Source organism: Pleurodeles waltl, chromosome 2_2, assembly GCF_031143425.1.
Source record: "Pleurodeles waltl isolate 20211129_DDA chromosome 2_2, aPleWal1.hap1.20221129, whole genome shotgun sequence".
In the NCBI taxonomy this organism is placed as follows: Eukaryota; Metazoa; Chordata; class Amphibia; order Caudata; family Salamandridae; genus Pleurodeles; species Pleurodeles waltl.
The window spans coordinates 219,956,602-220,100,780 of NC_090439.1; the positions used below are offsets into that span (position 1 = coordinate 219,956,602).

The window sequence follows — 144,179 nt, forward strand, 5'->3', positions numbered from 1 at the left end:
AACACAACTGACGTGCACTTCAGCTGCATGAAGGGCGATATGTGGTGATTTACAGAAAAGCTTAAGGAGGGTGTAGGGAGAACACGTAGAAGTGTTTAATCTGTAAAATACTGAGGGCCTCATTTATGAGGTCCGAGCGGCACACCTCGCCACCAGAGGATCATTTTAATTGATGCTTCTGAGCCGCATTGTGTCAGCCCATATTTACAAGGCCACGCAAAGCCACCTTACGTGGCTTTTCATGGCCTTGTAAATTTGGAACCCTTTCACTTATAATACTGCTTGAATTGGGCACTCCATGGGTGTTGCTTGGGGTGTTTCCATGCAACACCCATGCAACCCTTAAGGAATCTGATGGATTTCCTGATTTACAAGTCTGGGAATGCATCTGATTCCTCCACCATTTCATGGATGGCATAAGAATGACGCAACAGGGGAAATATCTTTATTTCTGGCCTTTTTTCCTTTTTCTATTTGTGCTGCATTCTGCAGCATGCATAGAAAGAGGAAAGCACCTCTTGTGATTGTTTTTGTGCAGGAAGGTGTCCCTTCCTGCACAAAAATAATATTCCCCACAACACAGGTACCCATGCACCGTGCCCGCAGTTCTTCTTAGACACCTGTGGCTGGTACAATTAAAAGTTTGCACATGTAAACCATGGCTGGCAGCCTTGAAACTCAAGATGCCTCTTTATTCCACTGTCAGACATATACCTGCCCATTTATCTCACTCTTTCCATCCCTGCTTTCCCACTTTGTGATATTGTTCCCATCTTTCTCTTTCCCCTTTGTTTGTTTTTCCCTCTGTTGCTCTCAGAAAATGGCTGATGCATAAAAATAAGTGATAAGTGCGGTCTCCAAAAATGAGTGCTGGTGCACCCCACCAACAACCACCTGCACAAATTGACGGGTAAGCTAATTTCAGGTCTCAGACAACTACCATGAAGCAATGAGTGACTGAGGAAAAGCAGTTTGCAAAAAGCAAGTGTTCTGCAGTATACTTCCCTTGCACATAACTTTATGGTGTCTCGTAATGTGAAGAATGACATACACCAGCAGTTAGGCAAGTTTAGTATCTTATGATGACACACTTTAGGTTATGGGCACGGATTTGCTAATCATTCACATTCATGATTAATTGAGAGAATAACATGCAATACAGGACTAATTTCACACAGTGATATTTCACCAGTAATTGGACTCCACTTCCTAGTAGACTTGTTAAATGTAGGTTGGCTGATTAATCATTCCATGAGTTACGATTGTTGACAACAGATTTATGTGATTATCTGGCTGGTACTTTCATGTTGGAAGCTTGTAATACTAAAGCAACTCATGAAGATTCACACAAATCCTGCCTTGTTTTAACATAATTTCTGTACATCAACTGTTTTGTAATACATGGAATATTGTGAACATAAATATGTTTCAAATCTTGTTGTTTTCTTCTATATATATATATATATACCTAATAGTTGCACAATAGAAAATTGTGTTTGGCATAGTTATAAATATATATACATCTGTACATATACATACTATATATATATATATATATATATATATTATATGTATGTGTGTGTATGTATATATATATTCCTGAAAATAACAAATTTTAAAGGGAAGTTATTTAGGTTCAGATTTTACACACACAAAACCATGGAAATTCAGCAATTGTAGTTACCGAGTTAACTATAACTTAGGCACCCACTAAGCACTGCTTATGACTTCACTGACCATCACTTATGATGTTGTCAGTGATATCACTAATAGCATCACTGATGACATCCCAAATGACATCACATATGTGATCACTGATTATATTATCCAGTGAATGTGTTTCATAATTGTTTTGAAACTGAAAGATATATACTAAGCTACTGCATAAGTTACATTACTATTCTTTCTGTATTACTAATTAGTGATACTACTACAAAGATATGTCATGTCGTCTATAATCCCATCTTTAAAACAAGATTACTTTTATTAGTAAACTAGCCTCTACACTAAATTATGTACCCTGCAGATGTATGTATATGGTAGTGCTTTGAGACAGTCTTAGTTGTTCATTGAGACTTCACTTTACAGTAATGGCTGAGTATAGTTCTCTTTCATGACATACAGACCAGTTTCCGTAGACCTCTCTTCTATGTGGTAAATACCTATAGCAGTAGATTGCTATAAATTAATCTGTTTGGTAAGACCTTTCACTAGGGTATGGCATAGTGTAGTAGACATTTACAACAGGCTCACCTCTCTGCTCACACCTTTCACCAGGATAAATAATAATGTTATTAAATGTTTGTCACGCAGTGGCCTGTACGCAAAGACCTCTCTACTGGCTGTATGCTGTAGTAGTTCGTGTAAATCTGATATTTGCATTAAAACCTCTTTTCAGGATCACAAATAGTGTTGTTGTGGTTTGTAATAGACTAGCATATGCGGATAATTACCTTATACTTTGGTCATTAGTATTTAGAGTAGTGATTCAGAAGAGACAGGATTATCTGCTTAGATCTGTCTGTTAGGTAATGAGTGAGTGTAGTAGTTGATAGGGTTACAGTAAGCTGTGTTCTGTATGTCTCTCACCTGTGTCTTCTAAATGATATTTTATTAAGTATATTAAAGTTTACTTTGCTGGATGATGTCATCAGATCAGTGATGCCATCAGTGATGTCATTTAAAATGTCATCAGTGATGTCATTGACCATGATAGAAGAGATGTAATATGTGAGGTCATAAGAAGTACATTGTGGGGACGTAAATTATATTTAGCTCAGATAACCAATACTGCTGAATTTTTATGGTTTTGTTTGTGTAAAATCCGAAAATAACAATAACATTCCTGTAATCTTTGTTTTTTCAGTGAATTTCTCTAAGGTTTTTTTAATTCTGTTCCTAGCTATAACAGCCCTGTAACCTATATATATATATATATATATATATATATTAGTTTATCCATAAAGCAATGTGGTCTCAAAAAGCTGTGCACCTGTCCGCTGGTGCCAGCATGAGGGGTCAAGACCAATCCCCAATTTATTTTTTAACCAAAAACAACGCTGCACTCCCAGTGGTTCTTAAGGCACATTTCATTTATTTCAGCCAGCTACAAGTAATACAACACACCACAATGCGTTTCAACTCTCGTCTTCCTCAGGTGGTGATAATCAGCTTGCATGCTTTGTTTGCTCTTGGCCTTCCTATTTATCCACATAGAGGCATTCTGGGAATTGTGGTATAGCATATAACATCATATAACATATATAGGAGGCACATATGTGAAATTTAAGACCAACCTATTGCACTCCAGTCGATTTCTTTCCATCAATACGCTCAATGCCACTTTCAGTAAAGTTGTAATTGAATATTGACAGCGCTTATCCTGACTACTGATGCGGCCTTGGAATGTAATCCAGTAAGGCTCTGGAGGTTTGAAATAAATGAAACGTGCCTTAAGGACCACCAGGAGTGCAGCATTTCTTTTGGTTCAAAAATTTATATAAATATATACACAAATATATAATAAATGTATATATGTATATATATGTGTGTGTGTGTGTGTGTGTGTGTGTATATATATACATATAGCATAGTGGCAGTCACCACTAGGTAGTTATAGTTAGGACCTAGTTTCTATAGAAAAAGCATTTTTTGTTCTGCTAATAACTTTGGCGCTGTTTGATGAATCTTTAAAAAAAAAATCCCAAAAATATGATGCTCACTTCAGATGCTGTCTGGAAAGTTACGAGGTGATCCATCTAACGGGGCCGAGAAAAAGAGGAAGTCCCAAAGCACTTTTTTCCCCATGCATTTTTCCACAGGGATTTTGAACAGGAATAGCAGCTGAACCACTGGACGGATTTACACCACATTTGGCAGAAAGGTAGCTCTTGGTCCAGAAAGTGACCTTTTGATTATTTGGTGTAAATCCATTCAGTAGTTTTTGAGAAATTAAAGAAAAAACAAATTTGTATATATAGGGATGAAATGGCTCAGTAAACCCTGCCGATCTCCTGCACAGAGCTGATTGGCTGCCAATACTTCAACAAGGAAGTGTTGGCAGCCATCTTGGGGCAAAGTAAAAAAAATAAGAAAAGGGTCCAAGATAGGAATACCCTGACCCCTTAGCTCTGGTACTGGGGTCCCAGAGTGACTTCCCCCAGCGCAAAAAAGCATTTGTTTAAATGTTTGCTGCGAATTCACGATGAAGTCACAAAGACACAGCAATTTTTATTTTTTTTAAAGCATAGGCTCCACGCTTGTTTTATAGAAACCCCTGAGTGGGTCATGCCCAGGGGCATGTTAAAATAAAGGACGGGGTGCACGGGACCACCACCTCCCCGGGACTTATTATGATTATATGGGTGGCCTCGCTGGGCCCGCACATGCCCCAGGGGCGTAGTTCTCATTGTATGTGGGGGGGGGGCATGCAGCTCCCATGCAACCCCGGGGTCCATCAGCTCTCTGGGGCAATTTCTAACAATTAAGGGAGGGCAACATGATCCCGCCTTAAAGAAGACAGTGGGTCTTCAACTCCGGGCACCACCACCTCCCTGGGGCAAACTGTACTGTTTGAGGGGGGCTGCACCGTACCCCTGGCAGAGCCATAGAGGGACCTGGAGACTGCCACTCCCCAGGGCCAGCTTCTGTTATCTCCCAGGGTGCCCACTCCCAGGACATAGCTGTTTGCTCTGACTTGGTGGGAGCTTTCACAGCTCCTGCCAAGTCAGAGCAAACACTCCACTTGCAGCAAGTGAGAGCTATCAAACAGCTCCCACTTGCTGTGAGCAGAGGTTTCCTCTGTTTATTGACCTGCAGAGATGCAGGCAGTGAAAAAGAGGAAATAATTTCTCTCACAGAGAGGGAGCTGCATCTTTAGCAGCTTCCTCCCAGCGACAGCAACGCTGGCTCCCATAGAAGGGAGGAGCTGGATGGGACCACGGGGGCCTTCAGGCTCACCCTGCGGTCCCTAACGGTGGTGACTGGGTGCCGTGGAGGGCACCCAGGTGACATGGCCAGGCTCCAGGAGATGGGGTCCTCTGGGCTGATATCAGCCGGGGGAGGGTCCAACTATAACTGCTGAATTTCTCTGGTTGTGAGTGAGTAAATTCAGAACCTATCTAGCATGTCACAGTATGCTGGGGTTTTTTCAGTGAATTTCTATTCTTTTTTTAAAGCTTTATCCAAGCTATAACGTCCCTGTAACCTTTGTCTTTCAGTGAAATACTAGGTTTTTTTTAAATGTAAAGTACTATTTAGTTGCCCTACATTAATCCAAAAGCTGCCATGCACTGGGGTTGGGTGCAGGGACAAACAGTGAGTCTGGGAGTGAATGTACGAGTGGCTCTCTGGGTCTGTAAGTGGGTGTATTGGTGACTGAATAAGTGTGTAAATGGGTGTGCAAGTGGTGTTTGGGTCTCTGACTTGGTGAGCGAGTAGCTGTCTGGGTGTGTGAGTGGGTGTCATTGGCTTTCTGGGTCTCTGAATGGGCCTATGAGTGGCTGTATCGGTGTGTGAGTAGGTGTGTGAGTTGGTGGGTGCATGTGTAAGTGGGTATGGGAGTGGATTTATGAGAGACTGTATGGATGTGTGACTAGGCGTGTGAGTGGCTGTATGAATGTGTAAATGGATGTGTGAGTGGTGTTCTGTGTCTCTGACTGGGTGTGTGAGAGTGACTGTGTGGGTCTGTGATTGGGTGTGTGAGTAGTTCTCTGAATCTCTAAGTGGATGTTTTAGGGTATGGGTGTGTGAAAGGGTGTGTGCTTGGCTGTATGGATGTGTGACTGGGTTTGTGAGTGTTTGCATGGGTGTATGGGTGGGTTTCTGGGTCTCTGGGGGAGATGTGTGAGTGGCTGCATGGGTCTGTGAACGGGCGTGTGTGGTTGTGTGGGTGTGTAAGTGGGAATGTGTGTTGGGTGGATTTATAAGTGTAAGTGGATGCCTGGGACTCTGAGTTGTGTATGAGCAGCTGTATGTGTGTCAGTGGCTTTGCTGTATGGGTATGTGAGTGGGTGTGTAAGTGGCTGTATGGGTGTGTACATGGCTGTGTGAGTGCTTGTATGGGTCTGTGAGTGAGTATGCTTTTGGTTCTCTGGGTCTGTGAGAGGATGTATCAGTGACTGTGTGGATGTGGGAAAAATAATTAAATGTTAATGGATATATTACCCTCCTGAATAGGTAATCTGTTTAAAACCAAACATTGTGAAACTGAAAGTTTCAACCAACTGAAGAACATAAAGGGGGTAATTCTAACCCTGGCGGTCCGAGACCGCCAGGGCTAAAATGACGGAAGCACTGCCAACAGGCTGGCGGTGCTTCCTGGGCCATTCTGACCGCGGCGGTAAAGCCGCGGTCAGAAAACCGAGTCCGGCGGTTTTTCCGCCGGATTTCCCCCGGTTGGCCAAATCCGCCATGGCAGCGCTGCAAGCAGCGCCGCCATGGGGATTCTGACCCCGTTCCCGCCAGCCTGTTTCTGGCGGTCTTCACCGCCAGGAACAGGCTCTCGGGGGAACGGGTGTCCTGGGGGCCCCTGCACTGCCCATGCCACTGGCATGGGCAGTGCAGGGGCCCCCTAACAGGGCCCCAGCCTGCTTGTCACTGTCTGCCTAGCAGACAGTGAAAAGTGCGACGGGTGCAACTGCACCCGTCGCACACCTGTAACACCGCCGGCTCCATTCGGATCCGGCTTCAGTGTTGCAGGCCCCTTTCCCGCTGGGCCGGCGGGCGCTAACTCGGCCATATGGCGGTTACCGCATGGCGGGCGGCTACCGCCGCCCGCCGCGGTTGGAATGACCGCCAAAGTGTCTTTAATTTGCTTGGCAGATGAACACTGAAAAACACACAAGCACTATTCCAAAATCCAAACGGTTAAAAGAGAAAAAGGTCCATTGAAGAAAATATAGATCAAGGCATAGTAATATGTAAAATTTTGTCTATGTTTTAAACACACCCCCTATGAGCAGCTAGAATGTTCTGATAGGAACTTCAGTTTATTAACTTTGAATGTTCAATCTGTATAATGACCCAGTCAGGCTCAGTCACTTTCGTGAATTTTCTTTGAAATTCATAATTTGCTGTAAGTAATCGTTTTGAGTCTTTTGCAGTGTCATCTCCTAAAACAATGTGAAAAACCTTTGTCCCATTAGAGCTTTCTTCTGAAAGGTTAGCACTAGTGAGATACCAAAAACACATCAAGATACTGCCAAAACGTTCCGCCATTATCGTTTTAGTAAATGCCCATGTCTCAGGGTGTCAAGTATATGATTTCTTCTGATTCTGCAGCTAGCGCCTTCTTGTGGCTTTCAGACATAGCAGAACATTATTTCTTTAATCCTTGTAGAACGTCATCAACTAGTTATTTTAGTGCATCAAATTTACACTGAGACAGCAGAAACAGAAACAATGCTGAAGGCCTGCCGGGCTCCCAGACTAAACTCTTGGATGCTGAAGTCGCAGTCGAATTAAGACCGGATCAGAAAATAGTAGGTACAGCTACAGATCTGATGTTGTCATCCCGGTTGAAGCACCTCTGTCAGGAGGTTCGTCCTGACTGGCACTGTAGGCAAGTTTCGGTCCAAGACCTCAGCTGCCCTATACACCACCACAGCATAAGAAGCTCCCTCCTCCGTAGCCACATTAGGAGGAGAAAGCATACCAGTATCTAGAGATGTGTCCAGTCCACTGGCCTCCTCTAGATCTTCGTACCATTCCTGTTCTAGGTCATATTCCAAAGGGTCCTCAGACCCCTATCATTCCTCTCCTGTGCCTGGCTGTTCTGAATAATGCTCAGACAATTATCTGGGCCGAATCGGCACTGTCGAAATCGGAGTCGGGGTCGTACGACGTCGCTCCGGCTCCGGCTCATCCGGAATGAGGATGGGGCTACCACCAGTGGGCACCGGTGGTGGAGGTAGCGTCAATGTCGGACCCGGCGCCAGAGTGGGGGTCGCTCCGGTCCCGGGAAAATTGGGAAGACTTGGAGACGACCCTGGCGACGGCTCCGCGGAACCGCGCTCAGAACGTCTATGGTCACTAGATACCTCGTTGGCCGACGGGCGTGGCGAAGTCGAAGTCCGCTTGGACTTCTTCTTCTTCTTGTGCCTGTTACCTGAATGATCAGACAACCTTGAATGCGAGGAAGAGGACTTGGGGGTCTGGGAGCGGTGCAGCTACCTCATCCTACTGCGGGACCGTGATCTCCTCGGAGTCGCACCGACCGAAGACGAGTTGGAGCACGAGGTGGAGTCATGATCCTTTTTGAGGCACCAAAGGCAAACTCACTGCAGGTCCGTCACCGACATGGTGCGATGACATGCACCACACGGTCTGAACCCAGTCTTTCTCGAAGACATGACTTCAAACAGTCAAAAAGATGAAAAAGCCTTGAAGCTCGTCGAAGAAAGGGTAGCTCTAATCCGGATCTGCGCTTATCCGATGGGGAAGGGAAAGAACTGACGTACATGCGGCGAGGTGACATCTACTTAGACAACCGTGACGTCATAGACGGCTCCAATGACGCTGACGACGCCACGCAGAGCCGGACGATGAACGCGGATCCGAACAACGCCAACCGACAGCGTGTGCAGGGTACTGCTCAGCAGAAAAATTCCGGATTCAAAGCTGACGCCAGGGAATTCTAAGGTAAGGAATCTGCAACTAGAAGTCTCTATCAGATGTAAACTATTCCAAGCAGTCATTTCAGTTTTTTATGGTGGGTTAAAGTAAATTGGTTGGTGGCAATCATTAGTGGGGGGGTTGTGAGCTCAAGCACATGATTGGTGGCATAAATACAGGAGTTAGAGCGGATTAGGTATTGTTAGGTTGCATAGGTATGACTTTCATCAGAAGGAGAGACTGTGAACTTGTAAATACATTGTGGGAAATTTTCTGAAATAAAGACTAGTCAAACATGCATGTGTCAGAGTAGGTTGTGCTCATAGAGAGGAGGTATGCAGAGAATGGAAGGGAAGGAGAGGAAGACTTGAGAGAGAGGGAGAGTGAGGGCAAGAGAGAAAGGTAAATAAAAAAGAGAAGCGACAAACAGTTTTAATTATAGGACAATTTCTTTTAACAGGATTTAAAGAATGTAGTGAATATTTTTGAGACAGCATGCAGTTTGAGGATGCAAGAATGTAGAAAGAAACAGCATTATTTACTTGTGAAGATTGTGCTATATTGGGAATTTTTAATAGGTACTAGAATCAGACTACCACTAGACCATCGATCCAACCAGGTCAGTTGATCTTCTCAAGGATTGCAAGTGAAAAAATAATTGTTGGCTGCACTTGTCAAGAAAATACATGTGAAATAATGTACACATAGAAAAAGAGTTTCTGGTGTTCATCCTCAGGTTTGACTCAGAGTATTAATCACCTGCATTCCAATTTGCAGGAGGGCAGGGGACGTAAACAATGGTGTGAATGAAGGGATGGTGAAAGGGCTCCCTTTAAAAATTCATGTAACCCTTTTGTTAGCAAATGCCTGCTTATTCCACTTCCTGAAGCTCCACCCTTTTTATAGATGCTATGGGTGAATAGGAATGGAGCTGCAGCTTGAAGGGGAACCTTTAGGTGAGGACAAGCATTTGTCTACCTTAATCGCACTTCAGTGCCGAGCCCTCACACCTCTTTGTGCCTCTGTTGTGGGTGCTCCAGGAAGGAAACAGCTCTGCTGTGATTGGCCTAACTACACAAAGGCTATGTTCCTCATTACGACTTTGGCGGTCTCAGGATCGCCATGTTGGCAGTGGTGGTCATACCACCAACAGGCTGCCGGAGAAAACCACCAAATTATGATCATGGCGTCCCCAACGGAATACAGCCAAACCACTGCTGGTACCGCCACTGCGGTGAGACACCAGTGGATGATGGAAGGCACCAGCAGGTTGGTGGATACTCTGTTACCGGCGGGCAGATTACGAGACAGCACACCGCCAAGATTTCTGCCGTGATCGCACCACCACAGATACCCAGGTGGAAACAAACAGCGTCCGGAGCAGCCATGGAACCAGAACTACACGTCATCCCACTGCTTCTGCTCAGACAAAGACAACAGAATCTTCGCCGCCGACGACTACACACAATTACCTGTAACTGTTGTATAATGTCAATGTCTGTACACCCACACAATATACCATCGGGAAGGGGGTGCGAGGGCCTCAAACACACACCACTACACACTGACACGCACATTCACAAACAGCCACACACACACACACAGATATACACAGTACGCACACTACAGCCAACACATACACATCAAAAACACACACGCACAGAAACACAGCACAAGCTCAGGTACGCACAATAACACAAAACACCAGAAGACGTCACAACAACACCACAAGCATACCATTGTCAATACGTTGGCTAGCACTCACTATAGACGCTATCCAGGGGGACACATCATACATACAACACAACCTACAACCAACAGGCAACAACACACACAACTACACAGCCATAAAATGTAGCAAGGACATATCCATCACATACAGCACATCGCATCTCACATATCATGCACTAACCACTCACACTGTCAAAACACACCAACAAACACATTTCAATACAAACACCACACAACAGCGTGACAACAAAATGTTTTGAACAGACATATACCCACCACACAACACACACACTATCACTGGGGGGGGTAAAATCAGCACACAACCTCGCATACTGCCCACACAATACAGGTAGCACAACCACCACACACATACAAATACTGACACACCACCAATATCAGCTAGGAACAACTCCATACTAGGAAATGAAATGCATGACAAATATGTAACCAGTAAACCAACAACAAGTTGATTGTAATTATTATTAAAAACCAAATTATAGAAAAACAAAGCCCTTATGCCAGTCCTGTAACAACACTATAAATGCACACAGTGCACATCTGTGTGCCCCGAACTTGACTCCTGACTGCCAAGTAACCTTTACAGGTAGGGTCATCAAGGGGGCAGGCAGACACCTCAGGGATTTTCAGGGGGGGCAGAGGGGGTGGTTTGGGCTTTGGTTTGGAAAAGGGGCCTTTGGTTTGAGGCTTGGGAGGGTTAGGTTTAGGCTTAGGGGAGAGTTGGCTTTTTTGGGGAGAGGTAGACTTCGTAGCGGGGAGGCCCATGGGTACTTGCGGGAGCCAGGGGATGCCTTGGAGGGGGAAAGGATGGACCTGGGGAGGGAAGCAACACGTTTAGGGGTCTCACTTGGGGGAGAGGAGTAGGGAAAGGGCAACCTCGGAAAGGAGGGCTTTTTAGACACTCAGGGAGGGTCATAGCAAAAGGGGTTAGGTGTGGAGTGAGAGGGAGTGGTTGTAAGAGGTGTTGGTGTGGATGTCCTGGGTGCATGTTTTTTGTGAAGTATACTTGTGGGTGCTGGGTGTCTGTTGGGTGGGTGGGTGAGTGAGGGCTTTTATGTATCTTGGGATGACAGGGGGGTGAAAGAGCTGGGGGATATTGTGGTGGGTGGGTGACTATCTGGTGGGGTGGTGACAACAGGAATGGTAGATGAGCTGCATGTAGGAGTGTCAGTGGTTGTGGTATCTGCGGGTGTGGTGACTGGGGTGGATGTCTGAGGGTCTGCTGTAGTGATGTCTGTGGGTAGGGATGGTATAGTGGCTTGATCTATGAATGTTGGTGTGGTGTCTGCAGGTGTGTCAGGTGTGCTGTCTGTGACGCTGGGGTGGTGGGGATGTCAGGGCAGGTTTTGACTGTTGCTGTGTGTGCATCTGAATGTTGCTTGTGTACGTGTCGGTGGTGTGATTTGTGGTGCTTATTTCGATTTGAGTTACCCTTGGATGTTGAGGTTGATGCATGCCAGTCTGTTTCTGTGCTTTGGCTGGGTCTGAGAAAAGGGGTTTGGGATTGGAAAGAGCAAGGTGGAGGGGGGACGGTGGACAAGGGGTGACTGGCTGCCATCACTGTGGAGGCCAAATCCTGAAAGGATCTCTGTAGGCCAGCCAGTGCACCATGAATGCCCTCTTGGAACACATTATTCTGTTGAATTCGAATTTCTAGTCCCTGGATGGCATTCACAATGGTCAACTGACCCACAGGGATGGACCTCAGGAGGTCAAACCCTCCTCACTGAGAGAAGCAGGGCTAAAAGGGGCTGGGGCAGAGGTGCATGCAGCAAAGGAGACACCCACCCTCTGGGGTGAGCGGGCACGGCCAACTGGGTGGGGAACTACAGGGAGGGTGGTGGTAGAAAGACGGGTGGGGGACAGAGATGGTGCTGGGTTGGGCGCAGATGGGTCCACAACCACCAGGGAGTGTCCACTGGAGGAGTATTCCAAAGATGATGAACTGGATCCTGTCTCCCCCGTGGCACTCCCCTCGCCCTCCAGGCTACTGGGTCCCTCAGAGTCAGTGGTATCATGCCTTGAGGTCCTGTGGCCAGCAGCTTCCCCACTCAGCTGTGCCCAGGCTCCTTCGCTTGCTGATGCTGGAAAACAGAAAGAGAGGGAGGGTCATCATATTCTTTACAAACATTAACATCACACTGTACACATCAATCACATTACAACCACTTGTACTACACCCCCAGTAGAATCAGGTTAGTGTCAACATCGTGTCACAACTAGACACCATCTACACCCACACATTACAACAATGTCACACACCAGCTAAGCCACCTATCGCACACCTACTATACCATCATATCAGTAGAACAATCACAGTAACATTCCATGACAGCCTGTCTTGCCACCATGAATCAGAGTCCACACCCACAGCAGCATAGTCAACCACTAACCAAGCAATGGCAGATAGGGCTAATATCCAGTTCAACATGCCACATACACAAAATCCACACATACCTACATTATTAGCTGATGTCATGTACCAGGAAAGGAACCACATCATGTGCCAAATACAAGACAGCATGTTACATACAAGCCAAAACCATTCCATGGTACAGAGTCCACACCCTTCACTACTGACATTTGCAAACATGCAAAAACTATACCTGCCTTTTCAATAACTGGAGTATGATAGATTCTAAACACATCTCAGCAACACACAGCCCAATAGTCATGTAGAAAAGGATGATACATACATTGTGGAGCTACTCATCTAAGTCATTCTCCACCTGTAAACAAAGTCATGTACACTTATAGGGGTGAACTTAGCCCATAGGATTTAACCACAGACAAGGCCAGGTACCCTACCATCACCTTAAATACGAATGTACACATGTCATGTGCATGAAGACCACACACAGTACAACTAATCATGATGATTGGCAACATCAATAGCCCATTATTCAAGTGGCAACATCCCTAAACTCACTTCAGACACGTGCAATCCCACATCTATACATGACCATTACAATGCCACTACACACTTCTGAGCTTAAGATGACAAAGACAAACACCTTGAGCTAAGCCAAATGAGTGATTACACATACCAATCAAACAAAATGTGAAAGTGGAATACTACATCCGCAACACAATACAAACTATAGGTTTCCATACTAAAAGCCATCAAAATATATGCACAATAGCAAAAGTAAGTATTTCAAAGCTGCATCACTTTGTTGATTTATGTCTGAACCTAACAGTGTACACATGATGTTGGCAAAATACCAGTTTTGATTGCACCCACGAACAAGATGTAGTGGCCTATTTAGCATGCCTACAACAAATCTGAAGAGGAAATAGCTGTGTAGCCACTTACCATCCAAAGAACATGTACATGGCATTAATAATCTGAACTTTCATATCAATGATATAGGTTGCAATAGGTGTCTAGTCATACCACCATGGTTTAGTACAAGCAGGATGTCTATTCTGAGGAAACATCACACATGCCAATGTTTATTCCTCGCTCACCAATGGCAACATCTCCTAACAGATCTGAGTAAGTGCAGCAAGTTTGGCGTGTGAAATGTCAGATTGAGATCACAGCCTCACAATAAGTGTACACTCATTGGAAATCTCAGGAATATTAGGCATCTACTCAACTTGTCAGAGTCAATGTTGCACATAGTGATGGATCAAGGGGTATTTGAATGGACAGAGGGCAAAGACCAGGGCAACTTACCATCTCGATATTGGGAGTATGAATCTGTAGGTGGCAGGGAACAACCAGCAGGGTACTAAGAACAGTATAGTGGTACATATATGACACAGTCACATGTGCATCATCTATTGCTACTGTACAGAAGGGATGACATAGGCGAATAAAATGTACATATACACAATAGAATGTACACACCTATGTACCAATGGTGACGACTCCTATGTACCAATGGTGAAGACTCCACATATAGGTTTTACTGGGATACATTTTACCTTTAGCACTTACCCCATTGTCACAGCTTAGACTCTTTCACATCATACACTGACCTTGCAGAGGAAAATAAATTAGTTTAGTCAGTACTCACCTCCCGGTGGCTGCTGTGCTGCCCTCAAACACCCATCCAACTCAGGGTAGGCTACTACCAATATGTGGGGCACCAGGGGGTCAGGGTCCATTGAGCACCCCTTCATCCTTGGGAATACATCCCCATCTGGGCCTCAGCAGTCTTACAGCCCCAGCATCTCAAGGTTCTCCCAATGCTTTCAACAGTGGGTGCTCTGCTACCTGTCCGCACTTTATTGGCGATGGCATGCCAGATCCCCTTTTTCTGATGAGTGTTGACCTGCATTGATGACACAGACAAGAGGAGAAAGTCATTTAGACATGCTCCATCCCGAAACAAGTAGGCTGAACAATCAAGTTAGTGCAAGTTGCCAAACATACCATTTCTCACACTTTAAACTCTTTTGCAAATCACCCTCTGCAGTCAGGCCAAATGTGAAGTGGAGTCAGGCATACAACATGCATACCCAGTACCAGGTTTTGGCTAGAAACATAGGATCAGACCACAAGTATGTCCTTAAAATGGTACCTCTCTACAACTATTTCTCAGACCTACATAGATGTAAATGATGTAATGTACATATTTGGATCAGGGTACATATATCGCACACTACCTACTATGTAACGGGGTAACAGTATTTCTATGCACATGTGCACATAACCATCTACCCACACATGATAGATCAATCCTTCATTCATACACACTTCATCTACCTCATTATACACTCATCCTTTCACCCATTGGTATTGCATTAGTCTCACCTGCTCCTCTGGTGCACCATAGAGCTGTTCATACAGGGTGGGACCTCTTCCTCCAGCTTGTCCATCTCTTCCGGAATGAAGGCAGGGTCCTGATCACCTGCAGGACGTGGCATGATTGTTCCCAGAAGCAGTGCACAGCAGCTCAGGTCATGGAGATCTTGCTGGCAGCTGCGTCAGGAGTAAAGTGAGGGATTGTGCAGAAGAAGGCAGTCACGTTCACCATGTACAGTACCGTCACCACCGGCGAATGTCGCCATTGGCCCTAGTCCACCAAAGGCAGCAATTTGTTCCAATGGGAATGTCCGCCAGCAGAGTCAGGTCACTTCATGATGTCCAGTACAGTAGGTCAGACAGCTGCCATTTTGTGGCCCAAATATGTATGATGTAGTAATGACAGTAGTGTCATTTACAGAAAACACATATCTATGACATTGTGTAAAGTGCAGGCTGACTGTTTACGAGTAGTAATGTGCATGTCATTAATCGAGGGATTGAAAATAGGTATTTTTGCTTATGTACATTAAACAGTATTGTCACTATACTAATGACAATCTGAATATGGAATAGGTGCAAATAATAAGTGTTACAAGTCTACAGGGTTGATGTAACGTTCACTGTCAGTGACATGCATCTACTTGTAGAGTACATGCAAGGGTTAAGGGGATTAGATTCCGATACACTTTCATATTTTGGCTCACTGTGTGCTGTATACCACTTATCTCCTGTTTCATGTGACATGGGTCAGAAATATGTGTGGCGTTGTTGTGATCATACTCATGATGTATAGATTAAGTCATTCACATACATTCTGGTGTTGTCCCACATAGTTACCCTGGCCTAAGGAGAGCAAGACAACCTCCAGGGTACCATCCACTAGCAGACCTGCAGACCATGGAGGTGCAACATGTAATCCGAATAATCGCCTGGATAGGCATACTATTATGGATCTATGTCATCAGTTGGAGCCAGATCTGATGCCTGCCATTCACAATTACAATTGCATACCTCCTATTGTTCAAGTCATGTCAGTGCTGCACTTCCTGGCCATAGGGTCCTTTCAGAATACAGTCGCCCTAATTGCTCAGATGTCTCAGGCTATGTTCAGTCTAGTTTTGAAGACCGTACTGTCTGCATTGTTAAAACACCTGGACAGCTACATCAGATTTCCCCAACGTGAGTATTTGGCCCTTGTGAAGGAAGATTTCTATGTTTTCTGACACATTCAACATGTGGTTGGAGCCATAGATGGCACCCATGTAGCCATGGTTCCCTCAAGTGCGTCCAAGTGGTCTGTTTGGCTGATCTCTACATTTCACAAGTTAGTGCAAGGTATCCAGGATCAGTTCATGATTACTTCATCATGCAGAACAGCAATATCCCACTGCTGATGACACAACAATACACAGAGAGGGCCTGGCTGGTTGGTAAGTCATGTATGTCATGTGTGTCTATACCTCTTTTCCTGCAACTGTATATGTGGATGTCCCAGACTAAAATTTGGATTGGTGTAGCTATACCTTATAGGGGACTCTGGCTACCCAAACCTTGGTTGTTGACACCACTGAGGCGCCCAACCACATCAGAGGAAGTCCGCGTCATTGAGTCCTATGGGTGGACAAGGCGTGTTGTGTAGCGGAATTTTGGGGTCCTGAAGGCAATATTTCGCTGCTTAGACAAATCTGGAGGAGCCCTCCTCTACTCACCCAACAAGGTATGTCAAATAATTGTTGCCTTCTGCTTGCTCCACAACCTTGCCCTGAGACATCAGAAACCATTCATACCAGCTGAGGGTAAGCCAGCAGATCCTGTGAATGGAAATGCATATATGCCAAGTGAGTATGAGCATGGTGAGGATGAAGCTGGAGATATCAGGGCAGCTGTCATCCATCAGTACTTCAACTGACTCAAGTTATGTGATGTGATGTTACAAATGAGAGTCCATTGGACATTAAAGAAGTAATGCATGCCATTTAATGTTCTCCCTACCACCATCCGAGTGGTCTTAAGTGGCTCCAAAGCTCATGCCTCACATGTGCATGTTGAATGTTCCATCGAGTTAGGTACAGAACTGTTATGTACAAAGTCTATTGTTCTGAAAAAGCACAATCAATGTCACTTTTGTAGTTATGAATAGACATTGTGATGTTTATGTTCCACTCTGGCATATACCTTATCTTTGTCAGTCACAGATTTGCAGATTGGCTATTTGGCTCGTCCTCATTTGGCATTGTCAGACAGTGTCACAGGCAGATGGGATTTGCAGGCTGACATGAGCAGTGGACATGGATTAGACCAGGTACTGTATTGCATCAGATTTGTGGTGTGTGCATTCTATGCCCAGACTGTCAGGACAGTGGTTTTGAAGTGTCTTATTCCACAAAATAGACATTTGGTATTGGAGGTGGCTCAAATGGTGGCATGTGTGTGTCCATGTTTGTCTAATACGTCATAATGTGGTATCCAGACCCTCTACCATCATTATGGTTTGTGTTGTATGTGACCTAACCTGTGTATAGCTGTCAGTGTGTTTCCGCATTACAAACCAATGTGATAGTGTTTGAAGACTGACATAGGTGAGTGGCAAGCCTACAGATACCTGACGATGGTAAGTGGAAGGTTCCATGACTGGGGAGATTAGTACTGACCTCTGCCTGTTTCATGTGGTATGGTCAGTTGGGAGGATGAGGAATGGGTATGTGATAAGGTTTTAGCTGATGATATATTTAACCAATCTGTCTGCCTCCTGGGATGGTGATAGACTGACATGTCCTTAACTTCTGTATTCTGTGGGTTGGTAGTGAATGAAACCTAAGCTGAAACACTGAAGTCCACAGCATGACTTCACACTTTGCTGATTGCCATGCCCCAAATAAACATGTTGAGATGTATAATACAGGTGACTTGTGCCATGTGTATATTACAAACCCAATGCAATATGTATCCTGGTTGTCCACTACATGTGTGATGGCCATAACAGAGGTATAACATTGGAGAGGAACATTTTGGTACAATAGTTGTCATACATTACAGTTGTATATTGCTGTTAAATCACACTTACACAGGATCTGTGATTAAGTGTTATTTATTGGGAGTAACAAACAAATGAGAAAATTGAAACAGAAAGGAAATCAAGTTAACAGTGAAGGGTTCAGTCATGGTGGATGAAATCATCAGGGTAGCAGCTACACCATTTGGAAATACAAGCCCAGTGTGCTTCCCCCATAGGAAATGGAGTTAGGTATCAGAACAGTCAACAGGGTGTATCAGTCACACACAAGGGAAACCAATCAGGAGAGGTTCACTTCCTAGCAGTGGGTTTAGTCTTGGCATCTGATTCTCCTGGATGTCTTGGTGGACATCCACATTTGTGGGGGGAGGGGTTCTTCTGCTACAGAGGGTGGGGTGTCTGAAGCATTCCCTTACCCTGGCAGGGCCTCAATTCCAATACCAGCCACTGATGTTGAGGGGTCTGATGTTTCATGGCTGGTGGAAGAAGCCTGATTTTGGGTGCCAGTTAGTCAGGGTAGTGTTCATGTCCTCAACACCCAGGCAATGGAAGCCAAGATGGCATGTGGGGCCCAACACTGCAGCATGGCTTCCTGGTGGTTGTCCCCCTGCTGCGGTCTGACCTCCCCCATCGTGGTCAGTACCTGCTGCATCGTGCCTTGGGAATTGTGGTAGGCTCCCAAGACTTGGGAGATGGTCTCCCATTCAGGTGTGTCCTATGGAGCCCCAATTCTCTGGCCCACACCATCCCTCTTATGCACCCAACCCCAACATACCTGTGCCCCTGCACATTGTGCCCACTCCCACTGGTGGCAGGACCATCATTGTCAGGGGTGACATTAGGAGACTCAGTTACCTGTACTGGGGGCACAGATGGAAGACTGTCCTGGACTCACAGGTTTGGGGTGAATGGTTGCTTGTGATGTAGTTGCAACAAGGCTGGGTGGAGTCATTGTAGCAGGATGAGGCTGACAGTTGTTGACTGATCAGGTGTCCCTGATGGGGCAACTTCGCCCTCAGTGTCCAGACATCCAGGGCTGTTTTCCTCACTGGGCCAGAGGGGTAGTATCTGTCTCAGGTATACTCTCTATGTTGGGGATGGCAAGGTTACCTGTAGGAGAAGTGGAAAACACAGTTGGTATAAGTGATGTAACAAGTGATGTATAAATCAGACATCTAAACATGGTGTGTGAGATCCACACACTACCTTTACATGTTCACCTACGCGACAATGACAGCTGCTTCTTAATCTGGGTTAGTGCAATGTAGGACACAGAGATTTGCAATTGCATACAGCATGCTCCATACTCTTGGAGCATGCTTGTTTTTAAATGGTTGCAAATACCCTCATATCTTGTCTGAGTGAAGGCATGACAATGTTCATTTCTCTCCTAGTAAGGTATGGGGAATCATTGAGACAACTACAGGCTGAACAATGCAAAATGGTGTCAGGTCACACACACAACATTGGTGTTACAATTTGACCTGGCCCTCTGTCTGGATGTACTGCAAGTGCGCCCAGTTTGGCATTTAGGTGTCCCCCCCAGGTGAGTACATGAGATTATTAGGGATGTTTTCTCTGAGTCCACTTTTGTATGGGACACAGCTGTAGCTGTGATTTACTTGTAATGGTACTGGTAGTGGTAGAACATGAGAATTTAGTTCACGATTCTGGTTTTGTTAATGTTGGAACAGTGCCTTCTGGGAGTTGCAGTGCTGTCAGTTTCCAGGACTTCAAATGCTGTTCCCAAACACTGTGGCCAAAGGTAAGTTTACTTGATATGTGGCATGGCAGTGAGGGGTATTTGGATATTTGGACAGGGGATGGTGGGTGGTTTGGTAATTGGGATGGGAAAGGTGATGAGTGAGCATGCAAGACATAACTGCTTGGTGACACTGATGTTGTTGTGACTAACCTGACTCCACTCTCCCAGGTATTCCTGTCAGGCCCTCAGGAAGCAGGATGTCCAAAACTTTCTCCTCCCATGATGTGAACTGTGGGGGAGCAGGTGGGTGCCCACCGTCATATTTAAGGACAGCCAGTTGGTGCCTGGATGCCATGGAATATACCTTCCCTCTGGGTTTGTTCCTCCTCTTCCTGATGTCCTCCTTTGTGTGTGGGTAACTGACTACTGCATTCACCCTGTTGACTGTCCTTTGCCGTAACTCCATTTTCCTAGCTATTGATGTTTGTTGGGCCTATGCTCTGAATAGATATGGATCTACCCTGACAATTTCGTCCACCACAACCCTTAACTCAGCATCAGTGAAATGTGGATGTTTTTGTGGGGACATGGTAGTGGTGCTAAAGGCGGTGAGGTAGTAAATAGAAGGATGAATGATGTTTATGATGACGTGTGGGTGCTATGATGTGAGTGGGTGACGGCTGTTGTGTATTGTGTGGTTTTGTAAATTGTGTGTTGTGTCTGTTGTGCAAATGTGGGATGTGTGCTGAGTGTAATGTGTAGGGGTGCCTATTGTTTGATTAGCTAGATCCTTTATTTTTGCTACTCTCTGACTGTAAGTGGCATTCTGGTTGCAACGGATTGTGGGTTGCCTAGGGGTGTGTTTTATAGTGCAGTGTGTCGGGTGTGTGAATGTGTCTCGAACTGTCTAATGTGGTGTGCTGTTCTGACTGATGCGAGTTCAGACGCCACAGTTCGCACTGCCAATGGTTTTCCACCATGGGACAACCACTCTTGTGATTTGTGGATCGTAATTAGATTGGTGGATTTGTGTCAGGCTGGCGGTGCTGGGGGTCTGACCGCCTTTTTCCCGTCTTCCAGTGTACTGGCGGTTTTGTGAAATTGGCTGTTTTTCTGCGGTCTGAGCTGTGTATCTCCTAATATGGCAGTTGGATGACTGCCCACATGGCGGTCTTTTGGCGGCCGCAACCACAGCGGTCTTAACGTCAAAGTCATAATGAGGCCCTAAGTCTGGAGAGCAACCTGGATGACATCTCAAATGTAAATGTAATGAAATTTGAAATGTAAACATATTGACATTTACCTTTATTTATCAGGAAAGGTAGCTGCTGCAGGCCCTTTGGATATTCTGTCCCTATTTGAGTTAAAAAAGAAGCCATGAGTAGGGAACATTGAACCCATTATACCTGTTGGCCTTGGTGCAACAAATTACCTATGCTAATTGGACCAGCACTCTTAAGGTCGATATAACCCTATAAACCAATGTATTTAAACTAATTGTTCTCCAGTATCATAGATGTTACAGACACAGACAGTAAACAGTCAATCAGGTTTCTTTAATACTAAAGATCTGAAACAGGTTTTATAGATATCACAGGCAGCCTCCGATATTTGATCGAAGAGCTATTTCTCAGATACCTTCTCACACAGCAGTACTTGAGGTAACTGGTAAACCGATATTTTGTCAGCAGACATTTGCCTTTTTTTTAGGCACCATCTCCACAAAGTCCTTCTCAGGGGTCACTAGGGTTGAGCTGGAGCACGTTTCCCATGAGCTGCAGCGGGATAGGCCTGGGGAGTTCCCTGTGTGAGGGACACCACAGCCTCTAGAGCTCTCTGAAGAAATGTGTGCTCTGATGGGCACAGACATGACCTCACTCCAGTAATCACACACGAGTCCCTCTATTTAGCTAAGCTATACAGAAATAGCCCTTCTGCCAGCCAAACAGGTGTCTGTCACTGGAACAGGACATACAGTGCTAGCAGAACACATAGGCCCTCATTATGACATTGGTGGTAAATCCCACTTACCGCCATGCTGACTGCCGCCAACATACCGCCGCCGCGGATATCCGCTCACAATATTAATAACACACACATAGGAATCTGTCACTATTCAGCCACACATACAAGTCAGCCAGCCCAAAGGTCAGTGATAAACTGGTGGTATCCAAACCCACAACGTTACGCCAACAGAACAACGCCCACAACATTATGACCCACGAATCACCACAGTGGACATTCAATGGCAGTAAACCATTGGCGGTACATACCGCCGCACACAATATAAATACACACATACAAAACAACACCACATTGGACAATTCAAACTACACACAACAGATACACATACACACACTACACCCACACACACACACCACTATAAAACACGCACCCACATTACCCACAACCCTTTACGACTACAAACCATTGCCAACAGAGAGAGACAGCAAGAGCACCCACACAACCAGAGCCACATTCCACCAACACCTATACACCACCCACGCACCTTACATCACACACCCCAACACCTCACTCTACACACCCTTACCCACACCACACACACACACTACACCCAGGGCACCACAATGAAACCCCAGATTCTCTGAGGAGGAGCTGAGGGTCATGGTGGAGGAAACCATCCGGTTAGAGCCACAGCTATTTGGATCACAGGTGCAGCAGATATCCATTGCTAGGAAGATGGAGCTATGGCGGAGAATCGTGGACAGGTTCAACGCTGTGGGACAGCACCCCAGAACAAGGGATGATATCAGGAAAAGGTGGAACGACCTACGGGGGAGGTGTGTTCCATTGCAGCAAGACACCAACTCACTGTACAGAGGACTGGTGGTGGACCCCCACCTCCTCCCCCACAACTGACAACATGGGAAGAGCAAGTTTTGGCAATCATGCATCCTGAGGGTCTGGCAGGAGTAGCAGGAGGACTGGACTCTGGTAAGTCAACTCTACTACTATCACCCCCCTAGCTGCATGCCATCACATTCCCCCACCCCACCCTCTCTCCCATCACTCCACCACCTCCCACACACCCCACCATCACAACACACTCATCCCAATGCCAAGCCCAGCATGCACCACCAATGCACGGACACCACTCACAGACACCTGCATGGACACCTATCACTAAAGCATGCACACTAGAGAGAATCACCTTGCCCAACACATAACAACTAACTCACGGCAAAGCGGTCAGGGCAATAACAGCCATAGAGGGCAACCCACCCATGCACAATATGTCACACACAGAAATAATAACACTGTATTTACATCCCCACAGGTATCCCAGCCAATGTCACCGGAGAAGAGGTGCCAGCAACATCCAGTCCCACCACAGAATAGGCCCACGGTGATGACAGTGACTCTGCTCGTCTGGATCTGGATGTCCAACCTGGCCCATCAGGGGCCTCCAGACAGTCAGTTACCCAGGCACAGTCACACACCACCAGAGAGCCTCCCCCTCAAGCAACACCACCACAGCACCCACCCAGCGTGCCCATACCTCTGTCCCCAGGACACGTAAACAGCAGTGTGTCCACCACTACAGGGACCCCAGGGCACTCCACAAACCCAAGACAATCAGAGGTCTGGGGTCAGTGGCAGTGGGCACACGGTTCAGGGGACAGAGGCACAGGACAACAGGGAAGCTGGGAGGACTGCTGTGCGCCAGGGGGAGGACAGGCCCAGGGAACCAGCTCTCCAGGAGGCACTCACCGCAATCGTGGGAGCATACCAACATTCCCAGGATACACTGGGCCAGATCCTGGACAAGTTGCAGGAGAACATGCAGCTGCAGGAGGGGCAGTACCAGGAGATCAAGGAGGACTTAAAGTCCATTAACACCACCCTGGTCTCCATTGCAGGGGTGCTGGCAGACATGGCCAACATTATGTGGGAGGCAGTGTCACACCAGCAGGCCCCTGACACTAGCCAGACTACTGAACAGCCCTCCACATCCGCTGCCGCTAGTGGACAGGAGGCCCCACCATAGGACAAACAGGCCACCAGCACCCCTCCCCCTACAGAAGGAGAACCACCCCGCAAATGTTCCCTGCGATCCATGGCCAGAGACCATTGCCAAGACCCCACCAGGAAATGAGACTCTCCTGATTGTCACCCTTGTGTCCCACTCTGTCACCCTGTCAACCTTGAATTGCCATTGCTCCCCTTGCTATGCCCCCTTGGACAATGCACCTGTGCTACAAATAGACTGGACTCTACCCTGGACTTTCCCTGGACTTTCCACCATCACCAGCCCATTGCACTTCCTCCTTTTCTTCAGAGCACTGCAATAAACACACTTTGAAAATATACAAGTATTGAGTATGTCAAATGATTTAGGTCTGTATTAGTTAAACAAGGTTCAAACATTGCAATTCAACTGTACAGTAATGTTTACATAGGAAAGACCTGTAGTTGGCTGCAGTGAACCCACCCAGAGCGATAGTGGGGCACCAACATCTGCAAAAGGAGTTGCCAAAGGGTACAATGAGTGGCCGTAGAAGTGGGAAATTTCAGCCTGCCAGTGACAATGTCAAACAAAAAACTGTCAGGGGAATGTGAAGTTACACTGTCTTACCGGTGTGTCATTGGAAATATTGTTGAATCACTGGAGTTCTGTTGTCCTCATCCTCATCCTCTACCTCCTCATCTTCACTGTCCACAGGGTCCACTGCTGCCACATGGCCATCTCCAGCCTCCTCCTCCTGCAGAAAAGGCACATTGCATCTCAAGCCAAGGTTGTGCAACATACAGCATGCCACGATTATCTGGCAGACCTTGGGTGAGTAGCACAGGTATCCACCTGTTAGATGGAGGCACCAAAACCTGGCCTTCAGGAGGCCAAATGTACATTCAGTGATCCTTCTTGTTTGCCCATGTGCCTCATTGTAACGTTCCTCTGCCCTTGTCCTGGGATTGCTCACACGTGTTAGTAGCTATGAAAGGTTGAGGTAACCAGAGTCACCTGCAAATATCGAGGGACAACTGTTAGCCACACATTAACCCTTATGGCCCACACCATACCCATACACCAACATCCACTGGGTGGGAACCAGAGCTCACCTATTAGCCACACCTGGTGCCTCTGGAGTTGGGCCATCACATTTGGGATGCTGCTATTCCTCAGGATAAAAGCATCAAGCACCGAGACTATACTGTACTTAGCATTGACATGGGAGATGTACTGGTCCGTCAAACACACCATCTGCACATTCATCGAGTGAAAACTTTTTCGATTTCTGAAGACCTGTTCATTTTGCCAGGTGGGGACAAATGTAATATGTGTTCCATCACTTGCCCCAATAATGTTGGGGATATGTCCCATTGCATAGAAGTCAGCATTCATTGTAGCCAAATCCTCCACATGGGGGAAAATAAGGTTGCTGCACATGTGTTTAGTCAGGGTAGTCAACACTCTGGTCAGCGCTATTGAGAACATTGGCTGAGACATTCCTGCTACCAAGCCCACTGTCACTTGGAAAGAACCAATTGCCAGGAAATGGAGCACTGATAGCACTTGCACAAGAGAGGGGATCCCAGTGGGGTGACGGATAGCAGATATCAAGTCAGGCTCCAACTGGGCACACAGCTCAGTGATTGTAGCCCTGTCAAGTCTGTAGGTGTCAAAGCCCAGCTCACCTGAGTTCTTGTTCAGTTCTGATGGAGGTTGAAGACAATCCGACCCCACCCTGAAACTGCTTGTTCCAGCACACTAGTTTTTAAAACAGTGCACTAAGAACAGAAGCTCAAGGGAAGGGGGGAAGTGGATAAAATAAAAAATAAAAAGACAACACCGTTCTTGCGTTTCCACTGTTGAAGTGCTGCACAAATCTGCGGCCCTTTCTGACTTCTGTAGAAACTGGTGCCTAATGAAACATAAACAAAGAACAGATAAGTGCAACCTATTCCTAAATGGGTTCCTGACTATCCCTTTATTTATTAGAAATTCTCTTCTAAAAGTACCTCTTGGATCCTGGTCTCTAGTTTCCAGGTTTGGAATGTGTTACTGCTCTGGGATGTGTTTTCTATTACTGTAAAGCTTCTAAAACATTAAACAAATACCGTTATCAGAATTACGAATATCAAACATTCATCATAATATAACTAAAGCCTAAATTCCCAATAGTAGACTCACTTTTCCCATATTTCCAGAATCTTTTATAAAACAAATACTGTACTTGTACATCAAAATACAGCATGTAATTTGTGCAAGTCCTTGATTTACTGTTTGCCTTGCTGTCAATGGTTTTCACTGTTCGATTCCCAAAAGTTCCATAAAAAAAAAAAAAAACAATGTCCGCTTCACAAAGTTCCGCAAAATACTCCTGCAACAAAGAGCCTGAATCACAATGCTCGTGGAAGGCACTTCGCCTCAAACTGTCTATACACGAATCCAGAAATTGCTGTCAAAGCTTCCTCAGGTAATAAAAAGTTTTGCACTTACTTGTTGCTGGCAAGAGATACTGATCAGTCTAACCTTGTCTTCTTTCTCTTTTGCAGGTTACTCGTAGGAGAGAGGCTGAGGCAAGGAGGAACCGGAAACCGGAAGAAGGAAGAGCCAGCAGCTGCGCCCATTGAAGTCAAAGAAAGTCTGTAAAGAGCAGGAGTGCCAGCGCCGAGGGATCTGTTCTCAGGTAAGCTGGAGGTAGACGAGCACAAGCACTGGGTGAGGCTCGGGGGATGCCTTTTATAGACAGGGCTGGGTGTGGCTCAAAGAGCTGGGTGTGGTTTGAAGGGCTGGGTGTGGTCCTCACATGCTGCACATGTTCTTGGAAGGTGTGCAGAGCTGGGTGTGGTTTGAAGAGCTGGGTGTGGTCCTCACATGCTGCACATGGTCTTGAAAGGTGTGCAGAGTTTCAGTTATTATGCAAATGAGTTGGATTAACACATGGCCTAGGGAGGAGTGTTTTAAAGAAGCCTTGGTAAAAGCAAGGCCCAATGTGTAAACAAAACAGCACATTAAACAACATACACAGAAGCCTAGGGGGGGGGAAGGTGAAATAACAAGAAAGGCTTTTAATAGTAAGTTTAAAAGGGAGCTATTACAGAACCCACTAGTGCAGTGAGAGGGGACATGCTCTTTGCTGTGTACAAACCCTAACAGTTTCCCCCCTCAAAGGCCCTCCTACAGGACGGGGTTTTCCTGGATTTTTTAAATAAAACCGTCTAATCAGCTGTGGGGCATGTACATATGATGCTGGTTCCCATGAATTCTCAGATTCATCATATCCTTTCCATTCTACTAAATAAAACAGACGTCCACTAATTCTTTTTGAGTCTTTTATGCTTTTCACTTCATATTCCAGATTTCCCTTAATTGGTATGGGTGGAGGTGGTGGTTCAGGTCGGGTTTTTGAGTTGTACGGCTTAAGCAAGGACACATGGAATGTAGTATGTACTGGATATTCTTTTGGTAAATCTAATTTTACTGTTACCGGGTTTACTATGGCAGTTATACTAAAGGGTCCAATGAAACGTGGTTGCAGCTTTCGGGATCCCTCTATGTTTAGGTTTTTTGTGGAGAGCCATACCTTGTCACCAATTTTATACATTGGGGCCTCAGACCTGTGTTTGTCTGCTTGTCTTTTCATGCTTTCCTTGTACTTTAATAAATGTTTCCTGGCTTTGTCTTGTATGTCACCTAACCTCGTTAGTCTATCCGTTACTGTAGGCAACAGGGAATCTTCTAACAAAATGGGTATAGCTCTTGGATGATACCCCTGCAAGAAATAGAATGGTGAGCAAAGTAGAGCTGAATGCTCAGTATTATTATAAACAAACTCTGCTACAGGAAGAGCTTCCAACCATTCACTAGAATAATCAGCCAATAAACAACGTAGTGTTTGAAGTAAGGTTTGGTTCAGTCGTTCAGTCTGTCCATCTGTCTCTGGGTGGAAAGCAGTGGATAAGGCCACATCTATTTTCAGTTTTTCACATAATTTTTTCCAAAATCTGGAGTTGAACTGGCTCCCTCGGTCTGACACCACTTTGCTTGGCAAACCATGTAAACGCACAATTTCCCTTATAAAAATATCGGCAAATTCTGCCGCCGTGGGTAATTTCCGTAATGGTACAAAATGTGCCATTTTAGATAAAAAATCCACTATAACCAACACTGTTGTGAAGGATTTTACAGGTGGTAAACCTACAATAAAGTCTACGCTCACAGTGTGCCAAGGTTGTTTGGGTGTTGGCATTGGTATTAACAAGCCGTCAGGAGCCTTATGAGAAGATTTATGTCTTGCACAAATTGGACAGGTAGTGACAAATTGCTTAATGTCCTTTCTTATAGTGTCCCACCAAAAGTGTTTTTGCACATTTTCCAGGGTTTTTACCCAACCAGGATGACCTGCCAACGGTGAGGCGTGATGCCAAATTACCACCTGTGTTTGTAATTCAGAGGTGGGCACTAACAGCATGTTGTCGTGATACAATAAACCTCGTTGTATTGTGTTATGGGAATCCTTTAACCAATCCTGAGGTGCTATTTGCATGTGTGCATTATATAGATCTGTGATGAAATCCTTCTGTTGTACTGGTGCCAACAACTTTTGGGGAGGAATAATGGGTTCTCCTATTTTATCTTGTTTCATGTCTGAGGTATGTCCGTATCTAGATAACACATCAGATTGAATTTGTTGTGCACCTGGTCTATAGGTTATAACAAAGTCAAATGTGCTAAAAAAATTTAACCAGCGCATCTGACGTGGTGTTAGTGCTTTAAGTGATCCAAAAAACTGTAGGTTCTTATGGTCAGAAAAGATTGTAACTGGGTACTTGGCTCCCATTAAATGGTGCCTCCATTCTGAAAAGGCTACTTTGATAGCTAGTAGTTCCCTTTCAGCCACAGTGTAATTTTGTTCAGCTGGCAATAACTTTTTGGAATAGAAGGCTATAGGATGTAACTGGCCATCTACTGCATCTCGTTGAGAGAGAACTCCTCCTAAAGCTACTTGTGAAGCATCCGCTTCAACAAAAAAGGGCAAGTCAGGATCAGGATGTTTCAGAATTGGGGCTGAAGTGAACTTTTGTTTTAGGAGTTGAAAGGCGTGTGCCGCCTCATCAGTCCAAAGAAATCGTTGCCCTTTCCGCAACAAGGTAGTTATTGGGGCCGCAATGTCTGCAAAATGTGCAATAAACCTCCTATAAAAATTGGCGAAACCCAGAAATTTCTGAATATCTTTTACAGAGGATGGTTCTGGCCAATCAGCAATAGCACTGATTTTCTTTACATCCATAGTTATTCCTTGAGGTGACAGGCAGTATCCTAAAAAGTCCACCTTGCTGACATTAAAAGTACACTTTTCTAACTTAGCAAAAAGATGATTTTCTTTTAACTTTGATAATACTGCACGAACATGTTGGGTATGTTCTTCTGAGTTCTTAGAGTAAATGAGGATGTCGTCTATGTATACTATGACACAAACGTCCAGGAATTCGTGTAGGACCTCATTTATAAAGAACTGAAAGGCCGCAGGGGCATTACATAACCCAAAGGGCATTACTGTGTACTCAAATAAACCAAACTTTGTCTTGAAAGCTGTCTTCCACTCATCCCCCTCTTTTACTCGGACCAGGTGGTAAGCTCCCCGCAGATCTAGTTTAGTGTATACAGTAGAATGTCTTAATTGATCCAACAACACAGGTATTAGAGGAAGAGGATATTTATTCTTTATTGTAGCCTTATTTAGTCCTCTATAATCGATACACGCGCGCAGGGATTTATCCGGCTTCGGGATAAAAAAGAGTGGAGATGACACCGGAGATGTGGAATGACGGATGAACCCAGACTGTAGTAGGTCATCTAGGTAGGTTCTTAAGTATTTGGTTTCTTCGTCAGTCAAAGCATATACTCTGTTATTAGGTAAAGGGGCCCCTGGGATAAGATCTATACGGCAGTCATAAGACCGATGTGGGGGCAGCACACTAGCCTTTACTGGATCAAAGACGTCTTTAAAGTCAGAATATTCAGGAGGGAGACTTGGTTCCTCTTGTGTAACACTAGCACAGTGTAATACTGTGCTCTGTTCTGTACCTGCTTCTTGATAGCAATTGGTTCTACAGAAAGAGGAATCCAAAGTAACAGTTCTATTCACCCAATCAATTTTTGGGTTATGAGTTGTTAACCAGGGTACCCCGAGAATCAAACCAAAATTAGGAGTATCTATTAGATCAAAGCTAATCACCTCTGTGTGCCCGTTCTGACAGACCATAACAAGTGGACTTGTTTGTTTTGTGATTAATCCAGAGGTCAATTCTGACCCATCCACTGCACATACTGCTTCTGGACAAGGCTTTAGGCACATAGGAAGTCCTAAGATTTCAGCTAACTTATTATCCACAAAATTTCCTGTTGCGCCTGAGTCCAGTAGGACAGGGAGAGAATGCCTCACTTGGGTAGTAACAATTAAAACAACCTGAATTATGAAATGTCTAGGTATGTGCGGTACCCTGAAGGGTGCAGCATTAGAGGTTTGATTAAGATGTTTTCTCGAACAAGTAACCTCTCCCCTTGTCGAGCTTAATCGTTTCCCGATTCAGTTGAGGAGGTGGAGGAAACAGCACCCTTTCGTGGAGTTTTAGACTTTACTGGACATTCTCTGGCAAAGTGACCTGCCCTGCCACAATATAAACATAATTGAAATTTTCTCCTTCTTTCTTTTTCCTCTGATGTGAGTGGACCTCTGAGTGTCCCTATTTGCATAGGCTCTGGTTCAGGGAGTTTATTATCTGTGTCTTTCTTCTCGTGTCTAATAAAAGTTAACCGTGATTCCAGTTTGTATTTATCTCTCTTTCTTTCTCCTAGTCTATGTTCTAATTTCACAACTAAATCTACAAAGTCCGAATAGTCTTTTGGCAAATCAACGATATGAGCCAGCGCGTCTTTTAACTCGTCTCTCAAACCTTTATAAAAAAGGGAGACACGCTTTTCTTCTGGCCACTGTGTCTCGGTGAGTAAACGATTAAAACTAGTGAGATAGGTCAATAAATCCTTGTTACCTTGTTTAAGATTTAAAAGCTCATTATCACTTGCCTGCATGAAAGTGTGTTTTGCAAAAAGGCTGGTCATGGTACGTTTAAATTGATTCCAATTATGGAGGATGGGATCATCTCTATCCACGAAAGGAATTGACCAATTGGCTGCTGTGCCACCCAAATAAGACAAGACGAATGCCACTTTCGTATCATCAGTAGGGAACTGTTGTGGCTTACAAATGAAGTGTAATTGACATTGATTGATAAAAACATGGAATTTGTTACTATCTCCATGAAAACGTTCAGGTGCTGCTAAGGGCACAACATTAGGAACATTAACAGTAACCTCAACTGGGGAAGGCAAAGTTGTATGTTTTGATGGCGCCCCTGTCTCTGAGGAGGTTTTAAACAAAGGCGTAGAAGCTGTGTTCCACTGAGATCCCCTAAATTTATACCTGCTTAAATCCTGTTTTAAAGAGGTATTCTCCATCTTTAATCTCTCTATTTCCTCTTGCATATGTTGCAAGATGCCAGACACTGATTCATTATGAGCCAAGTCCTCATTTAGGGCCAGCGCCATATCCGTGACGTCAATGCCCTCTATTTCTTCCCCGGTATTCATCATCCACCAGAACTGAAATTTTTTAAGGCTTGTGCTTCTGTCAAAGCCCAGCTCACCTGAGTTCTTGTTCAGTTCTGATGGAGGTTGAAGACAATCCGACCCCACCCTGAAACTGCTTGTTCCAGCACACTAGTTTTTAAAACAGTGCACTAAGAACAGAAGCTCAAGGGAAGGGGGGAAGTGGATAAAATAAAAAATAAAAAGACAACACCGTTCTTGCGTTTCCACTGTTGAAGTGCTGCACAAATCTGCGGCCCTTTCTGACTTCTGTAGAAACTGGTGCCTAATGAAACATAAACAAAGAACAGATAAGTGCAACCTATTCCTAAATGGGTTCCTGACTATCCCTTTATTTATTAGAAATTCTCTTCTAAAAGTACCTCTTGGATCCTGGTCTCTAGTTTCCAGGTTTGGAATGTGTTACTGCTCTGGGATGTGTTTTCTATTACTGTAAAGCTTCTAAAACATTAAACAAATACCGTTATCAGAATTACGAATATCAAACATTCATCATAATATAACTAAAGCCTAAATTCCCAATAGTAGACTCACTTTTCCCATATTTCCAGAATCTTTTATAAAACAAATACTGTACTTGTACATCAAAATACAGCATGTAATTTGTGCAAGTCCTTGATTTACTGTTTGCCTTGCTGTCAATGGTTTTCACTGTTCGATTCCCAAAAGTTCCATAAAAAAAAAAAAAAACAATGTCCGCTTCACAAAGTTCCGCAAAATACTCCTGCAACAAAGAGCCTGAATCACAATGCTCGTGGAAGGCACTTCGCCTCAAACTGTCTATACACGAATCCAGAAATTGCTGTCAAAGCTTCCTCAGGTAATAAAAAGTTTTGCACTTACTTGTTGCTGGCAAGAGATACTGATCAGTCTAACCTTGTCTTCTTTCTCTTTTGCAGGTTACTCGTAGGAGAGAGGCTGAGGCAAGGAGGAACCGGAAACCGGAAGAAGGAAGAGCCAGCAGCTGCGCCCATTGAAGTCAAAGAAAGTCTGTAAAGAGCAGGAGTGCCAGCGCCGAGGGATCTGTTCTCAGGTAAGCTGGAGGTAGACGAGCACAAGCACTGGGTGAGGCTCGGGGGATGCCTTTTATAGACAGGGCTGGGTGTGGCTCAAAGAGCTGGGTGTGGTTTGAAGGGCTGGGTGTGGTCCTCACATGCTGCACATGTTCTTGGAAGGTGTGCAGAGCTGGGTGTGGTTTGAAGAGCTGGGTGTGGTCCTCACATGCTGCACATGGTCTTGAAAGGTGTGCAGAGTTTCAGTTATTATGCAAATGAGTTGGATTAACACATGGCCTAGGGAGGAGTGTTTTAAAGAAGCCTTGGTAAAAGCAAGGCCCAATGTGTAAACAAAACAGCACATTAAACAACATACACAGAAGCCTAGGGGGGGGGAAGGTGAAATAACAAGAAAGGCTTTTAATAGTAAGTTTAAAAGGGAGCTATTACAGAACCCACTAGTGCAGTGAGAGGGGACATGCTCTTTGCTGTGTACAAACCCTAACAGTAGGTGAGTATAATGTGCCTGTCCTCCATTGTTGCCAAGCCCACCAGGGGTCTGTACATGGGGGGATGTCTCCATCTCCTATTCATCCGCAGCGGTTGCAATCTATGGGGCAAAAGAGTGAGGAGCCGGTTATTATCTGTACATTGTAACCACTACAGTTCAATGCATGATGTGATTTTGTAATGTATTAGTGGAATATGTCTTGAATGTACAATTGTGAACTGTGACGCAGTTATGATCCATGCCCCCCCCCCCCCGAAATGTCATCCGCCTGTCCTGTATGGAGGGATAGGTGGAAGTGAGGTAATTCCGATGACATTGTGCGCTGTTGTGGGGGCGGTCGGAAACTGCCGTGCAACTCCTCATTGGTTAACATTGGGCCCTATAGGGTAGAGTGGCCAATGGTGATGTACGCCGGTGGTGACGGTATGCACCGCCGCGGACGTCACCGCCATTTTCTATCTGTTCACTCACTTGTTACCTGGTTTTCAACAGGAGAGGACCTACACTGCATGTGCTGCTGTAACCTGTGTCTGGAACCTACCATGGCCCGTGTGACTGGGTAAAGGGCCCCTGCCTTCACCTCGGCGGAGTTGGAGCACTGGTGGATGTGGTCCTACCCCAGTACGGACTGCTGTATGGGCCTCCAGACCAACAGGTGAGTACACTGTGAGCACGATGCATGGTGCATGAATGCATGGAGTGGTGTGTATGAAGGCTTTGTGGTGGGGGGGTTGGTGGATGGGCCCTGGACAGTTGCAGCATGTATGCTGGGCCATGTCTCTGCATAAGGGGATGGGAAGGACTATGGAGGGCCATGAGTGTAACAGGCAGGACGGTCTAACTAATTCCTTTCCCTGTGTATATTTCCTTTGCAGGTCAACGCCCATCAAAAGAAGGGTATATGGCGTGCCATCGCCAAGGACGTGCACACCCTGGGGGTATACGGCAGGCAGAGCACCCACTGTCTGAAACGGTGGGAGGACCTGAGACGCTGGGCACAGAAGACAGCGGAGACCCAGCTGGGGATGGCCTCCCAATGAGGAAGGGGTACCCGTCGTACCCTGACTCCCCTGATGGCCCGCATACTGGCAGTGGCATATGCGGAGCTAGATGGGCGCTTGGGGGCATCACAGCAGCAACAAGGGGGTGAGTACTGTAGGAGGCTGGCCTGGTTTGTAGTGGGTACCTTGGGTACTTACACCTTATACCAGATCCAGTTATCCCATATTAGTGTTCTAGCAGCTTAGGCTGATGGAGGTAGCTATAGCAGAGCAGCTTAGGCTGAAATAGTAGACATACAAAGCTCCTGCAATACCACTTATAGTTACACAGTACTTATACACAAGTAAAGACAATACTCAGTGTTACCAAAAATAAGGGTATTTATTTGGTTGACACAGTACCAAAATTATCTTAGAGGCAATATTCCTTCTGGAGGTAAGTATTAATCACAATATATACACTAGACACCAAAATTAGACAAGTACATAGTCATAAAACACTGCAAAAAGTAGGAAATCCTACAGAATACAATGGGAGAAAATAGGTCTAGGGGCAACACAAACCATATACTAAGAAAGTGGAATGCAAATCACAAATTCCCCCCTAGACAAGTGTAGTGTGTACAGAATCCCTGGGAGAGTAAGAATACAGTAAAGGTAAGTCAATTACCCCACCCCAGAGCCCAGAAAAGCAGGAGTAAAGTACTACAAGTTTCCTTGGGATACACTACACCTCGTTTTTGGGATTTTGCAACAGCCAACCAAGTCTGCAAAGAACAACTGCTGGATTATTGGACCTGAAGACCTGCAAAGGAAGGGGACCAAGTACAGAAGTCAAAAGAAGTTCCAGGAAGGACAGGAGCCCCTGCCAACCCAACAGAGGGTGCAAAAGAAGAGTCCCCCGTAGTTGAAGACTGCAGAAATGCACCCTAGGAAGATGCCAGAGGGTTCCTGCATGATGCAAAAGATGTCCCACGGCGTGAAGATCATTGCAGACGAGATTTTGTGTTGGAAGTAGCCAACAGGCCTTGGCTACAACAAAAGTGTGTTTGCATCAAAATGGCACTGGATGGACCCAGGAGCACCCCCGGGAGCCGCAGGACCCAGGTTCAAAGGAGGTGCTAAATGCAGTTGATGCAGCACAACAAAAGAAAGTCCCACACCGCCGGAGAACAACTAAGCAAGTTGAGCGTCGCAGGATGGAGTGCTGGGGACCTGGGCCAGGCTGTGCACTAAGGAATTTTGTGAAGAGTGCACAGAGGCCTCAGGAGGCGAAGAAGACAAAATACACAGGAGTACCGTCGTTCCTGGGGAAGGCAAGGTATTACCTTCTCCAAATTGCATCAGCAGGACCTCAGGACAGTATATGTCAATGATGTTCACCGTCTGTGTCCTTAGGAGCACGCTCGTTGCTGTGAGAGGAGTCCCAGGGTACCGGTCGTCATCTTGGAAGGGGCCTGCTTGGAGCAGGGGAGTGACTCCATCACTCCACATGAGATTTCTTCGGTTCTTCTCGTGCAGGATGAAGACAGGGAGTCCCCAGAGCATGCACACTGTGGAAATTGTCGCAGTTGCTGATTTGGAGCTGAGGTTGCTGAAGAAAAGTGCCTCCTTTAGACACTTTGTTGCAGTTACAGCGTTCTTGGAGCAGGCTGCGGTTGATCTGAGGTCAGAAGAGTCTGAAGTTGTTGCAGAGGATTCCTGAAGGAAACTTGAAAGCAGAATCTGAAGAGAACCCACAGCAGAGACCCTAAATAGCTGTGAGAGGGGGATTGGCTACCTTATCAGCTAGGGACCTAGCAGGAGGGGTCTCTGACGTCACCTGCTGGCACTGGCCACTCAAAGCCCTCCAGAGTGCCCCCGCACATTGCAAAGCAAGATGGCTGAATTCTGGGACACACTGGAGGAGCTCTGGGCACCACCCCTGGGGTGATAATGGACAGGTGAGTGGTCACTCCCATTTCCTTTGTCCAGTTTCGCACCAGAGCAGGGAAGAAGGGGTCCCTGAACTGATGTAGACTGGTTTATGCAAGGAGGGCACCATCTGTGCCCTTCAAAGCATTTCCAGAGGCTGGGGGAGGCTACTTCTTTCCAAAGGGAGAGGGTTTAACACCCTGCTCTCAGAGGAAATCCTTTGTTCTGCCTTCCTGGGACTGGGCTGCCCAGACCCCAGGAGGGCAGAACCCGGTCTGTGAGGTGGCAGCAGCTGTAGCTGCAGTGCAAGCCTCAGAGAGCTGGTTTGCAAGGACTAGGAGTCCATGGTGGAGCCCCCAGGATGCATGGAATTGGTTCCCCAATACCAGATTAGGTGAGGACAAGCATTTGTCTACCTTAATCGCACTTCAGTGCCGAGCCCTCACACCTCTTTGTGCCTCTGTTGTGGGTGCTCCAGGAAGGAAACAGCTCTGCTGTGATGGGCCTAACTACACAAAGGCTATGTTCCTCATTACGACTTCGGCGGTCTCAGGATCGCCATGTTGGCAGTGGTGGTCATACCACCAACAGGCTGGCGGAGAAAACCACCAAATTATGATCATGGCGTCCCCAACGGAATACAGCCAAACCACTGCTGGTACCGCCACTGCGGTGAGACCCCAGTGGATGATGGAAGGCACCAGCAGGTTGGTGGATACTCTGTTACCGGCGGGCAGATTACGAGACAGCACACCGCCAAGATTTCTGCCGCGGTCGCACCACCACAGATACCCAGGTGGAAACAAACAGCGTCCGGAGCAGCCATGGAACCAGAACTACACGTCATCCCACTGCTTCTGCTCAGACAAAGACAACAGAATCTTCGCCGCCGACGACTTCACACAATTACCTGTAACTGTTGTATAATGTCAATGTCTGTACACCCACACAATATACCATCGGGAAGGGGGTGCGAGGGCCTCAAACACACACCACTACACACTGACACGCACATTCACAAACAGCCACACACACACACACAGATATACACAGTACGCACACTACAGCCAACACATACACATCAAAAACACACACGCACAGAAACACAGCACAAGCTCAGGTACGCACAATAACACAAAACACCAGAAGACGTCACAACAACACCACAAGCATACCATTGTCAATACGTTGGCTAGCACTCACTATAGACGCTATCCAGGGGGACACATCATACATACAACACAACCTACAACCAACAGGCAACAACACACACAACTACACAGCCATAAAATGTAGCAAGGACATATCCATCACATACAGCACATCGCATCTCACATATCATGCACTAACCACTCACACTGTCAAAACACACCAACAAACACATTTCAATACAAACACCACACAACAGCGTGACAACAAAATGTTTTGAACAGACATATACCCACCACACAACACACACACTATCACTGGGGGGGGGGGGTAAAATCAGCACACAACCTCGCATACTGCCCACACAATACAGGTAGCACAACCACCACACACATACAAATACTGACACACCACCAATATCAGCTAGGAACAACTCCATACTAGGAAATGAAATGCATGACAAATATGTAACCAGTAAACCAACAACAAGTTGATTGTAATTATTATTAAAAACCAAATTATAGAAAAACAAAGCCCTTATGCCAGTCCTGTAACAACACTATAAATGCACACAGTGCACATCTGTGTGCCCCGAACTTGACTCCTGACTGCCAAGTAACCTTTACAGGTAGGGTCATCAAGGGGGCAGGCAGACACCTCAGGGATTTTCAGGGGGGGCAGAGGGGGTGGTTTGGGCTTTGGTTTGGAAAAGGGGCCTTTGGTTTGAGGCTTGGGAGGGTTAGGTTTAGGCTTAGGGGAGAGTTGGCTTTTTTGGGGAGAGGTAGACTTCGTAGCGGGGAGGCCCATGGGTACTTGCGGGAGCCAGGGGATGCCTTGGAGGGGGAAAGGATGGACCTGGGGAGGGAAGCAACACGTTTAGGGGTCTCACTTGGGGGAGAGGAGTAGGGAAAGGGCAAACTCAGAAAGGAGGGCTTTTTAGACACTCAGGGAGGGTCATAGCAAAAGGGGTTAGGTGTGGAGTGAGAGGGAGTGGTTGTAAGAGGTGTTGGTGTGGATGTCCTGGGTGCATGTTTTTGTGAAGTATACTTGTGGGTGCTGGGTGTCTGTTGGGTGGGTGGGTGAGTGAGGGCTTTTATGTATCTTGGGATGACAGGGGGGTGAAAGAGCTGGGGGATATTGTGGTGGGTGGGTGACTATCTGGTGGGGTGGTGACAACAGGAATGGTAGATGAGCTGCATGTAGGAGTGTCAGTGGTTGTGGTATCTGCGGGTGTGGTGACTGGGGTGGATGTCTGAGGGTCTGCTGTAGTGATGTCTGTGGGTAGGGATGGTATAGTGGCTTGATCTATGAATGTTGGTGTGGTGTCTGCAGGTGTGTCAGGTGTGCTGTCTGTGACGCTGGGGTGGTGGGGATGTCAGGGCAGGTTTTGACTGTTGCTGTGTGTGCATCTGAATGTTGCTTCTGTACGTGTCGGTGGTGTGATTTGTGCTGCTTATTTCGATTTGAGTTACCCTTGGATGTTGAGGTTGATGCATGCCAGTCTGTTTCTGTGCTTTGGCTGGGTCTGAGAAAAGGGGTTTGGGATTGGAAAGAGCAAGGTGGAGGGGGGACGGTGGACAAAGGGTGACTGGCTGCCATCACTGTGGAGGCCAAATCCTGAAAGGATCTCTGTAGGCCAGCCAGTGCACCATGAATGCCCTCTTGGAACACATTATTCTGTTGAATTCGAATTTCTAGTCCCTGGATGGCATTCACAATGGTCAACTGACCCACAGGGATGGACCTCAGGAGGTCAAACCCTCCTCACTGAGAGAAGCAGGGCTAAAAGGGGCTGGGGCAGAGGTGCATGCGGCAAAGGAGACACCCACCCTCTGGGGTGAGCGGGCACGGCCAACTGGGTGGGGAACTACAGGGAGGGTGGTGGTAGAAAGACGGGTGGGGGACAGAGATGGTGCTGGGTTGGGCGCAGATGGGTCCACAACCACCAGGGAGTGTCCACTGGAGGAGTATTCCAAAGATGATGAACTGGATCCTGTCTCCCCCGTGGCACTCCCCTCGCCCTCCAGGCTACTGGGTCCCTCAGAGTCAGTGGTATCATGCCTTGAGGTCCTGTGGCCAGCAGCTTCCCCACTCAGCTGTGCCCAGGCTCCTTCGCTTGCTGATGCTGGAAAACAGAAAGAGAGGGAGGGTCATCATATTCTTTACAAACATTAACATCACACTGTACACATCAATCACATTACAACCACTTGTACTACACCCCCAGTAGAATCAGGTTAGTGTCAACATCGTGTCACAACTAGACACCATCTACACCCACACATTACAACAATGTCACACACCAGCTAAGCCACCTATCGCACACCTACTATACCATCATATCAGTAGAACAATCACAGTAACATTCCATGACAGCCTGTCTTGCCACCATGAATCAGAGTCCACACCCACAGCAGCATAGTCAACCACTAACCAAGCAATGGCAGATAGGGCTAATATCCAGTTCAACATGCCACATACACAAAATCCACACATACCTACATTATTAGCTGATGTCATGTACCAGGAAAGGAACCACATCATGTGCCAAATATAAGACAGCATGTTACATACAAGCCAAAACCATTCCATGGTACAGAGTCCACACCCTTCACTACTGACATTTGCAAACATGCAAAAACTATACCTGCCTTTTCAATAACTGGAGTATGATAGATTCTAAACACATCTCAGCAACACACAACCCAATAGTCATGTAGAAAAGGATGATACATACATTGTGGAGCTACTCATCTAAGTCATTCTCCACCTGTAAACAAAGTCATGTACACTTATAGGGGTGAACTTAGCCCATAGGATTTAACCACAGACAAGGCCAGGTACCCTACCATCACCTTAAATACGAATGTACACATGTCATGTGCATGAAGACCACACACAGTACAACTAATCATGATGATTGGCAACATCAATAGCCCATTATTCAAGTGGCAACATCCCTAAACTCACTTCAGACACGTGCAATCCCACATCTATACATGACCATTACAATGCCACTACACACTTCTGAGCTTAAGATGACAAAGACAAACACCTTGAGCTAAGCCAAATGAGTGATTACACATACCAATCAAACAAAATGTGAAAGTGGAATACTACATCCGCAACACAATACAAACTATAGGTTTCCATACTAAAAGCCATCAAAATATATGCACAATAGCAAAAGTAAGTATTTCAAAGCTGCATCACTTTGTTGATTTATGTCTGAACCTAACAGTGTACACATGATGTTGGCAAAATACCAGTTTTGATTGCACCCACGAACAAGATGTAGTGGCCTATTTAGCATGCCTACAACAAATCTGAAGAGGAAATAGCTGTGTAGCCACTTACCATCCAAAGAACATGTACATGGCATTAATAATCTGAACTTTCATATCAATGATATAGGTTGCAATAGGTGTCTAGTCATACCACCATGGTTTAGTACAAGCAGGATGTCTATTCTGAGGAAACATCACACATGCCAATGTTTATTCCTCGCTCACCAATGGCAACATCTCCTAACAGATCTGAGTAAGTGCAGCAAGTTTGGCGTGTGAAATGTCAGATTGAGATCACAGCCTCACAATAAGTTTACACTCATTGGAAATCTCAGGAATATTAGGCATCTACTCAACTTGTCAGAGTCAATGTTGCACATAGTGATGGATCAAGGGGTATTTGAATGGACAGAGGGCAAAGACCAGGGCAACTTACCATCTCGATATTGGGAGTATGAATCTGTAGGTGGCAGGGAACAACCAGCAGGGTACTAAGAACAGTATAGTGGTACATATGTGACACAGTCACATGTGCATCATCTATTGCTACTGTACAGAAGGGATGACATAGGCGAATAAAATGTACATATACACAATAGAATGTACACACCTATGTACCAATGGTGACGACTCCTATGTACCAATGGTGAAGACTCCACATATAGGTTTTCCTGGGATACATTTTACCTTTAGCACTTACCCCATTGTCACAGCTTAGACTCTTTCACATCATACACTGACCTTGCAGAGGAAAATAAATTAGTTTAGTCAGTACTGACCTCCCGGTGGCTGCTGTGCTGCCCTCAAACACCCATCCAACTCAGGGTAGGCTACTACCAATATGTGGGGCACCAGGGGGTCAGGGTCCATTGAGCACCCCTTCATCCTTGGGAATACATCCCCATCTGGGCCTCAGCAGTCTTACAGCCCCAGCATCTCAAGGTTCTCCCAATGCTTTCAACAGTGGGTGCTCTGCTACCTGTCCGCACTTTATTGGCAATGGCATGCCAGATCCCCTTTTTCTGATGAGTGTTGACCTGCATTGATGACACAGACAAGAGGAGAAAGTCATTTAGACATGCTCCATCCCGAAACAAGTAGGCTGAACAATCAAGTTAGTGCAAGTTGCCAAACATACCATTTCTCACACTTTAAACTCTTTTGCAAATCACCCTCTGCAGTCAGGCCAAATGTGAAGTGGAGTCAGGCATACAACATGCATACCCAGTACCAGGTTTTGGCTAGAAACATAGGATCAGACCACAAGTATGTCCTTAAAATGGTACCTCTCTACAACTATTTCTCAGACCTACATAGATGTAAATGATGTAATGTACATATTTGGATCAGGGTACATATATCGCACACTACCTACTATGTAACGGGGTAACAGTATTTCTATGCACATGTGCACATAACCATCTACCCACACATGATAGATCAATCCTTCATTCATACACACTTCATCTACCTCATTATACACTCATCCTTTCACCCATTGGTATTGCATTAGTCTCACCTGCTCCTCTGGTGCACCATAGAGCTGTTCATACAGGGTGGTACCTCTTCCTCCAGCTTGTCCAGCTCTTCCGGAATGAAGGCAGGGTCCTGATCACCTGCAGGACGTGGCATGATTGTTCCCAGAAGCAGTGCACAGCAGCTCAGGTCATGGAGATCTTGCTGGCAGCAGCGTCAGGAGTCAAGTGAGGGATTGTGCAGAAGAAGGCAGTCACGTTCACCATGTACAGTACCGTCACCACCGGCGAATGTCGCCATTGGCCCTAGTCCACCAAAGGCAGCAATTTGTTCCAATGGGAATGTCCGCCAGCAGAGTCAGGTCACTTCATGATGTCCAGTACAGTAGGTCAGACAGCTGCCATTTTATGGCCCAAATATGTATGATGTAGTAATGACAGTAGCGTCATTTACAGAAAACACATATCTATGACATTGTGTAAAGTGCAGGCTGACTGTTTACGAGTAGTAATGTGCATGTCATTAATAGAGGGATTGAAAATAGGTATTTTTGCTTATGTACATTAAACAGTATTGTCACTATACTAATGACAATCTGAATATGGAATAGGTGCAAATAATAAGTGTTACAAGTCTACAGGGTTGATGTAACGTTCACTGTCAGTGACATGCATCTACTTGTAGAGTACATGCAAGGGTTAAGGGGATTAGATTCCGATACACTTTCATATTTTGGCTCACTGTGTGCTGTATACCACTTATCTCCTGTTTCATGTGACATGGGTCAGAAATATGTGTGGCGTTGTTGTGATCATACTCATGATGTATAGATTAAGTCATTCACATACATTCTGGTGTTGTCCCACATAGTTACCCTGGCCTAAGGAGAGCAAGACAACCTCCAGGGTACCATCCACTAGCAGACCTGCAGACCATGGAGGTGCAACATGTAATCCGAATAATCGCCTGGATAGGCATACTATTATGGATCTATGTCATCAGTTGGAGCCAGATCTGATGCCTGGCATTCGCAATTACAATTGCATACCTCCTATTGTTCAAGTCATGTCAGTGCTGCACTTCCTGGCCATAGGGTCCTTTCAGAATACAGTCGCCCTAATTGCTCAGATGTCTCAGGCTATGTTCAGTCTAGTTTTGAAGACCGTACTGTCTGCATTGTTAAAACACCTGGACAGCTACATCAGATTTCCCCAACGTGAGTATTTGGCCCATGTGAAGGAAGATTTCTATGTTTTCTGACACATTCAACATGTGGTTGGAGCCATAGATGGCACCCATGTAGCCATGGTTCCCTCAAGTGCGTCCAAGTGGTCTGTTTGGCTGATCTCTACATTTTACAAGTTAGTGCAAGGTATCCAGGATCAGTTCATGATTACTTCATCATGCAGAACAGCAATATCCCACTGCTGATGACACAACAATACACAGAGAGGGCCTGGCTGGTTGGTAAGTCATGTATGTCATGTGTGTCAATACCTCTTTTCCTGCAACTGTATATGTGGATGTCCCAGACTAAAATTTGGATTGGTGTAGCTATACCTTATAGGGGACTCTGGCTACCCAAACCTTGGTTGTTGACACCACTGAGGCGCCCAACTACATCAGAGGAAGTCCGCGTCATTGAGTCCTATGGGTGGACAAGGCGTGTCGTGTAGCGGAATTTTGGGGTCCTGAAGGCAATATTTCGCTGCTTAGACAAATCTGGAGGAGCCCTCCTCTACTCACCCAACAAGGTATGTCAAATAATTGTTGCCTGCTGCTTGCTCCACAACCTTGCCCTGAGACATCAGAAACCATTCATACCAGCTGAGGGTAAGCCAGCAGATCCTGTGAATGGAAATGCATATATGCCAAGTGAGTATGAGCATGGTGAGGATGAAGCTGGAGATATCAGGGCAGCTGTCATCCATCAGTACTTCAACTGACTCAAGTTATGTGATGTGATGTTACAAATGAGAGTCCATTGGACATTAAAGAAGTAATGCATGCCATTTAATGTTCTCCCTACCACCATCCGAGTGGTCTTAAGTGGCTCCAAAGCTCATGCCTCACATGTGCATGTTGAATGTTCCATCGAGTTAGGTACAGAACTGTTATGTACAAAGTCTATTGTTCTGAAAAAGCACAATCAATGTCACTTTTGTAGTTATGAATAGACATTGTGATGTTTATGTTCCACTCTGGCATATACCTTATCTTTGTCAGTCACAGATTTGCAGATTGGCTATTTGGCTCGTCCTCATTTGGCATTGTCAGACAGTGTCACAGGCAGATGGGATTTGCAGGCTGACATGAGCAGTGGACATGGATTAGACCAGGTACTGTATTGCATCAGATTTGTGGTGTGTGCATTCTATGCCCAGACTGTCAGGACAGTGGTTTTGAAGTGTCTTATTCCACAAAATAGACATTTGGTATTGGAGGTGGCTCAAATGGTGGCATGTGTGTGTCCATGTTTGTCTAATACGTCATAATGTGGTATCCAGACCCTCTACCATCATTATGGTTTGTGTTGTATGTGACCTAACCTGTGTATAGCTGTCAGTGTGTTTCCGCATTACAAACCAATGTGATAGTGTTTGAAGACTGACATAGGTGAGTGGCAAGCCTACAGATACCTGACCATGGTAAGAGGAAGGTTCCATGACTGGGGAGATTAGTACTGACCTCTGCCTGTTTCATGTGGTATGGTCAGTTGGGAGGATGAGGAATGGGTATGTGATAAGGTTTTAGCTGATGATATATTTAACCAATCTGTCTGCCTCCTGGGATGGTGATAGACTGACATGTCCTTAACTTCTGTATTCTGTGGGTTGGTAGTGAATGAAACCTAAGCTGAAACACTGAAGTCCACAGCATGACTTCACACTTTGCTGATTGCCATGCCCCAAATAAACATGTTGAGATGTATAATACAGGTGACTTGTGCCATGTGTATATTACAAACCCAATGCAATATGTATCCTGGTTGTCCACTACATGTGTGATGGCCATAACAGAGGTATAACATTGGAGAGGAACATTTTGGTACAATAGTTGTCATACATTACAGTTGTATATTGCTGTTAAATCACACTTACACAGGATCTGTGATTAAGTGTTATTTATTGGGAGTAACAAACAAATGAGAAAATTGAAACAGAAAGGAAATCAAGTTAACAGTGAAGGGTTCAGTCATGGTGGATGAAATCATCAGGGTAGCAGCTACACCATTTGGAAATACAAGCCCAGTGTGCTTCCCCCATAGGAAATGGAGTTAGGTATCAGAACAGTCAACAGGGTGTATCAGTCACACACAAGGGAAACCAATCAGGAGAGGTTCACTTCCTAGCAGTGGGTTTAGTCTTGGCATCTGATTCTCCTGGATGTCTGGGTGGACATCCACATTTGTGGGGGGAGGGGTTCTTCTGCTACAGAGGGTGGGGTGTCTGAGGCATTCCCTTACCCTGGCAGGGCCTCAATTCCAATAGCAGCCACTGATGTTGAGGGGTCTGATGTTTCATGGCTGGTGGAAGAAGCCTGATTTTGGGTGCCAGTTAGTCAGGGTAGTGTTCATGTCCTCAACACCCAGGCAATGGAAGCCAAGATGGCATGTGGGGCCCAACACTGCAGCATGGCTTCCTGGTGGTTGTCCCCCTGCTGCGGTCTGACCTCCCCCATCGTGGTCAGTACCTGCTGCATCGTGCCTTGGGAATTGTGGTAGGCTCCCAAGACTTGGGAGATGGTCTCCCATTCAGGTGTGTCCTATGGAGCCCCAATTCTCTGGCCCACACCATCCCTCTTATGCACCCAACCCCAACATACCTGTGCCCCTGCACATTGTGCCCACTCCCACTGGTGGCAGGACCATCATTGTCAGGGGTGACATTAGGAGACTCAATTACCTGTACTGGGGGCACAGATGGAAGACTGTCCTGGACTCACAGGTTTGGGGTGAATGGTTGCTTGTGATGTAGTTGCAACAAGGCTGGGTGGAGTCATTGTAGCAGGATGAGGCTGACAGTTGTTGACTGATCAGGTGTCCCTGATGGGCCAACTTCGCCCTCAGTGTCCAGACATCCAGGGCTGTTTTCCTCACTGGGCCAGAGGGGTAGTATCTGTCTCAGGTATACTCTCTATGTTGGGGATGGCAAGGTTACCTGTAGGAGAAGTGGAAAACACAGTTGGTATAAGTGATGTAACAAGTGATGTATAAATCAGACATCTAAACATGGTGTGTGAGATCCACACACTACCTTTACATGTTCACCTACGCGACTATGACAGCTGCTTCTTAATCTGGGTTAGTGCAATGTAGGACACAGAGATTTGCAATTGCATACAGCATGCTCCATACTCTTGGAGCATGCTTGTTTTTAAATGGTTGCAAATACCCTCATATCTTGTCTGAGTGAAGGCATGACAATGTTCATTTCTCTCCTAGTAAGGTATGGGGAATCATTGAGACAACTACAGGCTGAACAATGCAAAATGGTGTCAGGTCACACACACAACATTGGTGTTACAATTTGACCTGGCCCTCTGTCTGGATGTACTGCAAGTGCGCCCAGTTTGGCATTTAGGTGTCCCCCCCAGGTGAGTACATGAGATTATTAGGGATGTTTTCTCTGAGTCCACTTTTGTATGGGACACAGCTGTAGCTGTGATTTACTTGTAATGGTACTGGTAGTGGTAGAACATGAGAATTTAGTTCACGATTCTGGTTTTGTTAATGTTGGAACAGTGCCTTCTGGGAGTTGCAGTGCTGTCAGTTTCCAGGACTTCAAATGCTGTTCCCAAACACTGTGGCCAAAGGTAAGTTTAATTGATATGTGGCATGGCAGTGAGGGGTATTTGGATATTTGGACAGGGGATGGTGGGTGGTTTGGTAATTGGGATGGGAAAGGTGATGAGTGAGCATGCAAGACATAACTGCTTGGTGACACTGATGTTGTTGTGACTAACCTGACTCCACTCTCCCAGGTATTCCTGTCAGGCCCTCAGGAAGCAGGATGTCCAAAACTTTCTCCTCCCATGATGTGAACTGTGGGGGAGCAGGTGGGTGCCCACCGTCATATTTAAGGACAGCCAGCTGGTGCCTGGATGCCATGGAACATACCTTCCCTCTGGGTTTGTTCCTCCTCTTCCTGATGTCCTCCTTTGTGTGTGGGTAACTGACTACTGCATTCACCCTGTTGACTGTCCTTTGCCGTAACTCCATTTTCCTAGCTATTGATGTTTGTTGGGCCTATGCTCTGAATAGATATGGATCTACCCTGACAATTTCGTCCACCACAACCCTTAACTCAGCATCAGTGAAATGTGGATGTTTTTGTGGGGACATGGTAGTGGTGCTAAAGGCGGTGAGGTAGTAAATAGAAGGATGAATGATGTTTATGATGACGTGTGGGTGCTATGATGTGAGTGGGTGACGGCTGTTGTGTATTGTGTGGTTTTGTAAATTGTGTGTTGTGTCTGTTGTGCAAATGTGGGATGTGTGCTGAGTGTAATGTGTAGGGGTGCCTATTGTTTGATTAGCTAGATCCTTTATTTTTGCTACTCTCTGACTGTAAGTGGCATTCTGGTTGCAACGGATTGTGGGTTGCCTAGGGGTGTGTTTTATAGTGCAGTGTGTCGGGTGTGTGAATGTGTCTCGAACTGTCTAATGTGGTGTGCTGTTCTGACTGATGCGAGTTCAGACGCCACAGTTCGCACTGCCAATGGTTTTCCACCATGGGACAACCACTCTTGTGATTTGTGGATCGTAATTAGATTGGTGGATTTGTGTCAGGCTGGCGGTGCTGGGGGTCTGACCGCCTTTTTCCCGTCTTCCAGTGTACTGGCGGTTTTGTGAAATTGGCTGTTTTTCTGCGGTCTGAGCTGTGTATCTCCTAATATGGCAGTTGGATGACTGCCCACATGGCGGTCTTTTGGCGGCCGCAACCACAGCGGTCTTAACGTCAAAGTCATAATGAGGCCCTAAGTCTGGAGAGCAACCTGGATGACATCTCAAATGTAAATGTAATGAAATTTGAAATGTAAACATATTGACATTTACCTTTATTTATCAGGAAAGGTAGCTGCTGCAGGCCCTTTGGATATTCTGTCCCTATTTGAGTTAAAAAAGAAGCCATGAGTAGGGAACATTGAACCCATTATACCTGTTGGCCTTGGTGCAACAAATTACCTATGCTAATTGGACCAGCACTCTTAAGGTCGATATAACCCTATAAACCAATGTATTTAAACTAATTGTTCTCCAGTATCATAGATGTTACAGACACAGACAGTAAACAGTCAATCAGGTTTCTTTAATACTAAAGATCTGAAACAGGTTTTATAGATATCACAGGCAGCCTCCGATATTTGATCGAAGAGCTATTTCTCAGATACCTTCTCACACAGCAGTACTTGAGGTAACTGGTAAACCGATATTTTGTCAGCAGACATTTGCCTTTTTTTTAGGCACCATCTCCACAAAGTCCTTCTCAGGGGTCACTAGGGTTGAGCTGGAGCACGTTTCCCATGAGCTGCAGCGGGATAGGCCTGGGGAGTTCCCTGTGTGAGGGACACCACAGCCTCTAGAGCTCTCTGAAGAAATGTGTGCTCTGATGGGCACAGACATGACCTCACTCCAGTAATCACACACGAGTCCCTCTATTTAGCTAAGCTATACAGAAATAGCCCTTCTGCCAGCCAAACAGGTGTCTGTCACTGGAACAGGACATACAGTGCTAGCAGAACACATAGGCCCTCATTATGACATTGGTGGTAAATCCCACTTACCGCCATGCTGACTGCCGCCAACATACCGCCGCCGCGGATATCCGCTCACAATATTAATAACACACACATAGGAATCTGTCACTATTCAGCCACACATACAAGTCAGCCAGCCCAAAGGTCAGTGATAAACTGGTGGTATCCAAACCCACAACGTTACGCCAACAGAACAACGCCCACAACATTATGACCCACGAATCACCACAGTGGACATTCAATGGCAGTAAACCATTGGCGGTACATACCGCCGCACACAATATAAATACACACATACAAAACAACACCACATTGGACAATTCAAACTACACACAACAGATACACATACACACACTACACCCACACACACACACCACTATAAAACACGCACCCACATTACCCACAACCCTTTACGACTACAAACCATTGCCAACAGAGAGAGACAGCAAGAGCACCCACACAACCAGAGCCACATTCCACCAACACCTATACACCACCCACGCACCTTACATCACACACCCCAACACCTCACTCTACACACCCTTACCCACACCACACACACACACTACACCCAGGGCACCACAATGAAACCCCAGATTCTCTGAGGAGGAGCTGAGGGTCATGGTGGAGGAAACCATCCGGTTAGAGCCACAGCTATTTGGATCACAGGTGCAGCAGATATCCATTGCTAGGAAGATGGAGCTATGGCGGAGAATCGTGGACAGGTTCAACGCTGTGGGACAGCACCCCAGAACAAGGGATGATATCAGGAAAAGGTGGAACGACCTACGGGGGAGGTGTGTTCCATTGCAGCAAGACACCAACTCACTGTACAGAGGACTGGTGGTGGACCCCCACCTCCTCCCCCACAACTGACAACATGGGAAGAGCAAGTTTTGGCAATCATGCATCCTGAGGGCCTGGCAGGAGTAGCAGGAGGACTGGACTCTGGTAAGTCAACTCTACTACTATCACCCCCCTAGCTGCATGCCATCACATTCCCCCACCCCACCCTCTCTCCCATCACTCCACCACCTCCCACACACCCCACCATCACAACACACTCATCCCAATGCCAAGCCCAGCATGCACCACCAATGCACGGACACCACTCACAGACACCTGCATGGACACCTATCACTAAAGCATGCACACTAGAGAGAATCACCTTGCCCAACACATAACAACTAACTCACGGCAAAGCGGTCAGGGCAATAACAGCCATAGAGGGCAACCCACCCATGCACAATATGTCCCACACAGAAATAATAACACTGTATTTACATCCCCACAGGTATCCCAGCCAATGTCACCGGAGAAGAGGTGCCAGCAACATCCAGTCCCACCACAGAATAGGCCCACGGTGATGACAGTGACTCTGCTCGTCTGGATCTGGATGTCCAACCTGGCCCATCAGGGGCCTCCAGACAGTCAGTTACCCAGGCACAGTCACACACCACCAGAGAGCCTCCCCCTCAAGCAACACCACCACAGCACCCACCCAGCGTGCCCATACCTTGTCCCCAGGACACGTAAACAGCAGTGTGTCCACCACTACAGGGACCCCAGGGCACTCCACAAACCCAAGACAATCAGAGGTCTGGGGTCAGTGGCAGTGGGCACACGGTTCAGGGGACAGAGGCACAGGACAACAGGGAAGCTGGGAGGACTGCTGTGCGCCAGGGGGAGGACAGGCCCACGGAACCAGCTCTCCAGGAGGCACTCACCGCAATCATGGGAGCATACCAACATTCCCAGGATACACTGGGCCAGATCCTGGACAAGTTGCAGGAGAACATGCAGCTGCAGGAGGGGCAGTACCAGGAGATCAAGGAGGACTTAAAGTCCATTAACACCACCCTGGTCTCCATTGCAGGGGTGCTGGCAGACATGGCCAACATTATGTGGGAGGCAGTGTCACACCAGCAGGCCCCTGACACTAGCCAGACTACTGAACAGCCCTCCACATCCGCTGCCGCTAGTGGACAGGAGGCCCCACCATAGGACAAACAGGCCACCAGCACCCCTCCCCCTACAGAAGGAGAACCACCCCGCAAATGTTCCCTGCGATCCATGGCCAGAGACCATTGCCAAGACCCCACCAGGAAATGAGACTCTCCTGATTGTCACCCTTGTGTCCCACTCTGTCACCCTGTCAACCTTGAATTGCCATTGCTCCCCTTGCTATGCCCCCTTGGACAATGCACCTGTGCTACAAATAGACTGGACTCTACCCTGGACTTTCCCTGGACTTTCCACCATCACCAGCCCATTGCACTTCCCCCTTTTCTTCAGAGCACTGCAATAAACACACTTTGAAAATATACAAGTATTGAGTATGTCAAATGATTTAGGTATGTATTAGTTAAACAAGGTTCAAACATTGCAATTCAACTGTACAGTAATGTTTACATAGGAAAGACCTGTAGTTGGCTGCAGTGAACCCACCCAGAGCGATAGTGGGGCACCAACATCTGCAAAAGGAGTTGCCAAAGGGTACAATGAGTGGCCGTAGAAGTGGGAAATTTCAGCCTGCCAGTGACAATGTCAAACAAAAAACTGTCAGGGGAATGTGAAATTACACTGTCTTACCGGTGTGTCATTGGAAATATTGTCGAATCACTGGAGTTCTGTTGTCCTCATCCTCATCCTCTACCTCCTCATCTTCACTGTCCACAGGGTCCACTGCTGCCACATGGCCATCTCCAGCCTCCTCCTCCTGCAGAAAAGGCACATTGCATCTCAAGCCAAGGTTGTGCAACATACAGCATGCCACGATTATCTGGCAGACCTTGGGTGAGTAGCACAGGTATCCACCTGTTAGATGGAGGCACCAAAACCTGGCCTTCAGGAGGCCAAATGTACATTCAGTGATCCTTCTTGTTTGCCCATGTGCCTCATTGTAACGTTCCTCTGCCCTTGTCCTGGGATTGCTCACACGTGTTAGTAGCTATGAAAGGTTGAGGTAACCAGAGTCACCTGCAAATATCGAGGGACAACTGTTAGCCACACATTAACCCTTATGGCCCACACCATACCCATACACCAACATCCACTGGGTGGGAACCAGAGCTCACCTATTAGCCACACCTGGTGCCTCTGGAGTTGGGCCATCACATTTGGGATGCTGCTATTCCTCAGGATAAAAGCATCAAGCACCGAGACTATACTGTACTTAGCATTGACATGGGAGATGTACTGGTCCGTCAAACACACCATCTGCATATTCATTGAGTGAAAACTTTTTCGATTTCTGAAGACCTGTTCATTTTGCCAGGTGGGGACAAATGTAATATGTGTTCCATCACTTGCCCCAATAATGTTGGGGATATGTCCCATTGCATAGAAGTCAGCATTCATTGTAGCCAAATCCTCCACATGGGGGAAAATAAGGTTGCTGCACATGTGTTTAGTCAGGGTAGTCAACACTCTGGTCAGCGCTATTGAGAACATTGGCTGAGACATTCCTGCTGCCAAGCCCACTGTCACTTGGAAAGAACCAATTGCCAGGAAATGGAGCACTGATAGCACTTGCACAAGAGAGGGGATCCCAGTGGGGTGACGGATAGCAGATATCAAGTCAGGCTCCAACTGGGCACACAGCTCAGTGATTGTAGCCCTGTCAAGTCTGTAGGTGAGTATAATGTGCCTGTCCTCCATTGTTGCCAAGCCCACCAGGGGTCTGTACATGGGGGGATGTCTCCATCTCCTATTCATCCGCAGCGGTTGCAATCTATGGGGCAAAAGAGTGAGGAGCCGGTTATTATCTGTACATTGTAACCACTACAGTTCAATGCATGATGTGATTTTGTAATGTATTAGTGGAATATGTCTTGAATGTACAATTGTGAACTGTGACGCAGTTATGATCCATGCCCCCCCCCCCCCGAAATGTCATCCGCCTGTCCTGTATGGAGGGATAGGTGGAAGTGAGGTAATTCCGATGACATTGTGCGCTGTTGTGGGGGCGGTCGGAAACTGCCGTGCAACTCCTCATTGGTTAACATTGGGCCCTATAGGGTAGAGTGGCCAATGGTGATGTACGCCGGTGGTGACGGTATGCACCGCCGCGGACGTCACCGCCATTTTCTATCTGTTCACTCACTTGTTACCTGGTTTTCAACAGGAGAGGACCTACACTGCATGTGCTGCTGTAACCTGTGTCTGGAACCTACCATGGCCCGTGTGACTGGGTAAAGGGCCCCTGCCTTCACCTCGGCGGAGTTGGAGCACTGGTGGATGTGGTCCTACCCCAGTACGGACTGCTGTATGGGCCTCCAGACCAACAGGTGAGTACACTGTGAGCACGATGCATGGTGCATGAATGCATGGAGTGGTGTGTATGAAGGCTTTGTGGTGGGGGGGTTGGTGGATGGGCCCTGGGCAGTTGCAGCATGTATGCTGGGCCATGTCTCTGCATAAGGGGATGGGAAGGACTATGGAGGGCCATGAGTGTAACAGGCAGGACGGTCTAACTAATTCCTTTCCCTGTGTAAATTTCCTTTGCAGGTCAACGCCCATCAAAAGAAGGGTATATGGCGTGCCATCGCCAAGGACGTGCAGACCCTGGGGGTATACGGCAGGCAGAGCACCCACTGTCTGAAACGGTGGGAGGACCTGAGACGCTGGGCACAGAAGACAGCGGAGACCCAGCTGGGGATGGCCTCCCAATGAGGAAGGGGTACCCGTCGTACCCTGACTCCCCTGATGGCCCGCGTACTGGCAGTGGCATATGAGGAGCTAGATGGGCGCTTGGGGCATCACAGCAGCAACAAGTACTGTAGGAGGCTGGCCTGGTTTGTAGTGGGTACCTTGGGTACTTACACCTTATACCAGATCCAGTTATCCCATATTAGTGAAGTAGTAGTGTTCTAGCAGCTTAGGCTGATGGAGGTAGCTATAGCAGAGCAGCTTAGGCTGAAATAGTAGACATGCAAAGCTCCTGCAATACCACTTATAGTTACACAGTACTTATACACAAGTAAAGACAATACTCAGTGTTACCAAAAATAAGGGTATTTATTTGGGTGACACAGTACCAAAATTATCTTAGAGACAATATTCCTTCTGGAGGTAAGTATTAATCACAATATATACACTAGACACCAAAATTAGACAAGTACATAGTCATAAAACACTGCAAAAAGTAGGAAATCCTACAGAATACAATGGGAGAAAATAGGTCTAGGTGCAACACAAACCATATACTAAGAAAGTGGAATGCAAATCACAAATTCCCCCCTAGACAAGTGTAGTGTGTACAGAATCCTCGGGAGAGTAAGAATACAGTAAAGGTAAGTCAATTACCCCACCCCAGAGCCCAGAAAAGCAGGAGTAAAGTACTACAAGTTTCCTTAGGATACACTACACCTCGTTTTTGGGATTTTGCAACAGCCAACCAAGTCTGCAAAGAACAACTGCTGGATTATTGGACCTGAAGACCTGCAAAGGAAGGGGACCAAGTACAGAAGTCAAAAGAAGTTCCAGGAAGGACAGGAGCCCCTGCCAACCCAACAGAGGGTGCAAAAGAAGAGTCCCCCGTAGTTGAAGACTGCAGAAATGCACCCTAGGAAGATGCCAGAGGGTTCCTGCATGATGCAAAAGATGTCCCACGGCGTGAAGATCATTGCAGACGAGATTTTGTGTTGGAAGTAGCCAACAGGCCTTGGCTACAACAAAAGTGTGTTTGCATCAAAATGGCACCGGATGGACCCAGGAGCACCCCGGGAGCCGCAGGACCCAGGTTCAAAGGAGGTGCTAAATGCAGTTGATGCAGCACAACAAAAGAAAGTCCCACACCGCCGGAGAACAACTAAGTAAGTTGAGCGTCCCAGGATGGAGTGCTGGGGACCTGGGCCAGGCTGTGCACTAAGGAATTTTGTGAAGAGTGCACAGAGGCCTCAGGAGGCGAAGAAGACACAATACACAGGGGTATCGTCGTTCCTGGGGAAGGCAAGGTATTACCTTCTCCAAATTACATCAGCAGGACCTCAGGACAGTATATGTCAATGATGTTCACCGTCTGTGTCCTTAGGAGCACGCTCGTTGCTGTGAGAGGAGTCCCAGGGTACCGGTCATCATCTTGGAAGGGGCCTGCTTGGAGCAGGGGAGTGACTCCATCACTCCACATGAGATTTCTTCGGTCCTTCTCGTGCAGGATGAAGACAGGGAGTCCCCAGAGCATGCACACTGTGGAAATTGTCGCAGTTGCTGATTTGGAGCTGAGGTTGCTGAAGAAAAGTGCCTCTTGTAGACACTTTGTTGCAGTTACAGTGTTTCTTGGAGCAGGCTGCGGTTGATCCGAGGTCAGAAGAGTCTGAAGTTGTTGCAGAGGATTCCTGAAGGAAACTTGAAAGCAGAATCTGAAGAGAACCCACAGCAGAGACCCTAAATAGCTGTGAGAGGGGGATTGGCTACCTTATCAGCTAAGGACCTAGCAGGAGGGGTCTCTGACGTCACCTGCTGGCACTGGCCACTCAAAGCCCTCCAGAGTGCCCCCGCACATTGCAAAGCAAGATGGCTGAATTCTGGGACACACTGGAGGAGCTCTGGGCACCCCCCCTGGGGTGATAATGGACAGGTGAGTGGTCACTCCCCTTTCCTTTGTCCAGTTTCGCACCAGAGCAGGGAAGAAGGGGTCCCTGAACTGATGTAGACTGGTTTATGCAAGGAGGGCACCATCTGTGCCCTTCAAAGCATTTCCAGAGGCTGGGGGAGGCTACCTCTTTCCAAAGGGAGAGGGTTTAACACCCTGCTCTCAGAGGAAATCCTTTGTTCTGCCTTCCTGGGACTGGGCTGCCCAGACCCCAGGAGGGCAGAACCTGGTCTGTGAGGTGGCAGCAGCTGTAGCTGCAGTGCAAGCCTCAGAGAGCTGGTTTGCAAGGACTAGGAGTCCATGGTGGAGCCCCCAGGATGCATGGAATTGGTTCCCCAATACCAGATTTGGAATAGTTGGACAATTCCATGATCTTAGAAATGTTACATGGCCATATTTGGAGTTACCATTGTGAAGCTACATATGGGTATTGACCTATGTGTAGTGCACGCGTATAATGGCGTCCCCACACTCACAAAGTCTGGGGAAATGGCCCTGAACTATGTGGGGGCACCTTTGCTAGTGCAAGGGTGCCCTCACACTGAGTAACTTTGCACCAAACCTTTAGCAAGTGAAGGTACATGCAGATGACTCATAAGTTGCTTAAGTGAAGTGAAATTGGCTGTGAAATAATGTGTACGGTATTTCACGCAGGCTGCAATGGCACTCCTGTGTAAGGGTTTGTCTGAGCTCACTATGGGTGCCAAAAGAAATGCTGCAGCCCATATGGATCTCTTGGAACCCTAATGCCCTGGGTACCTAGGTACCATATACCAGGGACTTATAAGGAGGGTCCAGTATGCCAATTGAAATTGGTAAATGAAGTCACTGGCCTACAGTGACAAATTTAAAAGCAGGGAGAGCATAAGCACTCAGGTTCTGGTTAGCAGAGCCTCAGTGACACAGTTAAGCACTACACAGGCATACACATTAGGCCATAAATTATGAGCACTGGGGTCCTGACCAGCAGGATCCCAGTGAGACAGGCAAAAACGTACTGACATACATGTGAAAAATGGGGGTAACATGCCAAGGAAGATGGTACATTCCTACAAGTACAGTGCCCATCATTACAACTTACGCATGGTTGGGTTGTATCCGGGTGAGGGATGTGTGCCTGTGGGTGCCCCTAGGCCAGGCCTAACATTGCAGAGTAGGTCCCATGTTGGGCAGGGTTCTGATGTGAAATTTCTCCAACCTAGCTAGTAGGCATTTACTACTGGGCAGGGGAGTGTGGGTCCCAGGTATGCTGCAGTTGGTGGTATGTGTCCCTCCCCATGCCCTGGGGACTAGCATTGTTATTGGTAGTGCATTGCCTAGTGTGTAGGGCTGTTTCCTGTGTGTGAGGGTGCTGTGTATGCCAAGGGTGGTGTTGGTGCAGCTATTGACCAAGGGCCGTATTTATACTTTTTGGCGCACAACTGCGCCAATGCAGTTGTGCGTCAAAAAATGTAACGCCGGCTAACGCCATTCCAAAGCGCCATGCGGGCGCCGTATTTATGGAATGACGTTAGCCGGCGGAGCTGCCTGGTGTGCGTAAAAAAAAATGACTTACACCAGGCAGCGCCGGCGTAGGGGAAAATGGAGCTTGGGCGCCAAAAAATGGGGCAAGTCAGGCTGAGGCAAAATTTTCGCCTCAACCCGATTAGCGCAATTTTATTTGACTCCCAACCCCCATTGAAATGACTCCTGTCTTAGCAAAGACAGGAGTCATGTCCCCTTGCCCAATGGCCATGCCCAGGGGACTTCTGTCCCCTGGGCATGGTCATTGGGCATAGTGGCATGAAGGGGGTCACCAATCAGGCCCCCCTATGCCACAATTAAAAAAAAAAAAAATACTTACCTGAACTTACCTTAAGTTCCCTGGGATGGGTCCCTCCATCCTTGGGTGTCCTCCTGGGGTGGGCAAGGGTGGCAGGGGGTGTCCCTGGGGGCATGGGAGGGCACCTCTGGGCTCCTTCCGAGCCCACAGGTCCCTTAACGCCTGCCCTGACCAGGCGTTAAAAAATGACGCTAAAACGGCTGGACGTCATTTTTTTTGACCCGCCCACTCCCGGGCGTCATTTTTGCCCGGGAGTGTAAATACGGCGCACATGCCTCGGAGTCATTTTTTAGACGGGAACGCCTACCTTGCATATCATTAACGCAAGGTAGGTGTCCACGCTAAAAAATGACGCAAACTCCAAGATCTTTGGCGCTAGACGGGTCTAACGCCAAAGTATAAATATGGAGTTAGTTTTGCGTCGGATTTGCGTAAAAAAAAACGACGCAATTCCGGCGCAAACAGAGTATAAATATGCCCCCAAGTGTATCCTTTGTCTCTCTCCCCCCCCCCTTTTGTTTTGTCGTCCTGTCCTTATCTGCATTAGCATCATCTGGCGGAGGAGCAGAGGCACTGGCGACGGAGGGAGCTGCATCCCACAGGACCCAGGAGGCAGAGTCCACCAACGGTGAGGGCACCAGTGGGATGGAGGGCAAGGAGAGCACCACGGCGGAGACTGGATGGGACAGTTCAGACACGGATACCTCCTCTGGTGGAAGCTCCCTGGTAGTGGCGGACACCTCTGTGCCCACCCCAGCTACAGGTACAGCCGCCACCCCCGTACCAGCACCGCCCTCCCAGCAGCCCCTCAGCAAGTTGCCCGTGCCCGCTCACCTAGGAGGGTGGGCATCTCCTTCGCCCCAGGCACCTCAGGCCCTGCCCAAGTGAGCCCTGCTGCTCTGAATGAGGAGGCTATAGACCTCCTGAGATCCATCTCTGTTGGGCAGTTAACCATTGTGAATGCCATCCAGGGGCTGGCAGCCCAAATGCAACAGTCCAATGCATTTCTGGAGGGCATTCACACTGGCTTGGTGGCCCAACAGAGATCAATACAGGCTCTGGCCTCCTCTCTGATGGCAGCCATTGTCCCTGTTATCACTCTCCAACTTCCTCTACCCAATCCCATTCCCCTTAACCCCAACCTATCCCAAGCACAGAGGCAGACGAGCATGCACACAGGACAACACACAAGAGTGGCACAGGCAAACACAGGCACCACACTTCATCCCACAGGCATTCACACAAACACCATCCAAATGCAGACATAGCAACATCCACTGCCTCCACTGTGGCCCCCTCCTCCTCATCCTCCACCTCCCTCTCAGTTGCTTCTACACTCACACCTGCATGCACTACATCCTCATCCACTACCTCCATCACCAGCACACCTATCAGAACACACACCTCACTGGCAGTCACCACCCCAACAGCCATGCACACGTCCCTTGTGTCCTCTTCCACTGTGTTTTTACCCCCCTCCTCCCAAAGTACACAAATGGAAGCACTCAGACATCCAACAGCCATCCACCTCACAAAAGCATCCAGACCATGAACCTGCACCCAAACACAGCAGACTGACACCTTCTACAACCACTCCCTCTTCCTCCACTCCCAGACCTCCTCCCCCTACTCACCTCAATGTGCCTAAGCAGCTTTTCCTCTCTACCATTGACCTCTTCCCTACCCCTACCCCCCATCCTTCACATCTGGCCAGGGTGACTAAAAGCCAGGAAAGCACCTCAGCCACCCAGACCATGGGCCCAGTAGTGTCCACAGCAACTCCTGGTGGGAAAGGATCCCGGGCACCAGGCAGCCACACTGAAAGGGTACCTACCCCAAGTGCTGCCAGGAAGGTCAAGGTGCCACCCCCAGCTGCTGCCAAGAGGATCAAGGAGCCACCCCCAGCTGCTGCCAAGAGGAGCAAGGAGCCATCCCCAGCTATTGCCAAGAGGAGCAATGAGTCATCCCCAGCTGCTGTCAAAAGGAGCAAAGAGCCGTCTCCAGCTGCTGCCAGGAAGGGCAAGTGGCCTGCACCAGCAGCCAGAAAGGACAAGGGGCCTGGTGCTGGGACTCAGTCGGAGCCCATACCACCAACCATGGTGGTGCAGCCATCCGAGGCTGCAGGGGATGGGCAGGAGCTTCTCCCCACCACCACCAGCAGCACCACCAGCACCACCACCAGCAGCAACACCAGTGGGCAGCCATCCAAGGCTGCAGGGGATGGGCAGGAGCTTCCCCCCACCACCACCAGCAGCACCACCAGCACCACCACCACCAGCAGCAGCAACACCAGTGGGCAGCCTTCTGAGGTTGCAGGGGATGGGCAGGAGCTTCCTCCCACCGCCAGCACCACCAGCTGGACCACCACCACCACCAGCAGCAGCAGCAGCAGCAGCAGCAGCAGCAGCACCAGTGGGCAGCTGTCCGAGGCTGCAGGGTAGGGAAGGAGCTTCCCCCCACCACCACCAGCAGTACCACCAGCTCCACCAGCACCACCACTAGCAGCAGCAGCAGCACCAGTGGGCAGCCGCCCGAGGCTGCAGGGGATGGGCTGGAGCTTCCCCCCACCACCAGCAGCAACATCAGCATCACCACCACTGAGCAGCCGTCACCACCGGCGGAGAGTGTGTAGTCCTGCGTCCATGGGCTGTTGTGCAGCCTGCACCTGCAAATCCTGTGGGTATGACACCCACCTGAGAGACTGTGACCTTGCACTCCCTAAGACCTGCATCACAGGGCACAATGCCCCCTCCAGAACCAGTGGATATGGCACACACTCACCCAATCCTCTCCGGGATGAAGATCACAGGGCACGATGCCCTCTCCAGAACCAGTGGGTATGGCACCTACTCACCCAATCGTCTCCGGGATGAAGATCACAGGGCACAATGCCCCCTCCAGAACCAGTGTAAAAGCCATCCACTCACCCCATCCTCCCCAGGATGAAGATCACAGGGCACGCTGCCCCCTCCAGAACCAGTGGAGAAGCCATCCACTTACCCCATCCTCCCCAGGATGAAGATCACAGGGCACAATGCCCCCTCCAGAACATGTGGGCAAGTCACCCACTTGAGAGACTGTGGCCTTGCACTCCCCAGGACCAAGCAGTGGGCAAATCACCCACTTGAGAGACTGTGGCCTTGCACTCCCCAGGACCAAGCACAGGGCATGTTGCCCCCTCCAGAAACAGTGGGCAAATCACCCACTTGAGAGACTGTGGCCTTGCACTCCCCAGGACAATGCAGTGGGCAAATCACCCACTTGAGAGACTGTGGCTTTGCACTTCCCATGACCAAGCACAGGGCTTGTTGCCCCCTCCAGAAACAGTGGGCAAATCACTCACTTGAGAGGCTGTGGCCTTGCACTCCCCAGGACAATGCAGTGGGCAAATCACCCACTTGAGACACTGTGGCCTTGCACTCCCCAGGACAGTACACAGAGCATGTTGGCCCCCCCAGGACCAGTGGTGTTGTTCCATCTGCCGGCTGAGGTGCCCCCGTTCCCCGTCCCCCTGAAGTGCCTGCCTATTTTCTAACTGATGCCCATGCAGTGTTCTCTCCGTGTTGTTGCAGGAGTCAAGTGGGGCCTTGGACTTTGTAATGTGGCCCTGTGGCCCACGAACATTGAGGACTGGGCAGTGTCCCTTGATTTGTAAATATGTATATACTTTTAGATTGGATGCATGTATTACTACTGTATTTATCTTATTACACTCACTTTAATCTATTTGTGTTGTCCTTGCATTATTCCTGAGGGGTATGGGGTAAATATGTTTTCTTACTGCATCTGCTTGTGTGTCTGGTGTTGGGAGTGGGGGTGTTGCGTGTGTGTGTGTGTCACTCTCTTTTTCCTCCCCCCTCCCCTGTGTGCTAGGCGGCTATACTCACCGTGGTCGTCTTCGCCATCGTGGTGGAGCAGGACGTAGAACAGCATTGGGAATATATGCAGTTCGGGCTCCATGGTGGCGTGGTTCTTCCCTGAGTCTCCACAGGTGAGTCGTTTCCCTCCTGTGCAGTGTTTCCACCAGGCTTTTGATGTCATTGGTACCACCCCGGAAAAGGTGGTGGATTGGGCTGTCATAATACAATAGGCGGAACATTGGCTTCCGTCTGGCGGTAGGCGGCTATCACCGTGATGCCTGTTGATTCCGTCCTGGAGGTCGGTGTGGTAAAGTGGCTGTCTGTCTGAGCTCTTTCCGCCATTGTTATAATTTGGAGGTATTTACCGCCAGCCTGTTGACAGTATTACCACGCTTTAGCACCGACCGCCAGGGTTGTAATGAGGGCCATAATATGCATGCAGAGCACACCGTCTATACAGTGTACATGCAGAGCACAGCTTAAGCAAACTGAACACACAATGCACATGCAGAAAACACAAAGAATGCACAAAATACACACAGAACACACAAATACACACATTACATACATGCACATGGATAAAACACTCCTCATACACAGTATGTACTACAGATATAGAATACTTGCTCCCATAGACAACAAGAAATGCACATGCAACACACAATACACAAGTAGAACACACAATATACGTACAGTGCACACAATGCACACCAAAATACATATCACATAAATAACACACAATACACTTACAAAACACTGAATATACACATAGGAGATATATGCACACGTGGAACATGCACACAATGTATCGCAAAATACACAATATACATTAATGACATACAATACTTTTGCAGAACACAAGATGTATATATAGAACACACAATATGTACACTGACCACCCCATTGTACACGCCAGATACAAGATGCACATACAGGCACACAGTATACATTAGTATCATACAAGAAATGCGGCATGTACGATATACAGACCAACATAAAATATTTTAAAAAGAAGGCGTTTCTGTAGCCCTAGTGCAGAATGACAAATCTCTGTAAGTGTCTGGGAGTGAGGGATAAAAATACAAACTCCAGGGCGAGCATCGTACCCTTTTCCGTGAGTGTGTTCATATGTGTGTGTGTATGTGTATCTTTGAGGGTGCGTCTGTCTGTTTGTATACCAGAATGCCCTTGATGTAGCAGAAATGTTATTGATACCCCTGATGTCACAGTGATCCATACGTGACAATCTTTGCATCTTGTTAATTGAAATACTAGTAGATTTGTTGTAAAGTGGTGCACTGAAAGCTTTAATAATGTTCATTCACTGTAGGAGCGAGGATTAAATTGTTGTGTTATAGCCTTCAAATGTCATATTTAGCCAATTAATTCAACTTGATGTTATACTTCATGATGTTAATTAATAGTTTGCATTATAACTATAACATTTCTCAAGAGAGTAATGTGTAAAATATTACATGCAAAAGTTGAGGCTTGTAGTTCTGCACCATGCCTAAAGCAATGTATTAAGAGATATTTCGTTTTAAGTCCATTGTAATGTGAACACTGACAAAGTTGATTTAAAGTTAAATGTGCATTATTTTGCATAATTAAATGGGCTATTTTAATTCATTTTGCTTAGCCTAAGTGAGGCATGCAATGCCCTGTTTCCTGATTATGTAGAAAAAATGTTTAGTCATTCTTGCTAACATGAACTTTTCTTTCAGACTTCGTTTACATGAAATGTTAGCTTGGTAATACATGCTCTATTGTTTTACAATGAGCCTGAGATATTAACCTTGAGCCCAGTACATTCAGGCACTGTGGAAGTAAAAGTCTGCATTTGTTTCAACCCGAATGGGTGATCTAGGATGGATGTATTTTCTCATGATGGACTAGGGAATCTTTCCTAATGTTACAGCTCCATATCACATGATTGACTTTCATTGGACAATTACAGACTCTGGGGGTCATTTTGACCTCGGCGATCTTTTTCCAAGACCGCCGAGGGACCGCCGTGCGGAAGACCGCCAGTGTTGGCGGTTTGCCACTCGGCCTATTATGACCATTGGCAGCTCTCCGTCCTTTTACGGACGGAGAGCTGCCAACAGCCATACTGGCAGGCAGCGGGGAAGTGGAGGTTGCTCCACCGCCACGCCAACAGAACCCCGCCCAGCGAATCACGTCCTGTGATTCGGCGTGGCGGTGTTCTGTTGGCGGTGTGGTGTCGGCGGAGCAGGCCCCATGGATCCCGTCCCCTCCCGGAGGATCGTCAGACCAGGTAAGTCGATCGTCCGTGAGGGGAGGGTGGTGGGGGGGTGTTGTGTGTGTGCATGGGGGTGTGCGTGTGTGTATGTAGAGGGGGTGTGTGAGTGCGTGTATGCTTGCGGGGGTGTTGCGTGTTTGGGAATGAGTGCGTGTATGTCTGTGGTTATGTCTGTATGGATGTGTGCGTGTATGTTTGAATGTAGATGTGCGTGTCTGACTGTGTGTGTGGATGTTTGCATGTATGTCGGTGTGTGTGCGTGTGTTGGTGGTGCCTGCGTGCGTGTCGTGTGTGTATGTGTGATGTTATGTTGGGGGTCGGGGTGGGGAGGGGGGTCCTGCCACCTTTGGGGGGTGGCAGGGGTGGTGGGGGGGTAGGTGAGGGAGTCGGGGTGGGGGTGGGGGGTGGGGGAGACCCCTATCAGTGCCAGGGAAGGAATTCCCTGGCACTGATAGTGCTTACCGCCATGGATTTCATGGCGGTTTCAAACCGCATGAAATCCATGGCGGTCAGCCGGGTCCAAATACCGCTGGCGGTATAGTATCGGCCGCCGGGCTGGAGACCCTGGTCTCCAGCCCGGCGGTCGTCTCCGCCCTGGTGGGTGGAACCGAGAACCGGCGGATTACCATGGCGGTAACCGCCATGGTCATAATTAAAAAAAATAGACCGCCAGCCTGTTGGCGGTCTTAACGCTGCTTCTCCGCCTTCCGCCAGGGTCGTAATGACCCCCTCTGTGTCATCTGGAGTGATGGATGAGCTAATCATTTTGCACTATGAACTTTAATGTACCATTCCCCAGCTGGATTTGTAGCATTCTTCTCACCTTCCCTTTAGGAGCAGACCCCTTTGACATTGAGAGGTACAGTCCTCTCTACCCTTGCCCTTTGAAATGATTTGCTGAGACTTGGAACTTTTTTCTCTGACAAAGAGAAGACTCTTGATTGAGCTTCTGAAATGCTGACTTTGCCTTTTTACTTACTTTTTACTAACTTTGGTTACTTACCTTTTGCCCCAGATGTCATTTTTCAAAACTCTTTTTGTACTTTTTCCATTTTGCCCTGGGTGTGCTTAGCCTAGCATATGCAAATTTTTGACTTGCTAATCTGTACGGTTTCCCTTGTCCTAAAAAGCTAAGTCTAGAAACCTTTTGAATTGCCTTAATGCTTAAAAGAACTGAACAGCACTTGTTTCCTGTACTCAGATTATTCTTCTGATGTTTTGTATTGCTTTTGTTGAATGTTTAATCCTTTTGATATTAGTTTGTTTAAATCTTTTTCGCCACCTTGGTCAAACAATGGTGATTCCGTATCTTTATAACTTTGTTTTGAGAATTTTCTACATGACTTTAATTCTGAGTTTGTAATAAAACCCTTCACCTCATGTCAGAGTGGAGTTTTCCTTGTGTGGCCACATTGGTCATAGTGCCACTCTAAGGGCCAGATGTGTGAAACTTTTTGCACTCGCAAACGGTGCGAATCGCAAAATCCGTCTGTTTGCCTAGTGCAAAAACGCGGTCTTTGATGCATGAAAGGCATTCGCAGACCAAAAATAAGAAATCGCAAAAATTGCGATTTTTTGCGTTGCGACCTGGTTTTGTGAGTCACATTTTGCTATTCGGTATTCCCAGTAGGAAATTGCGAGGCACAAATTGCGATTCACAAAATCCAAGTCGCAAATCGATGCATCAAAAAATCACAAATTGCAATTTTTCGCAGAATGGCATTTTGCACATGCAAAATACCACTAAGTAAAACCAGGTGGTAACCAGGTGCGACCTATATAAAGAGGCCCAGAATGCCTCAGACTCTTCTCCACAATGGCTGCACTCTACGTCATGGCGAGGAGGATGAGGTTCTTGGCAGGTTTGAGGAGAGGGAGGAGGAGACAGGAGCGCATTTTCAGAGTGAGCATTACACTTTTTAAGTTGACAGAGGAGGAAATATTTGAGAGGTATATGTTGAACTCAGCCATGATACTTGATCTGATAGCTGAGCTACAACCCATACTGCAGCGCAGAGCACTAAGGACTCACAGCATACCCACCCATGTGCAGGTATTATGCTCGCTCCACCTACTCGCCTCAGGGAACTGTCAAGGGGTCATAGCAGCAGCTGGAGGGGTCTCACAGAGTACCCTCTCTAGATTTTTCAATGCATTTATCAACGCCATGCTGAGCGGGATACACCAGTACATCAGATTCCCCCACACCCCACAGGTTATACAGTAGACAAAAATTTATTTTTACCAGATAGCACAGTTCCCCCACGTCCTAGGTGCCATAGATGGGACACATGTGGCAATCTGTCCACCATCAGCCACAGAGTATGTGTACCGCAACCGTAAATACCAACATTCAATGAATATACAGGTGATTTGCAAAGCCTCCTACATCAATACTGATCTCGTGGCCAGGTACCCAGGGAGCACACATAATTCATACATCTTTCGCCATAGCGGCATTCACACAAGACTGCTAGCTGCGGAGTTTGGAGAAGGATATCTACTAGGTATTGTCCCTCTACACAATGGCGCATTGATGGCGTGCTGATGTCAGATGGCTCAGTTACTCATCATACCCTCTGTCTCTTCCAGGAGACAGCGCCTACGCAGTGCGCACCTACATGATGACGCCCTACCTCAATCCTGCAACACCTGCTGAACGGAGATACAATGCAGCACACAGGGCGACCCGCAATGTGGTGGAGCGCACATTTGGACAGCTGAAGAGTCACTTCCGGTGTCTCCACAAAAGTGGAGGGGCACTACAGTACAGCCCAGAGACCACATGTAGAATAGTGGCTACTTGTGCAATTTTGCACAATATAGCTACCACCAGGGGCATACCTGTAGAAATATGTGAATCTGAATCTGATGAGGATGATGATCCCATACCACCCCTACAGCCAGCAGACAGGACCAGTGCAGCAGACGGAAGGCTGACATCACACACAACCATTTCAGATGTAAGTATGAATAACACAAATGCACTGACAAATGTACCTGTAGTGGAGTAAATTTATTACCTTAATGTCAGGTAATGTTAGTCCAACGAATAGCAAAAGAATAGAAAAAAAACTAGAAACAATAGAAGTTCAGAGTAATGCACTATTACTTCATAGTGAACTCATCACCCCTCTGGCCGCTACAGTTACTTTTTGTGGCCACGCACACCACTGGGGTGCCCAGTTGCCTCACTGGCACCTCAATTGTCCACCTCAGTGGCAGTGCTGTGCCTGGCACTGCGCCGTCTGGTGTCCATTGCGGGTACAGCTAGACTGTTGAGGCTGGAAGTGTCCTCTGTGTCCCCCAGTGCAAGCTCACTTGGTGTGGCTGACCTCTGCCCCATGATGTTATCAATCACATTTGTGATTTGGACAAGTCCGTTAGCCACATCTCTGCTGCTGTGTGCTGCCTCCACCTGTGCAGCCACTGCACGACGTGCAATCAGTGAGGTTGAAGTAGCTACCCTGTTGAAAGAGCGACAGAAGCCCCCGAACATGTTCGTGAATCTGCGCTCCTGTCTACGGTGGCTCACCCTGTCATGGCGCAGCTCCTAGTATAGTTCCCGCACAGCAGAAGTGAGCTCTCTTGTGTCCTGCGATGCCTGCACCTGTCCCTCATGCAGCAGTTCTATATTCGCATTCAGGCACTCAAGCTGGCGATGCAGGCCCCCCATGTTGGCGTTATGTTGCTGCATTTGTTTGTGTAAGCCAGTTATCCTTTTGTTCTGTAGGTGCTGCTGCTGCAACATAGCTGCTTCCAGCCCACCAAAGAAGGAGGGACCCTCACCTGCCTCAGTTGCCTGTGCACCAGCATTTGTTGCCATCCTGCGGGGTGCTGTGGTCTGAAGCATCTGGGTGCCCCTGCCAGTTGGGGATGGTGTAATTGGCCCTTCCTGCTGATCGTCCGAGTCCTGACTGATCTGGCAGTGCCCTGTGCCTGCGTCGGAGTGGTGCAATGGTGAGAGACCCACTTGTGTTTGAGTCAGAGGCTGGGTGGGTGTCAGTCTCGCCTACGCTGGCTGATGCTGTGGCTGCTAGGCCTGGCCCACCTGCAACGACAATATGCAGCATGTCAGTTATGTTTGTTGCAAGTAAGGGCATACAATGGTAATGAAGGTACAGGTACCTCTCTTCACTGTGTTGTGGGTGTTGTGTTCCTCTGAATGTTGCTCTACTTAATTACATTGTACGTGCTACTTTCAGCTCTGGGTTGTGGACTGCCACTCCTATAATGCATTGTTGTGCTGCTACTAAGATGTGGAATGGACTACTTCTCACAATGTTTAACATTACTTGCTAATTCCTAAGGGTCTTTTGTGCATACACATATGGGGTTACAATTCAATATTGCACTTACCTTGGCTGGTACTTGGTGTGCCAGAGGTGTCTATCTCTGTGACCCCAGTCACTGCTTCAGGGAGGAGTGTCGACTCCACTAGGTCCTCTAATGGGGTGGATGGTGCTTCTGTGGGTGGACCGCCTCCTGTGCCCCTGGCCTCCTGCAGTCTTCTTGCCACCCTCCTCTTCGCACGGGACCGCAGGTCATACCACCTCTTCTTAATCTCGTCGACCGAGCGCTGTGCCACTCCAATTGCACAGATTTTGGTTTGTATACCTGCCCAGAGTCTCCTTTTCTCACTCTCCGGCACCTGGAGTGAGCTTTTACCAAAAAGGCGGTCATGGCTCCTGACCACCTCCTCTGTCAGCACCTCCAGCTCTTGCTCGCTGAATTTGAGCTTCCTCTTTCTCTCTCCCTTCTCCTTTCCTGAGGTGTCCATCCTTGTTCAGGTGTGCTGCCTCCTTCAGAGTGTTGCTCAGTGTGGCTGGGCTGCTCTCTCTGGATGCTGGTTTGGGTGTGGCACCTGAAACTGCCTGGGATGACTCACTTCCTGCTTGTGATGTCATCAGGCTCCTCCAGGTGTGCTTTCTCAAAATTTCTTGCAATTTATGATTTTCAATTACCGAATCCCAATTTGTGAAAATGCAAATTGCGATTCGGTAAATCGGTCTTGCAAACCACAAATAGCGATTTTTAAGAAATCGCTAATTACGATTCGCAATTATGTTACATGGCCTATTGCGACTCGGAAATAGAGATTTCTTAAAAATCGCTATTTGCGATTCGCAAGGCCATTTCTTCATACAAATGTCCCCAAATGTGCTTGTGAAGTTTTGATGCCTTATGTCTTCACACCCTTATGCTGGGTGAGAAGACTTCTTGACCTAGTTTAAAGCATATTCCTGAGTAGGGAAATGCTTCAGCACCTTTTGGCAGGCCAGTACCACATGTGAATGTGTTTTTATGTAATTCAGACGTGCTGTTTCCGTTCTTACAAATAAGTTATTTCTTTATGAGCAGATGCAGACACCCTGTCTGTGTGTCCATGGGTGCAGGCAGACACTGAAATCACTGACATCAGTGGTGTGTACCTTTGCCCTTACACACAAGCACGCACCCACGTGTGCACACCCCTAAATTTCAGTGTATTTACACCTCAGTTCTTCAACCCCTGCTTGCACACACAGTTCCTGTGAATCATTCTCCTCACACCCTAACCCTCAGTAGCAGCCCTTTCTCTAAAGTGCTGCCCGTATGTGCCAATCCAAGTCAAAGGACAGGAGGAAGATGTTATAAATATCAGTAGTTGTCTGGCCTACCAGGAAAATTAATGTCTTCACTAGAGGCCAGTAACTCTGATATGCTCATATGAAAAGCTCAGTCAGGATTTACAGAGGACTGAGTTCACTCCGCTCAAGGGGAATTTTGGCCTGACATACAACTATCTCTGTCCCTGATTGCGGGCTTTTCACTGTCCCAGGACTGTTCGGAATGCTCCCGTGTTATCATAGGCCAGTCCATTTGCAGCCAGTCCTGAAGCTTGCTTCCTCTGGCTCCCTGCCTTTAGGCATCACCGAGTGACAGGCCGGGCAGGGCGCAGACAGGCGCCTGCAGCCATGGCAGCAGCTGCTGCTTTACCAAGCAACAACCAGGACCAGTCCTGATCATTTGTTTCACATAAGCACAACACGACACAAGAACACAAGAGCCATGTATGAGGCAGCTTTAATTAATCTCAGGGTCATTCTGTGCCACTGCCAATGAAGGGATAAAGGCACACTTTTTTTGCATTTTTACTTAGAGCAAACTCAACCTGAAAACCAGTTACATTACACATTCATTTTTGGTAGGCACGGGGAGGTTAAGTGATTTGCCCAGAATCACAGGATGTTGAGCTGACGCCACCACTCAACCTAGTTTCCCACCTCCGAAATTAAGCAACTCTGGCTGTTAGACCACATCCTCTCTTTACAGCTCTTTTCCTCATGTTTCACATGAAAGACCATAGGCTCTGCGCAGTGTGATCCTGGGCAGAAGCAGGTGAAGTAGGTGTTTTTTTCAATTTGCATGAGAAGCACAAGTTCTAAAGCATTGCCAGTTCACCCTTGAAGACATCTACTCACTCTGTCTAATCTCAAATCACAAATCAGCTTTATTAGATTTTTGTTGAAAAACATAAAAGCACAGCATGAAATCAAGCTACAACAATACATAAAAATAGTGTACGGCTAAGATGAAGACTAGCTCCCATTCTCCTTAAAAAGAGTCGACTTTCTATGTCTTAAAATGGCCTATAAAAATTTGGACATAACATTGCAAACATATATAGTTGACAAACATTGTAAAAACACATAAGGTGGACGACACTGGGCCTAATTTATGGCTTTTAGCAATGGCAATAAAAGTCTCTTTCTTTGTGATTTGTACAAGTTACAAAAAATAATTATATGTACGGTTCTTTGATCAGACGCATTATCACATGGGCATCTTTTCAAGGGTTGCAACCAGTCATTCATGGTCGGAAAGCTCATCAAGTGATGAAAAATATCCAATCGGAACCTGGTCAACACAAATCTATGGTGATCGTTACTTACTTTGGTGAGATACACATGCATGTCTGATAAGTTTAAAATCAACTGATTTTTTACCACACTTTGTTTGAGCAGCTCACAGATAACCTTAGCTTTTCCAAGTGGTTCAAACACTCCTGCTTCTGGGATTTCCTTGAGACTGACTTTAGCATTCCAGGTTTTAGAAAATAATCTTGAGGCCCCAAGTGAGTCAGGAAGTTCTATACATATTGTAACCACTGTACCCTTCCTGCTTGGGCGGATCTAAGACAGTCAACAATAATGTCCTGATTCACTTTAGTATGCTCAGAGGACCATATTTTATGCCTCAACAGGATCCGCTGGATCTTAGCTAAACTTGAGATGAAAGAAACGCCTAATTCAGCATGGCATACCAAGGATGCACTGCCTGGCGGAAGAGAAAGGAGGTACTTCAAAAAGGCAATTTCAGCAATCTGAAATGATTCGCTGTTTGCATGGCCCCGCAGGCCTGCCTCATACAGGCTTGTGTACACACACATTTGGCTTTATGTATTGTCAGTAATACAATGGTTTCTTTTTCCAAGCTTACTAGCAAAACTATGCAATGCTGAAATAGCTCTCTGAAAATGTAGCCCCCTAGATTTGATAGCAATTGTCTAAGACCCATCAGGGTAAAACATAATCCCCAGGTATGAAAACGTTTTAACATACCCAGATCCAGTGTGCCTATAGTATTAGCTGTTTATTTTTTTAATGGCCTGTGCTTCATCAGTAGGGGAACATCAAGAGGATCCCACCATGGAGGAAGAGCAGGAAACATCCCCTATAAAGAAGTAGAGTGAAGTGTGGAAACACTTTGCTACAGCTACACGTGAAAAGAAGGTGAGCGTAAAGTTTGTCACCTGCAATATATGTGGCAAAAAACTTGTCTTGTGGAACATCAAAGAAGTATTTTCATGGAACGAGTTCCATGTGGAAACACCTCAAGACAATACACAAGAGGGTGTACACCAGGATGATGCAAGACAGGGTAGTTGGAGAAAGTCCTTCAATATCCACTGCTTCTGAAAGAAAATCACCATCAACTATAATTACAATGCCAGCTGTCTGCCGAGAATGAAAACCAATAGTAACTCACTGCATTACTTGTCATGTGCTCATTTGTGCAAAGGTGTGCTCTATCACAGATTTTTTTTGCTGCTGTCCACAACCACCGTTGCTAGCTTTTTAAAATACTTTTCGAAACATGTTTACCAATTTTATACAGAGAAGGACATTGCTTCTATGGTTCTTGTTCTGCTCAACTGTTTAAGAAACAGTTTGGGTTAAAAAAAAACACTAAAAGAAATCCTTCAAAAAAATGTATAGTTATACTTATCTCATAAAACCATAACTCATGCTCTATGGCAACTATAACTTGTGCACCCGTCATGCAGTTTTCTCACCAATAATGAATTGCAAATGTTGCAGTTTTAATATGAATGATGTCATAGAAGAGGCCATTTCTGATGTAATATGTAGAGTAAGTAGGAGTGCATGGCAAGGGCACAAGTTATAGTTACCTTAGAGTACAAGTTTGCTCTGTTGGGAGCCACAGGGGAGCCTCAATGCCCCCCTAATACCTGCCAGCTTCCCGCCTCCAGTGGGAGCCGGCATTGTTCCCCCACGCAAAACCAGAAAAATATGCTGCACCCTGCATGCTGGAGCAATTTTTTCTTCTGTTTCCCTGCCCACTGACAAGCAGAAACAGATGAAAAGCCCGCTCCCAAATGCCAGGAGCAGTTTTTCTGCTCCCGTCCACTGGGAGCAGACTTACTGTTTGCTTTTGTTTGGCAGGAGCTGTCAAAGCTCCTGCCAGGTGAACGTAAACAACAATGCCCCAGGGTGGGCATCTCAGGACATAGGGAGCCAGTCCTGGGGGGATGGTGGTCCCCAGAGCCATTATTGGCTCACGGAGGGGGGCCATGTGCCTCTCCTCCATTAAAAGTGCACAGGCTGGCACCAGGGAGGTGTTCGTCGCTAGGGCCAAAAAGGGCCTGGGAAAGGTCCATGTGGCCCTCCTCCCCTGTTAAAGATAGGACTTGCCCCAGCCATGGGAATGGGGCCGCATGTGCCCCCTCCCCAATATACTTATATCACTTTGCTCCAGGACCTAGCCCACCCGGGGGCTAAAGTTTAAACAAGGGCAGAAGACCACACTTTCCTTTATTTTATTTTTTTATTTTTGCCAAGATTCGTGGATCCTCCATGATTTTCTTCGTAAAAATAAAAATAAAATACTTTTTGGCCCTTGCGGAGGCCCTGAGGGCCCCCCACCAAAAGGCCTAGTGGTCAGGGTATTCCTACCTGCATCCTTCTCTATTTATTTTATTTGTTTTGGGGACTTGGCTGAGTCAGAGTCCCAAGATAGCTGCCAACACTTCCTGGTTCAAGTGCTGGCAGCCAATCAGATCTCAGCATGAGATCTGTTGAATCCACGGAGGATTAGCATCCTTAGATGTACAAATTTCTTTTTTCCTTCATAACACAAAAACTACTAAAAATATTTACACCAAATCACAAAAAGAGATCTTTCTGGACCAAAATCACAAAAAGAGATCTTTCTGGACCAAAATCTAGCTTTCTGCCAAATTTGGTATAATTCTGTTCAGCGGTTCAGGCTGTATTCATGTTCAAAATCCCTATGGGAAATTGCATGGGGAAAATGTGTTTTGGGACCTCTATTTTTCTCTGCCCTTGTTTGACAGATCACTTCTAAACTTTCCAGACAGCAGCTCAAGTAATTAGCGTACAAGTTTTGAAAATGTCATGAAGATTCATCAAAGAGTGTCAAAGGTTTGGCAAAACAAAAACCACCTCCTCTATGGGAATTAGGTGCTAACTATAACTACTTACTGGCTATTGCAAGTAGGTTAATTTACTTAGTGGCGGTCACCACTAGGGAGTTATAGTTAAGGCCATGGTTCCATAGAAAAAGCATTTTTTGACTTGCCTCTATCTTTGGCACCATTTCATGAATCTTCACGAAATTTTCCAAAACAAGTTCCCGGTGATTCTTATTGTGCACGGAAAGTTTCAGGTTGATCCTTCAAGCAGGGGCTGAAAAAATAAGGATCAAAAACTCTTCTTTGCCTCGTTAAATCCCATAGGACCTTAAAACATGACTACAGCCTGAACCACTGGGCACAATTACACCAAATTTGGCAGAAAGTTAGCTTTCGGTAGGCAGATTATTGTTTTCAATATTTGGTGTAAATCCATCCAGTAGTTCTGGAGATATTAACAGGAAAATAAAATTGTATATCTAGGGATGCGGATCATCCTTGACAACTTTGCGAATATTAACAAGCTCGTGCAGGGAAATGCAGAGCTCTCATAGGCTGCCAACACTTCCTGGTTGAAGTGTTGGCAGCCAATCCGATCTCAGCATGATATCTGTTGAATCCATGGAGGATTAGCATCCTTAAATATACACATTTCTTTTTTCTTTAATAACACAAAAACTACTAAAAGTATTTACACCAAATCACAAAAAGAGATCTTTCTGGACCAAAATCTAGCTTTCTGCCAAATTTGGTATAATTCTGTTCAGTGGTTCAGGTTGTATTCATGTTCAGAACCCCAATGGGAAATTGCATGGGGAAAATGCGTTTTGGGACTTCTATTGTTCTCTGCCCTTGTCTGACAGATCACTTCAAAACTTTCAGGACAACAGGTGAATTAATTAGCATACGAGTTTTGAAACTTTCATGAAGATTCACCAAACAGTGCCAAAGGTTTGGCAAAACAAAAAACACGTCTTCTATGGGAATTAGGTGCTAACTATAACTACTTACTGGCTATCGCCAGTAGGTTTTATTACTTAGTGGCAGTCACCACTAGGGAGTTATAGTTAGGGTCATGTTTCCATAGAAAAAGCGTTTTTTGACTTGCCTCTATCTTTGGCACCATTTCATGAATCTTCACTAAATTTTCCAAAACAAGTTCCCCGACGATTCTTGTTGTGCACAGAAAGTTTCAGAGTGATCCGTCAAGCGGGGGCTGAAAAAATAGGGGTCAAAAACTCATTTTTTCCACGTTAATTCCCATATGACCTTTAAACACAACTACAGCCTGAACCACTGGGCAGAATTACACCACATTTGGCAGAAAGTTAGCTTTCGGTACGCAAATTATGTTTTTGCATATTTGGTGTAAATCCGTCCAGTAGTTTTGGAGATATTAACAGGAAAATAAAAGTGTATATCTAGGGATGCAGATCATCCTAGACAACTTCGCGAATATTAACAAGCTCGTGCAGGAAAATGCAGAGCTCTGATTGGCTGCCAACACTTCAACCAGGAAGTGTTGGCAGTCATCTTGGGACTCGACTTTAGGTGAGTCCCTTAAAAAAAGTGTCAAAAAAAGAAAGGGGACCAGAGTAGAAAAACACTGACCCACTAGCTCTGATGTTGTGGTCCTAGAGGGACCCCGTCATGGCAAAAAAGCATTTTGTAAAACAAATTTTGCCACAATTTCATAAAATGTATGTATTTGCAGCAAAAAAAAACAAAAAAAAAAAAAAACATACAAGCGTGGACATCGCACTTGTTTTTTTTTTAAAGCCCCTGGGTGGGCTAAGTCCTGGGGGTATGTGAGAAATAAAGAGGGGGGCACATGGGGGCCCCCTCTTGGGCTTTTTACAGCCCTGGGGACCGCCACCTCCCATGGCATTTCTGTAATTTTATGCGGGTGCTGTGTGCCCCCACCCCCAGTCCCAGGGACCACCAGTTCACCCCAAACAAACATTAAAAAAAAGAAAATGGTGTCTATTTCAGACCCCAGCAGCCCCAGGGACCACCACATCCCAGGGGCTATTTAATTTGGATGGGGCCGCTCAGCCCCTCTCGAGGAGCCACAGATGGCTCTGGTGACCACTACCTCCCAGGGCTGGCTCCTGCTATGTCCCGGGGTGTCCACCCTGGGACATAGTTGCTTGCTGTGGTTTGGCGCCAGCTTTGACAGCTGCACTAAGTCAAAGCAAACACTCAGCTCCCAAAGAGGGAGAGCTCTCAAACAGCTCACCCTCGCTGCCACCTGAAGTTTTCTCTGTTGCCCTGCTGGCTGAGATGCAGGCAGGGAGACAGAGGAAACAATTGCCCTCACATAGAGGGAGCTACTTCAGCAGTTCTCTCTCTGAGGCAGCTATACTGGCTCCCACAGGAGGAGGGGAGTCAGCTGGGAGCGTGGGGGCCTTCAGGCTCCCCCCACGCTCCCCAACATTTTGACGGGGTGCATTGAGGGAAACACAGCTCACATGTCCAAGCTCCAAGGAATGGGGTCCCCAGGGCTGCGATCGGCCTTTGGGAGGGGGGCCATGTGGCCCCCTCACCCCCAAAAACATAATTAGACTGTGCACTGGGAAGCCAGGGCCAAGATCGGCCTGAGGAGTGGGTGCTGTCCGGGGCTTGGTTGTTATAGGGGTTGGCCAAAGGTCATGCTCAGTGCAGGATTAGGTGGTTATAGGGGTTGGCCACAGGGCCTGGTCGCGTCCTCTTCATCCAATACTAATTTACTCAGATATTACAGCAGTTATGACACTTCTATAATGTCTTTAAAAGGATAAATTAAACATTAGGAGTCATATTTTTGAAGAAAAAGCTGTCATGGTGAGGGCATACATGCATGAGCAGTATGCCCCCACTGTGTCCTTGCCAAACCTGGGGCATAGTGAGTGAACAGAGCAGACATTTGTTTAAGTACGTGTACTGGACACTGGTCAAACATGAGTTCCCCAGCTACATGATGGCTAATATGTACCCTAGGTTGTTTGGTATCAAACAACTCAGAATATTAAATCCAAACTGGTACCAGTATTGGATTTAACCCTAAGTGTATCCAGAGGTCACCTTAGAGGTGCCCCCTGCAAAAGCTAACCTAACTGGCATAGTTGGTGACTGGTTCCGTCCAGCCTGCCAATTCCAGACAGCCAATATACAAACCTGGAGGAGAGCCCTGGCTCTCTGGTTTGTAAAACAATGCCCTTCCTGGGGGGAGGAGCTAACACCCTCTCCCTTTGGCATGTGCAACACCCTGGTGGTGAACTTCAAAGGGCTACTGCCCCTGAAACTTGAGCCTTCAGGCCTGCTGCTAGCAGCAGAGGCTTCCCCCTTTGCACCCCTCCACTTTTAGCGGGAGCAAAGGCGGGAAACCGGACAAAGGGTAGGAGGAGCGGCCTCACTGAGCATGCACCACCCCTAGGGGCTTGCAGGCGAAGTGGACCCTCCATTTCATTTTTCTCCATGTTGGATGGCAGGAAAATAGCCATTGAGGTTTAGGGAAGTGACCCTTCCCACAGGAAGTGGTCACTGTAGTGGGTGTAGCCATCCAAGGGTAAGTGTTCCATTGGACACTACCAGGTGCGACGTCTGGTTCTGTGTTGGATATATGAGGGCTGCTGGTCTTTGCCCTATCGTTGCACCAGCAGTAAGGTGCGTTGCTTTAAGACCAGTTGTCGTGGATGGTATTTGTAAAAAGCGACAGTGCCTGGCATTGGAACTGTGGTTTCATCAGTGAGCAAGGAGATACTGATCTCCTGTGTGTGTACAGTACACTGGAAGATTTGGATTTCTGACTTCTAATACGCCTTGGCCACCATGGAAGGAAGGGCACTTCTCATATTGAATTCGTGAGGAGGCCCGCGCAGCTTGATTGTGCCAATGCGGCCCTGAATTAAGAGGGTCTAGGGGTCTGGAAACATTAACTTGAGTCTATTTTGGGCAAAGCGTTTGAGGAAGCAATGGACGGAGTTTTGAATTAAGTGTAAACCATTTGAATTTCGAACATTTTCCAGCACGTTTTTTTGCAATCCGGTATGTAATGAGAGTGTCTGAAGTTAAAGACTTGGGGAATGTGATCGGAGGAACCAAAAAGTTATGATTCAGCACAGCGTATTACTAATATCCGTGAACAAGCATAATATTACAATTTTGGAGGTGAAATAAACATGTTTGAGAGGTGCGATTTTTTGCAATCTGACAATGGACTTCTAAACCCACAATGCAGCACATGGATCATCATGTAAGTTATATGGATCAAACCTCTTTTACATGTTCCTGGCATACATATGCAGTGACTTTGAGGATATTGATTGGCATTGTTCGTGATTAAGATGGCAATTAACAGCAGTGGAATATGCTTTGAAATGCTGATTAGGGGTTTGGCTCTGGTGATTGTGAACAGTGATTAAGTTTTTATCACGTGCCTGGACAAAGAGGGAAGGTTTTTATCACCAGCTGTTGAGACTTTGCATTGCTTATCTCGAAATGCCGTCTATATATAAGGACGAGAGGAGGAAATCTGTGTCACAGACTATGGTGGTCATTACAACCCTGGCAGTCGGTGTTAAAGCGGCGGTAAAACTGCCAACAAGCCGGCGGAAAAAAAATTACAATCACGATCGTGGCGGAAACCGCCAACATAGACAGCCACTTTTACACTCCGACCGCCAAGGAGGTACAAACAAACACCGCTGCCGTAACCGCCAACAGACAGGTGGAGGACAATGTACCGTCCACAGAATTACAACAGTCCAATCCGACACCTTTTCCGGGGCGGATTCACCGCGAACAAAAACACAGCGGAAACAGGACTTGGAAGGGAAAACGCTCACCTCTACACACCCCACGAGGAATCAGGATGCCATGGAACCCGAGCTCCACATACTGCCAGCCTTTATCTTCCTGCTTCTCTATCAGGAACAACAAAGACGGCGGCAAAGACCACGGTGAGTACTGCACCTACGACACAGGGGAGGCGGAGGGAAAAGAGAGTGACACACGCACGCAACACGCAACACCCCCACCCTCACCCACAACAACACACACACTAATACATCATGATACATTACAGTTACACCCCCAACCCCCAGGGAAGAATGCAAGGACAAAAGGAAATTAGTCGAATGATTGTAATATATTCAAATACATGAATCAAAAATATATACATATATAAAGATATTCACACCATAAACAAATATATACACCAAGAATACAAGTCCAAGGGATTCCACCATCATAGTCCGGGACCACTGGGCCCAAAATGCATGGGCGAGGCCCACACTCAATACCCGAACAAGACGGAGAGAACACTGCTCGGGCATCAGATAGAAATAAAACAGGCACCTCAGGGGGAAGGGAAGGGGGGGCACCTCAGCCAGATGAGTGCACGACGCCAGATCCACTAGGGGGCTCCATGCCCACTGCTTTATCCCGGGGAGTGCAAAGCCACAGTCTCTCAAGTCTCTCCAGTGGGTGGTTTGCCCACTGCTTTATCATGGGGAGTGCAAAGCCACAGTCTCTCAAGTCTCTCCAGTGGGTGGGTTGCCCACTGCTTTATCCTGGGGAGTGCAAAGCCACAGACTCTCAAATCTCTCCAGTGGGTGGTTTGCCCACTGCTTTATCCTGGGGAGTGCAAAGCCACAGTCTCTTAAGTCTCTCCAGTGGGTGGGTTGCCCACTGCTTTATCCTGGGGAGTGCAAAGCCACAGGTTCTCAAGTCTCTCCAGTGGGTGGGTTGCCCACTGCTTTATCCTGGGGAGTGCATTGCCACAGTCTCTCAAGTCTCTCCAGTGGGTGGTTTGCCCACTGCTTTATCCAGGGGAGTGCATAAAAGCCACAGTCTCTCAAGTCTCTACAGTGGGTGGGTTGCCCACTGCTGCATCCTTGGGAGTGCAAAGCCACAGTCTCTCAAGAGGATAACAGTCTCCACTGGTTCTGGAGGGGGCTATGTGCCCAGAGTGCTTCATCCTGCCAAGGACTGAGGTAGTGGATGTCATTCTCCACTGGTTCTGGAGGGGGATTTGTGCCCAGAGTGCTTCATCCTGCCAAGGACTGAGGTAGTGGATGTCATTCTCCACTGGTTCTGGAGGGGGCTTTGTGCCCAGAGTGCTTCATCCTGACAAGGACTGAGGTAGTGGATGGATCTCTCCACTGGTTCTGGAGGGGGCTTTGTGCCCAGAGTGCTTCATCCTGCTCGTGGTGGCCTCAGTAGCATCAGAATCTTTGGCGCTCACTGGCCTGCGGTGCTTTTTGCGGCGGTTTCCTGTTCAGCGGTGCTGGTGGCAGCGGTATCCTTGGCAGCAGTGCTGGTGGCGACGGTGTCCTGTTCAGCGGTGCTGGTGGTGGCGGTATCCTTGGCAGCGGTGCTGGTGGCGGTATCCTTGGCAGCGGTGCTGGTGGCGGCGATGTCCTGTTCAGTGGTGCTGGTGGCGGCGGTGTCCTTGGCAGCGGTGTTGGTGGTGGCGGTGTCCTGTTCAGCGGTGCTGGTGGCGGCGGTGTCATTGGCAGCGGTGCTGGTGGCGGCGATGTCCTGTTCAGCGGTGCTAGGGGAGGCGGTGTCCTGTTCAGCGGTGCTGGTGGCGGCGGTGTCCTTGGCAGCGGTGCTGGTGGCGACGGTGTCCTGTTCAGCGGTGCTTGTTGCGGCGGTGTACTGTTCAGTGGTGCTGGTGGTGGCGGTGTCCTTGGCAGCAGTGCTGGTTGCGGCCGTTTCCTTGGCAGCGGTGCTGGTGGCGGCGGTGTCTTGGCAGCGGTGCTTGTTGCGGTCTTGCCCGCCGTGCAGGTTTTCCCAGACTTGCCGGTTTTACTGTGCCCGTTCCCCAACTTGGATGGTGGCCCAGCTGTCTCCACACTCCTAACTGTACCCCTGGGAGTGGCTTTGGTGGCAGATTTTTTTCCTGTCTCCCGCCGGGCATTGGCCACCTTTTTCAGCTTTTTAGGTGGGGGACTGTCCGTGCTCTGGCTCCTTGCCACACTGGCTGTCCTGCTGCCTGGCGCACTCCAGAAGCTGGTTACTACTGGCACCACTGTTCCCGCAGATGTTGTGGCTGAGGTGCTGGGTTGAGACCTGGAGAGGTGGATCCTAGGAGACTGAAGGGGTGGGGGAGGTGAGGGAAGTAGGTCAAGGTTGGACAGGAAAAGTTTTTGGGGCACACTGGGACGGGTAAATGGAGGAGGTTTGGGAGTGGAGGAAGAGGTAGTGGTTGTAGGAGGTGTAAGTTTGCTGACTTTGGGTGAAGGTGCATGGGCTGTGAGGTGGATGGCTCTTAGGTGGGTGTGTGGCTGCGTTTGTGTACTTTGGTAGGTGGGCTCACAGACACACTGGGAGAGGACACAGGGGATGTGTGAATGGTAGTGGGGGTGGTGAGTGCACGTGAGCGGGGTGTGGTGGTGGGTGTGCTGGTGATGGAGGTAGTGGCTGAGGATGTAGTGCATGCAGGTGTGAGTGGAGACGAGACAGGGAGGGAGGAGGGAGACGAGGAGGAGGGGGACACAGTGGAGGCAGTGGATGTTGGTATGTCTGCATGTGTATGATGCTTGCGTGAGTGCCTGTGGGATGTGTGGTGCTTATGTTTGCCTGAGCTTCCCTTGTGTGTTGACGTGTGTGCATGATGGTCTGATGGTGTGCTTGGGATAGGCTGAGGTACAGGGGTTTGGGTCTGGGTGGAGGAAGTTGGAGGGTGGAGGCAAGAGACAGGGACAATGGCTGCCATCTGTGCTGAGGCCAGAGTATGAAAAGCTCGCAGCTGGGCTGCCTGACCAGAATGAATGCCCTCCAGGTATGCATTGGTTTGTTGCAACTGCCTCTCTACACTCTGAATGGCATTCAAAATGGTAGACTGCCCAACAGTGAGGGACCTGAGGAGGTCAATGGCCTCCTCACTGAGGGCAGCAGGGGTGACAGGGGCAGGGGCTGAGGTGCCTGGGGTGAAGGAGATGCCCACCCTCCTGGGTGAGCGGCCACGGGGCAAACGCTGAGGGGCTGCTGGGAGGGCAGTGCTGGTAGGGGGTTTGGTGGCTGTACCTGTAGATGCGGGGGCACAGATGGGACCGCCACCGCAAGGGAGCTCCCATCAGAGGAGGAGTCCGTATCGCTGGTCTCAGCTCCTGTCCCCGCTGTGGAGCTCCCCTCGCCCTCTGTCCCACTGGTGAATTCAGACTCCGTGGTGTCGCCCTCCAGGGCTATGTGGGATGCAGCTCCCTCCTGCTCCGGTGCCACTGCTCCTCTGCCTGTTGATGCTAATGCACACAAGAACAGGGAGACCACAAAAAGGGGGGGAAAGACAGAAGAAAGACATGTTGAGTGCATGCAATACCGCTACTGTTGGCGGACACTACAGACACAGAAGCCCCCTGCACTACGCCGTGCACTTGGAGTTCCCCAATCAATTGCAGGGACATGGGTTACAAGGCTATGCCCGATTGCTGCACACGTGGATGTCACAAGAGCCTGACTAGGTGTAGTTGGCACTGTACACACGTGGGGTGGGGTGCCACAGGGCCAGCCTTCAGAAGGGACCTTGCCTACTAAACTTGCCCTGGCCTAGGGGAACCCACAGCCACTTCCCCCACCCAGACACCTACAATGCACGCTGAATCAGCTGAATAAGAGTGTACTCACCCCCTTGTGGCTGCTGTGATGCCCTCAAGTGCCCATCCAACTCCGGGTACACCACCGCCAGAATCCGGAACATCAGGGGGGTCATGGTGCGACGGGCACCCCTCCCACGTTGGGAGACCATCCTCAGCTGGGCTTCCGCCGTCTTCTTGCTCCAGCGGCGAATGTCCTCCCATCTTTTCCGGCAGTGGATGCTCCGTCTGTGGTACACCCCAAGGGTCCGGACTTCCTTGGCGATGGCACGCCAAATATCCTTCTTCTGGTGGGTGCTGACCTACAGGAATAGTAGAGGGGAAAATGAGAAGATATAACCGTCCGCACCGTCACAGTCATTGGCCCGCATCCCTACCCTTGCCATGACGCACATGCACTCACCGTCGTTTCATGCACGCCTCATTCTCCCCCCCCTATCTTTCATCCACACCACTCCAAACAGTCATTGCCCATACAGCATGCTCACAGTGTACTCACCTGTTTGTCTGGAGGACCGTAGAGTAGCGTGTACTGGGGGAGGACCCCATCCACTAGTTTCTCCAACTCCACTGTGCTGACGGCAGGGGCCCTTTCCCCAGACACACGAGCCATTGTCTCTTCCAGAGTGAGGTCACAGCAGCACTTGCAGTGTAGGTCCTCTCCTGTCGAAGATCAGGTATCAAGTGACTGAACAGATTGAAAATGGTGGTAAAGTCCGCGGCGGTGCGTACCGTCACCGCCGGCGGACATCGTCATTGGCTCCTGGGACCCATAGGGTCCAATGTTAACCAATGCAGGATTGCGCCGCAGTCTTCGACCGCCTACCGCGACGGTGTACAACGCCAGCGCAGTTACCTCATATCCCCTTGTCCCACTTTACAGGTCAGGCAGCCGCCATTTCAGGGGTCCACATGGCATTATTTTGGACTGCATCACACATATCTAGGCCTTGCTTAAACACTAATACAGCCATATGTCGATTTGCAAAATTTTTCGATTATGTTGTGTTTACATACCTCAGAGTTGGTTGACTCTCTGCTCGCTGTTCTCCTCCATAGACAACGTCCGCTGGGGCAGGTGAGGAGATGGCGGCATCCTCCAGTGTACAGACCACTGGTGGACCTGTGGACAATGGAAGAGCGACATGTGATCATCACCTACAGACTTGATTGTGCCACAATCCAGGAACTGTGTGCCCAGTTGGAGCCAGACCTGATGTCAGCTATCCATCATCCCACAGGAATCCCCCCTCTAGTGCAGGTGCTGTCAGTACTCCATATCCTAGCAAGTGGGTCTTTTCAAACAACAGTGGCCATAGCATCAGGGATGTCCCAGCCTATGTTTTCCAACGTGTTTTCTAGAGTGTTGTCTGCCCTGCTGAAACACATGCACAGCTACATCGTTTTCCCTCAGGTGGAGGATTTGCCTACAGTGAAAGGTAACTTCTATGCCCTGGGACAAATCCACAACGTCATAGGTGCCATTGATGGGACACATGTGGCCTTGGTCCCCCCACGCAGGAGTGAACAGGTGTACAGAATCCGTAAGAGTTACCATTCGATGAATGTGCAGATGGTGTGTTTGGCCGACCAGTACATCTCCCATATGAATGCCAAATTTCCTGGCTCAGTGCATGACGCTTACATTCTGAGGAATAGCAGCATCCCTTATGTGATGGGGCAACTCCAGATGCACCGTGTGTGGCTATTAGGTGAGGACATGGACCCTTTACAGTTTGGATAGGTGTCTGGGTCTGGGGATGTCCCTATGAGTTAGTGTGTGTCTAACTGTTGTCCCTCACCATTTGCAGGTGACTCTGGTTACCCCAACCTGTCATGGCTACTGACCCCTGTGAGGATACCCAGGAAAAGGGCAGAGGAACGCTACAATGAGGCCCATGTGCGAACTAGGAGGATTATAGAGAGGACCTTCGGCCTCCTGAAGGCCAGGTTCTGGTGCCTCCATATGACAGGTGGTTCCCTATTCTACTCACCAAAGAAGGTATGCCAGATCATCGTGGCCTGCTGTATGCTTCACAACTTGGCTTTGCGACAACAGGTACCTTTTCTGCAGGAGGATGGTCCAGATGGAGGTGTTGTGGCAGCTGTGTAGCCTGTGGACAGTGAAGACGAGGAAGCAGAAGAAGAGGACATAGACAACAGGAACACAGTGATCCACCAATACTTCCAGTGAGACACAGGTAAGAAGACAACACAGCCTGCTACATCAGATTTAATTCTACTGCCTCTCATCTGTCTGTCATTTTCACCCAGTGTATGGTCACTAACTTGTCACTTTCCCTTATGACTTCACAGATGTGGGTCCCACTGTGTGACTCTGTCCCCTGAACCGTGTGCCCACTTCCACTGCCCCCAGGTCCCTAGTGTTGTTGGGCCAGGCTGGTCATCTAGATCCAGTTGGACAGAGCTGCTGTCATCACTGTGGGCCTCTTCTGTGGGTGGAGTGGACATGTCTGGACCCTCCTGTCCGGTGACGTTGGGTAGGGGTCCTGCAGGGGTGTAAAGGCATGATTATTGCATCTGTGTGTGACATGGTGTGCAATGGGTGGGTGACCCTGTACCCCAGTGCTTGTATTCCTGTGTAGGACCTTGTATGATAATGGTTTAGGGGGGTGTATGGGTATGTGCAGTGGACATGCTTTGGTGATGGGTGTCCATGCTTTGGTGTTACATGCAGGGTTTGGGTTTGGGTTGTGTGGTTTGTGATATTGGGACATACGTGAGGAGTTGGAGTGATGGGGGTGAGGGCAAGGGTGGGGGTATGTGATGGCTTGCAGGTGGGGTGGGGGGATCAGGTAGTAAAGATTTGCCTTACCAGAGTCCATTCCTCCAGCTACTCCTGCGAGGCCCTTAGGATGCAGTATAGCCAAGACCTGCTCCTCCCATGTAGTGAGTTGTGGGGGAGGAGGTGGGGGTCCGCCGCCAGTCCTCTGAACCGCAAGGTGGTGTCTAGAGATCACAGAACGCACCTTCCTCCGTAGGTCGTTCCACCTCTTCCTGATGTCATCTTTAGTTCTTGGGTGCTGTCCCACTGCATTGACCCTGTCCATGATTCTTCGCCATAGCTCCATCTTCCTAGCTATGGTGGTGTGCTGCACCTGTGATCCGAATAGCTGTGGCTCTACCTGGATGATTTCCTCCACCATGACCCTGAGCTCCTCCTCAGAGAACCTGGGGTGTCTTTGCCATGCCATGGGGTGGTGTGGGTGATGTGTAGGGTGGTATGTGTTGTGATGTGTGGGGTGATATTTAGAGGTGTATTGTGTGAAGTGCTTGGATGTTGTGTGAGTGATGGTGTAGGGTGCCTGTGGATACTATTGTTCTTTCTGGTGGTGTTTCTCTCTGGCCTTCTGTCGCAATTGTTGACGTAAGGGTTTGTGGGTGATGTGGGTGTGTGTTTTATATTGTATTGGATGTGTGGGAGTGGTGTGTGTATGTCTATCAGGTGTGTGTATTTCGAATTGTCCAATGTGGTTGTGTTTTGTGGCTGTGTGTGTATTTTGAGCGCAGCGGTGTGTACCGCCATTGGAATACCGCGGTTGAAAGACCGCCGCGTGGATTCATGGGTCGTGATAGTGTGGGCGTATTCCTGTTGGCGTGATGGTGGAGGTTTTGTTATCACCAGTTTATCACTGACCTTTGGTGTGGCGGACTTGTGTGGGTGTCTGGATTTTGGCAGATTCCGAGCTGTGGGTCATAATGATCGTGGTAGAATTCCGCGGCGGTGTGTTGGCGGTCTTCTGCACGGCGGTAAGCGGATTTTACCGCCAAAGTTGTAATGAGGGCCTATATCACTTTGAAGAAGATGTAATGTCGAAACGCGTTGTGATGTCTGATGCTTTCTTGAGAAATAAATGAAAATTAATTTGGCAGACTCCAGGAGTGCGACGTCTGTTTCTTTGGTGAATATATGAGGGCTGCTGGTCTTTGCCCTAACGGTTCACAAGCAGTAAGGCGCGGTGCTTTAAGACCAGTTGTCGTGGATGGGGCGGACTGGTATTTAAAGAGACTAATCAGGTGCCTGTAATTAGACAAGCTGAAGCCATGCCGGTCTTTTCAGTAAGAAACAAATGCCTGGAACACTTCCAGCACTTGCTGCACCTATGAGGGTGAAACACTTTTATATTTTTCTCTGCTGAAGAAAGGATTGACATAGAAACACGTGTCCAGAGATGATTTTATAACTTAAGGCCTGGAATAATGAAACTGCTTAAAAAATTCACTGTGAGTTGCTGGCTTTGCTTTTTCTTCCCGTTTATATAACCTGTTGGGAGTGCGCTTTCACATGAGGACAACTTCATTTTTGATATTTAACCGGCCTGTCCAGTCGGGAAAGCAGCACCACTGCACATCGTAGCAGGTCTGTGTGACTAAAAATGGATTGTCACATAAGAACAGTCAGGTTGGGATATTCACAGCAAATCTGTCAATTTTACTTTGGATTCGCCTACAAAGGTTTTTCACTTTGGTTCATTATTTCGTTTGGCTCCAGCTACCCACTTGGGTCAAAAGATGATTTTATAACTTAAGGCCTGGAATAATGAACCTGCTTAAAGAATTCACTGTGAGTGGCTGGCTTTGCTTTTTCTTCCCGTGTATATAACCTGTTGGGAGTGCGCTTTCACATGAGGACAACTTCGTTTTTGATATATATATATATATATATATATATATATATATATATATATATATATTTATAATAGAAAGATATGCTGCTCTACAGGAACTTCAGTTTTTCAATTCATTAATGTCCAAGACAATTGCACAGATGTATTCTGACCCAACTGGTCTTTGCCACGTTGTCAGTTTATGTAGTGCATGCCCATGTTGCCCTTAATTTGCAGTATTGTGGAGACTGGGGCAGCGGTCGGACCCCCCACACTAACACCAGCTGTCAAGCCCACGACTCCTTCTGACTACACTGCAAATATGTGTGTGTGTATGTGCGCGCATGTGTGTATATATATATATATATGCATATATATGTGTGCGTGTATGTTCATATGCATTCAGAACTGTACTAACGTTATGCACCGAAAACTCTCAAGAAATAGTCAACAGTCTATGTACATGATTGTATGTATGTGAAAGGATACAACACAGCAATTCGAGAGAGGAGCTAGCCAACAGAGGCCATGAGGTTGAAAGTATAATTGCATTGTATAAAAGTGAATGTAAGAGTTTGTTTTGCAAATTTTATTTTAGTTATTTATGTAGCATATCATTGCTTCCTTCATTTAGATACAGTTGTAATTCTTGTATGGGAAATAACAGTTGGTCCTTGTAAGGGGTGTGGCGATTTTAAGAGTAGAAGGGCACCTGACTATGGAGGCAGTCTCTATTTCTCCCATTCCCTCGTTAGTGGATTGTTATTCATTCTGTGCGTGCAGGCGTAAAGAGGAATTGGACAAGTTAAACTGCTCCTGTAGAATCCTCTGGCACAGATTAGTTTTCTGATACCACTGCACTGTCACTGCTAACCTGTTTTCATGCTACCCATTGTAGTGCTGCAACCACAATTTTGAGGTAGGACATATCCATTTTTTACAGGCCAAAGCCTTAATTTAGAGTAATAAAAATACACCACTAGTGTGCCCTTGTTGCCCACAATGGATTTTGCAAGTAGTTTATAAGTCCTAACTATTGTAATAACAAGTTAACATGCCCTTACAGTGTCTACCAACACAAACTGATTTTGATGATAAGGTGCCTGAATGCACAACACATAAACAATAAGTCCCAGAATTATGAATGCTTTGCGTTGGGTTTGTCTTACTTTTCCAAATCAGTCCCCATGCAAAGTGTTTTGGTTGGATTTACTAGACACACATTTTGCTTTTTGTGTTGGACAGTAACACAAATTAATGCAAAGTTAATCAATGGGTTGCCTTGCATAACTGTGTCAAGAAGGTATCCAAGAGTGTAGCATGTGCGTTCACATGCAAACACCCATGTGTTTCTAGTCAAGTCCCTAAAAGAAAATAATTGTAGACAGTCTAGGAGAATCTGTGCAAAGACTCAGGTGCTACCATTACCCCATTGGCATAAAGTGAAAAAAGAAAGTACGTAAGTACAAAACCCTCCCTGACACCTTTCTTTATCTCAAAGGCCAATGTACACTCCCCTCTTGATCCGTAACCTACCTTCGCAATTACATTCTCATACATCCTAGCCAACAGTGTTACTATACCACCTGGGGGTCCTAATGATTTCAGAGTTTACCACAACTTTTTATGAATAACTAAATGCACTACTAAGGTCCATAAAACACAGGTTCAGGCACTCATCTTTTGCCCAGGTGCTTTTCTCTACTAGGAGAAACAAATTTAAAGATTGCTCAGTTGTGCGTAGACCCATTTGAAACACATATTGACTATCAGTTAAGATTAAATGTTCTTCTGCCCAATATTCAAGCCTAGCTAGGCGTGTTCCAGTGAAGCTAGTCGAGCACCACAATGTGGGCATGCTTGTTCTTTTAGGGGTTTAACAATCATTGTGAAGTGATTAAATCCATTCTCGCTGAAAACTACTAAGTCTATTGTAGGGTGCATTGTATCCTTAAGGAAGGGTCCTTTATGGTTTTCCAGAATAAAATGTTGTCACTGGTTTCAGCTGCCTGCATTAAATTAGACCAGGATTCATCCTTTAATCGCTTCTTTATATCTTAGCCTGACCTGTTGGATTTCAAGCTTGATCAAACCAGCCCTTTTGCACTTGGTTATATCCCCGTCCTGGTGCTGTCAGTTGGGAGTCAATTGTATTGTAGATATTTTCATAGGGTTGCTTTAGAAGGCCATATTATGTTGCCTGGTCCCAACAGGTCAAAATGTCTTCTTTACAAATTGGGACTATAAATGCAAGAAAGCCAATAGGATCCACTTCAGACCATTTTAGTCTACCCCCATACGTACTTTCTGCCACTTTATTCTCGAATCTAATTATCACTTAAGCAATTTGTCCCTGCATCAAAATTAGAGAGCATTATTAGAGGGTTAAATGAAATTATTATATAATCAAGCATGCTCATAGCAACCCTTCTTATAAAGGTCAATGACAAATTTGGCATACTGTCATAACGTGGTTCAACTACTTCTAAGTTATATCAGGCAAGCAAAATATTCAGAACATCTCCATAGGAATTATGTTGAAAGTACACCTGACTCTCTGTACACTCACTGTCCCACAGACCTCATAAGTGGGATAGGTGCAACTCTTTATCTTAGAATCCCTAACACATATTAAACAGTTATCCTTTGTTCTCAAGCGCATCAAAATATTCATGTATGTTTCCATAGCTTAACCCTCCTCAGAGCGAATGTTGTGAAATTTGTTGTTAGAAACATTTATTATTAATATATTAGGAGTATCATCTAGAGTAAGTAGATCAATTGATAATTAGAGGATTCTATAAATGACTTTCAAACCCTAAGTGGGAATAAAGGTGAAACTAAAATATCAAGGCCTCCTTTAGCCCTACCCCTAACCAAAGGGGTATCTGGAGTGATCAATGACAGAAAAACATTTATAAAAAAACTCTGTCTGTTGCCAATGTTTCCTAAATACATACAATTATCTGAATATATCTGACAAGCAATCAACTCTGGTTTATCTATAACTCCTGCTACATTCCATCAGACTATATTAACATTCGCCATAGCCGAACTTAACAAAACGCCTATAAAGGTAGCCATACAAGGTAGGGCAGGGGATTGTTGTTCCCTCGAAATCTATTATTAACAACGATAAGGAGTGAATGATCTTTCTTATGCTTTATGTAGCCAATCAATATCTCCCAAAGTTTCCAAGAGAGCAACCCTGTTGGTTGCCTCAACAACCTCAAAGGGGTTTATATGCTTCATCATTTCCTTTCCTTTTTATTATGATTTTCATGATTTAAAAAATACTGTTCTGGTTGGTGTAAGAAACTCAGGTGCAAACTTCAATTCTTCCACACATACATGATTTTCTGACCCATTTTACTCTCCTCACCAATACAATGTCATTGAATAAAACCTGCGTAGGCTGAAACATTGCGAGAACCAGTGACCGAACCACCTTATTTTCCACTTCCCACCCAGTCTCCAGCATCAAAGAGTTACAATGGGGTACACTCTTCAAAATTATCACATATAGTTTGGCCTCAGGGTGTAAATGAACTATGTCCTGCAGTCTGGTGATTATCTGCGTCTGGACCAATACACATCTTTTTTAGGCTTCTCTGTAGACTTTGAAGGGCACACATGTGGAGGTTTGAGGGCCTTGTCTCAGGAGGTCCCTTCATGGTTGTTTTTGCTGCTTAAGGTCAACTTTTTAGGTGTCATAGTCACATTTGTAACCTCCATATTTTGCACATCACTGTGATCCAGGCTTGAGCCTATTGATTTCCTATTTATATGGGCCAGCACTTTCTGTACCAGGTGCTTAAACAGATCACATATTACTCTTCATATCATCAAGGTCCGATTTTACATTCCCTTTTACCTTTGTACCCACTTGTGTGGAGACCATCTCTCTTATCTTCAAAACATAAACTTTTTTTACTGGTGTTTGATAAGGTGCTTATTTAGGTGAGTGCCTTTCAAAACTTTGTAGACCCTAGTACTCTTCAGATGGAGGTTTCATTAGAGACCCATTTACAGCCCGTTGCATAAGCACAAGCCTTTCTTCAACATTTACTATTTCATTATTAACTAGGCCCATTGCACCAGAAAGATAATTAGTAATTGAATAAGAAATCAATGTGTCCTTGCCAATAGATCCCTGAATTGATTTCCTTCTTCCCATGATGTAATGTCTGTTGGTTGATATTGAAAATCAAGTGTCAAGGAGATGGCTCTGTAAAGCCTTGGACTGGTTCAGATGGGTCTGTCTTTATATGATCCTGGCTCGGGCACAACTCCAGCACTTCCCACACTGCGTGAGGATGCAACAAACTTTATAGTGCCTCCCCCACCTCATTCGATCCCTGGCGCACATTGGCCCTTAGAGTCCTTTTGGACATTCAGGGGGATATTTAAGAGCCCCTAGCGCCACTGGAGCGTCACTTTCTGTGACGGTCCAGTGGCGCTACGCCCTGTACCGTATTTACAAGGTGGCGCTAAGCCACTTTTTGTAGGTTAGCACCATCTTGTAAATACGGCCCCTTCACACGCAGCACTTTGCATGGAAGGGGCATGCAATGGGTGTTGCTGTGGGCATGCCAAAGCAGCACCCATTGCATTTTGACACTGCCTCAGATTAAGGGCCATATTTATTTATTTTTACGCAAAACTGCACCTGCGCAAACCACAGGTGTAAGTCTTTTTTTTTTACGCACACCGCAGCGTCACGTCGTAAAGGAAAACGACGTTAACGCAGCGGAAATGACTGTGAGCAGATTTAAGACACCGCAAACCGGATATGCGGTGTTTTTTGACTCGATAGCGTCAAAATTCCCCGTAAACACAGCCATTTCAGCAGAGGAGAGCCAAAATGGATTCCAGATGCCTGTACAGACCCCAGGAAGATGACAACAGGCCAGAAACCAGCCAGGAGGATGCACACAAGAACCAGGACAGGGAGAAGAAGAAAAGAAAGTGTTGCTTCAGTGCAGAGGAGCAGGACATTCTGGTAAATGAGGTGATGGAACACCTGCACCAACTGTTTGTCACCTCAAAGTTGCCAATCAGTAGGAGAGAGGCAATATGGCAACAAATTGTTGACAAGATTAACAGTGTGGCAGAAGTACGCAGAACAGTAATCCAGTGCAAGAAACGCTGGCATGACTGCAAGCGCAGGACCAAGGAAAAGATGGCCAGGAACAGGAAGGCAGCACTGCAGACAGGAGGTGGGAGTCCAGCACACCAGGAGCCCCTGGACCACGTGGAGGAGATGGTGGCAGCCATCATCCCTGAGGAGATCGTCACAGGGATTCAAGGACAGGACAGCGCAGACTACCAGGAGACAACACAGATGCAGGGTAAGTCGCATAGGGAATTAAAATGCACAAATGTTAACTGTAAGCAGGGGGGCGACATACCTACTACACAATGCATGTAAGTCATGATATTTAGGGAGTGGCATGGGTAAAGGGGCACGGCACGGGGGCATGGCCCGTTCAGAGGAAACCTGGGGCACAGTACTACACCACACCAGCAACCTTTGCATGGGGGCATGCTGCCATGCCAAGGATGTTGGAAAGGTAAAGCCAGTCCAGGAGGGTAGGGTACAACGTTAAACTGGCCTGCTGTCACACGTCAGCTGGTATTCTCCCTACATGAACTAGGGCTCAATTAACACTCTCAGGGCATATCTACAAGTGGAATTTAACATTGACAACTGTTGCTACTGCCACCTCTGCTGTGTGTGCAGGTCAAGTAGCTAATGGCAGTTACGTGCCCATGGATCAAACACAGCCAAAATAGAGGGTTCAGGATGAAAACGTTAACAATCCCCTGAAACAAGACAAATGTTCCAGTCCTGTCAAATGTGAATGCCCATAGTTGCCACAAACATCAGCCAATGTCATCCCTGAGGAGATCGTCACAGAGATTCAAGGACAGGACAGCGCAGACTACCAGGAGACAACACAGATGCAGGGTAAGTCGCATGGGAAACTAAAATGCACTAATGTTAACTGCAACCAGGGGGGGGAATACTACGCAATGCATGTAAGTCATCATATACATGGAGTGGCATGGGTAAAGGGGTACGGCACGGGCATGGCCCGTACAGAGAAAAGCTGGGGCACACCATAACACAACACCAACAACATTTCCATGGGGTTATGCTGCCATGCCAACGATGTTGCAAAGGTAAAGCCACGCCAGGAGGGAAGGGCACAACGTCAAACTGACATCCCGTCACACGCCAGCCACTATACCCCCTACATTAACTAGGGCCCAAGTAACAACCTCTAGCCATACCGACAACTGGAATGTAACATTGACAGCAGTTGCCACTACCACCTCCGCTGTGTGTGCTGGTCAAGTAGCCTATGGCAGTAACGTCCCCATGGATCATACACACCTAAATTAGAGGGTTTAGGATGACAACGTTAACAATCCCCTGAAACAAGACAAATGTGAATGCCCATAGTTGCCGCAAACATCAGCCAATGTCATCAACATTTGGAGGTACACAGCACTAATGTCACCCCCATGCTGCATATGTCAGGGTCCATCCTGTGCCTGGGTCACAATGCAACATCCCAAATGTCATACTGCTCAGACAACAGCATTGAGGGGAGGACACATGTAACTGGTCACTGAAATACACCTGCATAGTCAGAGGAGGAAATAGGACACTGCTACGACAATCACGGCAATCCAATGTATCACACATTCCCCAACACCAGCTGTACACATTACCAATGCTGACATCCATATCGTGCCATAACAATGCAATGCATAGTATACGCTACATTTCAACTACATATAAATGGATGTGAAAGATCAGAGACTGGGGCAGGTCCAGATTGTTAAGTGTGCTGCTAGTGCCATCAGAGCACCCACAGCCAGTGAAAGGTATCACCATGAGAATGGAAGTAGGGGGAGGGTTGAGTAGGACAAGTAGGTGGCAATTCACTATTTGGCCAAAACCAACACCTAGAGGATGTGATGCTGACAAGTCAACTAACTGACCACAATACATGTGACATGCAGGTGGGGCATAGGCCTGGGAGAATGCCCATCTGAAAGTCTGGATCAATGAACAGGAACCAATATCACAATGTGAAATCATCACAAGGCAGGCATGTCACATCACAAATGCCACAACACAGACACACTAATTGTACCCTATTTCATTGCAGAGGACGATGGATCTCCTGCGGATATGCCTGTCCAGGACTACCCTGATGACATGGATGACGAGCTGACAAACATCAGTCAGCAGACTCTCCAAGATGTCCTTGGAACCCTCCAGACCACACCTTTAGTCACAAGGAGGAACACAGAACAAGCAGCCATCACAGAGGACCCACCCACAATCCCAATTGTACAATCTGCCAGCTCCAATACAGCGGAGGACTAAGGCAACACAGGCACCAGCTTTGAGAGAACTGTAGTGGGAGTGCAGCGGGAGTGCAGTGGGAGTGCAGCAGGAGCTGGCCAAGGAGGTGCGGGTGGGGATGCAAAAAATGGCAGCCAGCCTTGAGGGGATGCGTTCGTGCATGATGTAATCTTCAGATCAGGCTGCAGCCATGCAAGCGCTAACATCCATCCTGCAAGGACTAAAACAAACTGTAAAGGAATTCACCACTGCAGAAAGGGAGTTGCCACAACACCTCGCACCCCAAACCTTCCACTGCATGCACGAATGCAATCATGGCCCCCTCAAGGCCGACCTGGCTGCCTACCATCGTGATGTGGCTGCTATTCTTAAGAACCAGCAGATCCTCCTTGCAGCAGTACTGCCCTTAAGACCCCCACAGGTAGCAGCTAGCGGGATGTCTGACTCCATGTTTACACACACTGAGGTGTGTGTTGCCCCTTCACAACCACTACCACCAAGGGCAGAGGAGGCAACACACACATCAGAAGATGAAGACCAGGAACAGATCAACTTCACACGTAAAAGTACCCGGAAGCACTAGTCCCTGCCACATGGCCACCTATTACCAAGGTCCTGCGCTTCGTAACATGCCAGTCTTGCAACAACTGTACTCGAGCACTGTTCTGCAAACCACTGTCTATCTTGTCAGCCTGCCCTGTGATTGTCTCTCACTAACTCATTGGCAAATCCTGTCCCTCTGCACTGTCTGACACTTCACCCCAGCATGTCCAATGAAATGTCCTTTTGCACTTGTGTAGGATCACAATGGAAGATGTCACTATAATGGACTCACAATCATGGACAATGTACATATAGCACTACAGCACTTTTCAATAAATAGCCCTTACACAACTACTTTGTCTCTGTGTAATGTGACACATCAACCGTGCAGTAGATCGATTTTGCCTCCTGTCAAATAACATAGCTTGTCAATACAACTGTCCTGAAATCATGTAGGCTGATAACTATGCACATTGGCCTGGATTCTATCATACTCTGCCCTTCCTGAGGGTAATATCTGAGGAAAAGAGAGACTATACACCATAATGCTGTGTTGGACAGAATAATGCTTCCTCAAGGGCTATCTAAACCATAAAATAGTGCCTTCAAAATGTTGCTTCAATGCAAAAACTAACACATGTAACATTGCCCACAAATATAAGCAAAGAGTCACCAAACTGCATGAATGGAGGTGTATGAGTTTACATCCAAATAAGTAATTGTGCTGAACAGTGTAACAAATGATCTATGTGAGTTATGTACACTATACTGCAAGAGAGCTTACTGCCACTCACCTTATAAGGGTTTCCTTGGACATTAGACTGCAGTCAGATATAACAGTGTCCCCAATCATAAATCTGGGAGCACTGTATGTGACATTGAAAACATACATTATGAAAAAAACACGTTGGGATCCATAGTAACTGTGATTGGTGGTTGCAATGAATGGTCTAATCTTTGCAAGGTAGCTTTGGAGTAGCTGCCAATGTTACAGCTCAGTTGGGATTTGTTAGCAGCATAGGACCCAAAATATAATACAAAAGAAAAACTGTATACTCATGCCAAGGCCCTGATTTACAAGCATGTCACACATACTGTAAAGGGTTTACTACATATTTATTAAACAATAAAAACAGAAGTGAAAACTCGGGGAAAAGCCTTACCTACCCTAATTTACTCTAACTACTCATTACCCACAACGGTCCCTAACTAACCTAAGCTAAACTTACTTATCACATTTAAAGAAACGTTCTAAACATCAAGCCCCCACCCCCTTATGAGAAGGGACACATGGAGGACAACAGATACTAACCTAAACGCATACTATCCTATACTAAACAAGTATATATATATATATATATATATATATTTATATATATATTTTTTTTTTTTAGATTTTAGATTTTTTTTAAAACACACAAGAACCCCAAACATTGCCCCCCACCCACACAATTAAAAATAAACAGTAGAAATATTCAGGACCCCTACCCACTAACACTAACTAAACTAACATCCTATACTAACCTAACACTAAGCCCCCTAAACCCACAAAGTATAAGAATCAGGAAAGAGGAGGGAGGGGAGGGAATCATGTCTGTCAAAACTGCTACAGGTTGGCCCTCCAGAGGGTCCTCTTGATTGACCGCACCCGCCGGTTGACATGTCGCACCTCATGCTGCAGTCGACTCATCTTTCACAGGACATGGTCCAATTTACGCTGCATATGTCCAAAAGCAGCAGAGTCAATGACTGCAGCTGGGGTGGTCTGGGTGACAGCCGAGGAAGTGTGGGGCCGTGTAGTGTCCATGGCTGTGGGCTGCCCTGCAGGTGGTGCTGTGCTTGGGCATGGAGCACTTGCTGAGGATGTTGCCGCAATGGTCCCAGCTGCTTGTGGTGCCACCTGGGTGGTAGTGGTGGTGGTGCTGATGGTGGCCATGGTGAGAAAGGAAGAGCAGCCTTGTGGAAATGCCCTCCAGGCTCCGGAAGCCCGTTCGTGCCGGTATCTGCGGGCCATTTTTTCGGTATTCAGACTCTACTTAAAGTATGTGCTGATACCCCATTGCCCGCAGTTGAAACTCCCTGACCTGGATGGGTGTCATATTTGCAGCTGTGAAGACAAATAGAAAATCTAACATTAGGAACTGCATTGTGTGAAATGGCACAAGAAGTAAATCAGACAATACATCAATACATCAATTGTACTTGTAACAGCTCATATCATCATACAGATCACTCATTGTCCCTGAGGAGGTACATGGCAAGCCAGCCTACAAAGGTTCTATCACACATAGCACATCTAAACCCTACAAGATGGGTAACAACTGGAATGATTTTGGCATCTATTTTCTGCCAGTTGTCAGCTAACAATCATGCTGCCCATCCTCCACCAATGGCAGGGCTACAAATGTCATTGTACAGGATGTAAATCTAGGGCCACATGATCTGCAAGTTGTAAATGGACTTGCTAGTACAGTACTCATGTGTGAAACATGAGTGTGTATACTAGGTTCAGACAAAAGATTCACTGATTTACATGTCTGTGTACCAAACTTGTATCATCAGTCCTAGGTACACTATTCACAAACCCATGCCTGTGTTTGAGGGTGGGGGGTGGACTAACAACTAACAATTTCAAACAACAAGGACACCCAGGAAGCTTAGGAAAGCTGGACATGTGTTTGGCTCAACACACACACCACAGGTAAGGAGTATCTCCAAATAGGAGACAGCAAACCCTTGACCAATCCCAGCGCCACACATGTGTGGAAATGCAGACCTTTGTCCACATCATTTACTACCAGTAAGCCATGACTTACAACAAACACAGAGATGCAAGAACACCCCTGGCCATGAGTTGCATGCACACCTATGCCATTGCACTCAAGTGCCACATACTCGTAGCACTACATGTGGAGCTACATGCTGCTAGGAAGTTCAACCTACTGTTTAATCAGTACATTAGTGAATTGGGAAGCAGAAGTCTGTGGGTAAGCATTTTGCAGCCCCATTCTGGGAGAATTTGGGTCTGACTGGCTGACTAAATCACAAATTAGGTCCAGTGTGACTCTTAGTGATTCAAGTGTTATCCACATGACTCATCACTATTCACATTCCGGGGCCTATAGGACTGACCTAGAATCCCTAAATAAGACAATAGGATAAGGATTGGCCAACTTAAAGATGGTGATAAAATGAAATTCCACTCATGGAACAAAACAAAAGATTGGCCAGCGCATCACACCTTGCTATGTGTCCAACACACAGGAGTCCATCACACATCACCAGCAAACACAACGCATAACAGACATATCAACACTTACTGGAGTTGTCTGGGTCCTCGAATCTAGCCACCTTGCCAACAGTGTAGGGTGCCGGTCCACCTGTAAGGCATGGAAGGGAGAAATGTGCTGAATGTCTGCGCACTGTACAACAATTCCAAAGACAAATACTATGTGTAAGGTTACATAAGTAAGTAAAGCCACTCAGACATGATGATACTGCATCCGATATAGCACGGCTAACATGTACATACCATGGGTCTCCAGTGAGTGTTACACACATATCTGCACACATGCAGTGGCCCTAATTATCATGTGGTGGCAAACATGCTCCTTCATTAGTGAGCAGACATAATAATGGAGTGTATTCGTCTCATCATGTGTATCCAAGAGAGACATCCAAAGCCACTTTCCGTGAAGACTGCATTACCAGTCAACCAGCCATTGTGACCATGACACATTCATGACACACAGGTACAATGTACAGAGGGGCAGGGACAGTTGTTAGCCCTCATGTTGTTACAGTTTCTTCCTTTGATGTGGCCCAGCTATGATGAGTTGCACCAACCATAGAGATATGAACCCATGTGCATACCTTTGGCCAGCCATCCCTAAACGAAAGGTGGAAAAACAAACTCCAAATACCAGTCTAAGATGTTAGCTGAGCGCAGCTAGAACTTGTTCCCTATGTGTCCAAATCCAGATCTGACATGTATCCGAAATGAAGGAGGGGCACAATAATCCCTGAGATTTTTGGAATTTCTGTGATCGGTTTCCTTACACACTCACCAGACACACATGAGACATATGGTTGGGCCACATTGCTATCATCAATTGACGTGAAGCCTGCACTAATTTTCAGCCTCATGTAGTGTTTCAAAAGTCAGTCTAGCTGTTGCGTCAACAAATGTTGGTAATGAATTGGAAATTTCTATACCTCACAGGCAAATGTGACCTATATCTATACATAATTGGCTCCTGATTTGTGTTGCTGTTTGACACAAAGGTGGCACTAACTTACATAATGCAAAAGTATTCAGTAAGTGTGCAGAGCTCTTGCTTCCTCACAGCTAGCAATTGTGGTCCTTAACAAAGTAGATATATGACCCTGTATGTTTCAGAAGTATTCCACACACTCAACAACATTGCTGGCAAATATTGTAAAAATCATCTGATGTCACTACAGAGCATGTAATAGTGCACATTTACTTGATTTATACTCACCAACAGGGACACCAATCACAATCCCCAGGTGGTCCAGCAGATCTTGCTCCCTGGAGATAAGGTCAGCCCAGAGGTGCTTTAGCTGGTGGTCATTCCTTGGTGTCCAATAAATCTGTTGCAGGTGATGCAAGACCTTTGCCCATGGAGCCTCCGTGCCTCAGTGTGATACCCCAGTATCACCCGCCCACCTGCCTCAATCATAAGGGGTAGGAAATGGCACACCAGCCATATAAAACCACCCAGCTCCTCTTCACCCATCTTGCCAAGACGAGGCCTACCCAACATCTTAGCAGCAAAAGATAAATAGGGGATAAAGGGGAACAAAGGAGAATAGGGGGAAAGTAGAATAGGAAAAACTTAAACTAAACAACTAACACAGCCCAACTATACCCAAACTAACATTACCCACAACAGACTCCCAACAAAACAAAGACAATACTTTACAACACAATTGTACACAAAAAACACTCTGACAGGATACAACAACAAGTTTTTATTCACAAAAAGACAATAAATAGACCACACAGGAGACAAAAGCACAATTTGACCAGACAAAACTCTCAACACAGCCACACAGTCAGGAAGTATCACAGACTGCAAAGTGAAAGTGAAAGTACACCAACTGTACGCAATCTGTAAACAGGATATCCTATTACATCACTTCCTGCCTAAAATGGCGGGCGTTTTTATCGTTATGCATCAAAATTGTTTGACGCATACAGTCTGCGCGTCATTTGTTTTCAGCGCACAGGAGTAGAAATGAGCCTGCATCCATATGTTTGGAAATAGTTTATCACTTAACCAATTTTCTGAGGTACAGTGTGGAAGATACAGCTCAGGGCCAATGGTTTTTTCAGGGCATTATGTCATTCAGGCATTAACTGGGTTTGGGTAATTTTACCATTTTAATGTTAGATTACATTTGTGACAAAACTGAGATAGGCTGATTGCAACCACTTTGGTCATGACGGTGTATGGGCACATGTGAGACATCATACTACTGCGGACCATGATCCGCTACTTCATTTACAGGATTTTCACTCTTGACTGACGCACTAGATGGCCAAACGTGTGGCCTACATATCTGTATTGCACAAATTGGGCATGTTTGGCATCAGGAGAGGATAGCAAGGTGACGCACATAAGTACAATACCTCAATGCCTATGCATCAATGTGTGTGTATTGGCTACTAATGTAGTTGTTGACCCAATGTGTGTGCATCACAAGATGCATCATTGCAAATATGCTTGTATGAATGTGAAGTCAATGTGTCCAACCCTCAGATGCAAGTCAGTGTGGAAATGAGAGAGGACATGTGTTAGTCATACATGTAGCAACATCTGTTGTGTGCACTTCCTAATTTTTGGGTAACGTAAACACCACAAATGACAAAGCATGCACTGGATAGATGGCAGATGCTTGTTCATGTCAATGGTCCAAAACTTGCCCATCACATGTCCTGGAAATTTGGATACTGCTTCCTAGGCACTTGTTGGTGCACCCACTGTGTGGTCAGGCACATGTACAAACTAAGTGGGTACCATGTTATTGACACGGAAAGCCAAAGGTGAACCACAAATGTAATATCACGCCACAGTTGTGGTCATATAACTGAGCCACAACTCTCCTTTGGCAGTGGTGGACCAGCAGACAAAGCAGCACGTGGCCACATATTTCCAATGATCAATTGCACAGAGGTGCCTGGTTCATGTGTGTGGTCCAATGATGATCCTGTATATTTTTAGGGGTCTATGTTGTCACAGTTACGTCCAGGTCTCATTATGAGTCAGTGGCAGCTATTCCTGTATCTACTGAGTATCCTTCGGAGATCAAGGGAAGTAAAGCCAATGAGGACATAAGAACCTACATAGGGATGGCCCCACCCTGTCACTGCAGACGTGTTATGAGACTGTCAACGGGGCAACCTTGGTGTGCTGAGTGAGATGTTGCGGCAGGTGTCCATACATTTGTACACAGGTTGGCCTGTAAAGTTCCCACTGCATCTCGGAACATGATAGCCTCTGTGTTGATTAATCTTGCAGCTATTCAGCACGCACAGCCTATCAATATGTTGTGAGCAATGTGATTCAGCGTGTGAACTGTCAGGGTCCTAACATGTGTGGACTTTTCATGTACATTATCTGACGTTGCTGGTTCTGCTGGAGGCACCATACCCAATCCCTGTATATGGCCATGGTACACTGTCACACTTTGTCGCTCATGCATACATGAGACCCAGACAAGGGATAGGCCATGATTTGGGTATTTGGAGACAAGTTCCCAATTATGTTACGATATATAAGCAGATTATGCTAAGTAACTTATTTGAGTATGCATTGATGAACCACCTGACAAAATACCCCCGGAGGAATGTGAGGGTTGGGAAAGCAAGTATGATACATATGTAGCCACAAGGAACCTTTAGGGTAACGCACAGACAGGTGCCAGTCAGGCTGACAGGATGCATGGTCAATCAGGATCCAGCAATTTCACAAGGTACATACTCAGTGGTCTGACTAAGACTGGTCGGAGGAAGAACAAGACAGTTGACATGGAAAACTGTGTTTGTCCAGTGTTTTGGAAGGTGACACATAAACCCAAGGGCTGTGTTACACAGCTTATTTTTCTAGCAATGCATAACAGTGTAATCGACAAAATGGCAGCTTCTATGCTGTTCCAAGCATCTGCAAGGGCAGTGCATGTTCAAATAGGTGGTCTGCATGGAGGTGCTCACAGGTGTGTGCTGCATCAGTTTATCACAAGTCCTGTAGGTGAGATTTGTGTTCAAATGGCCAACAGTACCTTTCACATGGGAAGCAAAGTACAGGTGAGAACAGGGCTTAGTAACTACAAGCCAGTGCATTATTTAACCTGACGTCCATGCAGACAGATGTACTATGACTATGGCATACCATAAGAAAGGGTGAAGCACACTGGATTACTATTGTTAGTCTGTGTGTGTAGAGGAGGGAATATCTGGGTACCCATATTACCATTCCAGGGACCTCTTAAGACAGGTGGGGTGAGACCAGGAGCATGGTTGTGTCAGGACTTAGGACATGGGCTGACATGTACATGGAATATCATGTGCGCAATGCTTGTCATATGTGTGGCACTTCTGCTGTCTATGTTCTGCTTATATGGAATTCTAGTCACAGATAGTCCTTGCAAAGATATGTGCTGTATGACTTACTGCTGTCAAGGGTCTGGTCATACATTCCTGTTACCAATGCAATAGCACATCCACTGCCTCATGTATGAGGCTTTGTTTTCCCTTTTTGACTGTTGGTGTTTTACTTGTGTGCCATATGCTGCGATGAACCATGTTGCCAACATGTATGTGTGAAATAGGTGGGGTCCTCTGCTATTGCCCTTCAAAGGTGAAATGTACAGGATATATGTCATTTACAGTGTGTGTGAATGTGACTGTTGTATAATACGCATCACAATTGCTTTGGAAATTTCTGTGTCCTGATCGGTATGTCAGCAATGCTCCATGAGGCTACACTCTTATTCTGATAGTTAGAGATAAAGGTGAGCAAAAATGATTACCCAGACCATGATATGGTGATTATTATAGGTGTTTATTTACATGTGTTGATACAGTGGTGATGGTGAGTTGTTTCAAAAGAAATTGTTCACAATATGTTGGCGCCTATGCAATCCAGCAGCTGTGTTTTGTTGGTCCCCCTCATTTGCAGGCCAGCATCCTCCTCTTCCTCCTCTTCAGGCATTTGTGGCTCTGGTTCTAATAGGGGAATGTTCCTTCGTACATAAATGTTGTGCAGTATGGCACATGTTAAAATGATCTTGCAGACCATTTCTGGTGAGTATAGGAGGCTGCCAACAGTGATGTCAAGGCACCTGAATCTCGACTTGAGGATGGCAAAGGTCTTCTCGACTATGGTGCGTGTCCTCCTATGTGCCTCATTGCAGGCACGCTCTGCTGCAGTGCTTGGGTTGCCAAATGGTGTCATAATCCATGGCTGGATCCCATACCCCTGATCAGCTGAAAGAGAAAATGATTGGGATCATGTTGATGTAGCTTGCCCCTTTAATATCACCTTTTATGGCAGTAGTTGTCTTGTGTTGTCTGTGACTCTTTTGTGTTATTGTGTTGATTCCTAGGCTTCTAGGATGTACCATCTGCATTGGGTTGTTTCCTTGGCTGAACAAGTGTTTGCCTGCTGACCGGTTGTCAGCAGTATGTTTTGGGATTAGCAGTACAGTGTGCACTCCCTAGCATTGTTACTTGTGATACAGGTGTTCCTGTGTCTTCACTGGGGGTGAGATGATAGTTCCATACACAAATTCAATTTGACAGTGGTGGTAACACGTTAGCATCTATGTACCCTGGACATCTCATTCTTTTAGACATATGCAATGGATTAATTTAACCATCAGTGAGACGCTTACATTTTGCAAGGTGGCAATTAGCCAAACCTCTCCATACGTTGTGATCATTGGCATCTTAGCATTAGACTGTACACTAATTTCAGATGTGTGACAGGTTCACTGCAGACCTATCAAACATGCCTAGCGTTGTCACGACCTCAGTGTGTTCCTGTTCACATGTTGCTGTTGTGGTGTATGTGTTGTTTGTCCTAGAGGGTTGCTGTGCAGTGTGTATAGAGGTAGGTTCCTGTACTTACCAACAGGTAGTCCATTGCCATATCGTCCATCCTGGAAGTGTTGATTGATAGTACAGTGACGGAAGATGAATGAGTCATGGACACTCCCAGGATACTTTGCCACGATGTTGGTGATCAATCCTTGGTGATCCACAATGGCCTGCACATTGATGGAGTGTGTGTGCTTCCTGTTGCGGTATAGGTGTTCAGTTGCAGCAGGTGGCACAAGACGTACATGTGTGCAGTCAATGGCACCAAGGACATGTGGGAATCCATTAATGAGGTGAAACCCATGTTTTGTCTCCTGATGCTTCTGCTGTGTGTTTGGGAAGCAGATGTGGCGGGGTGTGAGGGAGATGATGGCATCGAGTGCCTTGGGCAGGAAGGCGGAGAATGATTGCTGTGATATCCCAGCAACCAGGGTGCCAGTGGTTTGAAAGGAGCCACTTGCCAACATGTGTAGTACAACTAGCAGCTTGGTTTCTGTTGGGATGGTGCGGGGTGTCAGAAAGCTGGGTGCCAACTGTGGCTCAATGTTGCGCAGCAGCTGCTGAATGTCTTGCTAGTTCAACCTGTACCTCTGGATGATGTCATGTTCCCTGAGGCCATGAAGGGTTGTCCTGGTGCGGAATATCCTCTCCTGCCTTCTGCGTTGCCTTTGGGATCCCTGCTGGTGTTGTGGTAGCTGCTGTTGTTGTTGCTGTGCTCTGCGCCTGCGTGCACTCTGGATGAGAAGCACCTCCATGTCTCCCTTTTGCTGCTCTGTTGTTGCTTCTGTGTGTTCTGATTAAATACAGGTGTGTTTGCCCCATTTTAACGCTTGCAAATCGGCCTGTGCGTCATTTTCCGACTCCGCCTCCCGGCCGTGTGGGATTTTTGCCCGGTAGCATAAATATGAAGCACAGGCACTTAAGTCATTTTTTGGACCGGAACACTTACCTTGCATATGATTAACGCAAGGCGGTTTCCCACAACCAGAAAAGGACGCACACGGCGGGATTTTGATATCCGTGGGCTCGGGCTTCAAAGTTTAAATATGGGGCAAGGTTTGCGCCAAATGTGCGTCAAAAGTTTTGACGCACATTTGGCGCAGACGGAGTATAAATATGCCCCTAAGAGTTTTCGTAAACCTGAGGCAGTGCCAAAATCCAACGCCACCCCTGGAGTGGCGTTAGAGTGGCACAACAAGGAGAAATGCTAATTTCTTCTCATTTTTTGTTCTTTCTATGTGTGCTGCATTTTGCAGCACACATAGCAAGAGAAAATCACCATTTAAGATTGTTTTTGTGCAGGAAGCTCTTTCTTCCTGCACAAAAACAATCTCCCCCTCAATGCAGCCATCCTTGCACTATGGTGTAAGCGTAGCTGTGTTGGCGCATGGCAGCAAATTTAGCGCCAGTGCTGGGGGAAACACAGGGATGGGCTGTATTCCAGTACATACGGTACATCCCTGCGTTTTGAAAATGACAGTGCACGACGCTGCCAAATTTGGCACAACATCATGCATCTTCATTTTCCATAAAGTCTGGCCCTCAATCCTGCAGCTAACAACACCGTGTCCCATTCTGCAGGAAGATGCAATGTTTTTTATAGCACCTCACCCACCTGTCTCTAGACATTGGAACCCATAGAAAATTCAGTCAAAAAAGCAAATAGCTATTAACACATTAACATTGCATCTCCTTCATTACTACTGATTTGACAGCTGGAATATCATAATTTTGTTGGAGACAAGAATAGGTGTCTTTGATAGTTTGAGACAATGTCTTATTTGGGCTTAGGCTTTCCCGTAGAAACCAGAAGAACGGTCACCCACGCCCTTGTCAGCAGCAGACTGGACTATGGCAATGCCCTTCACACGGGAATTACAGCCAAGCTCCAGAGAAAACTCCAGCGCATCCAGAATGCCTTAGCACGTCTCATCCTCAACCTCCCTCGCCACTAACACATCTCCGCCCACCTCAGAACCCTACACTGGCTACCCATCAACAAAAGGATCATCTTCAAAATCTTAATCCACGCACACAAAGGCCTCCATGACACCCGACCGGCCTAACTCAATGGCCGACTCAACTTCCACATCACGACACGCCAGCTCCGCTCCACCGACCTTGCCCATGCAACAGTCCCTCGCATCCAATGCACCACGTCCGGAGGCAGGCCCTTCTCCCACCTCGCCGCCAAAACCTGGAACTCCCTCCCCACCAACCTACGCAAGAGCCAGGATCTCCTGTCCTTCAGAAATCGCCTCAAGACCTGGCTCTTCGAGCAGTAGCACCCCCCCCAGCGCCTTGAGACCCTACCGGACTCCTTCCAAAGTGTCCAACAATGTCTACATCCACTTCATGACTTCCTCAACAATGGTTTGCTGTGTTTTGTGTATTCTTCTTTCAAACGTGACTTGGGGATCATCCTCAACCACAGGACCACATTGAACAGTTTGTTGAGGTACTTATGGAGACACTACCGCATTGTCATTTCTTGTCAAGATAGGCAGAGAATTTTCCAAAACATTCATAAGGTTTCCTTATCTATGAAAGGCAGAGTGGCATCAAAGTTTGCAAAGTCTTATTGTTGGGCCTTTCCTCAGAGGATTGATGGTTTTTATGATTTTATTGAAAACATATCGCTGCAACACATTTCTTGACTCACCAGATTCTCCCTTGCCTGACAAGGATGTGAAGAGCGTCCTCTTCACTTACATTGGCATGTCACAGATGGCTTCTTCGGGTATCTACAAGTTTATGAAGCTCTTGAAATGAGATGGTCATTACAATAAATAATACTGTGGAACCAGGAACCTGGGGTACCTGTTGTTCTCTTAGATCATAGCTACTTATCCTTGCCTTTTTTTATATTTGGAAACAGCTGTTTTACGAATTAAATTGAGGCTGAATGGGAATATTTCTAGATATCCATTTACCATCTTACACAATATTACAATGCTATTTCAGCTCTGAAGTGTATATTTGTCTCTATGTTAGTTGCTCTTTTACTTATTCTACAACACTGGAGGTCTTCTGATATTATGTATTTTGCAAAATGGCAGGCAACAATGGATCAAATGTTTTTATTAATTTATTCCAACAATGTTGGACTTGGCCCTTTCTAGAGGGTCATTACCCAAACTTTTGTCTTCTCCTCCTAATTGTCTGGCCCTTCTTGGCTGACGTTATGACTCTGGTCACTTTATCACTGCTAATCAGTGCTAAAGTGCATGTGCTCTCCCTTGTTAAGTTGGTATGATTCTCTTATACCTGATTGGCACATTTCATTTACCTGTAAGCCCCTTGTACAGTGGTATCCCTATACCCAGGGCCTGTATATTAAACGCTACAAGTGGGCCTGCAGTGCAGCTTGCGCCACCCACAAAAGTAGCCTTTCAAACCTGTCTCAGGCCTGCTATCGCAGGGCCTGCATGCGCAGTTTACTGCCACAGTGACCTGGCATTTAAATTTACTTGCCAGGCCCCGAACTTCCCTTTTACTACATGTAAGTTACCCCTAAGGTAGGCCCTAGCTAGCCCTATGGGCAGGGTGCTATGTATGTAGAAGGCAGGATATGGGTCTTGTTGCGTGGCCTGTCCTGGTAGTGCCAAACAGCCTATTTGGTTTCTCACTGCTGTGAGTGCTGCCTTCTCATAAGATTGCATTGGAAATACCCTGCCTTATGTCTAGGGGGTATTGTCTGATTTATGAGAGGTAGCGTAGGCATGTTTGGTATGGTTGTAATGATAGCGAGAAATGCTGCTTACTGGTGGAGGTGGATATTTTATTATCATTACAGAAATGCCACTTCTAGAAAGTGAGCATTTCTCTGTGCTTACGCAGCTTGACTCCAATCCACACATGGACAGAGTGACAGTTGGGCTTTGTGCATACTTTTCAGACAGGCTGTACACAGGGAGGGTGGAGGTGTCACAGAGGTACATCAACATATTGAATGGTCTTCCTGAGCTGAGAGAAGGGGGGTGAGGCACACCTGCATCTGGAAAGGCTGTGCCCTGGCCTGACACAAAGGGCTTGTTTTCCCCCAACTGATGTTTGGAGCCTGTGCTGGAGGAGAGAGGGGACGCTCCTAGAACTAGTTGTAACTGGTTGATACTTCCTCTCCCCATCATTGAAAATGCTTTGCAAAACTAAGTATAAGCACAAGGGATTTTTCTCCCTAAAGCAACACAAGAAACCTACTTGGAACTGGACTCACCAGGAACCGCCTAGGACTGCTGCTGTTGTGCTGACCTCCTGTTCATTAGGATAAACTGCCACTGACTGAGTCCCCCTTGTGCTGGCCTGATGCTGGGCCCTACTGCCCTGTGCTCCACCTTATGTCCTCCGGGGGCTGAGGGCTGTGGCCCCTGCTCCCTACATTTACTTGCTGGTCAGCGCAAGGGAGCACTTTGTCAGGGGTGAAGAGTGCTCGAGGCGCAATCCTCTTTACTCCCCGGAGCACTTCTTCCTTTGATGGCTAAAATGCCTTGAGAGCGCAGTCCCCTGGCTGCAGAGTATGTCTCCAGCACAAGGTGCGCTGGATCAGGCGTGGCGATCCCCGGGTGAAGGAATCACCACTGCAGCCCGGATTCCCTGAGTGCGTCTGAGATGTGCATCTCCCAGTGCCCCTGGGGCACGAGAAGGCGAAGGTTAGAGCCACTGTGCTTCCATCACTGCCCCCGAGTCAAGCAGCACATCAAGGAGTACCCTCGGGGCACAAGCAGGCACCTCCTATGGTGCGTCACCACCGCAGCCCGGATCAAACTACGAGCGTGTCCCTCATCAGAGGAACTGCTGTGGGAGGGCTCCACCTGACTAGGTGAGTGGCCGTGCCCCCTTCAATGTCTCGGAGGGCTCTTACCTCAGTCCAGGAGGACTGCACTGTCCCTGCTAGTGGCCACCACTCCCCCTGGAGGTGAAAGGCTGCGGCGAAGCTGTGTGCTGCACGGTGGAGACCCCCGAGAGGTCTCCATGTGGAGCTGGACTACTTCCTCTTGCTGTAGCCGTGCCTCCAGATTGGCACCCTACAGCCTTTTGATCACCCCCGTGCATCCTTGCTGCGGCTGGTAGGACAAGATGGAACCATCCGCAGAGGACCTGTTCCCGGAGAGCCCGACTGGGCTTCATTACCCCCTTAGGAGCGTGAGAGCTCTTTAGCTACCGGAGGGGCTGGAATCTCCCCCATGAACCTAACCGCAGTAACGGCTGATGGGTTTACCATAATCTTTCCATGACTTGCCATCACGGGCATTGTATGCTAACCTGTTTTGTGACTTGCCATATGTTTTCGAATGCTCCTGGTATGGACATTTATGATTTTATGAGAAGTGCATTTCTCCAGTAATGTTTTCCTGACTACTGCTTATGTTGCAGAATAATCAATAACCTATGTGTTTTACGTGACTACTGCTGGTTTTTGTGGAGTAACAGTACTGTGTAATGTTCTGACAACTGTTTGGGTAGCAGGGTATTACTGACATATTATGTTTGATCCAATGATGCGTACAATACAGTTTTTTTATTTTTATATAACTTGGTGTTGTGCTCCCTTTGTGGTGTATTTATTGTGTCACGTGTGTTGTGTGTGTTGTGCAAACGCTCCACACATTGCCTCCGGGTTAGGCCTGACTGCTTGTGCCAAGCTACCAAGGAGCAGGGATTATCTTGGACGTGTAATTTCCTTGCCCTGACTAGAGTAAGTGGGCTCTGCCTGGCTTAGGTGCGTACCCTAGCCAACCAGAAACCCCATTTCTAAGAAACAGGAGTAATCAAGTGGCTAATTATCAAAAAGTCGAGACAAAATCATTTTTAACTCTCTAATTAACTGTAACGTATTGATGTCCTTCAGAACATAAAACCGTAATTCCTAATTGAAGGCCACTGAGATATTTAGCTCCCATTACTATTGGAACCCCAACCCACATCCATGTGTGCTTCATGTAAACTCACAGGTGAGCCGTCCTGACATTAGAAAAAGCTTTGGCAAGAAAGGATGGTCAGTAATGAACCCTGACACCCAGGGGATGTGTGAGGCCATACCTTTGAATGTTTTTAATTGACTCCCAGAGTATAATACGACTGTTGATCTATTATGGTCATATATTGACTACAAAATCTGTCAAGTTCCAAAGAGTCTTCTGGAATAGGGAAATTGTCCCAAAGTTGACCTTCCTTTGTTTCGTTTGCCTTGCTGTGTTGTGGATGTTCAAATTCTGCCATAACCTGCTGCTCAGTTTTGGCATACGGTCATGACTTTTAGCGGACCCCCAGGAGTACAAGACCGACTGTGCTGGTAATGGGGGCAACACCTGGGTCACACACATGTGGCAGCCACAATCCTTGATGGCACTGTAGTATGGATGACATCTTGAGTGATAATGCCCAGAGAAAATGCAGGAAAAAGTGACATAAAATGCCCAGGATCGGAAGCGGTTGTGAGTAGGGGCAAGCAACTGTGGCAAGCCATGGCACAATCTTCCTGCCAGTCTAATGTTTACCCACAGTGGTACTTCTGATCAAACTGGAACTCTACTTTTTGGCTAGATTTGTGCCAGTCAGGCTTATATGTGGCTACCAGGGAATAGTTTGGATCCTGTTATCCTGCTTATCCTGAGTGTGCTGTGAGACATTTTGCTAGGAGACCTCATGCCCTACTTAGAAGAGAGAACAGAGACATTTCAGAGACTGCGAGATTCTTTGCCATTCTAATCCTGAGCTATGGAATGGAAATCTCCATCTATGAGACTTGAAGAGTCACAAAGGTGTTAGAGAGGTAGTTACATTCAACTGAAAATATCCCTGTGCTATCAACTACCCAGATAATGGCCCAATGAACTATTATTTTGCAAAATAGAATGCCCTTACATTTATTTCCGTCTGATAAGGGTGGTGTATGTGCTATAACTGGGGTTAAATGATGTACTTTCATCTCCGGTATCTCAGTAGGTATGTTTGAAAAGACTGCAACAATAAAGTGTCAAAGACTTAAACATTATTGATAACATCCTTTATTTAAAAAATTGGGGATTCTGGTCTTGTTTAAAAAGGCTGTATACATCAACTGGTTTTGATCATTTTTCTTGTTCCTTTGTTTATATTCTTGTCTGCATCTATACTGGAACTGTTATAAGCATCACCAGAGGTAAGGGTACTTCTATATCGTCATATCTTTGTGGATGGTTTCTGTGGTTATCCAAGATGCTCATGTGTTTGTTGACCCTTTTTCCTTTCTGGGGTCTTCTAACAATTATATAATTAAGAGAACTTAATTTTTTTTTTTCTTTTTGCCAAATATTTATTTATTTCACCTTATTTCTTCAGTATTTTCACTTTTATTGTAAATGTCTCATCGTCTGCCACAATAAATGCAAATATCCATTTGTATTATTTCAGATTATCAACCAATGCATTTCAGAATAATAAATCAAATCCTCTTAATCAGAATCACTAGTTATTACATTTGTTCCATGCCATGTAAAAAGATTGCAAAATAAAACAGATACAGTAATTACCTTTGTCGATACACAGAATTTACTTTTTATACTTCTTTAGCTTAATTTACATTTCATAGATTAGGAAGAGGTGATCTGGTAACGTCCAAACCATTTAGCCGTGCGTCATTAAATCACATTCAGGTATTCCTGGCAGCTTTATGGATACCGTCTTTTAGCATTTGTGCTTTAAAACACTTCACCAGGTTGTTCTCTTTGTTTATACTTCCTTTTGTGTGTTTTTAAGTCACACATGTTCAATACAAAGAGATTGAGATTCACAATATAGGGGAACCAGCCCAGTTATTGACACATTATATATAAAAGAAGATTAAAAAGTCCAAATTTGTGATCCATAGCATGGAAAGCAAGATAGCGTATGGTAATACAAAAAGCATAGGAAAACAGAGAAACACAGGCCGACATAGTTGAACCAGATATCAAAACATTATTCTCATATTATTTCTAGTTTATGGGATCCCAATTAAAAACTGCCCATATTCGATCGAATTTTATAAGGGATGGGAGCCCTATAGCTTTAGCCAATGCCACTTCGGACTCATAAATCTGCCGGATGAGTGCACACCATTTAGCTGCCTTTGGAGCGGTAGGAGAAACCCATAATCTGGCCAAAGAGAGCCGAGCCAACACAATTATTATAGAAAGCAGGTGTTTCAGACCCATCCTGTTCTGGCTTGACTCCCACCAGGATCTCTTTAGGGGATAGTTGAACTTCAAAACCAAAACCAGATGAAGATAATTTGGTCACCCCATCCCAAAATCAGTGAAGTGCAGGGCAGGTAACACACATATTTATAATGTCTCTTATTAACCAACCACACTTAGAGCATCTTGTCTTGTCACTACCAGGCTCCCCTCCCATTTTCAGATTCTCTCCAGCGTTTGATACAACAGACAAATGGTCCTAAATTGCTGTAGCTTTAGAGCGTTCAACTGTGTCGAGAGCACTCTGAATTTCTGATGCAGAGATTTCTGAAGACAATAACCTGCTCCACTTAGCTGCCATCAGGATGCTATCGTCCGTAGTTTACTGACAAAAACCTTGATAGACTGTACTTATTGAAGGCTTCCTACTGCCTTATAGAAATATGATGTTAATTCAGTCCCTTGAAGATCAATTAGGAGCTCAGGGTCTGAAGAAGAGAGGAAGAAATCACTAAGCTGTAGGTATTTAAAATAGAAACACAGGGGAGATTGAATGAGGCCCGAGACCTGCAAATGAGCAACATCTGTTTAAATCATACAGTTGTCCAATGGTCTCAACCTCCCCCTCTTGCCCAGGCCTTGCACAAAGGGTCAGGAAAGACTTGAGGAAAAGTGGGGTTATCCCATGATGGCATATCTTTATTTAGCAATGTAATATAGGGGAGCATTACAACATTGGCGGTAAAAGCCGCTTACCGCCGTGAAGAAGACCGCCAACACACCGCTGCAGAATTCCGCTACAGCTATTATGACCCACATCTCGGAATCCGTCAAACTTCAGACAGCCACACAAGTCCCCCACACCAAAGGTTAGTGATAAACTTGCGACAACAATACCTCCACCGTCACAGCAACAGAAATATGCCCACACTATCACGACACACAAATCCACGCGGTGGTCTTTCAACCGCGGTATTCCATTGGCGGTACACATAGCTGCGCTCAAAATACACACACTTTTACAAAAAACAGCCACATTGGACAATTCAAAATACAGACACCTGATACACATACACACACCACTCCCACACACCCATTACAATATAAAACACACACCCACATCACCCACAAACCCCTACGACCACAATTACTGAGAGAAGGCCAGAGAGAGACACCACAAACAAATACCAAGCATCCACAGGCACACAATACCATCACCCACGTAACTTCCACACACCTCACACAACACACCACTAAATATCACCCCACTTATCACTACACACACCACCCCACACATCACCCACACCACCCCATGGCACGGCAAAGACACCCCAGGTTCTCTGAGGAGGAGCTCAGGGTCATGGTGGAGGAAATCGTCCGTGTAGAGCCACAGCTATTCGGATCACAGGTGCAGCACACCTCCATAGCTAGGAAGATGGAGCTATGGAGCAGAATAGTGGACAGGGTTAACGCAGTGGGACAGCACCCAAGAAATCAGGATGACATCAAAAAGAGGTGGAACGACCTACGGGGGAAGGTGCGTTCCGTGGTCTCAAGACACCACCTTGCAGTTCAGCGGACTGGCGGCGGACCCCCACCTCCTCCCCCACAACTAACAACATGGGAGGAGCAGGTCGTGGCGATTCTGCATCCTGAGGGCCTCGCAGGAGTAGATGGAGGAATGGACTCTGGTAAGTCAAATCTTAACTATTACAACCCCCACCCAACCTGCATGCCATCACATACCCCCACCCCCACCCTCACCCCATCACTCCAACTCCTCAGAAATGTCCCAACATCACAAACCACACATCCTAACACCAAGCCCTGCATGCAACAACAAATCATGGACACCCATCACCAAAGCATGGCCACTGCACATACCCATACACCCCCCCTAAACCACCATCACACAAGGTCCCACACAGGAATGCAAGCACTGGGGTACACGGTCACCCACCTATTGCACACCATGGCACACACAGATGTAATAAACATCCTTTTATACCCCTGCAGGACCCCTACCCAACGTCACCGGACAGGAGGGTCCACACATGTCCACACCACCAACAGAAGAGGCCCACAGTGATGACAGCAGCTCTGTCCAACTGGATTTAGATGGCCCATCGGGGACCTCGGGACAGTCGGTTCCCCTGACACAGTCACAGGCCACTACAGAGCTTCCACCCTCTGGAAACACCAGCACAGCACCCACCCAGCGGGCCCATACCTCTGTCCCCAGGACACTTCAATCAACAGTGTGTCCACCACTACAGGGAACCCAGGCTAACCCACCACCCCAACAACAACAGGGACCTGGGGGCAGTGGTAGTGGGCACACAGTCCAGGGGACAGAGGCCCAGGAACACAGGGTAACTGGGAGGGCTGCTGTGCGTCAGGGGGAGGACAGGCCAAGGGAACCCACTCTCCACGAGGCCCTCTCCAACATCATGGGAGCCTACCACCACTCCCAGGAGACGATGGCAGTGGTACTGGCCAAGTTTCAGGAGACCCAGCGCCTGCAGGAGCGACAGTATTTGGGCTTCAGGGAGGAACTCAGATCCATCAATTCCACCCTGGGCACCATCGTAGGGGTGCTGAAGGAAGTACTCAAACCAGGAGGGACACTGTGGCACAACAAAGGGCCCCTGACTCTAGCCTGGACGATGAACTGCCCACCACCTCCGCCGGCGCTAGTGGACAGGAGGCACCGCCACAGGACCACCACACCAGCACCCCACCCCCTGCAGAGGGAGAACCACCCCGCAAATGGTCCCTGAAATCCAGGACAAAGACAGAGAACGATGCCAAGACCCCCGCCAAGAAATGAGACCACTCTGAATGTCATCTTTCTGTCCCACTTTGTCACCCTGTCCATCCTCAAACTGCCCCAGCTCCACTTCCTATGCCCATTTGGGCAATGCACCAGTGAGACTAATAGACTGGACTCTGCCATGGACATTCCTCCACCATCACCACTTACCATTTTACAACCCCCTCCAATATTGAGCACTTAAATAAACACCCTTGAAGCACAAAACAATCTGGAGTCAGTCTGTGATTTCGAAATAGTGTATTAGCAATTACAGTGGCAAAACGCTATATCACATGTAATGTCAACATACCTATGTCACACAGCTCTAGTCCATGAGGAAACAAAGCAGATGTCACACTGTGGGACCCACATCTGTGAAATCGTAAGGGAAAGTGACAACTCAGAGACCATACACTGGGTGAAAACGAAAGACAGTAGAGAGGTATTAGTGTTAAAGTACATGTAGTAGGCAGGTTTGTGTTCTTACCTGTGTCTCACTGGAAATATTGCAGGATCACCGAGTTCCTGTTGTCGATGTCCTCTTCTTCTGCTTCCTCGTCTTCACTGTCCACAGGCTCCACAGCTGCAACAACACCGCTATCTGGACCATCCTCCTGCAGAAAAGGCACCTGTCGTCGCAAAGCTAGGTTGTGAAGCATACAGCAGGCCACGATGATCTGGCACACCTTCTTTGGTGAGTAGAATAGGGATCCACCTGTCATATGGAGGCACCTGAACCTGGCCTTCAGGAGGCCGAAGGTCCCCTCTATTATCCGCCGAGTTCGCCCATGGGCCTCATTGTAGCGTTCCTCTGCCCTTGTCCTGGGATTCCTCACTGGGGTCAGTAGCCATGACAGGTTGGGGTAACCAGAGTCACCTGCAAATGGCAAGGGACAACTGTTAGACACACACTAACTGTAGGAAGTTGGCTCTGTATGTACTATTTCAAAGGAAGAAATAGCATGCACAGAGTCCAAGGGTTCCCCTTAGAGGTAAGATAGTGGCAAAAAGAGATAGTTCTAATGCTCTGTATTGTGGTAGTGTGGTCGAGCAGTAGGCTTATCAAAGTTGGGTCCAAGGTAGCCCACCGTTGGGGGTCCAGGGCAACCCCAAAGTTACCACACCAGCAGCTCAGAGCCGGTCAGGTGCAGAGGTCAAAGTGGTGCCCAAAACACATAGGCTTCAATGGAGAAGGGGGTGCCCCGGTTCCAGTCTGCCAGCAGGTAAGTACCCGCGTCTTCGGAGGGCAGATCAGGGGGGTTTGTAGGGCACTGGGGGGGGACACAAGTCAGCACAAAAAGTACACCCTCAGCGGCACGGGGGCGGGCGGGTGCAGTGTGCAAACAGGCGTCGGGTCTGCAATTGAGTTCAATGGGAGACCCAGGGGTCTCTTCAGCGATGCAGGCTGGCAAGGGGGGCTCCTCCGGGTAGCCACCACCTGGACAAGGGAGAGGGCCACCTGGGGGTCACTCCTGCACTGGAGGTCGGATCCTTCAGGTCCTGGGGGGTGCGGGTACAGTGTCCTTACCAGGTGTCGGGTCTTTGAAGCAGGCAGTCGCGGCCAGGGGGAGCCTCTGGATTCCCTCTGCAGGCGTTGCTGTGGCGGCTCAGGGGGGTCAACTCTGGCTAGTCACGGGCTCGCAGTCGCCGGGGAGTCCTCCCTGTAGTGTTGTTTCTCCACAAGTCGAGCCGGGGGCGTCGGGTGCAGAGTGCAAAGTCTCACACTTCCGGTGGGAACCGTGTGTTCTTTCAAAGTTGCTTCTTTGTTGCAAAGAGGCTTCTTCCTTGGAGCAGAGCCGCTGTCCTCGGGAGTTCTTGGTCCTTTTAGATGCAGGGTAGTCCTCTGAGGCTTCAGAGGTCGCTGGATCCTGTGGAACGTGTCGCTGGAGCAGTTCTTTTGAAGTGGGGAGACAGGCCGGTAGAGCTGGGGCCAAAGCAGTTGGTGTCTCCGTCTTCTCTGCAGGTTTTGCAGCTCAGCAGTCCTTCGTCTTAGGTTGCAGGAATCTAGTTTCCTAGGTTCTGGGGAGCCCCTAAATACTGAATTTAGGGGTGTGTTGAGGTCTGGGAGGGCAGTAGCCAATGGCTACTGTTCTTGAGGGTGGCTACACCCTATTTGCGCCTCCTCCTGAGGGGAGGGGGGCACATCCCTAATCCTATTGGGGAAATCATCCAAAATCAAGATCGAGGATTTCTAAAGGCAGGGGTCACCTCAGCTCAGGACACCTAAGGGGCTGTCCTGACTGGTGGATGACTCCTCCTTGTTTTTCTCATTATCTCCACTGGACTTGCCTCCAAAAGTGGGGGCTGTGTCCAGGGGGCGGGCATCTCCACTAGCTGGAGTGCCCTGGGGCATTGGAACACGAAGCCTGAGCCTTTGAGGCTCACTGCTAGGTGTTACAGTTCCTCCAGGGGGGAGGTGTGAAGCGCCTCCACCCAGAGCAGGCTTTTGTTTCTGTCCTCAGAGAGCACAAAGGCCCTCACCACATGGGGTCAGAAACTCGTCTCTCAGCAGCAGGGTGGCACAGACCAGTCAGTCCTGCACTGAACAATTGGGTAAAATACAGGGGGCATTTCTAAGATGCCCTCTGTGTGTATTTTTTAATAAATCCAACACTGGCATCAGTGTGGGTTTATTATTCTGAGAAGTTTGATACCAAACTTCCCAGTATTCAGTGTAGCCATTATGGAGCTGTGGAGTTCATTTTTGACAGACCCCGAGACCATATACTCTTATGGCTACCCTGCACTTACAATGTCTAAGGTTTTGCTTAGCCACTGTAGGGGCATAGTGCTCATGCACATATGCCCTCACCTGTGGTATAGTGCACCCTGCCTTAGGGCTGTAAGGCCTGCTAGAGGGGTGACTTACCTATGCCACAGGCAGTGTGAGGTTGGCATGGCACCCTGAGGGGAGTGCCATGTCGACTTAGTCATTTTCTCCCCACCAGCACACACATGCTGGCAAGCAGTGTGTCTGTGCTGAGTGAGGGGTCTCTAGGGTGGCATAAGACATGCTGAAGCCCTTAGAGACCTTCCCTGGTATCAGGGCCCTTGGTACCAGGGGTACCAGTACCAGGGGTACCAGTTACAAGGGACTTACCTGGATGCCAGGGTTGTGCCAATTGTGGAGACAATGGCACATTTTAGGTGAAGAAACACTGGTGCTGGGGCCTGGTTAGCAGGGTCCCAGCACACTTCTCAGTCAAGTCAGCATCAGTATCAGGCAAAAAGTGGGGGGTAATTGCAACAGGGAGCCATTTCCTTACACTAACCTGAAGGGATATCCCCAGACCCAGACAACCATTCCCACTGACTTGCTTCCAGGTGCTCACCTAATAGCCACACCCGGTGCCTCTGGAGTTGCCCCATCACATAAGGGATGCTGCTATTCCGCAGATTGTAAGCGTCATGCACTGAGCCAGGGAATTTGGCATTAACATGGGAGATGCACTGGTCGGCCAAACACACCATCTGCACATTCATGGAATGATAACTCTTCCGGTTTCTGTACACCTGTTCACTCCTGCGTGGGGGGACCAAAGCCACATGTGTCCCATCAATGGCACCTATGATGTTGGGGATATGTCCCAGGGCAAAGAAGTCTCCTTTCACTGTAGGCAAATCCTCCACCTGAGGGAAAACGATGTAGCTCCGCATGTGTTTCAGCAGGGCAGACAACACTCTGGACAACACGTTGGAAAACATAGGCTGGGACATCCCTGATGCCATGGCCACTGCTGTGTGAAATCACCAACTTGCAAGGAAATGGAGTACTGACAGCACCTACACTTGAGGGGGGATTCCTGTGGGATGGCGGATAGCTGACATCAGGTCTGGCTCCAGCTGGGCACACAGTTCCAGGATTGTGGCACGGTCAAGCCTGTAGGTGATGATCACATGTCTTTCCTCCATTGTCGACAGGTCCACCAGCGGTCTGTACACCGGTAGATGCCGCCATCTCCTCACATGTCCCAGAGGACGGTGCTTATGAAGGACAACAGCAAGCACAGAGTCAACCAACTCAGAGGTACGTACCCACAGCTTACACAGAACACGAATCATAATCCGAAATTTGGCCTGTATGAGTGTTGAGGCAAGGCCTAGGTATGTGTGATGCAGTGAAAAATTAAGCCATGTGGGCCCCTGAAATGGCGGCTGCCTGACCTGTAAAGTAGGACAATGGGATGTGAGGTAACTGCGCTGGCGTTGTACACCGTCGCGGTAGGCGGTCGAATACCGGGGCGCATTTCTGCATTGGTTAACATTGGACCCTATGGGTCCCAGCAGCCAATGACGATGTACGCTGGTGGTGACGGTACGCACGGCTGCGGACGTGACCGCCATTTTCTATCTGTTCAATCACTCGATACCTGATCTTCGACAGGAGAGGACCTACACTGCAAGTGCTGCTGTGACCTCGGTCTGGAAGAGACAATGGCTCGTGCGTCTGGGGAAAGGGCCCCTGCCTTCACATCGGAGGAGTTGGAGAAACTCGTGTTTGGGGTCCTCCCCTAGTACACGCTACTCTACGGTCCTCCAGACAAACAGGTAAGTACACTGGGAGCATGCTGTATGGGCTATGCCTGTGTGGAGTGGGGTGGATGAAAGATGGGGGGGGGAGAATTGAGGCGTGCATGAAACGACGGTGAGTGCATGTGCATCATGGCAAGGGTAGGGATGGGGGCCAATGACTGTGACGGTGCATTTGGTAATAACTTTTCTTTTCCCCCTGTACAATTCATGTAGGTCAGCGCCCACCAGAAAAAAGATATTTGGCGTGCCATCGCGAAGGACGTCCGGACCCTGAGGGTCTACCACAGACGGAGCACCCACTGCTGTAAGAGATGGGAGGACATTCGCCGCTGAAGCAAGAAGAGGGCGGAGGCTCAGCTGGGGATGACCTCCCAACGTGGGAGGGGTGCCCATCGCACCATGACCCCCCTGATGTTCAGGATCCAGGCGGTGGCGTACCCGGAGTTGGATGGGCGCTTGAGGGCATCACAACAGCCACAAGGGGGTGAGTACACTCTCATTCTGCTGATTTTGCGTGCAGTGGAGGTGTCTGGGTGGGGGAGGTGGGCTGTGGGTTTCCCTAGGCCAGGGCGAGTGTGCTAGTTAGGTCCCCTTGTTCTGGCAGACCCTGTGGCACCCCACCCCACCTGTGCACAGTGCCAAGTTCACCTAGTCAGGCTCCTGTGTCATCCATGTGTGCAGATGTCGTCCATAGCCTTGTAGGCCATGTCCCAGGGATTGAACAGTGGAGCCCAAGTGCGCGGCGTAGTGCAGGGGGCTTCTGTGTCTGTTGTGTCCGCCAACGGTAGCGGTAATGCATGCACTCAACATGTCTTTCTTCTGTCGTCCCCCTTTTTGTGGTCTCCCTGTTCTTGTGTGCATTAGCATCATCAGGCGGAGGAGCAGTGGCACCGGAGCAGGAGGGAGCTGCATCCCACATGGCCCTGGAGGGTGAGACAACAGACTCGGAGTTCACCAGTGGGACGGAGGGCGAGGGAGCTCCACGGCGGGGACAGGAGCTGACACCAGTGACACGGACTCGTCCTCTGATGGGAGCTCCCTTGTGGTGGCGGCAACATCTGTGCCCCCGCATCTACAGGTACAACTGCCACCCCCCCTACCAGCACCGCCCTCCCAGCAGCCCCTCAGCCTTTGCCCCGTGCCCGCTCACCCAGGAGGGTGGGCATCACCTTCGCCCCAGGCACCTCAGCCCCTGCCCCAGTCACCCCTGCTGCCCTTAGTGAGTAGGCCATTGACCTCCTCAGGTCCCTCACTGTTGGGCAGTCTACCATTTTGAATGCCATCCAGGGTGTAGAAAGACAGTTGCAACAAACAAATGCACTCCTGGAGGGCATTCATTCTGGTCAGGCGGCCCTTCAGCGAGATTTTCAGACTCTGGCCTCAGCCCTGATGGCAGCTATTGTCCCTGTCTCTAGCCTCCCCCCTCCAACTTCCTCCACCCAGACCCAATCCCCTCTACCTCAGCCTATCCCAAGCACACGTTCAGACCAGCATGCACACACGTCAACACACAAGGGAAGCTCTGGCAAACATAAGCACCACACATCCCACAGGCACTCATGCAAGCATCACACACATGCAGACACACCAACATCCACTGCCTCCACTGTGTCCCCCTCCTCCTCGTCTCCCTCCTCCCTCCTCGTCTACACTCACACCTGCATGCACTACATCTACAGCCACTACTTCCATCACCAGCACACCCACCACCACACCCCGCTCACGTGCAGTCACCACCCCCACTGCCATTCATACATCCCCTGTGTCCTCTCCCAGTGTGTCTGTGATGCCACCTCCCAAGATACACAAACGCAGGCACACAACCACCCAACAGCCATCCACCTCACGACAGCCTCCAGCGCATGCACCTTCACCCAAAGTCACCAAACGAACACCTCCTACAACCACAACCTCTTCCTCCACTCCCAAAACCCCTCCAGCTACCCATCCCAGTGTTCCCAAAAAAAATTTCCTGTCCACCCTTGATCTCTTTCCCTCACCTCCCCCACCCCGTCAGTCTCCTAGGGCCCGACTCTCCAGGTCCCAACCTAGCACCTCAGCCACAACATCTCTGGGACCAGTGGTGCCTGTAGTCACTGGAATCTGGCGTGCACCAGCTACCAGGGCAGCCAGCGTGGCACGGAGCCACAGCACAGACAGTCCCCCACCTGTCAAGCATCAAAAGTTGGCCAGTGCCCGGCGGGAGAGGGGGAAGACTCCAGCCACCAAAGCCGCTCCCAGTGGTACAGGTGGGAGTGTGGAGTCAGCTGTGACACCTTCCAAGGTGGGGAAGGGCCACAAGAAAGTCAGCAAGTCTGGGAAGAGCAGCACGGCGGAGAAGACCGCCATCATCCCCGCTGCCCAGGAGGCCACCGCCGCCAGCCCTGCTGCCCAGGAGGCCAGCACCAGGCCAGCTGCCCAGGGGGCGATGCCATCATCCCCACTTCCCAGGAGGCCACCGCCACCAGCCCTGCTGCCCAGGAGGCCACCCCCAGCACCAGGCCAGCTGCCCACGAGGCGACTGCCATCATCCCCGCTGCCCAGGAGGTAACCGTAACCAGCCCTGCTGCCCAGGAGGCCACCGCCACCAGCCCAGCTGCCCAGGAGGCCACCGCCACCAGCCCTGCTGCCCAGGAGGCTACCGCCAGCACTAGGCCAACTGTCCAGGAGGCGACCACCCTCATCCCTGCTGCCCAGGAGGTCACCGCCACCAGCCCAGCTGCCCAGGAGGCCACCGCCACCAGCCTTGCTGCTCAGGATGCTACCGCCAGCACCAGACCAGCTACCCAGGAGGCGACCGCCATCATCCCTGCTGCCCAGGAGGCGACCGCCACTAGCCCTGCTGCCCAGGAGGCTACCGCCAGCACCAGGCCAACTGTCCAGGAGGCGACCACCCTCATCCCTGCTGCCCAGGAGGTCACCGCCACCAGCCCAGCTGCCCAGGAGGCCACCGCCACCAGCCTTGCTGCTCAGGATGCTACCGCCAGCACCAGGCCAGCTACCCAGGAGGCGACCGCCATCATCCCTGCTGCCCAGGAGGCGACCGCCACTAGCCCTGCTGCCCAGGAGGCTACCGCCAGCACCAGGCCAGCTGCCCAGGAGGCGACCGCCATCATCCCTGCTGCCCAGGAGACTACCGCCACCAGCCCTGCTGCCCAGGAGGCCACCGGCCCAGCTGCCCAGGAGGCCACCGCCACCAGCCCTGCTGCCCAGGAGGCCACCGCCAGCACCAGGCCAGCTGCCCAGGAGGCGACTGCCATCATCCCCGCTGCCCAGGAGGTGACCGCCACCAGCCCTGCTGCCGAGGAGGCCACCTCCACCAGCCCAGCTGCCCAGGAGGCCTCCGCCAGCACCAGCCCTGCTGGGTCAGACAGGACCGCCAGCACCAGCCCCACTGGGCCATGAAGGACCGCCAGCACCAGGCCCGCTGGGCCATGAAGGACCTCCAGCACCAGCCCCGCTGGGCCAGACAGGACCGCCAGCACCAGCCCCGCTGGGCCAGACAGGACCACCAGCAGCTGAGTCACTGCAAAGGACCCTGCAGCCACAAGCACTGTTGAACAGGGCACTGCCGCCACAAGCACCGCTGAACAGGGCATCGCCGCCACAAGCACCGCTGAACAGGGCACCACCGCAACAAGCACCGCTGGCCCATGAGCGCCAAGGGCACTGATGCTACTGAGTCCGTCACGAGCAGGATGTAGCACACTGGGCAGCCAGCGTGGCACGGAGCCACAGCACAGACAGTCCCCCACCTGTCAAGCATCAAAAGTTGGCCAGTGCCCGGCGGGAGAGGGGGAAGACTCCAGCCACCAAAGCCGCTCCCAGTGGTACAGGTGGGAGTGTGGAGTCAGCTGTGACACCTTCCAAGGTGGGGAAGGGCCACAAGAAAGTCAGCAAGTCTGGGAAGAGCAGCACGGCGGAGAAGACCGCCATCATCCCCGCTGCCCAGGAGGCCACCGCCGCCAGCCCTGCTGCCCAGGAGGCCAGCACCAGGCCAGCTGCCCAGGGGGCGATGCCATCATCCCCACTTCCCAGGAGGCCACCGCCACCAGCCCTGCTGCCCAGGAGGCCACCCCCAGCACCAGGCCAGCTGCCCACGAGGCGACTGCCATCATCCCCGCTGCCCAGGAGGTAACCGTAACCAGCCCTGCTGCCCAGGAGGCCACCGCCACCAGCCCAGCTGCCCAGGAGGCCACCGCCACCAGCCCTGCTGCCCAGGAGGCTACCACCAGCACCAGGCCAGCTGCCCAGGAGGCGACCGCCATCATCCCTGCTGCCCAGGAGGCAACCGCCACCAGCCCTGCTGCCCAGGAGGCCACCGCCACCAGCCCAGCTGCCCAGGAGGCCACCGCCACCAGCCCTGCTGCCCAGGAGGCTACCGCCAGCACCAGGCCAACTGTCCAGGAGGCGACCACCCTCATCCCTGCTGCCCAGGAGGTCACCGCCACCAGCCTTGCTGCTCAGGATGCTACCGCCAGCACCAGGCCAGCTACCCAGGAGGCGACCGCCATCATCCCTGCTGCCCAGGAGGCGACCGCCACTAGCCCTGCTGCCCAGGAGGCTACCGCCAGCACCAGGCCAACTGTCCAGGAGGCGACCACCCTAATCCCTGCTGCCCAGGAGGCCACCGCCACCAGCCCTGCTGCCCAGGAGGCTACCGCCAGCACCAGGCCAACTGTCCAGGAGGCGACCACCCTCATCCCTGCTGCCCAGGAGGTCACCGCCACCAGGCCAGCTGCCCACGAGGCGACTGCCATCATCCCCGCTGCCCAGGAGGTAACCGTAACCAGCCCTGCTGCCCAGGAGGCCACCGCCACCAGCCCAGCTGCCCAGGAGGCCACCGCCACCAGCCCTGCTGCCCAGGAGGCTACCACCAGCACCAGGCCAGCTGCCCAGGAGGCGACCGCCATCATCCCTGCTGCCCAGGAGGCAACCGCCACCAGCCCTGCTGCCCAGGAGGCCACCGCCACCAGCCCAGCTGCCCAGGAGGCCACCGCCACCAGCCCTGCTGCCCAGGAGGCTACCGCCAGCACCAGGCCAACTGTCCAGGAGGCGACCACCCTCATCCCTGCTGCCCAGGAGGTCACCGCCACCAGCCTTGCTGCTCAGGATGCTACCGCCAGCACCAGGCCAGCTACCCAGGAGGCGACCGCCATCATCCCTGCTGCCCAGGAGGCGACCGCCACTAGCCCTGCTGCCCAGGAGGCTACCGCCAGCACCAGGCCAACTGTCCAGGAGGCGACCACCCTAATCCCTGCTGCCCAGGAGGTCACCGCCACCAGCCCAGCTGCCCAGGAGGCCACCGCCACCAGCCTTGCTGCTCAGGATGCTACCGCCAGCACCAGGCCAGCTACCCAGGAGGCGACCGCCATCATCCCTGCTGCCCAGGAGGCGACCGCCACTAGCCCTGCTGCCCAGGAGGCTACCGCCAGCACCAGGCCAGCTGCCCAGGAGGCGACCGCCATCATCCCTGCTGCCCAGGAGACTACCGCCACCAGCCCTGCTGCCCAGGAGGCCAGCACCAGGCCATCTGCCAGGGAAGCGACACCATCATCCCCGCTGCCCAGGAGGCGACCGCCACCAGCCCTGCTGCCCAGGAGGCCACCGGCCCAGCTGCCCAGGAGGCCACCGCCACCAGCCCTGCTGCCCAGGAGGCCACCGCCAGCACCAGGCCAGCTGCCCAGGAGGCGACCGCCATCATCCCCGCTGCCCAGGAGGTGACCGCCACCAGCCCTGCTGCCGAGGAGGCCACCTCCACCAGCCCAGCTGCCCAGGAGGCCTCCGCCAGCACCAGCCCTGCTGGGTCAGACAGGACCGCCAGCACCAGCCCCACTGGGCCATGAAGGACCGCCAGCACCAGGCCCGCTGGGCCATGAAGGACCTCCAGCACCAGCCCCGCTGGGCCAGACAGGACCGCCAGCACCAGCCCCGCTGGGCCAGACAGGACCACCAGCAGCTGAGTCACTGCAAAGGACCCTGCAGCCACAAGCACTGTTGAACAGGGCACTGCCGCCACAAGCACCGCTGAACAGGGCATCGCCGCCACAAGCACCGCTGAACAGGGCACCACCGCAACAAGCACCGCTGGCCCATGAGCGCCAAGGGCACTGATGCTACTGAGTCCGTCACGAGCAGGATGTAGCACACTGGGCACAAATCCCCCTCCAGAACCAGTGGAGTATCACATCCACTACCTCTGTCCTTGGCGGGATGAAGCACTCTGGGCACAAGGCCCCCTCCAGAACCAGTGGAGAAAGGCATCCACTACCTCTGTCGGTGGCAGAATGATGCACTCTGGGCACAAAGCCCCCTACAGAACCAGTGGAGAAAGGCATCCACTTGAGAGACTGTGGTTTTGCAATCCCCAGGATGGAACAGTGGGCAACCCACCCACTGTAGAGACTTGAGAGACTGTGGCTTTGCACTCCCCAGGATTGTTCAGTGGGCAAACCACCCACTGTAGAGACTTGAGAGGCTGTGGCTTTACACTCCCCAGGATGGAACAGTGGGCAACCCACCCACTGTAGAGACTTGAGAGACTGTGGCTTTGCACTCCCCATGATTGTTCAGTGGGCAAACCACCCACTGTAGAGACTTGAGAGACTGTGCCTTTACACTCCCCAGGATGGAACAGTGGGCAAGCCACCCACTGTAGAGACTTGAGAGACTGTGGCTTTGCACTCCCCAGGATTGTTCAGTGGGCAAACCACCCACTGTAGAGACTTGAGAGACTGTGGCTTTGCAGTCCCCAGGATGGAACAGTGGGCAACCCACCCACTGTAGAGACTTGAGAGACTGTGGCTTTGCACTCCCCAGGATTGTTCAGTGGGCAAACCACCCACTGTAGAGACTTTAGAGACTGTGGCTTTGCACCCCCCAAGATGGAACAGTGGGCAACCCACCCACTGTAGAGACTTGAGAGACTGTGGCTTTGCACTCCCCAGGATTGTTCAGTGGGCAACCCACCCACTGTAGAGACTTGAGAGACTGTGGCTTTGCACTCCCCAGGATGGAACAGTGGGCATGTGGCCCCCTCGTGGATTTGGCGTTGTGCAATCAACCGGCTGAGGTGCCCCCCCTTTCCCTTCGCCCTGAGGTGCCTGTTTTATTGGTATCTGATGCCCCTGCAGTGTTCTCTCTGTCATGTTCGGGGATTGAGAATGGGCCTCGCCCATACCGTGTGGGCCCAGTGTTCCCTGGACTTCAATGGAGCACTACCTGGACAACTATTCTTGGTATATATTTGATTTATAGTGTAAATATATATTTTTGCGTACTGGATTTTAATATATTACAATGTTTACACTCATTTTCTTTGGTCTTTGCATTCTTCCGGTGGGGTTGCGGGTGTAACTGTAATGTATCATGCTGTATTAGTGTGTGTGTTGTAGTGGGTGAGGGTGGGGGTGGGGGTGTTGCGTATTGCTTGTGTGTGTCCCTGTTTTTTCCCTCCCCCTCCCCTGTATCGTAGGTGCAGTACTCACCGTGGTCTTCACCGCCGGCATTCGTGCTCCTGGTAGAGGAGCAAGAAGATAAGGGTTGGCAGTATCTGGAGCTCGGGTTCCATGGCGTCCTGATTCCTCGTGGGGTGTGTAGAGGTGAGCGTTTTCCCTTCGAAGTCCAGTTTCCGCCGTGTTTTTGTTCGTGGTGAATCCGCCCCAGAAAAGGTGGCGGATTGGTACGTTGTGATACTGTGGGCGGTACATTGTCCTTCGCCTGTCTGTTGGCGGTGACCGCCACGCTGTTTGTTTGTACCGGCATGGCGGTCTGAGTGTTAAAGTGGCTGTCTTTGTTGGTGGTTTCCGCCACGGTCATGATTCCATTTTTTTTTCTTCGCTGGCCTGTTTGCGATTTTACGCAACTTTAACACCGACCTCCAGGGTTGTAATGACCACCATAGTATTTAACAGAGATTACCTGCCATATACATATAATATCTTTTCCAATTTTAAAGCAGACACGTTTGTGACAATTGTGGTCCCCCAACCTTTAGAAAAAGAGCCTATGTTCTGATGCTAATGCGAGTTGATAATTATAAGCCAATATATCCTGGTCTGCACTAAGTAACAAACTAAGCAAACAGCTGGAAAATTCTGCCCCAATATATATCTTAAAATCTGGGAGTTCTAGCTGATGGTGTCCCTACCTTGTATAAAACTGTGCTGCTGTTGGAAAACTAGCGCTGAAAGGAGTCGAGCAAATCGGGTAGCTAAGATTTGAGCAAATACCTTTACGTCTGTAGTGAGCAAGGAGATGGGTCGATTCGAGTCCATATCCTTGGGTGCCTTACTTTTCTTCAAAGATACATAATGTAGGTAAGATTCCAGTTATCAGGGGCTAGCCCCCATCGTAAATATGTGGTATCACCCTTGAAAAGTCTGCAGGGGGCGTGGCCAACATGGCGACCGGAGCGGCAGCATAAACTGCAGCTCAGCGCCCGGCCCTTCTCAATTATCCAGATTGCGACACCTTTGATTCTTTCCGGCGAAGGCGTCGCCCACTCGACTGCCCAGGACCTTGTCCAGAAGTGGCGGTTTCACATTGGAGGCAGTCACTGCCCACTGCACCACGAAGCGCCGGAGGCACTCCCGAGCCGAGCGCCTGTGAATGTGACCTTGGTGGGTCCCGGCCTGGGATGTAGTCCAACCCCGCCGACAGCGAACAGACACCTTTGGATCGCGACTGTGCATGAGAGACACGGCGCTGCGGGGGACCCGGTCTCGAAACCCACGCGGAGGGTGAGTGCCGGCCCAGGCTCCCTTCTCCGCGTAGCGGCGTGAGCTGGGCATCGGTCCCAGCCCGGGACGCTGCTTAGCCCACCGCTGAAGACAGCTGCGGCCCGTGGCCCACGCACCAGTGCGCTGCTGCAGTAAACCGGGCCCTGGGTCCCCACATAGAAGGGCACACAGGGTTAGACGGTGAAAGCTTGCACCGCACTGTAATGCCGCGCTTGATCCGGCGTTGGAACGAGGACGCTGAGACAGAGTGAAACGTCGCACGGCCTGGGCACAGGAGGGGTGCGGCCACTAGGGAACCAACACAGAAGGAATAGCGCTGGACTGGGGCCCCCCTGCCTGGCCCCAGGCGCTTCCCGGCGATCGGCACTGAACAAGTCTCAGCACTTCTCGGCGACATAAATCGAGTTGCGGCGTGCACATGTGGCCCGACCCTCCACTCAGAATAACTCCCATTTGAGATCCATCTGGGCTTCTAAATGAACTTTCTCCTGGCTGATACTGCTCCAAGCTGGGCAGTGAGTTATCACAGCCCTACGCCCTTGGCTGTCTCTTCTCAGTTTGCCTTCTGATGTCCAGAGCATCTGCTGTAGCTGAGCTGAGCTGATTTGTGCCTTTGTGCAAGAGTGACCCCATCCGCTGCCACACACAGCACCCCCCACAGCCACGCTGCACCAGTGCTTCAATATTGCGCAGGACAACACCGCCTGTGTGGCCCCGATCGCACCACGCAGTCGACCCTTGCATAAGCACCTCGGAAGCACTGTTGTGGAAGGGGACAGCTGCATAATAAATTGTTGAGAACCTGCTACCAGTTTAGCTGCAATATCAATACCAATACCCCCGCCTCGCCCCATGGCGGGTAGCAAAGTGGCCCGACCGCAGCAAGACACTATACCATACTGGCGGGACAACACCATCCCCTGCGTGGCATTTATGGCGGCGCAAAAGGGCCCTAGGCGACACAGCTCTACAGTTAACTAACATAGCGGCTCAGCCTATGGCACATCAAATTAGGCACACACCATTAATAACCCTCAGGTGCCGCAAATAACAAATGGGCAAACCAAAAACCCCGCGGGCACCCTCGGGGAACATGGATCCAAATGCCCCCCCTTTTTCCGGTGAAGACTCTGCTACTTACCAGGCTCTGCAGAAGATGGAACTTAAAACTTAAAACGCAGAGCTGAGGATGCAGAGGGACGATCACGCCACAACAACATCCGCCTAGTGGGGTTCCCCGAACGTGCCGAAGGCCCGTGTGCAGAACTGTTTGTGGAGAAATGGCTCACGGAAACAATCTTAAAAGACAATATCCCGAAGTTCTTCTCAATAGAACGTGTTCACAGGGTCCCGGGCAGACTACCTCCACCCGGCGCGCAGCCTCGTCCACTAATAGCAAGACTCCTCAACTATCGGAACAGAGACCTCATCCTACAACTATTCCATAAATTAGGTCCTATGCGATTTGACAATGCAGAGATCACAGCGTACCTTGACTTCATTGCGGAAGTGCAGAAGAAACGCAGTTCTTTCTACAGGATTAAAGAACGATTACGCGAGCATAACAGCAAGTATGCATTGCTGTTTCTGGCGAAACTTCGCGTACAGGACAAATCCCGAGCACTCTTTTTCACAACTCCAGAAGATACATGGACTTGGTTGCATGCCAAGGGCCTGGCAGACCCGATAGACACAAGAAACCCTGCGGAAAAGTGGTCCTCCCCAAAGCAAGACGTAGACAACGTAAAAAACAAGGCATGAAACCCACACCCGAACAATCTCAAATGGAACGCTCTCTCCTCCTGCAGGCTACATCTCAATTTATTAATGCATCACCGACAACTCCATCCAGCCACACTGATGGAGATCCAGACCAAGATGCAAACTCTGACTCTGCGGAACAATCAGGACCTACACATTACAGTGCCTCACGCCATAACGAACTTGCTATGTTGGGGTCCACCCTGGAAACTCACTTGGGAACTGCTTGAGAGAACTTAAGGCCCTTCACCAACATACACCACAGCAGACCAATCACATGAAGTCCCCAGCGTCAAACTCTGCACTTAGAGCAACTCGGGCCTGGTATCCCCATGACTTGGCACCAACAATCCAAAGCACTGCGCGCTCCATATGGACTGTTCCCCCAAGCTGGCAATCGTACCTCACCAGCCTTGTCACCACTGCAGTTAAAGTTATATACTGTTACTGATTTTATTTTAATTTAATTCAATGCTTTTTTCCCATGTTGTGCAATAGGGGACACGTTTACAGTTACTTACGTCGCATTTGTTTAACCATTAAGATTATGCTTAACTACACCATAGGCACTGTCTGGCTAAACTTGGCGGGCACACGGCGCATCCTTAAAACGAAAGAAACAGGGACCAAACACCTCCCTCCTTCAATTAAACCCATAAATACCTCATGACCTTTAAAACCAACAACATGCCCCAAAATATAACGTACTCACATGGAACATAAGAGGTATGGTATCATGGCACAAGAGGCAACTGGTTTACACATATCTCAGGAGACACCAGATACATCTAGCTATGCTGCAAGAGACACATCTATCCAAGTCCACTCTGGAAAGCACTCGCGTAAAATGGAAAGGGCCATTACACGGAACCACATACTCGTCATACGCCCAGGGGGGTTCACCACGTCCCGTATGCAAAGTGACCCTAATGGCAGATACGTTATATTGGAGGGCTATCTTGATGGATCCCCCCTAGCATTGGTGGCGTTATACACTCCTAACACACATCAATGCGGCTTTCTGAGCACACTCACCACTGGCAACCTCGGCGACCCTACGGTAGATTGCATTTGGGGAGGCGACTTTAATTGTGTCCTAGACACCCATAAAGACCGCTCATTCCCCCCGCTCGACACTGCTCCGTCCAATCGAGCTTCACTTGAGCTAGCAAATTGGGTTTCCAATAATGGCCTGAGGGACATTTGGAGAACAGGACACCCCACACACCGCGAATATTCCTACTACTCCTCAGTGCACAATTTACATACTAGAATAGACATGCTTTTTGCATCAACGGCTGTAATTCAGAAAGTAGGCACATCTGAATACCTTGCCCGCACCATCTCAGACCATAGCCCGCTATACGCAACACTGGTATGGGGACGCACACACACTCGCATCCCAACATGGCGACTGCAGACAGAGGCTCTTACAGACCCTCCTTTTCATGCAGAATTGGCCAAGTGCCTGTCTGACTATTTCTCCCTGAATCAGAACTCTACCTTGTCTCGCGCCATCGAATGGGGCGCACACAAAGTTGTGATACATGGTCACTGCCTCGCAGCCTCAGTGGGAGTAAAACGGATCCTCACTAAAGAGCTGCAAGTACTGGAGATCAAACTACGCAGCATTGAGGTAGCGATCTCCAGAAATGAGTCACCATTAGAGGAATTGAATTTGCTCAGAGCCAACCATAAGGAGGTAGATCCCAGGCTAAGCAAACACGATTATAGACATTTCTTAGCGCAACAACACGCAGAGGGAGACAGATCGGGTAGACTATTGGCATAGCTAATTCGCCAACCAGCGCAATCCTCACCTATAGGAGCGATCCGGTTACAATCAGGTAACATCATTAATACCCAGGTGGAAATAAATGTGGCCTTCTCTAATTATTATCGCTCCTTATATACGCCTCCCCCCTCCAACTGAACAACAATTAGCTGACCTATCGTTATCAGTCCCCCAAAACTCACACATTATTGACAACGCAGACACAATGGATGGCCCTATCACCATAGAAGAAATACGTCTAGCTCTATCACAAATGGCACATAGTAAAACCCCTGGCTCAGACGGCCTGCCAGTAGAGTACTATAACTCATTTGGTACTCACCTCCTGAAACCACTTCTTGAGGTGTTCAATGAAGCACGCAACAGGTTGCGATTGCCGGATTCTATGCGCGAAGCCCTGATAGTCGTGCTCCCAAAACCGGGCCGTGACCCTCTAGACGTTAAATCATATAGACCACTCTCTCTCCTAACCTCGGGCTGTGAACTCCTAGGGAAAATCCTAGCAAATAGGCTGCTCCCCTATCTTCCAAATTTAATACACCCCGATCAGTCTGGATTCATCCCAGGTAGAAACACCTTCTTAAATATCAGACGATGAATCCGTATAATGCACAGTGTCACAGAGGCAGAAGCGGTGGCCCTCTCCCTAGACATAGAAAAAGCGTTTGATACACTGAGTTGGGACTACTTCCTGTGCACACTCGGAGCATTTGGCTTTGGTCACGGCTTCATTAGTTGGATCAAAACACTATACTCCAAACCCACAGCCCGTGTCAAAACAGGACAAATTATCTCCAAAGCATTCCCCATAGGAAGAGGCACTAGACAGGGCTGCCCGCTATCCCCCTTATTATTCGCAATAGCCATGGAACCTCTAGCAATCAAGCTCCGCAGCAACGTCCCCATATGGGGCATCCCAGACTCCAATACACACCACATCATATCCCTATATGCAGACGATGCTTTAATATACCTACGGAATCACGCTACTTCCATCGCGGGGGTAATGTTAATTCTGGATAACCTCGCACTCGCCTCCAGACTATGTATTAATTGGTCCACATCAAGTATCTTTCCCCTTACCCCCGTATCAAACGAGTTACATATGGCATTACCCTAATACCAACTCCCATGGTCACACACAACATTTAATTACTTAGGCATACAAATTTACCATACCATGGCTGACCTGAAAGAGGGCAATCTCAATAGAATACTCAGATCCACCTGAAGCTCACTTACGTTCTGGAGCTCGCTTCTCTTATCTCCTATGGGCCAGGTAGCCATAGCCAAAATGCTCATCCTTCCTAGGTTTTTATACTACTTCACTGCACTTCCGTTACGCTTGCCACGCTCGTTCTTTCATAAGCTGCATTCCCTACTAACTGACCTGCTCTGGGGTAGGGACAGGCGCAGAGTAGCTATATCTATAACATAACACCCACAAGAGGCTGGCGGTCTGGGCATGCCAAATTTCAAACTGTATTATGCTGCTGCTCAGCTACAATGGCTAACCATGTGGCTCCGCGAGCCACCCCTGTCAGAATGCGAAGCAATACGCGCACAGACGGCACCACAAACAATCCTAACTTCATTATTGGCTGGTCCTCCTGGTCGGCCGAAAAAGATTGTACTGTTGGATGCAGTCTGATTCTGTTGGCACAGATACGTCCAAGGTAGAGCCCCTTCGCCTCCTTACTACCCGCTGCTACCGTTGATTCAATTACCGGAAGTCCAGGTACTTTCGCTACATCATGATACACGGGACATGAGATCATTAAACGTGGGGGATTACTACTCCAACTCCACTATACGCACCCTTGAGGATCTAGTGACTGCCGGGGTCACGCACCTTGGGCCTTCCTGACGCATAGTGCCGCCAAAAGACTACTTAATACCTTATGGGGGCTCGGCAATGCTGAGCCACGCAAGTCTCCTCTGCTCACTGTAATCCTTACAATAGGCAACACAAAAGGCATCATAACTAAATTATACAACGTACTCCTAGCAGAGGTTTGTTCGGACATGATACATGTTAAATCCCGCTAGGACGCCGTCCGTTCCACACCATTACCACAGAAAACCAGGGTGGCAGCCCTCACCACGATCAAAAATGTATCCCGCAATACTAGACTGCGGTACACCCAATTCAACTACATTCACCAGTCCTACCTGTCCCCAGCCCGCATCCACAAAATGTACCCGGGTATAAACCCAGTATGTCCCAGATGTGCCACTCCAGCAGCTGACTTCTACCACATGGTCTGGAGTTGTCACCCAGTAAATATGGCCTGGCAACGAATCACAAACACCACAGCTGACATTGTCACCCATATTCTTGCACCCACTCCGGAATCATGTTTACTCGGTATACGCCATCGAGCTAAAGGTGACAAACACCTTCACAGATTTGTTGACCTTGCATTCATAGTCTACAAGCGCTTGATTGCCATGCACTGGAAGGCCCCAAACGCCCCACTACACTCTGCTTGGCTCAGCGACCTGCACAGTCGCTCGCAAGTAGAGGCTCAGACACTACACCAGCTACAACAAAAGAGACTGATACAGGGCGGTTCTGAAATATGGATAACTTTGTGGTAAAAATAGAAGCCAGTGATGATACATTACCTCCTTGAACCAGCAGCTAGCCACAGATTATCCCCTCACTTAGTTCTCACACTACATAACCCCCGCGACCTGCCAAACACTCAGCCCTGATACCCTCAAACTCAACGGAGGCACGTGTGAGTATGGTAGTGGGTGCTTCTCCCGCCGGTAGCCCCAAGGAATTAGCATATGGTTTTGTCTTTTTTATTCTTTGTGCTGGGGGCCCCCCCGCCCCAGGTTCGTCCTCTGCCCCATAGCCCAAATGTGCAATACAAGTGACATCCCCAATCCCACAGACAAGAGCTGCCTGTACTACCTCAATGATTAGCATATATAAGTTTGGAACTCAGATGCAACACTATTTATAAGTTGTATTGTTATAAGTTGCACCATAGGACATTAATAGGTAATCGCATTGTACAAGATAATATATGCGTGCAGATAGTTTGCAAAGATCTTTAATAGTGAAATGTACTATGGTTTGTGCATTATGTTTAATAAACAGATTTAAAAAAAAAAAAAAAACCTTGAAAAGTCTGCAGCTATTAAACTTAAGTGGGATGGAATGCTCACCTGCTGCTTTACCTGATGGAAGGATGGCAAGAGCAGCCTCGATCTCACCCATATAAAACCCTACCTGGAGTGTAGATTCTAATCCTCCATTAAACAGGATAATCTGCAGCCCTGAACATATTTCATCACACCTGGCAGGTTAACCACTGGAGTCTGCATATATAAACCCTGATAAAATGATGCAAATTGCTCCATGAGAGCCTGGGGTTTAGAATATAGGATTCCGTTGCTATCTTTAATGCCTTCTATTGTACATCTTGACTGCCTATCAGATATTTGATGGGCCAAAACTTGTCCCACTCCTTCTCCATAGTTGCATTGTAGAGCCTTATTCTTTAAATAACTGGTTGCAATCTTCTCTCTTAGCCCTCATTTAAGCAGGGATCATTTCTCAATTAATTTAAAACAGAGGGCTGGTTTATCCATGCCACCCCGAACTATTGCATAAGCATGCAAGATTTCCAATTGAAAAACTGCCTGACGAAAGAGCTTGGCACTTTCGAGTAAATCCCTATTTTGCTTCACAAAAAACTGGAGTGAAATGCCCAGATGTATGCCTTCATTGCATCCCAGACAACCAGTAGTGTAGTAGTGCCAGTGTTAGCTTTGAAAACTTCTGTAAGCAAACCTGAGATATGCTTTTGGTAATCATAGGTAGAGAAAAGATGATGGGGAAATGAGAACTGAGACCGTTCTACTCTACATGAAGTAAGTCTAGGGTTAAATAAGATAGGATTATGATCAGACATGATCTTAGGACATACCTCCATTGCTGCTTCCTCAACCAACAATCTCCTAGCAATGATCATATCTTTCCTAGGGTAATGTTATTGCGGAGTTGAGTAAATTATGTAGCCTGGTTTAGAGGGATGTAATAACCTCCATACATCAGTCAACTCAAATATACTGACACGCTCATGAATAGATGTCCTAGTTTTAGCCATGCGAGGGGTGGCAGAGCGATTAGTGGAATCAATGCCATAGTGCAGCGGTTAAAATCACCCATTATGATTATTTCCCCAGACCAGTCCAATATTTCAAAAGAAAGTATGTCAAATATCCTAGATTCATCAATAAATGGCCCATACACCACACAGACAACATGGAGGTCCCAAGAAAGGCATCAAAGGAAAGGAAAGGCCTTTCCTTTCCTTTGATGTTTTTCTCAGCCATTTCGATCGGGCAGCAGAAATGCCACTAGGCACCACGTAATTTTTTTTTTACAGGTAATTGACATGAGGGGAGTGGCCCCTTGTCCCAGGGGGCCAAACTATTTTTAGGCTATTTCTGCCCCCTGGTATATAATTATGCCGATCTGCGCTCAGGGAAGAGCAGAAACCCCCTAGACACCAGGGATAATTTTTTTTTTGGTTTATTTGTTTTTTTTTTATATGTGGGGAGCGACCCCTTAGACAAGGGTCACTCTCTGGGGGGCAAAATTACTTTTAGGCCATTTCAGATCAGCCTATTTTTATTAGGCCAATCTTCTCCCAAAGGGGGCAGAAACCACTAGACACCAGGGATTTTTTTGTTTTTTTGTTATTGACATGAGGGAAGCGGCCCTTTGGGCAAGGGCTGCTCCCCAGGGGGGGCAAATTATTTTTAGGCCATTTCTGCCCCCTGGTGAGCAGAAACCCCTAGACACCAGGGATATATATATTTTTATGTTTACTTTTGATTTTTATATATGGGGAGCGACCCCTTAGGCAAGAGTCGCTCCCCTGGGGGGGACAAATTGTATTTAGGCCATTTCTGCCTGACTGGTGTGTGTGTATGTTTGTGTTTTGTTTGGGAGAGGCAGCCCCTTGGGCAAGGGTTGCTCCTCATGGGGGCACATTACTGTTGGCCATATCTGCCCCCCTTGGGGGCAGTTTGGCCTATTTTTGGAAGGCCCATCTGCCCCCAAGGGGGGCAGAAAGCCCATCAGAGCCCAGGGAAGATTTATTTTCCAAAATAAGAGGGTGGGGGTATGGACATACCCCCACCCCAAGTAAATGGGGCCAAAGTTGTTCTGCCCAATAGTGGGCAGATGGGACAATTACCCTGATTCACACCCCAGGGGTAGAAAGTATACTAGATGCCAGGGAATAAAAAAAAAATAAAAAATATATATATATATATATAGTGGCTATCAACCAATATGGGCCTGGTTATGCCCCCACCACAACTGAAGGGGGTAAAAGTCTTTCAGCTTTCCACTCGCACACTAAAACATCTTATCCGTCGCCAAGCAAGAGGACATTAGATTATTTTCGGTTTTGGTTTTACATTTGGACCATGAGAGCTTGGCTAACTCTCAAAATCGTCCCACTTGGGATGGTGAGGGCTGCACTTTTTGGACTTTGGGATGCTGCCATGTAGAAAAATCCACAAGACCTAGGCACATCTGAAAACTAAACATCTGGGTGATTCCAGGGTGGTGTGTTTCACATGCACCTCGCACCATTTTCTTACCCACAATGCCCTGAAAACCTCCAACTTTGCTGGAAATCACAAATTTTTCCCACATTTTTGTGATGGAACCTTCCGGAATCTGCAGGAATCCACAAAATTCCTACCATCCAGCATTGTCTCACCTATACTGATAAAAATTCTGCTGCACTTGTCAGCCTAAAAAATTTTTTTTTCAAGCTGCCCTTTTGGACCCCCTTTGGTTGCTCCTCAATTTACACATGTTTTTGACTCTTCCCTGTCATAGGCGAGAATCCCACCTATACAAGTGAGTTATCATTTTTACCGGGAGACTGAGGGGAACATTGGGTGGTAAGACATTTGTCCCCGTGCGGTGATCCCACACAGAAATGTGGGTAAAATGTAATTTTTTAGCTAACTTTGAGGTTTGCTGAGGATTCTGGGTAAGAAAACATTGGGGGATCCACGCAAGTCACACCTCACTGGACTCCCTCGGGTGTTTAGTTTTCAGAAATGTCTGGGTTTGGTAGGTTTCCCTGGATGGCTGCTGAGCCCAGGACCAAAAATGCAGATGCACCCAGCAAAAACAGGTAGGTTTGGATTTGATAATTTTGATGTGTCCAGTTAGTGTTTTAGGACATTTCCTATCGCGGGCACTAGGCCTACCCACACAAGTGAGGTACCATTTTTATCAGGAGACTTGGGGAAATGCTGGGTGTAAGAAAATTTGTGGCTCCTCTCAGATTCCAGAACTTTCTGTCACCGAAATGTGAGGAAAAATAGTTTTTTGGCCAAATTTTGAGGTTTGAAAAGGATTCTGGGTAACAGAACCTGGTGAGATCCCCACAAGTCACCCCATCCTGGATTCCCCTAGGTGTCTAGTATTAAAAAATGCACAGGTTTGGTAGGTTTCCCTAGGTGCCGGCAGAACTAGAGGCCAAAATCTACAGCTAGGCACTTTGCAAAAAACACCTCAGATTTCAATGTGAAAATGTGATGTGTCCATGTTGCGTTTCCTGTTACGAGCATTAGGCCTACCCACGCAAGTGAGGTACCATTGTTATTGGGAGACTTAGGGGAACACAGAATAGCAAACAAGTGTTATTACTCCTTGTTTTTCTCTACATTATTTCCTTCCAAATGTAAGACAGTGTGTAAAAAAGACGTCTATTTGAGAAATGCTCTGTAATTCACATGCTAGTATGGGCACACCAAAATTCAGAGATGTGCAAATAACCACTGCTTCTCAACACCTTATCTTGTGTCCATTTTGGTAATACAAAGGTTTTCTTGATACCTATTTTTTACTCTTTATATTTAAGCAAATTAATTTCTGTATACCCGGTATAGAATGAAAACCCATTACAAGGTGCAGCTCATTTATGGTCTCTGGGTACCCAAGATTCTTGATGAACCTACAAGCCCTATACATCCCCGCAACCAAAAGAGTCCAGCAGACGTAACGGTATATTGCTTTAAAAAATCTGACATCGCAGGAAAAAGTTACAGAGTAAAAGGTGGAGAAAAATTGCTGTTTTTTTCACCTCAATTTCCATATTTTTTTATTTCAGCTGTTATTTTCTATAGGAAACCCTTGTATGATCTACACAAATTACCCCTAGCTGAATTCAGAATTTTGTCTACTTTTCAATCAATCAATCAATCAAGCATTTGTAAAGCGCACTAGTCACCCACTAGGGTCTCAAGGCGCTGAATTGTTTCAGAAATATTTAGCTTTCTGGGATCCAGCATTGGTTTCACACCCATTTGTGTCACTAACTGAGGCTGAAAACACAAAAAATAGTAAAAATGGGGTATGTCCCAGTAAAATGCCAAAATTGTGTTGAAAAATTTGGTTTTCTGATTCAAGTCTGCCTGTTCCTGAAAGCTGGGAAGATGGTAATTTTAGTACTGCAAACCCTTTGTCGATGCCATTTCCAGGGATAAAAAACACAAGCCTTCTTCTGCAGCCCTTTTTTCCCATTTTTTGTAAAAAAACACATTTTTCGCTGTATTTTAGCTCATTTCTTGGTCTCCTTCAGAGGAAGCCACAAAGTCTGGGTACCTCTAGAATCCCTACGATGTTGGAAAAAAGGACACAAATTTGGCATAGGTTGCTTATGTGGACAAAAAGATATGAGGGCTCAAGCCCGAACTTCCCCAAACAGCCAAAAAAAGGATTGACACCTGAGGGGGAAAAGGCCTGGCAGCGAAGGGGTTAAGCAGTTTTAGTATAGAGCGCCCGACCTAGGGGGCAGAATGATCTGCGGGGGTAGCCTGAGGGCTGTCCCTACCCTCCTTAGCCTGACTGATGTATGCAGCTCGCACCGTCGTGGGCAGCAACACCCCCCCACCCACCTGCTGCCCCAGAAACCCCGTTGCAGGCCATGCTGCGCAGAGTAAGGCACATGCTGCGTGGGACTCAGTGTGCTAAGAAAGAGCTAAATAGTACCTGGAGACCACGTAGATCCCCGCCACAGAGCTGCTACTTCCTATTTCCTTGAATGGTTAGTCTTTATTTCAGTGGATCCTTTGGCAGAATAGCAGCTCTATCTTGGACATACTATTCAACGTGTTCAATTTAATTATATTAATCAAAGCACATTGAATTGTGTATTCATTTAACCAATTTTTCACGTTTCAGTAACCATAATGATGCCATTGAGTTTAGCAGATTGATTCAAAAAGTATGCTCTGAGCAAGTAATTTGTTTCTGTCACCACCTTAAGGCAAAATTGTTGTCTGCTTTAACTGAAACTTTAGTCGCACTATTGTGTGTTTAATCTCATTAAAGAGTTTGGCTTAAGGTGATCTCTGATACTTAGTACGAATGTTTCATTTATGCTTGTTCCATCTTTGGATGGCTTTTCTCGTGATCTGTCATCCGTAAAAGAGTTTCTAACATAACTCACATACTTGATGTCACATTTGTAGTGTTCTCATAAATTAATATTCTTCAGGGTAGGAAGCAGGCAGAGGTCAGGGCCACATTTTGTTTACTATTGTCTTTCGATATGCAAGGGAATGAGTTGTAGACTTTGTAGAACTGGGAAGTAGAGGATAGGGAGAAAAGACTAGGCCAAAAACTGGTGGGTTAAGCCTTCACTTTCGGGTTAACAATGGCATCACTTCAGTCATTTGATAAGTGTCTGGCAACAAATTGCGTAGTTGTATGACTTCTTCACTTACTAACTAATTTGTCATCTGGCTTTCCGTTCCTCCACTTATGTTGTCGCTCTAAGGTGCCTTTGAGAGTGCCTAGTAGAGATTCAGATCTTTTTATGTATTTATCCATGTTGGTGTCAGAACCAACAAACATCTGGTTTACTACTCCTTGGCATTCTAGGGTTAACCAACATTTTCTGGTTGGCGTAATGCCAGGTGCGGCTCGTGGAGCGCAGAAGAGGCAGTGGTGGGAGGGGGTAAACATTCAATTTATTAAATTAAAAAAAAAAACTTACCTGTTCCGCTACCGCGCAGCTCCTCTTGTTCCTGTTGCTGCAGGCATGCACAGGCTCCCAGCCTGCCCTGCAGCCAATCCTGATGCTGCTCAGAGCAGCGTCAGGATTGGCTGGGAGTGCCCAACCAGGGCCTGTGCAGGCTCTCTCCAGCCCAGCAACTGTGTTGCTGGCTGGAAAGAGCACACTGCACATGTGTGTTTGGCTGGCCCGAGACAGCCGGCCAAACATACATGCGCAGTGATGGGGAGTACTGAGCACTCCCCCTGACTTCTTGTCACCCCTGTACCCCACCCCTTTTAAAGAAAACTATAATAAACAACGTTTATTATCATTTTCTTTTAAAGGTATTGCAGCTGCCACTTCTGGCAGGGGGGGAGGGCACGTTCCTCCGCCCTAATGGAGGAGCCACCCCTGTGTTATGCCTCATCACGAGTATCATCCGTCATCGAGTTTGGTAAGTTGCTCAAATTGCCATTTCATTGCAAATGATGTAAACCTCTTCTCTCAAAGTTTAAACTTGTACTCCCTCCCTCTTCCGGTATTACATCTAATTTTGAAAGCTTGTGTCAGAAGATTTTGTTACTGAATCATTTTATGTGAAGCAGCTTCTGTGTCTCTTTCCTGTAGCACTTTTCTCCTTGCTTCTCTATAGGCTACACTATTATAGAGACAGCTTCTCATCAGAGAATGAATGGGAGCTCTGGGACCCTGATTGGATTCATTTACTTCAGTCTAGTGTAACACCAGTCTGTGGATGGTTTAATATGTTTCCCTTGGTCACATTAATGTAGTTACACCATGCAAGACAAGGGAATGTTTACATTATGTTTTTATAAACTGTTGCATGTATTGTCTCTTAATTTTTTATGCTTAGATTAAACTTTTCTCCTTATTGCCTATTTTCATATCTGCAGACATAAGTTCTTGTGAAAATATACGAGAAAAGTTCTGTCAGCCTTAAACAACTCCCAGTGTTTCAAGATGCTTTGTCTGATATCCTTTACTGCTATCAGAAACTTGGTTATAAATACATTATTTTCTCACTTAGTAACACTGGCTGCTCATGTATTTTAGATACTTTGTTTTTAACGCTTTGCAAAATTGCATCCTGTAACCCCCTACTCCAACTTATTTAATGTCTTCGCTTCCTCTTATGCGTAGACATTGGATTCATATAATATGATTTTTATTCACACTATCAGACTGCCTGGCAATACCTCCGGATTTCTAGTTAATGGAAGCAACTCTTTCACTGACTTTTGTTCTCAGGATAAACTTTATCTATTTGTTATATTTGAGGGATTTCTTGATTTTGATTTTTTTTTGTGCCACCACTGTTTTTTAAAACTGGAGTGGCAAACTGCCATTTGTCAACTTTTTTTTTTTTTAAAGTTACTCAATCTTTTCTGTTTCAGTTATCGGGTTTTGTTGTCTGAACCATCTTGTACTGCAATATGACAATTGTGAGGAATTAATTGTTGGCCTGCTGTACTTGCAGCATCATCCTAATGCTTCAGCGGAGTCTGTACTTAGAAGTTTATCTCTCTTGCTTGCATCTGAAGTACTTCCTCTGATTCTTTGACTTGAGGTGTTGACACATGATTGAAGTGCAAACGGGGTAGCAACTTCTCTGCCCCCTGCTTGGTTTTTAGGCCCAAACCTTCCATGCGTCCCTTCTGGCATTTAGCTTCAGTTTTGTTGGAAAGAAGAGTGTCAGGCCGACTTAAATACTGTATTTCTGTGTTTTTAAACATTTCGACTTATACTGCATTGTTTCTGATTTCTTCTCACCGATACATGAGCACTTTTTTCTAAGCACTGGTTATTCACACATTGGAGCAACCACTTTGTGACGTATATGAATGTATTTAATTTCAATGAAATTTTGAATTACTTTCAAGTGTATGGTTGTATTTTTGTGATGTAATAAGTGTACAATATTCCCTTTATGAACAAATGGTTGATTCCCCTCTCTCCTGGGTTGGGATTGTTTGACTACTGTTAAAGAGTCAGGATAAGCCACTTTAGGTGCTATAGCTTTAGACTATCCATCAGGACCATTTGTTGTATATATCAGAGTTAATAGTCAGACTATGCACCAGATCATCACAAGCATGCCAGTCAGAACAGTGGCATGATGATGCAAGGTTGTGCTAGGGGTGGCAAATGAGGTGGCGTCATGCCAGCCTCTAGTTTTTGCGCTTGCCACACTGCTATCAGTCATGCTACTATTTGTCACACTCCTGCTCACTTCAATCACTTGCATTCCCCATATTTCCATGGCCCCTGCTTGCTCCCCATAAAACTGCCCATCAGCTGGTGATGGGGGCAACCACAGACGCACCCCCACAGTATTAAATGTCTCTTCTGCATGAAAATACAGTTAGATATGTTTTTATCATCAGCAGTGCATTATACGCAGTTCTCAGTAAACCTGCACTTGTTTCTATGATACTGGTTGTACTCAAACGAGACTCAGACGCTCATTATGACTTTGGCAGGTTTTAGGCATGTCTGCCATGTGAAATGCCGCCACCATACCGCCAGTGGTGGCGGAACAGCAACCTGCATATTACGAGTCACAAAGACCAAACCGACCAAATAGACCCACAAAACCAACACTGCCAGGCTGGCCGAGGGCGAAGTGGTGACTGACCAACCGCCGGGCCTGCCACGCCGAGTCCATTCCGACCGCCCTATTACTAGTCAGTTTTCAGCACAGTGCAACATGCACACTGGTAAACTAATGGCGGTCTGCACCGCCGCGGTACATAAAGGCACCACCAACAGTAGCCAACACCACATTGGACAGTTCAAATTCTCCAAACCTGAAACACATACACACATCACACACACCTGCTCACAGTACCGTATAACAATCCCCCCACACACCCACAATCCCTTGCGACTACCATGACCAGCCACAGAGAGACAAGCCACGAAGCACACCCCATACCCGACAAACACCTGCACATTGCACACTTTACACACACCACCACCACAACCCAACAGCACCCATATCCAAACATCCCCCACCACCAATCACCCGCACTGCACCTTACTCACACAAAACCCCCTCCCACAACATGTCAAGCCAGAAGCACCCACGCTTCACAGACAATGAGTTGCAGGTCATGTGGATTAGATCATCAGAGTAGAGCCACAACTGATGGGAGTCCAGGTCCAGCAAACATCATTGGTCAAGAAAACGGAGTTATGGCAGAGGATCGTCGACAGGGTAAATTCAGTCGACACCTATCCACGCACAAGGGAGGACATCAGGAAGAGGTGGAATGACCTCAGGGGGAAGGTCAGTTCCATGGTGTCCAGGCACCAGATGGCCTTCAACAAGACTGGCGGTGGGCCCCCGCCTCCTTCCCTTGACTTAACATCCTGGGAAGAGAAGGTCTTGGAAATCCTGCATCAGGAGGGCCTCACTGGTGTCAACGGAGGTCTCAACACTAGTAAGTCAACACTACTCCCTCAGGCACCAACCACTCCTACCCAGCATGTCTACCCACCACCCACCACTCGTCTATCCCCCCCATCCAACACCACTGCAACCTCACAATCACCCCACACCCCTCCCTTGTATGCCACACCACCTCTCTCCCACCATCCCCACACACTCCCCACTAATGCATGGATAACAATCATATTGTGAAGAACCACAACTCCTACAATGCATCACACCCCACACAGCCAAATATCACTGTTCCACTTCACAGTGGAACACCTGTCTGCACAACCATGTCACAACCCACACCTACTGGTTGCTACAACCGTCTCCCAACACATGACAATGACAGCAATGCCAACCATCATCCGCAACCCACAATGGCACATGTAAACCATGGCACATTCCCCAGACCGAATCAATGTCTGCAGTGCTGCAGCTGTAATTGCCATCATTGGTAATCATTTCGAGCCACTGTATCCTTTACACCATGAAAATGGCAACTACACATCCACATACAAACTCTCCTTCTTTCTATCCACAGGTAACACTGCCACTGCCACCCAGCAGAGGATGCCAGGGCCAGACAGCCCTCCCTGGGATGAAGACCCCAGTGGATGTCTGGATGGGGATGAGTTTCCTGGGCCATTTACTACACTACACTCCCAGCAGGCCCACCCTGGATGCACTGGACTCCCCCTCCCATATGGCGACAACACCTCAGCCAGCCCCTTCTCCCCAAACCTGTGCCCCAGGGACTTCACAATCAGAAGTGTGCCCCACAGT

At 47.9% G+C, this 144,179-nt stretch overlaps 1 pseudogene; it reads right to left on the bottom strand.

Moving 5' to 3' along the window:
• Nucleotides 1-6,984: 6,984 nt before the first annotated feature.
• Nucleotides 6,985-8,300, bottom strand: LOC138275800 (m-AAA protease-interacting protein 1, mitochondrial-like; annotated as a pseudogene).
• Between the last annotated feature and the right edge of the window lie 135,879 nt (nt 8,301-144,179).